This window comes from Globicephala melas, chromosome 1 (assembly GCF_963455315.2).
Source record: "Globicephala melas chromosome 1, mGloMel1.2, whole genome shotgun sequence".
Lineage (NCBI taxonomy): Eukaryota > Metazoa > Chordata > Mammalia > Artiodactyla > Delphinidae > Globicephala > Globicephala melas.
This window is the reverse complement of record NC_083314.1, coordinates 159,506,882-159,651,060: the sequence shown is the minus strand read 5'-3', so window position 1 is coordinate 159,651,060 and position 144,179 is coordinate 159,506,882. Positions and strand designations below refer to the sequence as shown.

The window sequence follows — 144,179 nt, the reverse complement described above, 5'->3', positions numbered from 1 at the left end:
CCAGGAAGATCCCACATGCCGCAGAGCAACTAAACCCGTGCGCCACAACTACTGAACCTGCGCTCTAGAGCCCGCGAGCCACAACTACTGAGCCCACGTGCCACAACTACTGAAGCCCACACGCCTAGAGCCCATGCTCTGCAACAAGAAGCCACCACAGTGAGAAGCCCACGCACCACAATGAAGGGTAGCCCCAGCTTGCCGCAACTAGAGAAAGCCCGTGCCCAGCAAAGAAGACCCAACGCAGCCAAAATATATATATATATATATAAAAAATAAAAAATTTTAAAAAGACCCAACGCAGCCAAAAATAAAAATAAATAAATAAATTTATTTTTTAAGAAAAAAATACATCAGAGAGAATGGTAATGTCATAGGCAGAGGAATGGAGTACTCTGTGGAAACATGAAACGGCACTCTATGAAAAGTGATTTGAATGTGGAAGAGAAAAAGGAGTATAGGATGCTTCAGGGATTTCTACCTAAGAATATAAGTAGAGGTGATCTTCGCACCACTACAGGGAATAAAGGAGGAAGAAGGGTAAAAGATTGTGAGTTCAGTCTTGATATATTAAGTTGGAGGTAGCTGGGAGACATCCAGTTGGAGATGTGTGACATACAGGTGGCTATGTGGTCTGGGGCCCAGGAGAGAAGTGAATGAACACGTATAGACTTGGGAGTAGTGAGCACACAGGTTACAATTATGGGAAAGAATGAGATTGCCCAGGGAGAGCGCACAGTGTGAGACAAGAAAGGGTAGAAACAGAACCCTGAAGAACAAAACATTTAAGGGACAAGCTGAAGGAAGTGTGGGAAGAATCAGAAAGTGCGATGCATCAGCTGTAAGGGAGAGCAAAGAAAAGCATGCTGTAACTTAAGGCAACTGAGGAAAGGGTATCAAGAAAGTAGTCAAAGGTGTCAAATGCAGCAGAGATGTTAAGTAAGATAAAAAGTAAAGGTGTCAAGCTAGGAAGTCATTGGTTACCTTGGTAAAAGCCAAGGTTTAGGCAGAAGCCAGACGTCACTGGATTCAGAAGACGACAGAGGTGGGAGAACAGAGACAGCAAATGTGGTCTGCTCATTCAGAAAGCTTCCCTGACTGGGAAGACTAAGCCAGGAACCTGGCTAGAGGTCCCTCACAAAGAACAGTGCCTGGCTCAATAAATATTTGTTGAATGAATAAGCAATAATAATAAAAATACAACAAATAAATAATCTGTACCCATCTGGTTATTTGACCAGTCCTTGTTTCTAATTGTATCAGTTTGTCTGTCTGCAAAGTGGATATGTATTAGGCCCAAGCCAAGTTCCATTTCCTTCACGAAGCCTTCCCTGATTCTTCTAACCTTCAACAACCTCCTCTATGACAATCAAAAAACAGACAGTAACAAGTGTTGGTGAGGACATGGAGAAATTGGAACCCTAATACATTGCTGGTGGAAATGTAAAACAGTGCAGCAGCTGTAGCAAACAGAAAGTTAAACAAAGAGTTACCATATGATCCAGCAATTCCACTCCTAGGTATAGATACAATGAAATATTATTCAGCTATGAAACGGAATGAAGTACTGATACATGTTACAACATGAATGAATCTTGAAAACACTACCCTAAGTGAAAGCAGCTAGACATAAAAGGCCACATATTGTATGAATCCATTTATATTAAATGTCCAGAATAGGCAAATCCATAGAGTCCAAAAGTAGCTTAGTGGGGCTTCCCTGGTGGCACTGCGGTTGAGAATCTGCCTGCTAATGCAGGGGACACGGGTTTGAGCCCTGGTCTGGGAGGATCCCACATGCCGCGGAGCAACTAGGCCTGTGAGCCACAACTACTGAGCCTGCACAGACGTCTGGAGCCTGTGCTCCGCAACAACAGAGGCTGCAATAGTGAGAGGCCCGCGCACCACGATGAAGAGTGGCCCCCACTTGCCACAACTAGAGAAAGCCCTCGCACAGAAACGAAGACCCAACACAGCAAAAATAAATAAATAAATTAATAAACAACTTTGAGGAACTAATTCATATTAAAAAAAAAAAAGAAAGTAGCTTAGTGGTTTCCAGAAGCTAGCAGAGGGAGAAAGAGGGAATGACTGCTGATGGGTATGAGGTTTCTTTTAGGAGGTGAGTAAACTGTTCTGGAATTAAATAGTGGTATTACATCTCAATTAAAAAAATAACCTCATCTAATCTCTTACTACAGAACTCCTAAATTCTACCCATCTACTTACCCCTAAATCTACTGATTTGCATTGAGTAAAATTACTCTCTCCAGTGAGAGAGAGGTTCCTTGAAGACACAGAGCCTCATCAGTTTTCTCCTGGACTACTATTTCATTAGCTTTCTAACAGATATCCTTACATCTAGCCCTGACCTCCCTCCCCTTTCCATCTTTCTCCCATCCCCACCATTACCATTCTTTCATATTCCAGCAAAAATGTTCTAGAAATTTACCAGTATTACTCTTCTGCTTAAAGTTTTCAATAGCCCCCAATTTCCTAAGGCAATTCTCTCCAAAGTAGAGTTTTTGCTTACCAGAAGTGCACAAAACAAATCATTGGGATATGAAAAGAAAATATTAAAACTATTTATATTTGTTTGGGGCATCTCTCATAAACATAAGACATTAGTACAATGGTGCTTATTATAATGTATAAACAAACAAAAACTGGGGCACATCTTCAACATTTTTTATGGATATAAGTACATAATCAAGAAAATTTGTAGACCATCTGCCTTAAAAGATTAAAATCTAAGCTTCTTTCCATGGCATACAAGATCCTTCATCACCTGGCCACCATCTACCTCTTCAGGAATAGCCATTCCAGCTTTGCTCTTTGTATTTCAGCAGCACTAAACTGCGTATAGAGTTTCCTTTATTTACCAAGCTGTTTCATAATTTTGTGCTTTTGCTCTTGCAATCCCATTGCCTGGGAATACCCTTCGAATCCTTCAAATTCAACCTTCAAAATTCTGTTCAGGCATCAGCTTCTCTGGAGAGAATTCTTCAGTTCTCTCCCTTCATCTCTAAGCGAAAAGCTTCTCTGGTTGCAGTAGCACTCAGGGCATGGTATCCCTCTGTCTTTTCACTTACCACATCGTAGTATTTATACATCTATCTCCCTCATTAAACTGGGAGTTCTTCCAGGGCAGGAATTGTGTTGTACTCATCTTTATTTTATTTTATTTTTAATTTTTATTTTTTTTTGCGGTACACGGGCCTCTCACCGCTGTGGCCTCTCCCGCCACGGAGCACAGGCTCCGGACGCGCAGGCCCAGCGGCCATGGCTCACGGGCCTAGCATGTGGGATCTTCCCGGACCGGGGCACGAACCCGCGGCCCCTGCATCGGCAGGTGGACTCCCAACCACTGTGCCACCAGGGAAGCCCTGTACTCATCTTTATTACCCTCATGCTTAGCCCAGGACCAAACTCCTAATAAGTCCTCAAAAATTGGTTCTGAATTGGATTCTTTTTCTCTGTACTCAAAATACTTATTAACTAACTCTGTAATCTATTTCCCAGAAGCAAGGGAATAACAATAAAAGTTATCATAGCCAATTGTTAGCTTCTGGAGTACATCAGCCTCAATGACCCTCCTTGGTTTAGGTTTCCAATGCTGGTTCCGGCCCTCTCCTGTGCATGCGCCATATATAACTCTTCAGATGCACACATTCTTTCTTTAGACGTTAAAATATTTGTGAATATTTTAATCAGATCTTGTTGTTCTCAAAGGCATTATGTCTCTTTAAAGTGCCTTCACATACCTTTGCCTCGATTGTGTTCATTTTAAGTTTTAACTCTCAAATGATAGATTGTGTTGATTTTAATTGTTGATTAAATTATTGTTTTATTAAATTATTATTTATTTAAATATTTATTTAAATTATTAAATTATTAAATTATTGTTGATTAAATTGTTGATAGATTGTTGTTTCTCAAAGGATAATTCCCTTATTGCTAAATTATTATTCAGTCAACAAATATTTTTATGGTGCATCTACTATAGGTCAAGCCCTTGGTACTTGCTAGGAATAGCTGGCGTGAGCAAGAGGCAAAATCTCTGCTCTCAAGAAGCTGACAATCTATAATAGGAACTTCCAAATTCTTGGGGTCACTTCATGTTTTTCTCCAGATACTGATAATCCCCAGGTCCAAAATGCTATTTTAAACCATGTAACAATAACGTTAGACAAAAAAATAGTAATTCAATGGCTCACAAGGAAAACACAGAGCATCTTTTATCAAATTGTAATCACTGCTTCCTAGCAGTGGGCTCCAGCACTGAACCCAAAGCTGAAATAAAAAATAAGCCCACTATACATAAGTCAGTGGGTACCTGGGGCTCTCCCAAAGATGGAGAAACTGCTAAGTGATAAACAGGAATGGGGATAATTGGAGAGCTGCTTTGTTTTGTTTAGTTTTTCAGGAATAATTTCTATAATCCATGAGCTAAAGACAACAGCAAACAATCAAGAATGTATTTTATCAGGGAAAACGTAAGAGCTCAGATAAAAACTAAACAAATTCATGAGTAGATAAATACTGACTCAGGCTACCAACAATAGGTTTTTGCTGCTGTTGTTTTGTTGTTGCTTCTTCAGATAGGTCTTACCCCCCCACTTATAAAAAGAGTTAACATGTACCCTGGAAAACACAGAAAAGTATAAAGAGATAATAATTCCACTACTCAAAAAATGTATAAACATTTAGTTATATATCTTTTTTCAGACCTTCTATTACATAAAAATATTTTTTTCTTTTCACAAAATTGACACCAATTTTGAATATGAATATGCAACTGTATATCATGCTTTTTCATGCTTAACATTAGGAGCATTTCCCATGTACTTGTTCTTCTAAAATGTGAATTTTTTTTAACATCTTTATTGGGGTATAATTGCTTTATAAAATGTGAATTTTTAAGTCAGGTAATATTCCACCATGTGGACATGCCATAATCTCACCACTCCTATTGTGGGGCAGGCTGTAGCAATGTTTTGCAACACAGAATAAATAAGCGTTGATGACTGCTCTCATTCACAACCATCTAAATATGTCCTTGAGGTAAATTCCTAAAGGGGGAATTACTAAGTCAAAGAATATGAACTTTTTAAGGATCTTGATTTATGCCAGAAAGTTCTCTGTTCAAACTCTCCAGCACAACAGGAGGGCAACCACATCACCCCTTGGCAGCACTAGATATTTTTACTTTGATTTTCATCAATATGATAGGTTATAAAGGATTTCTCATCTTAATCTGCAGCTCTTCGGTTAGTAATGAGAATGAACATTTTTTTTAATGTTTTATAAATCATTTAAATTTCTTATGATACTCTGCTTATGTCTCATTCATTTTTGCTATTAGGACACTGTGTTTTTTAAAAAATTGATGTAAAAGAGCTCTGATAAATTAAAATACATAAAAAAATCTGTCTGTCATGTATTGCTTGCATGTTCCCTCAGTTTGAACACATATGGCTCTTGGTTCTTCCATGATAAAAGCTCCAGACTTTTCCAAAATGGAACTGGTACAATCTAATTCCCATCAGAACCACTCCTACCAATACCACCTTTGCACCTTTATACTCAATCTGTTCCTTAGGGTGCTGTTTTGAAGCACCAGGCTCAAGGGATACTAAAGAATAGCCCAGTGAGACCACAGTGCCATGTTTAACCAACTAGCTTGGCAAACACAGAAACACTCAGCAATGCTTCTTCCTCCCCTATACTCAGAATCCCTCAAATAACAAGCTCATCCTCGTTCAGGGCAAAAAACTGTCTTTGGTCCTCCAAAAGATCACCTGTGGTTGGAAGGCAGCATAGCAGAAGAAAAAAAGCGTGAGCTCTAGAGTAGAAAAAGCTGCATTTAGATTCCTGGCTCTGTCATGTTCTTGCTGTATGACCTTGGTCAAGTCATTTTGCCTCCCTGGGCCTCAATTTCCTAACTACAAAATAAAACTATCTGTTTTCAGGTTATCATAAGGATTAAATGGAACATGTAATGTTTACAACCAGGGGTCTGGTATGTGGTAGGTGAACTCCAAAAAGTGTGGTTTTCCTACTCTGATGGTGCTAAATCAGTTACTTATTTAATTCAAATGATCTTACATAAAATGTTGGCTTGAAATAGTTAGCTGTCCCAGCAAAGCATCATCTGGGTAAAAAACATTTAGGTCAGCTTTCTGTCAACTGCAATTTCCACTGCTATAATTATGCAATCATCAACCACCACCGCAAAACAACAAAAACCCCAAAGCTGATGTTACTGAAATTGTTAAATACAGTAATTACTTGATTCTCAAGATCATGGCCACCAACTCCTTTTGGAAAGCAACAGAAACTTTTCTAATTATGGGGGCAAAAGACGGATTAGTTGTCCCAGACAGTGGTCTCTACAACAGAAGTCTTTTGGTCACTGCCCAGAACAGCAACATACTGAGAAGTCATTCTCAAATTGCTGTTTCCTCACATTTCATACTCTGAAAGGTACAATGTCAACAAAAGAATGAAAAGGAAAAAAAAGACAGAAAAAAAGGATATTCTTTAGATTTAGCCTTTTTGGCACTTTTTCCTGGCAAGAGGTAACAGACTGGTGAAATAATCTCTAGGAGGAAAGCATACTTTATAAAATCTATCAGCATAACCCCATTCTACGGAAGAAGCAAGGAACACATTCTCCCTCTAAGTATAGAGTGTAGATTCCTTCAGGAAAGGAAAGAAAGCCAAGTATCACTTATGTTCAGAGAATTGTACTACACGCTTTAATTATATTATGTTTTAAGTCAAGTTATGAGGTAGAACTTATGTTTCCTTACAGACAATAGGTAACTTGCTCAATGTTTTATAGTTATTAAGTGGAAAGAAACATCCAGCTCCAGGACCCAGGTCCTTCTAACTTTGAAACCTTTTTCTTTTCATTACATCTTCATCAAATCTCAAAATGATCATGTCAATCCTCCTTTACGAGAAATAACCCAGGGACTTCCCTGGCGGTCCAGTGGTTAAGACTCCATGCTTCCACTGCACGGGGCACGGGTTCAATCCCTGGTGGGGGAACTAAGGATCCCACATGCTGAGTGGCAGCGGCCAAAAAAAAAAGAGAGAGAAAGAACCCAATTTAAATTTTGGCTTAAAACAAAACAGACAAATAAACCCAACAAACTAAGTTTCCACCTAAAGGATGACCACTTCTGTCAATTAGCAGGTTGCTTCTCTGGCTCCTACTAGTCTTTAAAATGAACTGAAAGACTCAAACCAAGCACGCTTTTTAAAAAATCTTAAATATATAAAGAAAATGGTACCTGCTGACAGCCACAGAGCACTGAAGCAGAAGCAAATATAAAACAGGTACAAGCTTTTCAACCACTTCACAGATGTCTGCCAACAAAATCCTGATAAAATCCAAGAAGCACGGCTTGGCTTGATTCCCAGCTTCTCCATGGCCTTCCAGACAGGCAGAACCAGTCCACTAGAAAGACAGAAAAAGAAGAAATTATATGCCAAGTAATTAATAATTGATTCCTCGAAATGCAGAGTGCTAGAGAGTGTGACAGATTAGGGAGAAGGGAATTTTCAAGTTTCTCTTTCACTGCTCATACCTGCTTATAAATTTCAAAGCTGAGCTTTGGCATAGCCTATAATTATCAGGATAAAAACATAGCCAGGGATATGAAATGAATCCACTGTAAAACTGAAACACTTTATATTCCATATTTTCTAATCTAACATCATCTATGTGGAACAATGGAAAGCGTACCAGACTGAAAAAAAAGATCTGAACTTCAGTTCCAGTTCTGCTACTAACAGCTTTGTGACTTTATACAAATATGCTTTCTTTTTTTTTTTGCGGTACGCGGGCCTCTCACTGTTGTGGCCTCTCCCATTGCGGAGCACAGGCTCCAGACGCGCAGGCTCAGCAGCCATGGCTCATGGGCCCAGCTGCTCCGCGGCATGTGGGATCCTCCCAGACCAGGCGGCATGTGGGATCCTCCCAGACCAGGGCACGAACCCGTGTCTCCTGCATCGGCAGGTGGACCCCCAACCACTGCGCCACCAGGAAAGCCCAATACAAATACGTTTTCTTACCCATGAAAAGAAGAGTTTGGAGCATCAGAGGTAAACTAATCTGAAGGCTTTTCTAGCCATGTTTTTTAAAAATTTTAATGTGATTGTCTTTAGGCAGGGCACGCACTCTCCAGTTTGCTACTGTCCCCACCACTCTTATCTTTAAATTCTATCCAGTTTACACTTTGATGTCACCTCCCTGATCCTTAGAATCATTAGCAATTCCTGACTTAAATTCATATAGCCATTCAACAAGGATTTATACAGCCCCTATTTTGTACTAGGCATTGTGCTGGCTACTCCATAATCTAGAGACCGAATGATTTCGGTCCCTTCCAGAAGAAAAAATGACTTTCCATCAGTTTCTTCTCTCTTACACAACTTCCCTATATTGTATAGATTATTATATAAACCTTGGCAGTATTACAAGGATTGACTGAGTTCTGAAGAAGCAATTTAAAAATCTTCTGTCCCGGGCTTCCCTGGTGGCGCAGTGGTTGAGATCCGCCTGCCAATGCAGGGGACACAGGTTCGAGCCCTTGTCTGGGAGGATCCCGCATGCCGCGGAGCAACTGGGCCCGTGAGCCACAACTACTGAGCCTGCGCGTCTGGAGCCTGTGCTCCGCAACAAGAGAGGCCACGATAGTGAGAGGCCCACGCACCGCGATGAAGAGCGGCCCCCACTCGCTGCACCTAGAGAAAGTCCTCGCACAGAAACACAGCAAAAATAGATAAATAAGTAAATAAATTTATTTTAAAAAAAAAACTTAAGCCGCAGTTTCCTCACAAATGTTTAAAAAAAAAAAATCTTCTGTCCCGGACTTCCCTGGCCACACAGTGGTTAAAAATCCGCCTGCCAATGCAGGGGACTCGGGTTCGAGCCCTGGTCCAGGAAGATCCCACATGCCGTGGAGCAACTTGCCTGTGCGCCACAACTACTGAGCCTGCATGCCACAACTACTGAAGCCCGTGCCTAGAGCACGTGCTCCGCAGCAAGAGAAGCCACCGCAATGAGAAGCCCACGCACTGCAATGAAGACTAGCCCCCCTGCTCGCCGCAACTAGAAAAAGCCCGTGCGCAGCAACGAAGACCTAAGGCAGACAAAAATAAATAAATAAAAATCTTCTGTCCTAAATATGCACCTGTCATCCACATCTGGAAAATGGCACAGACTGACAACCCCAGCCCCAGCCAGCACTGTATGGGTTGGATATCAATACTGATTAACACCAGGAAATAGACAAACACACACAGAACTGCAAAACTAAGGTAAAGCCCACCCAAGGAAAAGCTTTCACTGAGCCTTAAGCACCTGAAGGACTTCATCTTTCTCATTCACTTCCATCCATTCCTATTTCTAGCGGTTTGTCATTGTATGTTAGGGAGCAGGGGGCAGAAAGGAAGTGTGCAGCTGAGACACATGCTCAAAAGATTATGAAATGGAGCCTAAGTTAGAAAGTATATCCTGCAACTTTTCCAGCCTCCCAAGATGGAATGAATGAGTGTGCATGTGTGCGTGTGTGCGCACGTGTGTGCATAAGAATCTTACCCAACACATTTCTGCCTACCACAAAAGGATTTTAAATTCAAGGTGACTCAACACCTGTCATCAATAGTGTGGCAGGTGGGCGATAGAAGCATAAAAGAAATGAATAGGTTTTGAAATGGGAGTAATAAACACCACTGGATTAGCAAGCTGATTAGAAGGGCAATGTCTCACAAACCATGCATGAGAGAGGCACTTATTTTCATGTGAACTCCCAACCAGTCATTCCTCTGAAACCTACAATTGCCTAAGGGCACAAATCACTGCTAGGGTCCAGTCAAAGGCTTGCTGACCAGAGGCAGGAACAACACCACATCACCAAGATCCAAATGGCTTGTTATAGAATCAAAGGGAAACAGCCCAGGGAGAGAACACACACCTCCACAATACTTGACAAATGAAAATCTAGAAAAGCTTGCAAGAGTTCTGGCATTTAGGGCGTTACAAGTACACCCGAAATAAAAGCACTCTCTGTTACAGCAGCTGTTCAGACAGCGCAGGGGGTAATGTTTACTTAATGCTTCAGGTTGATGAGGGAATGTATCATAGTTCAGTCTGTCAGCTGCATATGTGGAACTCCATTTATGTACCCAGAGATAAGATATGTTTGAACGACAGAGCAAGTCTGAAACAGCCTATTCAGCTGGCATGAGTAATTAAGAATAAAGCTCTTAAAAAAAAAAAGTCTCAGATATTTGGGAAAGTTACAGAACAGACTGCCATGAATAGCTTTGCTTATATTTGTAGACACTGTTTTCCAAATAGCTGGAAAAATGAACAGATTGTTCTGGGAGGTCGTGTTTCCAATTTGTTCCTAGCTTCCAGTCTGTTCATCAGATAAGAAAGCACAAGGAGAGTCAGCTAATACTCTTCACCAACTGCATCTATCTTCGATTGCGCACAACCACGGTAAGAGGAAAGAAAGCAAAGCTTTCCTGGAATCTCGCCTGAGGTCTTTTCTCTTGACTTCCTTTATTTCACCTTTGTGCTCACTGCAGCCACCACAGGACCCCTCGGTAGGGCATAATTTCCAAGTCCTGAATAAGGCAGGTTTCGCGTCGTAATTTACTCGTAGTGCTCAGCCCCGCCCCCCTTATTCAGCATCAATTTGCTGTCCTGGTGGGGAGAACAAACACCAGAGACTGAAGCTAGGGGGTAGGGAGGAAGAAGGCCAGCAGCGTCTCGCGGCCGGTCTGTCTGTCTGGGGATGGAGGGAGCCGCAAGACCAGGCCCGGGCCCGAAAGAAGCGGGGGTCAGCCTGAGACTCGAGCTCCGCACCTACAAAGCCAGAAGCAGCTGGCTGCCCTAGCCGGGCCAGGAGCGCCACCTCCGGGTCCCAACACCCGGCCAGCGCACCCCCAGAAACAGCCCGTCCCGCTTGCCCCTCCCCTGAGCTCGTGGTACTCGGCCCGGCAGCCAGCCGCCCCCGGCCACCTACCGGGGCTCAAGGCCACAAAGCGGGGCCCCAGCTCTCGGCGGCCTCCGCCTCCTCCAGGTCCATGGGGTCGGGGCCCCAACCTTCGCTCCCCTCACCCGGGGGAGGAGGAAAAGGAAGAAGGCAATGCGGGCTCCCCACCCGGACAGCTCACTCTGGCCTCAGCCTCCCTGGACAGCGACGGCGGCCGGAAACGCCGCCCCCTCCCACCTCCCGGACTCAACCCGGAAACACACTCTTGATGCTAAACAAGCCCTCCTGTCCCCCCGGAAGCTCAATTCCAGCCGCGAGCCCGAGGGGGAGGAGGGGTAGTGCTGGGGGGTAGAACTACGCACGAGCGAAGGAACCTGCGTCCCCAGGCTGTCGCCTCCCGCTCTCCAGAAGCGGTCTGCACCTTCGCCCGCCCTGCGCGAGCCCCAGGCCCCAGACTCTGGCAATACCCACAAGCAAGATGGCGGCAACGGCAGCACCCACTACGGCTTAGCGCCCAGCTGTGCCATTGGCTAGAGCCTGGAGTGAGGCCGCCGCGGATTGGCCGAGAGCGCTGCGGGGGTGGGGGTGGAGCTGCAGCAGCCTGGAGCCGGGAGTGGGCAACGCGGCGTGAGCAGCGGCCCCAGGCTCCCGGAGCACCGCGCTCGGAGAAGACTTCGCTGCTCGGGGCCGCAGCCTGGTGAGCTCAGCCCCCTTCAAGCCCTCCCTTACATCCCAGCCGGGGCCACTCCGAGCCGGCGCCTATCGATGCCGACACACCCCGGGGACCCTATCGCGACTCCATCGCACCATATCGCGACATCATCGTGCCTTGTCGAGACTCCATTTTGCCACAGCCCTTCTCAATATATAGCTATATCTTTTTTAAAAATTTGCTCTGTCATCTTTGGGGGCTGTCCCATGTCGTGATTTTGCCGTGATCTCTCCGTGACATAACCGCGCCATCGTGAAGTGTGATCTCATCGCCGCCCTGTCGTGACTTCATCAATGTCGTGTTGTGACCTGGCTGCGGCGGGACAGGTGGTGACCGTCAGGAACCCTCCTTCCCTTCTCATCTCCCCATCTCAGCTGCCCCTCTTCGATTATCCGGCTTTTGGAGTCTCCGTTGTCCTGGGAGCTACCCGGGACCCCTTCTTGCTTCTCCAGCCCCTGCCGGCGTCCACAGGCTGGTAGCCGGGCGGGGAGGGTGAGGAGAGGGAGCGCAAGGGGTTAATTCTGCTGCTGCTTCTGCTGCTCCGCTGCTGCAGCTTCTGCCCGAGGGAGGGAAAGGAGAGGAGGCAAGGAGCCTGCGGGGGCGACTGAGAGCCCTGGCTGGAGGGATGGGGTCTCCAGAGGGCCCTCTGAGCTTTCCCGGGTTAGCACCTTGCTTCCTCCCTTCTGCTGAAGCTTGTCTCCTGTCTCTCCTGAAGAAGGGAGGGGAAAGGAAACCTAGGATGCCCTTTTCCCTCATGCCAGCCTGAGTCCGGATAATCGAACTTCACCCGTGTATGTCTCCATTCCTCCCTGTCTGTCCTCACCACTCCCTCCCTGTACGCCTGGTGGAGGGAAACAAAACCTGGCCTCTGGTGCCAGGGAGCAGCTGAGCAGTGGGGCCAGCCCCCTCCCACCCCCAGGAGACTGGTGTGGAGAGCTGTCCAGCTGAGCAGCAGGATGCATGGTCCTTCTTTCCCACTTTCCGGAGGTGACCTTGGACCAGGGTCCCTTCTTCATCCCTAAGGACTTGAGGGTCCAGCCCCTTAAAGGGGCTCCCCCAAGGGAGGTCAGTCCTGAGGAGTCCATCCCTTCTGATCCTCCCCTCCCTCTGTGCTAATCCCTCCCTCCCTCCCTCCTCCACTCCCTCCTCCACTCCCACCCCTCCTCTGCAGAGGGATGCTCAGTCCCTCTTGTGTTCACAGTTGGGCAAGGCGGGCATCATGGCCTCGGATTGCGAGCCAGCTCTGAACCAGGCAGAGGGCCGAAACCCCACCCTGGAGCGCTACCTGGGAGCCCTCCGTGAGGCCAAGAATGACAGCGAGCAGTTTGCAGCCCTGCTGCTAGTAAGGAACTGACTGACAGTTGGGAGGTGGGAAGGGCTGGGTGGTTGGGCTCCCTAGGAATGAGGTCAACAAGTCCCCAAGGATATATAGGTGGTGTTGGTAACCCTGGAGGCACCAAAGAAGGCCCAAGGCACCTACCTGTGGACTCATTTTTGCTCCGCTGCGTATGGGAGCAAAGGGGAGAATGGGGGTGAATAAAGCTTGTGGCCCTAGGAGCCTTGGAGGAAGCTGAGTGGGTCTGCTCTCTGGGGCGTCCCAGAGCAGATGGGAGCTGACTCATAGGGTTGCAGCAGCAGGTAGTAACTAGTGCAGAATACCTGAGGGCTGGGGATGTTTGTTCTGGAGGTGGAGAGAGTAGCAGACTGGAAGTGACTGGGAAGGGGTCCTAGGGGATGGCCAGGATGCGTATGTAGGTTGCGGGTGAAGGATCTGGTTCGGGGCTTAGCCCTGGAGGAACCCAAGCTGGGGACAGCAGAACAGGAGCTGCAGTGCTGGGAAGGGGTGGGGGGGGGTGAAGGGAGGAGGGAGTACAGCCTGCTTGTTTGCCATGGCAACAGGGAGAAGGCTCCAGAGTCAAGGGCTCACACTGCAGCAGAGGAGGTGTTTAGGTGAAATGTAAGGGGAAATGTTTTGACAGGCAGAGCAGCGAGACACAGGAGCCATTTCCCCTGAGAAGGTGGCAGGAGTGGATCAGAGACTTCTTTGGAGAGAGCAATTAGGGAGAGACCCCAAATCCTTGGAGAATTTTAAACACTGAGTTCTAAGCCTCTTCCAACTCAGGATGTGTTGGACATCAGGAAGAATTTAGCTTAGACATCAGGAAGAACTTCCCAACTAACCAGGTAATGAAACAGTAGAGTGAGTAGTTGAGGAGGACCTGACCTCCCTTCCACAGGGATCACAGATGAGGGATCCCAGAGGTCACACCTGTCTGCCTCTGGGGAGAAGGAAGGAGCTGGATGAAGTGATCTCTGGGAGACCTCCTGACCCCAGAGTGAATCTTGTTATATAACCTAGTCCTGCTAATGGTCAACCCCCAGAGTGCGGGGACAGTCTTTGCCACCCCTTCCTTTCATCCTGCTGATAGCATATACCTCCCTTAGGTGACCAAGGCAGTCAAAGCAGGTGACATCGATGCCAAAACTAGGCGGCGGATCTTTGATGCTGTCGGCTTCACCTTCCCCAATCGTCTCCTGACTACCAAGGAGGCACCGGATGGCTGCCCCGACCATGTTCTCCGGGCCTTGGGTGTGGCACTGCTGGCCTGCTTCTGCAGTGACCCTGAACTAGCTGCCCATCCCCAGGTCCTGAACAAGATCCCCATCCTTAGCACCTTTCTCACAGCCCGGGGGGACCCTGACGATGCTGCCCGCCGTTCCATGATTGATGACACCTACCAGTGCCTGACAGCTGTGGCAGGCACACCTCGTGGGCCCCGACACCTCATTGCCGGTGGCACCGTGTCTGCCCTGTGTCAGGCATACCTGGGGCATGGTTATGGCTTTGACCAGGCCCTGGCACTCCTGGTGGGGCTGTTGGCCGCTGCTGAGACACAGTGCTGGAAAGAGGGGGAGCCTGACCTGCTGGCTGTTTTGCGGGGCCTCAGCGAAGATTTCCAGAAAGCCGAGGATGCCAGCAAGTTTGAGCTCTGCCAGCTGCTGCCCCTCTTTCTGCCCCCAACAACTGTGCCCTCTGAATGCCTCCGGGATCTGCAGGCCGGGCTGGCACGGATCCTGGGCAGCAAGCTGAGCTCCTGGCAGCGCAACCCAGCACTGAAGCTGGCAGCCCGCCTGGCGCACGCCTGCGGCTCCGACTGGATCCCAGCGGGCAACTCCGGGAGCAAATTCCTGGCCCTGCTGGTGAATCTGGCATGCGTGGAGGTGCGGCTGGCACTGGAGGAGACAGGCACAGAGGTGAAAGAGGATGTGGTGACCGCTTGCTATGCCCTCATGGAGTTGGGGATCCAGGAGTGCACCCGCTGTGAGCAGTCACTGCTTAAGGAGCCACAGAAGGTGCAACTTGTGAGCGTCATGAAGGAGGCCATCGGGTCTGTCATCCACTACCTGCAGCAGGTGAGGGTGCAGTGCCCCACCCGAGGGGGCCCAGTGTGGGAGGGGGAGCCAGAAGGCAAGGGAAAGGGGGAAGTGAAACCCCGAAGCTGGGTGTATGGGGAGACAGAGAAGACGTACCTACCTACCTACGGAGGGCTGATCCTGCAGCACTCCAGGGAGTAGTGTGTGGCCAAGCCTCCCTCTCCCTCCCTGAGCCTCCACACAAGCACTATACCACACGCCATATGTGCACTCCCATCACAGTACACACACGCACACACACAACACAGAAACCTCCTACTCACAACCCTCCCCCCGGTCCACACACACGAAAGTGAAGCAGTCTGTTCTGTTCAGTCTACAGCATGGCCTTACACACATACACATACAAACTTGTAGCAGTACAGGGAAAAGGAGCAGGGCTGCCTGCTTCCTGTCCTCTGTGGAGGGTCTGCTAACTCCATTTGATCACCTGTCCCAACATCCCTCCTGCCTGAGAGTCCAGCTCTCCTGTCCTGCAGGGGTTCCTTCAGCACTCCGGTCTCTTTTTCTTTCTTTTTTTTTTTTTTTTTTTTTGCGGTACGCGGACCTCTCACTGTTGTGGTCTCTCCCGTTGCGGAGCCTGTGCTCCGGACGCGCAGGCTCAGCGGCCATGGCTCACGGGCCCAGCCGCTCTGCGGCATGTGGGATCTTCCCAGACTGGGGCACGAACAGTGTCCCCTGCATTGGCAGGCGGACTCTCAACCACTGCGCCACCAGGGAAGCCCAACACTCCGGTCTCTTTAGTAGCCTGCTCCAGCCGCATACCCCACACACCGTGCCAAGCTCCCATTGTCTCATTCTTTCTGATTTAGCCCAAAGTGGGGCTTCTCTCCTGGCCTCCCACCCCAGGTCAGAGCCACTGTAGAGGGAGTGTTTTCTTAGCTTTGGACCTGTGGGTCTCCTTCTAGCCTTGAGATGCTTTAGAGGCTGAGTTCCAGCGAGTGCAGGGGCATGTTGTCTAAAGTCCAGTTCCCTCAGCAGGCATGCCCTGAGGGCCTGCTCTGTGCCAGCCCCCGGTTGAGTGTGTCCCAACCATGCGCTGGCTTCTGGGTACACAGGGCCTGCCTTTGCAGGGCTCACAGGCCAGCATTCCCTTCCACTTGTGTTATTCCTAGCCTGGCCGGCATGCTGGCCAGGCAGGGGAGGTCCTCTGGTCCTGCTCCATCTCAGGGGAGCCCTTTGGCAACAGGTGGGGCCAGAGAAGCAGAAGGAGCCCTTTGTGTTTGCTTCCGTGCGGATCCTGGGTGCCTGGCTGGCCGAAGAGACCTCATCCCTGCGCAAGGAGGTCTGCCAGCTGCTGCCCTTCCTCGTCCGCTATGCCAAGACCCTCTACGAGGAGGCCGAGGAGGCCAATGACCTCTCCCAGCAGGTGGCCACCTTGGCCATCTCCCCCACCACCCCGGGGCCCACCTGGCCAGGGGATGCTCTCCGGTGAGTTTGTAGTTATGGTCTGTTCAGCCAGAATGTGCTAAAGGAAGGAGTAGCACGGATACCTCCCCTCTCCCCAAACTGGGCTGTGCCGGGCTTCCTGACGGGGGCCTGAGGTGTGGTAGTATTTCTGTTTGTTGGGGGCGGGGTGAGGGGTTGTTCCCTCAGGACACCTGGGCTTCCTAGTCCCACCTGCCAACCCCAGGTTACTCTGTAAAGAGAGTACTGCCATTGAGCATCTGCTGCCTGCCAGGCATTTTACTGTACCCTTTGCTATTTTGATCTCATTTGGTCCACGCAGCAAATCTAGGACAGAAGTCTCATCCACATCTTCAGGATGAGGAAACTGAGACTAAAGGAGGTTAAAGTAACTTACCCACACTCACAGCCCAAGTTTGAGCCCAGGCCTGTGCTCTTTCTGCAGTGCCTACAAAGATGTGTTTTCCTTCTCCTCTACTTCCCTTTCTCTTAGATGGGGTGCCCCCCCAAAAAGGGAATCCTGGTGCCTTCATTTCTCCCCACACACATCTGTCCCTTCTACACCCCCAGGCTCCTCCTGCCCGGCTGGTGCCACCTGACAGTCGAAGATGGGCCCCGGGAGATCCTGATCAAGGAGGGGGCCCCCTCACTTCTGTGCAAGTACTTCCTGCAGCAGTGGGAACTCACATCCCCTGGCCATGACACCTCAGTGCTGCCCGACAGCGTGGAGATCAGCCTGCAGACCTGCTGTCACATCTTCCTCAACCTTGTGGTCACTGCACCGGGGCTGATCAAGTGAGGCCGGGGAGGAATTGGAGGAAGCAGGGGTCCTGCTCAAACTTGCCCCAAATCTCGGTCTCCTGCTTTGCTTCCCTGTGCCCATGGGTTCCTATTAGTGTTAGAATGAAAGGGTCTCAGAATGGAAGAGAGAGCCACCCCACACAGGGATTTGGTATATGTGGATTTGGTATATGTGGAAGCCCTCTGGGCATGTATGTCTACCTGCTCCAGCCATAACCCAGTCTCTGCTCCCCAGATGCCACGGATGGGGCCCAAAGTTAACTGTTCACCCTGCTGCCTAATTTCTTGCCAAACCCTGGCCTGGTAAAGCTGGGAGCCCAGCATCCCAGCTTTCCTCAGGACTTGGTCTGGCTCCACTAATCTCCCGCCTCCCATCTTTCGCTCCCTTTCTCCCCAGGCGAGATGCCTGCTTCACTTCTCTAATGAACACCCTGATGGCGTCGCTGCCCGCGCTAGTACAGCAGCAGGGGAGGCTGCTTCTGGCTGCCAATGTGGCCACCCTGGGCCTCCTCATGGCCCGGCTCCTTAGCACCTCTCCAGGTAAGCCCTGGGGACCCAGTCCTAACAGATGGAAGCAGAAGACCTGGGTGGACCTGCTGTGTTCTGGGCATAAGTCATCCTTTTCTGAAATTCTGAACAGAATTTTCCAGTCAAGGAAATCTCTGAAGTGCGCCTCCCTCCCCCGCCCCACCCCACCCTTCTTCCCCAAATGATAACGTTTTCTTCCTTCTGAAGCCTTTTAAGGCAAGGTCTGGTGGGTGTAAGTACAGGCCCGCTCCGAGGCACAGGCTTAAGCACCTGGAATCCCCAGCAGCCCAAGGAATCTGAATTCTGTGTTTTCAAGGTGGAGCCGCCCCCTCCCAGGCCTTGAGTCAGAAACATGACTTTTCTCCATTGAGGTTTTTCTGTGCTCGGCACCGCACCTCGTGACAGGCTTCGGTGCTCCTGTGCACTTACCTTCCCCACCTCCCACCTCACTCTGGCTGCATGCGGTAGGGAGGGGCATCCGCTTCAGCCCCCTGCCAGCCCTCTGTGTCTCCCACTTTGGCCGTGGGTGTCTGCTTGGGTCCCTCTGTCCCTGCCTGTTCCCTGTACCCCATCTGTCTGGTTGGAGGAGCGGCACAGATGCCTGGGAACAGGGTGTAATGAGCCTGTACCCTCAGCTGCCTCTGTTCCCTGTGTGGGGGGGCCCCAGTAGGGTACCTGGCAGCTGGAAGGGGAGCACGTCCCAGTAGACCAGGAGCTCCCCCCTTCCCTCTAGCCCCCGAGCTCCCTCAGATCCAGGCTGCATGTCCACAGCCGCTGAGTAGAGCCACAGTGCTGGTTCACCCACAAATGCCACCAGGTTAGCCTAACAGCCTCGGGAAAGCATCTGCAGTGCAGGGGGCGAACCCCTGCAGGCAGGCGAGCCAAGCCTGGACCCCAGCCCATGGTCCCCTCTGGCACCCTCTTCTGGCCTGAGAATCAAATTGCTGCACCCTCCTCAGCCTATAAAGTGCTAGGCCCAGCGGAAGCTCCCATCACTACTCAGACTACAGGAGGGTCCGACCACGAGGTAGTGTCCCAAGATTATTACATTTCATTCTCACGACAGAGTTCTAAGATTAGCACTATTGGCCCCATTTTACTAGTGAAGAAACAAGACCCAGAAAAGTGAATTCACCAAGGTCACACACTGAAGTCAGAGGGAGGGTTTGAACGCATGCAGGCTGATTCCAGGCTATGCTTCGGCTCCTGAGTATGCCCACCGGGAAGGGAAGGGGCTGGTGAGGCAGCTCGTTCACGCCCCCCTCCCTCCTTGCCTTCCAGCTCTTCAGGGAACACCAGCGTCCCGAGGTTTCTTCGCAGCTGCCATCCTCTTCCTGTCGCAATCCCACGTAGCACGGGCCACGCCTGGCTCAGACCAGGCGGTGCTGGCCCTGTCCCCCGACTACGAGGGCATCTGGGCGGATCTCCAGGAGCTCTGGTTCCTGGGCATGCAGGCCTTCACAGGCTGCGTGCCCCTGCTGCCCTGGCTGGCCCCCGCCGCCCTGCGCTCCCGCTGGCCACAGGAGCTGCTCCAGCTGCTGGGCAGCGTCAGCCCCAACTCTGTCAAGCCTGAAATGGTAGCCGCCTATCAGGGTGTCCTGGTTGAGTTGGCACGGGCCAACCGGCTGTGCCGGGAGGCCATGAGGCTGCAGGCAGGCGAGGAGACGGCCAGCCACTACCACATGGCCGCCCTGGAGCAATGCCTGGCAGAGCCCTGAGGGGCATCCACTGCGGACAGACCCGGGGCGGGCGGCAGGGGAAGGAGGGAGGAGGCATCTCCCCTGAAGCCCCCAAGTTGGACCCTCTCCCCCAACTTCCCCCGCTAAACATCCCAGCTTTCTGGCTTTTCCGAGGGTGAGGGCATGGTGCCCATCCTTCAAGTGTAAGGAACTGCGTCACGCCCCCTGGGCCCGCTCAGGGGCAGGGATTGGCTTGGAAATCAGCATGGCTGTTCCCGCCAGGCCGGGGGAGGTTGGAGCAGCCCGCAGGGAGGGCGGCACTAGGTGTCATTGTGCCCGATGTCTGGCTCCCTCGCAGGAGGGAGGCCCCCAGATGGGACAGGGCTGGCAGGAGCTGGCTGCTTCAGCCCATGTGCCCTGCCGGCCAGGGCGTGGGCTCCCCTAGACTGTGGTGCCCCTCTGGACTTCCAGGTCCACGTCCTTTAAATTGGCCATTTGGTTCTTGCCCTTGGCCCCCTTGGGCAGAGAGCGGTCTCAGGCCGTTGACATCACAATTCTTCCTATCACTTCAGTGACCCAGGGTCTGAACTGCCCCAGCCTTCCAGGGCAACCTGGGGCAGACAGCCCTGGTGGGGGGGTCGGGAAGCCTTCCACCTGAGCTTCCTTGAGGGGACCCAGGAGCCCTTGGATCCTGGTCTCTAAGCTTTTGTGTTGTGTTGCAGCAGAGTGACCATGAGGGTTGGGGAGTTATTTATTTTGCCTGCCCTTTTCCCTGCTTGGACACCTGAGCATCTGATCCCTGTCCCCTTGGTGCCATATGGCCTGGCTGGAGACAGGAATCGAAGGGATGCTTACCCAGAATCCGCATGTTTCCCTAGTGACTGCACCCCATCACCATCCTAGTGCCTGGCTTTAACTCCCATCCCTGCTTGTGATTCCTCTCTGCAGACAGACGCGACTGGCGGCTCCAGCAGGGACTACCTTTCTTATGAACCTGATCCCTTGCTTCCCTCTCCCCTTCCCTCCCCCAGTGCGTTCTGTGATCGCCCAGTTCAAAGCTGTGCACATGTGGACACTCAATAAATGTTCATTGGTGACAAGATGGCTTCTGTGTGGTCTGTCCTGCACCTTCTTCCTTCCAGGCCCCAGCAGCTCACAGCACACATGCCCTGCAAAACACACTTCACAAGTGTCCTCTCATTCAGCCCTCCCAAGTATCCAATGAAGCGAGCGTCATCCTGATTCTCCAGGTGAAGACACTCAAGCAGGGGTAGGTGATTTGTTCGAGGTGTTACAGCCAGTACGTGCCAGAGTCGAGGCTCCATGCGGGCCATCCAACTTCTCAGCCCACACGCTTCACTGCCAGGTCAGGTGACACACTCACATGTTGATGTGGCGAGGCCTCTGGGGGGGCGCTCGTGCTCCTGTGTACAAGTGAAGTTCCGCCCCTCCACGTCAGCAGACTCTGGCCAAGTGGCACTGCCACATCCTCCACTGTTTAAAGGGAAGTCAGAAATCTTAGTGTTTCTGTGAAATCTGATTTTGAGTGTGGATATTTTTAATTAAATCAGTACTACCCCAACAGAACAGCTGCAGGCCAAACGTGACTGTCAGGCCACCAGCTGTTTACTTCTGTTCTATGCCAAGTGAGAAGGGGAAGGGTCTGAGAGCTTCGGTGGAGACTGGACCCAAGTACCCACGGCCTCACCAGGCCTGAACCAAAGCTGTAAGTCTGGAGCCAGACCAGCCTCTGGCCCAGGTTCTGCAGACTCTTTTCTACCTAGGCCCTCAAGCCTGCGAGCATTGGTTGAGCACATCCTAAGTGCCTACCTGTGGTTGGCTGTGCATAGACAGGAACATTCATTTATCTATTGGATGTACTGAAAGTCATGTCCTCGGCATGAAGTCCCTGAAATCCCTGAAAAATATGAAAAGACAAACCCTGCCTGTCGAGCAGCTTAAAATCTAGAGAGGAAACAGACAAGGCGAAGGACAGCTCCTAAAGGTGTAAGCAGTTGCTTCCAGGGGAGTCTGAATAAAGTGTGGCTGGAGCATAAGAGCCCCTCAGCCTGGCTGAGTAAGTCCAGGAAAACTCGGAGGAAGTATTTGCGGCGAGACCTGAAGGGAGAAGGAGCTTGCCAGGTAGACAAGCCTAGACACCGCAGCTTGGGAACTGCAAGTAGGTCATTACTGCTACAGTGGAGAGTGTGAAGTGGGGAGTGGTGGAAGATGAGGTTGGACCAGTGAGCAAGGACCAGATCTTACAGTTCCTGGTGTGCCAGGCTAAGCAGTTTGGATGTGGGGTCATGTTGAGACTGTGGATTTTTGAGCAGGTGGAATGTGATCCATTTGCATTTCAGAAAGATGACTTCGGCTGCAACAGGGATGACTGAGTCGGGGAGCTCGGAGAGGAGGTAGTAAGTCTGAATTGAGCCAGTGGCGGTGAGGGTGGAGAAAGTATAGGTCAGAGTTAGCTAATTGGGCTTGGTGATTAATTGGAAGTGAAGAGGGATAAAGAGCGAAGGATGACTCCCAGGTTCCTGATCTGGGCCAGTGACTGGATAGTGGGGCCACTCACTGTCACGGGGAACACTGAGAGAAAAACAGGTTTGTGTAAAACATAAGCTCATTTTGGTAAATGGTGAATGCGTATAGCTTATGTCCAGGGGGAAGTGGCTCTCTGCAGTCTGGAACTCAGAGAGAGGCCTGGGCAAGTGACAGATTTAGGAGTTGTCAGTATAGGGGGTCCTTAAAGTCAGGGAAGCGACTGAGATCATCTGGGGAAGTGAAAAGAGAATAGAAGGGCCCCAAAGCCAAAGGCAACTACCCTTGGTCCTTGCTCTCAAAGTACTCTCCCTTGTGCGGTGGGGAAGAAAAACCCTGCATAAAGCCTCAAAATGCAAGGCAGACTGAGCTCTGTACTTTGGTGAGGGATGGTCAGAGAGTTGCCGGCTCTGGAATGGGGAGGGGACTAGGCTAGCAGGGTAAGACCAAGTTTGCTCCTGGTAATTCAGCAGCGAGGGAGAAAGGGGGACCTGAGCTGCAGTTGTGAGATCTAACCACGAGGTGGCGCCTCAGCATCTCCTTGTGCCTGATTTCCCCCACCCTGCAAACAGCCCGGCCCAGAGCAGAAGGTTGTCAAAGGCTGGGAGGAGTGGCTGTGTCAACAATAAAGGAGGCCGGCCTGAGACTTTTCTTAACATAAAGTCCAAACGCAAACTCAGGGCTTTCCTGGTGGCACAGTGGTTAAGATCCCGCCTGCCAATGCAGGGGACACGGGTTTGAGCCCTGGTTCGGGAAGATCCCACATGCCGCGGAGCAACTAAGCCCGTGTGCCACAACTACTGAGCCTGCGCTCTAGAGCCCGCGAGCCACAACTACTGAGACCCGCGTGCCTAGAGCCCATGCTCTGCAACAAGAGAAGCCACTGCAATGAGAAGCCCGCTCTCCGCAACCAAAGAAAGCCCGCGCGCAGCAACAAAGACCCAATGCAGCCAAAAATATGATTAATTAATTAATTTTTTAAAAAAACCCAAAAAACAATGCAAACTCACTTTTTGAAAAGAGAGGGGAAGATTTGAGCCTGGGAGAAGAGCAATAGAGCAAGTATGCCAAATGGGAGCCCATGTATGTTTGAACATGCGTACCTATGTGTCAATATATGTCCTGTGTTCCCATGTGTCCCATAAGTGTCTCTGTGCCCTCTGTGTCCAGGGGTGTCTGCACATGTACCTCTGTGCACATTCCAGGGCTCTACATGTGTGCATGTGTTCCAGAGAGTGGGCAACCAACAATGCCCACCTCCATGCCTCAGAAAGTGAGGAGCCCCTTGGTGAACAAGAAGGGCAATAGAGTCTGCAAGCACAGGACCCGGAAGCTTTGAGGAGCCCCCAAAGCAGCAGCAGACCATGCAGAACATCCATCTCCCTAGTAGCCATAAGTGAAATCATTCATTTATCAGGTGACCTCCCCAGATTACACCTGAGTTCTATGTCTAGCTACCCAGGGTCATGTTCACATGGAGGCTTCCTAAAGGATGCCTCAGTAGGCTGAGGGATTCATAAACTCATCCATTCATTCATTTGTCATTTATTTAATGAGCGTTTGCTGAGCACCTGCCATGTACCAAGCCCAGCACTAGACTAGACATATTTTCTCTTTCTCCTTTCATCTTCTTCTTGTGAACTGGTTCCTGAGACAGGAAAGGAAGATTAGGTTCAGCTGCAAGGAGCCTAAAATGCTGGTTACAGTGTTTAAAATTTTTCTCCCCAAAGATGAGCCATGAGGAGCCACAGGAGAGTTTTTAGTCAGGAGGTAACATGGTCCAGTCATTTTTGTGGAAGAAGAGATATGAATGAAGGCAGGAGGCCATCTGGGGGTGGGGGGTTGTTGCAATGGTCTAGGCAGTGGTATTCAGACTTGACTTTGCTTCTGAGCCACCTTACAGGCAATGGCTGGGCCCCACTCCCAGAGTTACTGATTCAGTGGGTCTGGGTGGGGTCCAAGAACTGGCAAGTTCTTCTAACAAGTTCCCAGATGTCGTAGGTGATGCTGGTCCAGGGACCACACTTTGAGAACTACTGGTCTATGAGGAAGAGTATGGTAGCTTAAGATGCTGACAGAGGATGGAGAGAGATGTTTAAGGATTAGAAATGACAACACTCTATGTGGATTAGCTTATGGAGGTGAGGGAAAGGACAGAGGCTGGGATGGCTCTTCTTAATTTGAAGGATGGTGGTGCCACTTAAAGAACTATAGAACACAGGAGGAGAGGCAGGCTGGGGTTGGTGGTGGGGGTGGAGGAAATGTTGAGTTCAGTTTGGGCCTTGGAAAGTCTCAGATGGCTGCAACAAGGTGTCTGGAGGAAAGATCCAGCTGGCAAGTGCATCAATGGGTCTGGATTTTTGGTGAGAGATACAGACTGGAGATAACAAGGTTGGGAGATAACAGCAGACAGGTAGTCATTAAAGTCTTGAGAGGGGATGAACTCACTAGTGAAGAGTGTAGATAGGAAGACAAGGCAAGAGCTGCAACTCTGGGAATGAATAACTGACCTTAAGGATGTGAGTGAAAAGAGGGGAGATAGAAAAGGAGACTGAGGGACTTGCCTGATGGTCCAGTGGTTGAGAATCCACCTTCCAATGCTGGGGACGTGGGTTCGATCCCTGGTTGGGGAACTAAGATCCCACATGCTGCGGGGCAACTAAGCCCACGCTCCACAACTATTGAGCCTGTGTGCTGTGGAGCCCACGCCACAACTAGAGAGAAGCCCGCATGCCTCAACGAAGATCCCACATGCCACAACTAAGACCCAAAGCAGCCAAATAAATAAATAAATATTTTTTTTAAAAAAAGACTGAGAAATGGTCAGATTAGAAAGGAGGAGAAAAAAGCAAGAAGAGGTTGTCTTAAGCTGCAGGGAAGTAGGGTGAGGAAACCCAAGGAAGCCACTGGGCAGGCAGTTCTTCTGGCCTTCCCAAGCCTACTGGAGAGAGCAGGAGAGCCCCAGAGCTAGGCACAGGCATCATCAGCCTCGCTGCTCCTGGACATCTCCCAAAGGGGTCCACCGAGCTGCATGCATTCAGTCACACATACACCTGTCCTGGAGCCTGATATCTAATGTCCTGTGGCTGAAGTTGAGGGTCGGGGGAAGAGAGGTCTCACCATTGACTCACATATCCACACACATAGACACACACACACACACACACACACACACACACACTCCTGACCTCTGATCTGTCCTAGGCATGAGGTTGCAGAGCTGCCCAATTTTGCTTCGTCTACCACCCTAGCTGGTGGTTCCACCTTCTGGAAAGTTCTTAGTGATGAAATGTTGCCTGCTTCTAGCCTCCTCATTCCCCCAAAGCCTCCCAGGCTGAGATGACCCAGACCTGAGTTCTGCACCTGCCGTGTGCCTTCTGGGATGCCCTCCTCAAGTCTCCTCCACATACCTCCCATGCGTTAATGGTGTCACCTCTAACTCCCTTTCTTCTCTAATTTAGCTCAATATTTTTACCTTTACTTTCTCATCTTCCACTTCATTAGAAAGGGGCCTAAGAAAACATCTAGTCCTCTCTTCCTTCCCGTACCTTTTTTAAAAAAATAATTTTTAAAAAAATTTTGGCCATGCCGCACAGCGTGTGGGATCTTAGTTCCCTGGCCGGCGATTGAACCCACGCCCCTTGCATTGGAAGCACACAGTCTTAACCACTGGACCGCCAGGGAAGTCCCCCTCCCATACTTTTTTATTGTTGTTTGTTGTTGAAGTTGCAGAAACTGAGGTCAGAGAGGAAAAAGGTCTTGCCCAGAATCACACAGTCCATCGGAGTCAGGACTAAATTCTAGGCACCTGAGTCTAAGGCAATAAAGAATAGTAATTCTGAACCCAGAAAGAGGCTAGAAGCAGACTACACCAGCTCTGCCACTTAACTAGCACCTTGATCTTGGGAAAGTCATGTCACCTCTCTGTGCCTCACTTTTCTCAACTGAGAATGGGGGTGATAAGGGTTTCTATCTCACAGAGCTGTTGTGAGAGTTAAATAACTCAACACTCATCGAATACTTAGCATAGAGTCTGGCACACTCTGTACTGTTTGCTGTGATTATTTCTACTCTGCCCTGGTCTGAGCATCTTCCCTTTTTTAATTTTTATTTTTATTACTGTCTTTTAGCACCTTTCATCTGCTTTCTTAATTCCCATTCATTCCCCTTAGCATTCCTCTCATTTCCCTTTCTTTAATCCTTGTCCCTGTTCCTTAGGAAGGGAGGGTTGGGTTTTGAAGGAAAGAAAGATAGAGTGACTGCAGGAAGTGGAACATGCTTGAGAGCCAGCCAGTGCCTGCCATGGTAACACAGAAACACACAGCCTGTGCATGTTAGTGTGATGAGAGCACACGGTCCACATGATGTCAGTTACACACAGCTTCACTCAACACCCTCTGGGAGCCCACACTCAGCCCAGGCCCACATGGCTTCAGAAATATCTTGAGCCCTTCTCAGGTGGAACTCATGATGCCCAACCCCAGTGTCAGGCAACTCTCTCCGTCGGGCCAGTTTGTGTCTCCAACTTCCTCAGACCCTGGCTTGGCACTGGGAGTTACCAGCTGGGAGAAGCCTGAGTGAAGTAAGCACCCTCAGAGGGGCTTTGATCCAGAAACGTGCAGAGAGGCTGTGATGGCCCCCAACTCACACACACACACACACACACACACACACACACACACACACAGGTACTGACATATGTGTGCACATGAGCCAGCAGGCTTGAGTCTGCAGCTCACAAACTTCTTCCACCTTCAAGACTGCCCACCTCATCCATAATCCGGTGAGGCGGTTAGAGAAAGGACTGACACCCATTTTACAGACAGGGGAGCTGAGGCCGAGGAGGAGTAGTGCTTTGCTCAAAGGCAAAGGTGCAATAGAACCGATAGCAAACTAGGGCCCTTATGTCCCAGCCTCGAATCCTTCTCTGTTTCAAGGTGACTGGGAGCTTCGAGCCTAGAAAGCGATCAGACAAGCGCGGGTTGGAATCACAACCCTCTATCCTTCCCAGGGGGTTGCGCCAAAGCTACGCCTCCTCTTGGGCTGTCGCTGGGGAGCTGGGAGAAAGCGGCCCTAGCGTATCTCTTTAATGCGCGCCCCCGGAGGCCCGGCGCGCCCCCGCCACTATAACTGGAGTGCATGGAGCAAGCTGCGTTCAGAGGAAGAAGGGCGGGCGCTGGGCGCCCGTTGACCGACTTTTCCAAGTGCGATCAGCGCCCGTCCGGCCTACATCCCGCCCCCATGGACCCGCCCGGGGGCGCCCACTGCTGAGGACCTGATGCCTATTGGGCTCCGGGCTAGGTTGCACCCCGCCACCGCAAAGTGACCCCCCGCGGGCCGTGCAGGCTCCCAGCACCTCTTCCCGCAGAGCTCGCCGTCGGGCGAGGGCTCCACCGCCGCCACGCCTCGCGCCCCGCGCTGCCCGCCCCATGCTGGTGCACACTTACTCCGCCATGGTGAGTACTCTCGGGCCCGGGGACACCGGGGCGTACCGGGCCGGGGATCCGGCAGCCTGAATGCTGGACCTTCCGAACCTCCTCCTCCAACGAAATTTCGGAGGGAGGGGGCCACAGCGACTCCGCCCGCTGAGAACTGTGCGCGCCGGAGACCGCTGTCCCCAGCCCAAGGCTCCCGCGCCCACGGGTCATTCAGAGATAGACCTCGGGCCTCGGGAAGCGGGCAGGACGGCAGCTGGCCCCTCGGGAGCTGAGGAGGGTCCTTTCGGACTGGGTCCTTTCAGCTGCCGATGGGTCGCCTAACGCGCCCCTTTTCTTCCCCAGGAGCGCCCCGACGGGCTGGGCGCAGCGGCTAGCGGGGCCCGCCTGTCGTCGCTGCCCCAAGCGGCCTACGGGCCGGCGCCGCAGCTCTGCCACACGCCGACCGCCGCCGCCGCTGACTTCCAGCCGCCCTACTTCCCGCCGCCCTACCCGCAGCCGCCACTGCCCTACGGCCAGGCGTCCGACGCCGCCGCCGCCTTTCCCCACCTGGCCGGAGACCCGTACGGTGGCCTGGCGCCCCTGGCACAGCCTCAGCCTCCGCAGGCTGCCTGGGCCGCGCCCCGCGCCGCCGCCCGCGCCCACGACGAGCCGCCCGGCCTGCTGGCGCCTCCCGCCCGCGCCCTGGGCCTCGACCCGCGCCGCGACTACACCGCCGCTGTGCCGCGGCTCCTGCACGGCCTGGCAGACGGCGCGCACAGCCTGGCCGACGCGCCCCTCGGCCTTCCCGGGCTGGCGGTGCCGCCGGGCCTGGAGGACCTGCAGGTGAGGCCCGAAGGGTCCGGGATGGGCCAGCATCCGCTGCGGTGACTTAGGACCTGGCTGGAGGCAAAGAGTGACCAATGCAGGAACCCGACTTTTCTCCCAGCCTGCCACTTCTTGCTCGTTACTCCCAGGATGCGTCCCACGTCCTGAGTTAGACGCTGCCTGGCTTTTCGGGCGGCCTGACGCTGAGTCCATGAGCAGGTGCCTGGATGGCGGCGACCCTTCGCCGAGTAAATGGGCAGAGGCCGAACCACTTTTGTCCCTCTCCGCTGGGCAACGTAGGGAACCTATGCCCAGTCGCGGTCTACTGGAGCAGCCTGTACCTGGAGCGAAGCGAAGTGGAGGAGTTGCCTGTCTAAGGTTCCAAAATGCCCTTTTTGCGCGGCATGGCGAGGCACCCAGGGCTCCAACTCAGCTGCAAATGGTGGAGCGCCGGTGAATCCTGGTCCCGTCCGTCGCCGGCCGCAGGCGACGGGTGGTGCGCTTTGGGTGAAGCAGACAGGACAGGGACCGGGGACAGCAGGGGCTTGGGAAGCGAAAGGAGACTAGATCTACAAGCGCCCTTACCACCACCCTGTCCTATTTGCAGGCCATGGACGAGCCGGGAATGAGCCTCCTGGACCAGTCAGTGATCAAGAAAGGTAAGGAATGGCGTGCATCTGCCAGGGCAGAACCGGGCGAAGTGGTGCAGGCCCCGGCACACAGACCCAGTTTCTTCCCCTGTGGCGCGTCCCTCCTGTGCGTCGCCAAGCTCACTCTTTACCAAGGCAAGGGCACTCTTTTGGATCTGGAGTTAATTTGCAAAACGAGTTAAACCACTTCTCTGTTTCCTAAGAGGTGTTAATGGGAGTGCTATTCCCATGGATGTCGTTAAATGATTTCCACTGTACCAAGCCTTACCATTTCCTAGCCTGTCTGGTGCTTTCTGCCCCTCCCTTCCTAGCAGGGCCTTGGGGACCTTGAGGTTTCCCTAGGGAATTTTTTCTCCATTTGGGAGCCTCTTTCAGCAGTTTAGGAATAGGGAAGCTGGTGTGTGACTATTGTGTCGGGCCGTGTGCAGGAGGGTCAGGGCTTGGGCGTTGGTGTCTATGTGAGTTTGGGATCCTGTACATGTCTCTATGTTGCTTTCCCAGTATTTCTTGGTGTCTCTTGCTGTGAGTGTGTGACGTGTGTCTGTTATGTTGGTGTAATTTCCACGTGTTTGGGGGTCAGGGTCCCTGTTGTATCCCAGAATTTGTTCTTTGGCACTGAAGATCTTTAAGCATGTAGGGTTGCTCCCTGTGTATTTTCAGGATGTTTGTGTCTCTCTGCCCTTGGAAAAGCCAGGGGTTTGAGATCTGCCCTCCAATGGATTTTCGGCCTGTGAGTTCTGACTGTGACAGGGAAAGGTGAGAAAGACAGAGATTCAGAGAGGCCTAGGGATAAATTTGGGGCAGGTGCAGAGAGGAATATGAGGCACAGACAAGCCCGCTGTACCTGGGGCAAGCGCTTGAGCCGGGATTGGCTCAAGTTGTTTTTCAAACGAGTGAATTCAAGCCTGGGCTCTGTTTGCCCTCCTTGAGTCCCGGGGAGGTGGGGTGGGGGGAGCTGGATTTCAAAAGTTGAGGCGAAGTTACCTGGGGCTGGGAGTTAGCTGGACCACCTGGTGTACCTGTGGGGAAGATGAGGAGACAGGCCTCCCAGAACTTGGGAGAAGGGAGCTCCGGGTATTGGGGCTGTTACCTGGAGCTGGGGGTTTGGGGAGGCTGCCTGCAGTCCGGGCAGGTGTACGCTCAGAGCCAGCTCTTTGCTAGCAGCCGCTGCCTTGCTTTAGTGGATTATTTGGAAACCGACAGAAGGGAGAGCTCGGTCTGCAGCGGCAAGAGCCTGCCGCTGTGCTGTCCACCCAGAGATTCAACCATGGTCTTGGTCCCCAGTTCTGACTCCTGCCCGGGCTCCACAGGCTACAGGGGCTCGGGCTCACTGACTCCCTCAGGGAGGCCAGGACCTTGCATTTTGGGAAGAAGCTTGGGGATTTCTGCCCTGGGGAAGGGTAGAAGGATCAGGTGGGGCTCTGAGTACCTTAAACCCCAATCCCCTGGCCAGAGCCAGGACAAAAGACTGGCTATCAAGAAGGAACCAAAATTGCCTCGAGTTAGTTTCTCTCAAAGGACATCAGCTTTCATAAATCCCGGGTCCTAGGGGTGCGCCGGGATCCCCAAAGAACACAGTGAGTGCAGCCGGGACTGTCCCGAGTGCTGCACACGGGCTCCGGCGGGTGGGGGATGGATGTGGGCGCTGATGCTGTTCGGGATGTCGCCGACGCGGGCGTGCACACCGGCCGGACACCAGTGTCAGCCCGTCGGTGGCCCAGTGGAGCCCAGCGACCTGAGCTGGGGACTGCGTACTGGGGGCCCCAACCCGGACGTCGAGTCACAGCCCGGAGCAATGCAGCAAAGGGGGAGGGATGAGAGCCGGGGCTCCCAACGGAAGGAATAGGCTGGTTCCTGAGTCGCGAGCTTGTCCTTCGGCTGGCCTGGCGAGCCTTTGAGGAGGAGAGAGGGTCATTGCGGCAGAGCCGATCTGCGAGGTCCGGACATCGGGGCGGGGTGCGTGGGTGGGCGACCCAGCTGTGGCTAAGCAGGTGGCCCGGTTGGAGCCCTGCTCCCTGGAGCCTCCACGCCCCACGCGGCGGGTAATTTTCGTTCGGGCCCTCCGCAGTCACTGCGGAACTCCGGCCACATCGCCAGCCACTTGGGCGCAATTGATTAGCGTCCTTCTTCGCCCTCAGGCCTTCTGAAGGCATCGGGAGCCCCGGTCGAGTCCTGAAGTCCTCCGGCACCTGCCAGGGGCGGTGGAGGACCATCCCACTCAGACCCGGACCCTGGAATTATAGAAGGTCGTTCTTGGCTAGCTGAAGCAAAGGATTCATTCCTCCAGCTCCTCCCGGCCCTGGCAGGAGGGGCAGCTGTGTCACGGGCGGTTGGAGTCCTAGGCTGTGAAAGGGAGGCGGCCCCAGCCCTACACCAGAAGCAGCCTTGCTCCCGCAGGGAGGCCTCGGGTCTCGACTTCGACAGTGCGTCCAGGGAGGTTGTAAAATCTTCACTACTCCAGGCAGGGGAGGGGAGGCGAAGTCCCCGCCCCACCACACACTTCCAGGTCGGCAGCCCGTTGTAGCCAGGGCTGCCGGGGCAAGGATGGCAGATGGGGCTGAGGCTGACCCGAAGGGAAGTGGGGAGCCCTCAATTTTCTGCCCACATTTGTCACTTTCAGTTTCGTGACTTGTCCTAGGGGCACAGAAAGCAGGCGGGACTGGCCTGAGAGACAGACATGGACAGGAATATTTCCCAGCCAAGAAAGGCAGTGAACAGGGTCTGTATGCCTTGTAGTGGGAGCTCAGAAGAGGAGCAGTGAGTGCCTGAACTTGGGAGGCTTCCTGAGGGAGAGGCAGCAGGAGGCTCAGTAGGTGTTCAGATTTGTTGAATGAAGGGTTTGGAAGTCTGAGTGCATTTGGAGAGGGGGTGTACAAAGGGCTCCACTAGGAACAGCACGTGCCTATGCCCTCTCTTTGGAAAGCCAGACAGGTTTAAAAAGGTTAAAAATCTCCGTGGGTTTCAGGCTATACAGTCACAGCTGGAGGGGAGTGGTTTGGGGATGAGAATTGAGATAATCCTCCTTTCCTCCGAGGAGAGTGGGTAGTTGCCTAATTGGGGGTGGGGAATCCCTCTCTGCTGGGCTCTGTTGTCCAGTCTCAGGGCAGCGGATGATGTAAGTTCTCTGCTCTCCCTGGATCTGGGGAAAGAAAAGGGAGATGGGGAGTTTCTGGGCTTCCAAGTGAATCTACAAGCAGGGCCAGGACTGGGGTGAGGTAAGTGAGGAACTCACTTGAGGCAAGATTTAGGAGGGCGCCTAAAAGCTCAGTAATCAAGGTAAATGATACATCTTAGTGCAATATGTTTAAAATGTTTTAATGCAAAAAATATCCACAATAAACGAAATATCAAAATTTACGTAAAGATGGAATCTGACCCTGCACTTCTACAACCCTGCCTCACTGGCCTCCCAGGCTACCATTGGCCCCAGAATGAGACAAAAAAACTGGTGCCCATGCAGATAGACTGGGGACTGTACCTGAGGGCAGCATAGAGCAGGGCAGTGAACGGTAGCAGTTATATTTAAAAGAAACCCTCTAGGGGAGAGGGAAGAGGGGAGGGGGAAGGTAGGAGTAGGGGATTAAGAGGTACAAACTTACTATGTATAAAGTAAATAAGGTACAAGGATATGTTGTACAACACAGGGAACATAGCCGTTATTTTATAATAACTATAAGTGGAATATATCTTTAAAAATTGTCAATCATTATGTTGTACACTTGCAACTTATATAATATTGTACATCAACTATACCTCAATTAAAAAAATAAAAGAAACCCTCTAGCAGTTGGTGAGAAGGAAACTTAACCAGCAGGTCCCACTGGGGAGATGAGGGGACTCAAGTGGGCTGGGAGGAGGGTCACGACCCCTCCTGTCTGCCTTCCTCCTGCTGCCCCTTCCCCCCAGGCTTTGGACCTTAAGTGGTACCTTAAGTGTGGTCTAAGGAACCACATGCATCAAATCCCCAGGGGTTCTTGTTAAAAAATGCAGATTTCCTGGGCACCATTTCACATCTGCTGAATGAGAATCCCTGGAATTATGGCCCTGGAACTTCATTTCTTTAACTGATTGATTGAGGTAAAATGTACATACCTGAAATTCACCCATTGGAAAAGTACAGTTCGATGATTTTTCGTAAATGTATGGAGTTGTGTAACCATTACCACAGTCTGTTTTAAGACATTTCCAACACCCCCCAAAGTTCCTCCATTCCCAGTTGTAATTAATTCCCACTCCAGGCCTTAGGCAACCCCTGATCTGCTTTCTGTCTATACGTTTGCACATACTGGACATGTTATATAAATGGAACATATAAGTATGCTGACTTTTGCATCTAGCTTCTTATACTTATAATGTGTTTGAGGTTCATCTGTGTTGTAGGCTGTATCAGTAGGTCATTCCTTTTTTATTGGTAGTACTCCATCGTGTGGATGTAACACATTTTGTTTATTCATTCAGCAGTTGATGGACACTGGGGTTGTTTCCACTTTTTGGCTAGGATAAATAATGCTGCTATGATCATTTACACGCATGTCTTTGTGTGGACATACGTTTTCACCGCTCTTGAACTCCTAGGAGTGGAATGTCTGGATTTTATGGTAAGTTTGTCTTTAATTTTTTAAAGAATCTCCGAAGCTGTTTTCTAAAGTGGCTGTACTGTTTTACATTCCCACCAAGAAAGTGTGAGAGTTCCAGTTTCTCCACATCGTCATCTGCACTTGCACATGTGTCTCTTTTTGATTATAGCCTTCTTGATGGTACCTCAGTATCCTTTTAATTTGCATTTTCCTAATGACCAATGATGCTGAGCACTTTTCCATGTGCTTACTAGCCATTCATATATCATTTTAAGTGAAAAGTCTACTCACATATTTTGAACACTTTCTAATTGGGTTGTATATCTACTCACATAGTTTGAACATTTTCTAATTGGGTTGTATATCTTACTATTGGATTATAAGAATTCTTTATGTATTCTGGATACACATCCCTGATAAGATATAGGATTTGCAAATATTTTCTTCAAGTCTATGGCTTGTCTTTTCATTTTCTTAATAGTGTCTTTTCAGGTGCAAAAGTTTTTGATTTTGATGAAATCCAGTTTATCATTATTTTCTTTTATGGATCATGCTTTTGGTGTTATATTAGGAACTCTTTGCCTAACCCAAGGTCATGAAGATTGTTCTCCTGTATTTTCTCCTAGAAAGACTTGCAATTTTAACCAACTTTCCAACAGAGTCTATTGCACACTCCCCAGAATCAGTGGTCAGACCATATCTACCACCTGTGGACAGAGTGTGTAGACTTGTGTGTGTGTGAGAGTCTTGTCTGATAGATTGGCTAACAAGGAGCTCTGTCTGTAGGACATTCCTGTGTCTGTAGGAGTGTGTACATGTGAATGGCTTCTGCGTTCATGACCAGGGGGACACCATGGGTAGACCACTTCAGCTTTAGGACACTGTGGTGTGGGAGACAAACACTGGTCCCTGCTTTGCAATCCGTGCTAGTTAATTCCCACCTTCGTGACTGCTCCTGTCCCAGGCTACCTGCTTCCCTAACCCTGGCCTCCAGACCTCTGTCATTTTTGAAGGAAGAAGCTGAGGAAAAGGGTACAGACAAGTGGGGAAAGCAACAAAGTCTGTAATTCGTATACACAAACACGTGTCCACCTGTCATGCGCTACATTAGCCGCACCTATGTTTGCATAAATCTGGCATATACTCTATGTTTAAATATATCAGCAGGAGCAAAAGCACTTGCAGATATCCTTATGCACGTTGCCGCATTCTTGCAACAGTCGGGCAGAGCCTATGTGTATATAGCTGGGGCTCGGTATTTGTTGTTGAGTAAGTGTGCATATGCACAGTCTCACCCTCAGTTCCCTATGGCAGGGCATGTAGTTTTTATGTATAGATGTTTGTGTGACACGTGTGCTCACATATGTCCCTGTTTGTACATGCGCAAACAGCTTCACCCAGCTTTGGTCTCTCTCCTCTCTCACAGTGCCTGGCCTCAGGGGTCCCCAGATTTTAATAAAAGCTGGATAGAGGAGGCTGCTGGGGGAGAGAAGAATTTTCTGTTCCTCTGACCATTCCCTCTGGCTAGGAGTCATGGGAGAGAGGACAGTCACTTTGCCCTTCTTGTTAATTTGTTAATTCATAGTTTTAGTTTTTTAAGTCGAGCATGAGGTATAATTTACGTATAGTACAGTTCACCCTTCTTAGATGTGCATTTCTATGAATTTTGACAAATGTAAACATATAGTCAAGATATGAAATATGTTAGAGAATGGTTCCATCACCCCAGAAAGTCCCCTCGAGGCAGAGGGACACAGGTGATGAGGGAGCCCGTGCAGAGGCCTAGGAGACGCTGGGGTGGGGGGTGGCATGGCTGCTATTGTGTGTCCAGTGTTAGTGTGTCTGTTGGGTCAGGACATCCTTGCTCCTCACTCTGAGGCGGAGGCTGGGATTAGGATGAGGGGAGTGAGGCAGGGTCGTGTAAGAGCAGGATCAGAGCCTGCTTCCATTTAAATTTTTGATATTTTGTCACCGTGCATTTTTACATTAATTTTTACTTTTAAAAATATTGCATTAAAATACTGTTTGCCTTGATTGCTGAGTTTTTTGCTGCCTCCTTAAATCTTGCACCCACGACAAGCGCCTCCCCTGCCTCACCCTAGTTTTGGCCCGGCTCTGGGGACAGGGAACTTGCCTGGGGTAGGGCGTGTGCTGCTACTCTTTCCACCTCCCCCCACCTCTTCACTTCTCCCACTCAGCCCCATCCATGACCTGTTGGCCCTTCCCTGGTGCCTGAATAGGGACGACCCAGGGCAGAAGGGCAGTTTTACCATCAATTGCTAAAAAAGGAATGAGGTTCCCTTTCCGACCCTCCCCCACCCCGTGCATATATTGGCTGTGAGTCTTCACACTTTCTCCCATTCCACGTTTCAAGGGCCCTTGCTTCCCTCATTTATTCTACATTCACTGACACCCCCTTGTGCCAAGACTCTGCTCTCAGGCACTCCCAGTTGGTGGGGAAGACAGAGGAGGAAGCAGACATGAGGTTCAGTGTGGTAAGGACAGCGACAGAGGGTGAAAAGGCAGGGGGTGAGGGCTTAGGAAGCTTTGCATTGGGGGTGGTGCCCGGACTGAGGCTTGAGAAGGAGGAGGCCCCGCTTAGTAAAATGGAGAAGGGCGCCTGAGACAGACAGCAAGCAGTTCTGCGGGGCTTAAAGAGCCCACACGCTGGTGAGCTAGTCGTCCCGCATCCCACGTGGTGCTTCACACGTTTCATGTGACCTGTCCTGGGTTTTTTAATTTTTGAATCAGTTGCCAATGTTTAAAAATCCAGGGACTTCCCTGGCGGTCCAGTGGTTAGGATGCTTCCATTGCAGGGCGCATGGGTTCAATCCCTGGTCGGGGAACTAAGATCCCACAAGCTGCACAGCGCGGTCAAAAAATAATAATAATAAAGTAAAAATCCAGAGATTTCACCTAGAAATCTCAAATCCTTGTCTCACCAGCAAAAACAAAAACAAAACAAACCAAGAGTTCTGGCAATGTTGGTGTATCCTGCATGGTAACACTCGGCCAAGTAGCAGGTCTCCCACATCTCACTTACTTATGTTAACTCCTGTGCTCCCCACTTTGAAGTCTAGAACTGTGCTGTCCACTGTGGGAGCCACGGGCCACATGTGGCTATTGAGCACTTGAAATGTGGCTAGTCTGAATTAGGATGGGCTATAACTGTAAAATACGTGTTGAATTTTGAAGACCAAGTACAAGAAAAGAATGTAAAATAGCTCATTAAGGGATTCCCTGGTGGCGCAGTGGTTGAGAATCCGCCTGCCAATGCATGGGGCATGGGTTCAAGCCCCAGTCCAGGAAGATCCCACATGCTGCGGAGAAACTAAGCCCGTGAACCACAACTACTGAGCCTGTGCTCTAGAGCCCACGAGCCACAACTTCTGAAGCCCGCGCACCTAGAGCCCGTGCTCCACAACAAGAGAAGCCACCGCAATGAGAAGCTCGCACACAGCAACGAAGAGTAGCCCCCGCTCGCCACAACCAGAGAAAAGCCCACGAGCAGCAATGAAGACCCAACGCAGCCAAAAATAAAATAAATTACAAAAAAATAGCTCATTAATAATTTTTAAAATATCGATTGTATGTTTCAGTGATAATATTTTTATTTTTTCTTTATTTAAAAAATTTTTAAATTTTTATTATTATTTTTTTTGGCTGTGTTGGGTCTTTGTTGCTGCATGCGGGCTTTCCCTAGTTGCAGTGAGCGGGGGCTACTCTTCGTTGCAGTGTGCGGGCTTCTCACTGCGGTGGCTTCTCTTGTTGTGGAGCATGGGCTCTAGGCGCACGGGCTTCAGTAGTTGTGCCTCGCAGGCTCTAGAGCACAGGCTTAGTAGTTATGGCTTAGGTGCTCCACGGCATGTGGGATCTTCCTGGACCAGGGCTCGAACCCGTGTCCCCTGAATGGGCAGGTGTATTCTTAACCACTGTGCCACCAGGGAAGTCCCGATAATATTTTTATATACGGGGTAAGTAAAATATATTAAAATTGGTATTAACATGTTTCTTACTTTTTAAAAATAGAGCTACCAGAAAATATAAATTTATATATGTGGCTTACAGTATATTTGTATTGGTCAGTGTGGGTCAAGAGCCTAAAGGGCAGATGGAGGACCAGGCAAAAGGGGTAGGCAGGGCCAGACCACAAAGGAGGGTGAAGGAGGACATTATGACAGTTAAGAATGTGAACTTTAAAGTCCATTGTCAGAGGTCAAGACCCATGTCTGCTCCTTATGGCTGTACTATCTTAACTTCTTTGAACTTTTAGTTTCTTCATCTTGAAATGGGGACAGAAAATAGCATCTCCACAGAGCTGTTAATGTGAAGCACTTGGTATATAGTTGGCACTCACTGAAGGATAGGCAGCAGCATTCTGCTCAGCTGTGGAGCTGGAATTTAATTCTCAGGCACTGACGGGTTCTAGGCTGGGGAGTGATGGGTGTTTCAGAAAGATCCCTCTGGAGCAGGGGCTGGGCAGAAATTCAGGTGGGAAATGAGTGAGCGTCCCTGTACACCTGGAGAAGCGGCTGCATCCAGGGCACGTGGAGAAAAGAAAGCCCTAGTATGTGGTGATGGAGGGGATGTGGTGGGAGAGGGCAGCGTGGAGGGCCTCACTGAGGTTTCTAACTGGGCGATGGGATGGAGGGTTTGAATGTGCATCCAGAGAGGGAAAAGCTGGAGGGGCTCTGCCAGGCCAGGGACTGGGCCAGCCTTGCTTACCTCTGCCTTCCCAAGGCCTAGCACGGTTCCTGGCACACAGGTGCTCAGCAAATATTTGCCAAATGACTGGAGGGCCAAGTGCTGCCTTTAATACCATAGTCCAGGGCTTGCTACTGGTACTAAGTCTACCAGCTGTGTGATCTCAGGCACATTACTTCACCCCTCTGGGCTTCAGTCTCCTCATCTGTAAAAGGGGAATAATAACATAGCCCCCTGGTGGGGTGTTCTGAGGATTCAGTGAGGTTATCTGTATGGTGAGTGCTCAGTGACTGTTGGCCTCAGGCTCCCCACTTGATCCCCCTCCCCAAACACACAAGGCCTGCCTTTTCTACCAAGGCTCTCACTTCCTTGGAAGAAGAGAAGCCCAAGGGGAAGCAAGTGCCTCAGTCATTCTCCCTTCCCCCTGAGGCTTAGCAGGAGAATGGAGGTTAGACTGCAGGAAGAACTTTCTTTTAGAGCCAAGAGTGTCCAAATGGGTGTTAAAAATTAAACTTCTCCGATTTCCTTCCCTGTCCTTCATAGATATTAGTAGATAATTAGAAAGCATTTGGGGGAGGGGGTGATAGAGTGTGTCTCTTCATTCTTGGTCTCCTTGAGCATCACAGAGAGACTTGGCAGGAAAGGGGCCAGGGCTGGAGGCCTAATGGGGCCATAACCTCCCTGTCCCTGGGATGTGGGAGCCCAAGGCCCCCAGGCCTTTCACTGATCTGGGGTTGTGGGTGAGACGTGGGGATCACAAATGAGCGGGGGTAATCAGGGATTGCTTGTGATTGTGCAGATCTGGCTGGGCTCTGCTGCAGTGACCCAGGAATCCTGCCTCCAGCTCATATTCCATTTCCTTATTTCCAACTCCCTCTCTGATTACACATGGCAAAACTCCAAGACTGCTGAAGCTGTTTGAGTTTTAACGGGGAACCAGCCTGACTCAGTGAAAGAACAGGGGTTCAAGAGCCAGAGAACTTAGGGTTTAATGTCTACCACCCATTAGCTGAGTGAGCTAGAGTGAGTCACGTTAACCTCATTGTGCTTCAGTCTCTTCCCTTGTAGAGCAGGCATAGTAGGACCTCCTTCCAAAAGGTGCTGGGACATACAGATGCAGCTGTGTGTACACAGCATGCTAGAACGGGGCCCAGCACATAGGCTGGTGCTTCAGCAATGCGCTCATGCCACAGCTGGCTAGTGCCCGTGTCCGGTGGTCCCTGGCTCAGTGTTGTCTCTCTCTCCCTTGCTCTTACTTCTGCTTCACAGTCCCCATCCCCTCCAAAGCCAGCAGCCTTTCGGCCCTCTCATTGGCCAAAGACAGCTTGGTTGGCGGCATCACGAATCCCAGTGAGGTCTTCTGCTCCGTGCCAGGCCGGCTCTCTCTGCTCAGCTCGACATCCAAGTACAAGGTGACAGTGGGGGAGGTCCAGCGGCGACTCTCACCTCCCGAGTGCCTCAATGCCTCTCTCCTGGGTGGTGTCCTTCGCAGGTAGGAAGGCCAGCCCACAACTTCCTGCACAGTGTCAAAGCTAAAATGTGTGGTCGTTTCAGACTTTCTCAGGGGATCGGAGAGGGGCCGGACCCACCCCAGGCCACAGGGTCATCTCCACCTCAGTCTCCCTGGGGGATTGTGCATGCTCTCTGGGCAGGCCTAGGTCCTCAGCAGCTCCCATGGGTCTGTGGGCTTGGGGGTCGCGGGTAGAGAGGAGCCTGGGTACAGAGAGTGGATGGAGGACTCACCCACATTGGGCACGACGGTCTGGGGGAGGGAGAGTGCCATCTCCACCCCATCCCTCAGGAAAAGGGTCCCGAGGACCTAAGGCCCATTCCCTGTGTCAGTATAGGCCTCTCTGGTGCGTGTGTTTTGGGGTGGGGAGCATGGGGTGCATGGTTTGTCTTCATAGTTGTGTCTGTCTCTCTGTGCGTGTCCTTGTGCCTGGGTATTTCTGCTTCAGGGCTATGAGCTTTGATATGTTTGAGGATAGTGTTTGTGTGTGTGCACGTGTGCATGTGTGTGTATATGTGGTGTAGGAGTGGCTAGGAGTGTATGTTTCCGTGAGTGTGAGTTTCCTGTGTTACCTTTAGTGAGATGTGTTGGTTACAGTGTTCTACTCTGTGTGAGTGTGTATGTTGTATGTGTGACTGCATGCGCACGTGGAGCTAGACATATGTGTGTTTACCTGTCTGTACCTTTGTGTGGGGCTTCGTGTGTGCAGGTGTGGGAGTATCTCCTTATTCCTGGTCTCTTTGAGCGTCCCAGAGCGGCTTGTATGAGTCTGTGAATGTCTGTACAAATGTCCCTGGGATCCTGACTTGGTGTGAACATGTGTCTCTGACTGTGTCCCTGGGTATTTGAGTCTGTGTGTCTGTCTCTATTGGTGTATGTGTCTCTATTCTTGGCCCTCAGTGTGCGTTCATCTGTGTATGTGTCTATGTGCCCCTGGGCAGCTGTGTGTGTAACAGTGTCTGTGTGTCTGTCTCTATTGGTGTATGTGTCTCTATTCTTGGCCCTCAGTGTGCGTTCATCTGTGTATGTGTCTATGTGCCCCTGGGTAGCTGTGTTGGTGTGCTCAGGTGGGAAAAAGGACCCTAAGATGCTGGTCCATCCTGCCCCACCTTGGGCTGTCCCTGTTATTGAGAGGATTAGGGAGAAGTGAGGGGTTCCTGGAGCTGCGTGCTAGGCCCCCCATTCCCATCTTGGCTGCAAAACCAGTGAGATTAGGAGATTGGGATCAGGTAAATAGAGACTCCAGAGTGTCCCCAGGACCAGACCCAAGCCTCAGCAGGGTTGGTGGAGGCAGCAAGGCCCTGTTGGGTCACTTAGCATACATGCTTCATTTTGTCTTCATAGTGTGTGTCTGTCTTTCTGTGTGCATGGCAAGGGCCAAGTCCAAGAATGGGGGCCGGTGCCTGCGGGAACGGCTGGAGAAGATTGGGCTCAATTTGCCAGCTGGTCGTCGCAAGGCCGCCAATGTGACACTGCTGACTTCACTAGTAGAGGGTGAGGCCTGAGGGGACCTGTGTCATCCAGTGTGACTGTGTGTGGCTGTCTCTAATGCAGGAGGGTGTGTTAGTCATGTGTGTGTTCTCTGTGCACCATGTATAAGTAAGGGGTGTGTGTGATATATGTGTACAGTCTTTAAGTGTATATGCAAGCACACATGTGCATGTGCTGGTGCAGTAGAGAGCGTGTGTGTGTGTGTGTATGGGGGGAAGAGTGGCCAGTGTTTGGATGTGGTAAAGAGATGAGGGGGTCAGAGTCCCTTCCTTGGAGGTTGGTGACTCTCAGCTCGATCATCTTGAGTTCAGGCTCTGGGACAACTGGTGGGCTCAGCTCCCACCCCTTAGCTCAGAGCCCATCTGAGGTAGCCCCAAGGGAGGGCAGCGGGGTTGCGTCTAGAGCTGAGAGGGGAATCGAGAAAAGATATATATATAGAAGCAGGATGGCCCCGGTCAGGGGTTGGAGTGTCAAGGCCATGCTCCAGGCTCAAAGGTACACCTGGCTGTAGTGACGGCTCATCTCTCTGCCTCCCCTCCCTCCTAGGAGAGGCTGTACACCTGGCCCGAGACTTTGGCTACGTCTGTGAGACCGAGTTCCCAGCCAAGGCGGCTGCCGAGTACCTGTGCCGCCAGCATGCTGACCCGGGGGAGCTGCACAGCCGCAAGAGCATGCTGCTGGCCGCCAAGTGAGCGAGAGCGCCACGCACCGGCTGCCATGGGTGCCGTGTACAGGCACATGTTGGTGCAACGCACAGACACAGACACCAAGCATGGGCACAATGGATACCACTCGTGTACATGTGATGTACACATGGTACATGCAGCACTGCACACAGGCACACCTAGGTTCCATGCTGTGCACGTGACAGGGCACACATGGATACATGTGAACATAGCTGGGTTCTACACATCAGCAAACAGTGTCACAGACAGGCTGACGTAAGTCCACGTGTGGGCACCACCAGCCCCAGTCCCGTCATGGGTCTGAGGTTCTCTGGCCTTGCTCCCCCTGCCTGAGCCTTGCCAATCAGCCCCTCTGCTCCAGTGACCTCCATCAGGGCACCAACACCCACCCAGACCCCTGGGTTGACCCCCCTTTGTTCTTACTTCACACCTGACCCCTCTGCAAGTCTCACTGATGCCTCCCTCACCACCACTCACATGCCACCTCAACTCTGGTCTCCCAATCTTACTCCTGGACGTTCACCCCAGTGCCCCTCTGTTCCCCCAGCCTCCCTGCACATGCACTGATCCCTACCCAAGAGCCTTCAATGGCTCCCACTGCTACTGCAGTTGATTTTCAAACTAGGTTCTGTAGGGATGCCGCAGGGCCTGTTTAATGAACTGGTGTTCCATTAAGATTTAGTTTTTAGAAAGGGTCCCATTGCAAGAAGAGACAGACACGGGGGCGGGTTTGAAAACCACCATTCTGTCAAGTCCAGACTCCTTTGAGGGCCCCCATAATCTGGTCTGCACAAACTCCACCCGCTCCAACTAACCCACTTGCTCTCTCCTGCCCTCCTGTCCTTGGGCTTGCTCTTCTGCTTAGAACACCATCCAGTCCCCCCACCTAACAGTCCTTCAAATCACAACTCCATCCTCCCGCCTTCAAGGTTTCCTCAAGTCCCCTGGGCAGAATTGGAATCACAGACTCATGGGACTGCCATGACTCATGGGGCCTTTGAGGCTGCTCATATTGGAGCTGGAGAAACATATCTAGGGCAGGGATCACCTCACTCATTAATCAGCTAACTCATCAAGCACTTTCTGGGTCCCAGTCATGTCTAAGATGCTGACCAGGTTCCTTGGTGATGCAAAGGTGAGACACAAAGTGATTCTCCTGCCTGAGCCATATATCCAGCCACATACTGGAGATGGATTCAAATCCCAGCCTAGTCACTTGGGCAGGTCATCTAACCTGTCTGAAACCACCCAGTTTCCTCTTCCATGTGATGGGAATGATAATAACATTATAGATTTGTTGTGAGGATTAAGTGAGATGATACATACAGTGTGCTCGGCACAGCATCCAGGCCTCAATTCATGTTCACTGCTAGCTGTTATTTCAGTTATTTAAGGCAGATTCCGGATTGTTCCCCAATAATTTCATAGACAAACCTCTTGAAGCATTGGCTGTTTTGGGTGGAGGTGGCAGTAGGAGAGGGAATCAAGGAAAGTTTCCTGGATAAGGTAGGAGTTGAGCTGGACTTGGAACGTGGGCAGGACATCCACAGAAAAGGAAACCGTAGGGTATTGGCATGTGCTATTTATTAGGTGTATTTATTAGGTGTGTGGGCAAATCAGTTAACTTCTCTGAACCTTAGTTTACTTTTCTGTAACACGGGTATGATCATCATTTGTAGACTGCTGGGTCAGCAATCATATATATAATGTATATAAAGTACCCAGTATGTGGTGGGTCCTTCCCTGGACTCAGACCTTTGTCCTCTAACCTCTGACCCTCCTTTCCCCACCAGGCAGATCTGCAAGGAGTTTGCAGACTTGATGGCGCAGGACCGTTCACCGCTGGGGAACACCCGCCCAGCACTCATCCTGGAGCCCGGAGTGCAGAGCTGCCTAACACACTTTAGCCTCATCACCCACGGCTTCGGCGGGCCTGCCATCTGTGCTGCCCTCACTGCCTTCCAGAACTACTTGCTGGAGTCACTCAAGGGGCTGGACAAGATGTTTCTAAGCAGTGCAGGCAGTGGGCATGGTGACACCAAGGCTTCGGAGAAGGATGCCAAACTTCGGAAGTAACTGCTTCCCCCACCCCATCCCTAAGGGGCTCCCAAGGTCTGAAATGAGGCCTTTGCTCCTGGGGGTGGGCCTGACAGGATTAAAAGGTGGGGTTGGAGTCAGGCCAGAAAGAGAATATTCCTCCAGAAACCCATGAGTTAGGGGTCTGGGCTGGAGTAAGGGGAGGTGGCCTCTGTGGTGGTTTGTAGATAAGGGCCCAGGCGTCTGCCTCGCGTGTGCAATTTTCTGACCCTTGACTGCTGAGAAAGGCTTGGACAGGAAATTGCATGGAAAAGCCTGGTTCTTGGGGCCAGTGCTGCCCACTAGGGTGCCCATTAGGGTGATGGGTGCTCCTAGAGGCCAAGGCCTTGCTGTTTTTACTAACAGCAGGAGAGGAATTAACAAACCAGGTGCTACTGAGGAGTTGGTGCCCTTCATCCCAGAATCTCCTACCCCCAGAAAAGGGGTGCTGGCAGGAGGCCCCAGTGGGCTCTTTGAACCCCTGCCACTCTTGGAAAGAAGTGGGCAGGAGGGGCCCTCAAGGAACAGAGAAGATAAACACAAATTGGATAACTTGAATCCAGGCTGCACTTCAGTCCTGTTGCTGTGTCCTATTTATTTATGTTGTAATTTAAAGTTTTAAAATGTTCAGTGCAACTTATTTATCCCAATGAGTTGAGGACTCGTTTCAATGTCTTCTGCTTATGCACCAAGATGTCCAGCTGGACCAGGATGGAGAGGGTGTTTTTGCTTGCAAAGGGCTGTTGGTGGGCCGGGAGGGAACAAAGATGTCAGGGACCCCAAGGTTGTTGCTGGGATTTTGTATTTGCTGTTGTTTCTCTTGACCCTGCAGTCAATGTACCTCCCCAACTCTCAGATTGCTTTCTCATTCTCTTAATAAAACCTTTTCATTGGATATGAAGCTCTCCCTGTCCTTTTTTAGCCCAAGGTCACGGGGGAGAGGCAGGGCCTGGGAATTGGGGGTGGGGGGTGGAGTGGGAGGGGGACTATAAGGGGGAAACCTCGGAAGGGGCTGTGGGCATCTCTGGGTGAGGGGGTACAGATGGTGGGTCTATCTGGCTTGTCAGTGTGGCTGCTGTTTGTGTGTGTGTGTGTGTGTGTGTATGTGTGTAGTGAATCCTGGGGGGGCTGTATGTGTATTATTGTGACTTACTGGGCCGTGAGTGTGAATGCGTCAGTCCAGCTATTAGGTCTATGTGATGTGTTAACATGACCGTTGGTGGTGGGTCTGTATGTGTGTCAATATGAATGCTGCTGATGATTACGTGTGTCTGTCTGGCTCATTCAAATCCAGCTCTTCTGTCTCCTTGAGGATTTCATTCTTGAGGCCACTTTTCTTTCCTGCACCTTTATTCTCTCTCTACTGAATCATCTATACTAAATCGTTCCCCAAAGGACACATATTCTATGATCTCTCACCTTACAAAACATAAATCCTTTCTCCATTTACTTCTTTTGCAGTTGGAGAGTTTTTTTTTTTTTTTTCTTAACCTACCTGGAGAGTTTTTAAAAGATTGCTACACCCCTACCTCCATTTCCTCACCCACTCCCAATTCACTCCTCAACCACTTTAATCTGTCTTCTATCCCTACCAGCCTATGGAAATCCACTCAGCAAGGTCCTCGATGGCCACATGTCAAACCCAAAGGCCCTTTTTCTGGACTTAGCAGCATTTGACATGGCTGACCACTTGCTCTTCTCTGAAATTCTCTCTTCTATTTATGTCCAAAATGGAGTACTTGGGCATCCCTGGTGGCGCAGTGGTTGAGAGTCCGCCTGCCGATGCAGGGGACACGGGTTCGTGCCCCGGTCCGGGAAGATCCCACATGCCGCGGAGCGGCTGGGCCCGTGAGCCATGGCCGCTGAGCCTGCGTTCTGCAACAGGAGAGGCCACAACAGTGAGAGGCCCGCGTACAGCAAAAAAAAAAAAAAAAAAAAAAGAGTACTTGACTCAAGTACTCAAATCTTGACCTCGCCACCTTCCTGACCCAGTTGCTCAAGCCAGAAATTAGGGTGTCATATTTGATTCTTTCCCTACACCCAATCCATTAGAAAGTCCACATCCTTTTCTTTCTATCTCCTGTGCTACCACCCTAGTCCTCGAGACTCTTACAATAGTCTTCCGACTGGTCCCTCTGTTTTCACTGGTACACCTTCATACTAAAGCCCTGCAACAATCCAAACTTTGCCTACGTCCTCAACCATATCTTAAACTATTCTCTTCATCACTCACTTTGCTCTAGCCACACTGGTTTCCTTTCTGTTCCTCAAATTACCACTTTTATGCCTCAGGGCCACTGCACTTACCTGTTCTCTTTGCCTGGAATTCTCTTCCCCCAGTTCTTTGTAGGTGTGCCGCCAGAGACAGATGATCAGGTGTTTTGCAGAAATGAAAGGTCTGGGCGTCATCGCCCAGGGGAAAGGTCCAAAGATGTGATTTCTTCTCCCAAGAAGTTTCCCTGCCTCAGCCCACACATATGAAAGGAGGATTGGAGTAAAGGCTGAAAGTATGTTCTGCTTTAACGAAAGCCCTGGGCCTGCAAGAGACATTCTACTACTAAAATTATTTTACACTATGGGAAGTTGAAGGGATTAAATGAGGTAAGACACATGGCACTTAAACTATTTCAGCACCCTCTTCCATCTCTTAAGGGTTCCTTGTCAGCCTCCCTAACCTCTTCACTAGTCAGAGCTAAGCTTCCCTACCCTGAGGCAAAACAGGTGCTCTCTTCTCCAACCTATCCCCTCTCACCTCAAGCCTGGGAAGGAATAAATTGTTTTCAGTGTATTAATCACCTGAAAGCAGATGGGAACCAATCGGGAGACCATTCTGAGCAGTGTTTGGCCAGGAGTGTTAAAGCATCAGTGCATTCCCAGTGTTTTTCAAACTTGAAATTGATTTAGGACATAGCTGGCATTAACAAAATCTGGTAGAAGAAAACAGATTAGAAAATATCAGAGTGCACTACATCACGACTCAGTCATACATATATACATACCTGTAAGAAAAGTTCCAGGAAGCAATGCTTACCCTTCTTACAGTAGGTATATATATATATACAGGCGTGAAGTAAAAAATGTATGCCGAGGCCATATCAATTCAGTTGGGTCATGGCTTTATGAGGTACAGAAGAGGGAAAGGAAATTGGGGACCTGGGTTGGTAAAGGATTATGAAATGTTTAGCATGTCAAACCAAAAAGGTAGGCTTTATTCTATAAGCAATGGAAAACCATCAGAAAAGTTTTAAGTGAGGAGAGGAATGGATGATCCAATTTTTCGAGTACAGAGGGAGGAGATTAAAAGTAGAGAGAGCTTCCCTGGTGGCGCAGTGGTTGAGAGTCCGCCTGCCGATGCAGGGGACACGGGTTCGTGCCCCAGTCCAGGAGGATCCCACATGCCACGGAGCGGCTAGGCCCACGAGCCATGGCCGCTGAGACTGTGCATCCGGAGCCTGTGCTCTGCAGCGGGAGAGGCCACAACAGTGAGAGGCCCGCGTACCGCCAAAAAAAAAAAAAAAAAAGAAGAAGTAGAGAGAAGTTAGGAAGCTGTTAAAATAGTCCAAGAGGGACTTCCCTTGTGGCGCAGTGGTTAAGAACCCGCCTGCCAATGCAGGGGACACAGGTTCGAGCCCTTATCTGGGAAGATCCCACATGCCACGGAGCAACTAAGCCCGTGCGCCACAACTACTGAGCCTGCACTCTAGAGCCCGCAAGCCACGACTACTGAGCCTGTGTGCCTAGAGCCCGTGCTCCACAACAAGAGAAGCCACCACAATGACAGGCCCGCACACCGCAATGAAGAGTAGCCCCTGCTTGACACAACTAGAGAAAGCCTGCGCACAGCAACAAAGACCCAATGCAGCCATAAATAAATAAATAAATGGGGGAAAAAAAAAATCCAAGGGAGTTCCCTGGTGGCTTAGTGGTTAGGATTCCAGGCTTTCACTGCCATGGCCTGGGTTCAATCCCTGGTCGGGGAATTGAGATAATGGAGATGGAGATTTTCATTAAAAGATTTAGGAAGGTAAAGCAAGCATACTCCAACAAAAATTAATAATAATAAAAAAAGATTTAGGAAGTAAAACTGCCAGAACTTGGTGACTATGTGAAGGTTGGAGATAAAGAAGGCATCAAAAATGATGCCCAGCTAAATGCAATATGGTATCCTGGATCATATCCTAGAACAGAAAAAGGACGTTAGTGGAAAAATCAGTGAAATCTGAATAAAGGCTGGAGTTTAGTTAATATCAATACTAATGTGCCAACCAATGTTGGCTTCTTAGTTTTTACAAATGTTAACATGTTAACATCAGGGGAAACTAGGTGAGGGGTATAAGGAAACTCTGTGTTATCTTTGCAACTTTTCTGCAAAACCAAATTTATTCCAAAATAAGCTTATCAAAGATAAATGATGCCTAGGTTTCTGGCTTGGGCACTTGGGAGCTGGGGGCTGATGGTAAGGCTTAGATTTAGACATGCTGAGTTTGATGTCCCTATGACTAGAGGGTGAGATACCTAGAATTAAGTGTATCTTGAGCTCAGAAAAGAGATCTGGATTGGAGAAAACAGACTGGAAGTCAGGGTGGGCTGGTGGGCTTGCCTATGAGACTGCCCTGGGGACACTTATATTCAAAGGCAGAGAACAATTTCATTCCTCGTGAGGCTTGGATGCAGAATAACAAGTTTATCAATAATTACGTACTTATTGAGCACTTACCCCATACCAGGCCCTGTTCCAAATGCTTTATATTTGCACATGGAATCCTCATACAATTTTAACCATTCTACAGATGGGAAAACCGTGAAGCAGGACTGCTCATGCCTTAGTAGTGGCACTCAACTGGGGCAAGCCTAAGAATCACCTGTGGAGTTTTAAAATAGATGCCTTGGAAAGAGATTCAGGAATCTAGCCCAAAGCCCACACCTATGCATACTGATGGTGGTGTTTGATGATGAACCAGCTGTGGTCATGTGAATCATCTCTTTTGCCCATTTAGTCAATGATTAGCTTGCCATTGGTAAATGATTAGCATTTACCATTGGTGTACTAAAAAGTGTACGACATTCAATTTGATATTAATCCAATACTGTTAATACAAATGGGCTGATCTATACGGAGTATCTTAGAGAGATGGTATATTTCGCCTCAGATAAACCCAAAACCTATTGTATGTGGTATTACGAGTACCACAGAATGGAATAAAGTAGGGCTTACCTTAGTTTAAGACCAAATGGTGCTCACAGTATGGTTCCCAGACCAGCAGCATCAGCATCAATTGGAAATATCAGAAATGTAAGATCTCAGGCCACACCCTAAACTATAGGAGTAGGACCCAGCAAGCTGTGTTTGTAAGGAAGCTGGGATGCATGCTAAAGTTTGAGGACCACTGCTCCAAAAAAGCTTCAATCTGGTGGTTCTCTATCATCACCTAAGATTAGAAGCTTTAAAAAAATATTCCTAGTTTAGGCCCCAAACCTGTTTGTTAGAATCCGGGAGTGAATGCAGCCTAATCATGTAGACTAAAAAAGAAAACTCCCCAGGTGACTCATACATACATCTGGTTGAGAACCACTGTTTTAGTGGCACCAATCGAAAAACATCTACATTACTCATTTCCAAAAAGCTAGGTTAGGAAGTAAAACAGATACCTGGTTAACCACCTAGAGTACACCAATTTCACGGAATATTATCCAACTGTCAACAATAAGGTAGTTATTTAGGTACTGATAGAAAAACAATCTCCAACACAGTGTTAAATGAAAAAAAGCAATATGCAGAACATTTAAGAATATTTTTTAAAAGGGACGTGGGCATGCACATATTTTATACAAGAACAGCGTATCTCTTAAAGGTTAGATAAGAAATTAGTAGCTGAAGTTTCCTCTGGGAAGGGAAGAAGGTGATTAAATTATAGGGATGGGAGAAACATTTTTACTGTGTGTTTTTGTACTGTTTACATTTTTTTTTTAATGGCCCAATAACAATTTTTTTTGGGGGGGGGAGGGTTCTTCTAGACGTTTTACAGTTTTACTTTTTATTTATGTTTCTTTCTTTTTTTTTTTTAATTGGGGTATAGTTGTTTTACAATGTTGTGTTAGTTTCTACTGTACAGCAAAGTGAAGTAGAGTTCTCCGTGCTATCCACCTGGTTTTTATTAGTTACTTATTTTATACATATTAGTGTATATATGTCAATCTATAGGTACATGTATTACTTATTCAAATTAATTAAGTTAAAAATGTTTAAGCTTAGGGGCAATAAAGAACCACTGCTTTAGAGGGAATGAAACATTAGCAAGCAAGCTGTCAGCTGCTAAAGGGCAATCAGAGCATTAATGAAGGGAAAGGGGCAGGAGGAAAGACAGTCCTGGCAAAAAGTCCAATGCAGGTAATCCTCCCTCCACTTCCTTCCTGAGGTGATGTTAGGTAAACTGAGACTCAACCCAGAGCACTCAATTTATCCATAGTCAGCTTTATTCTGAAATAACCATCTATGGAGAGCACACGTCAAAACAGTAGAAAAAAATAAAGGAGCCCATCAAAAAAAGTTCCCTGGCAAGTGGGAGGGAGGGCATGACGTTAGGAGCCCTGTTTAGGGAAGGAAATGTTGTCCAGGTCGTGGATGCCATTCTTGTCAATGATTCGAACGCTGAAGGCTGGCAGATTCAGAATGAAGCGTTTCTGGAGCTGCAGAGAAACATGAAGGAAATCAGTCAACAAGTTTTTATTGAGAACTAACTGTGGTCCAGGCTCTGTTCTAGGCACTGGGCATATAAGCAGATAATAATCTCTGCTTTTGTGCCGCTGGTATCCTATTGGAGGCAGTTGGTACTAGGACACTGAGGAAAGCCCAAACTGCAGGTGGAGGCTGACTGGAAGGTAGTGAGCAAGAGCTGAGGGCTTGACTCTGGTCAGTCAGCTGATGAAGAATGAGACAATCTAATGCTCTATTCCTCACAATTTGCCACTAATTAGCCTGGTAAACACAGACTTCTCTTTTAAAGTGTCTCAAGGTAACAAGCCAACCAAGGAGCGACTGCCCTAGGAATAAGCTTTGGACCAAAGCCATGTACTCCTAGGTCCCAACAGTTTGCTCCAGTCACCCGCCCACATTATAAGGACCAGATGTGTATGTGTTTGTGTGTATAGCTGGGGGGGTGGTGGGAAGGATGGCCTCAGAACTACTCTTGGAACAACTCCTGCTTCTGTCTCCTCCAATACAAGCTAACCTGTCATTAAAGAAACACCTCTGGGCTTTCATGAGACTCTCTGCTTGAGAGGCTATTCCAAAGGAGCTGTGGTCTATGTGCATAAAACCAGACGGCCCCCATTAACCTGGCTGGAGATTATTGAGAAACACAGCTGGAGGAAATCTTTGCTTCTGTGGGCGACTCTTCCTGGACACCTCACTTAATCTCTAGATAGAAGGCACAAAGCTCCATGTGCTCCCTTAGGGGCATATCCTGGACATGTATACCTCTCCAGGCCTAAGCCCTCTCTCTCTTGATGTTTCCCATCTCCTTTACAGATGAGGACTGGACAGCAACAACCATTTCCATTTCTACAGTCCTCTCTGGCTGATGACTCCTGTGTCCAGAAACCAGCTCCAAGATCAAGAAAAGGTGACAATAAGGAAATGTGGGTTTATAAAATAATCATATTTAGGATCCTTGAGGAATAAAGTCTCAAAGCATTCTATATTCCAGTGGCTTCTTCCGGGCAGCCCCTTGCAACACTTGGGGCTGCTGGACTAATACGGCCTCGTGGCTGAATGGTTAATAAGAAAAGCACATGAGTTTATTCTCAGCTTCTGCTTTGGAAAGGGGATTTACAAACAAGAGGAAAAAGGGGCACTATGGACTGAAAATGACAGGCTTGTTTAAGAGGCAAACTGACATTACTGTCCAATGCTACCACCTGCTCTCAACCTCCTACTCTCTTCTCATTAGACCACGAATTCAAGTTCATCCTTAGGCTACAAGAACAGTAAAAATTAAAAAGCCTACAGGAGCTGCTTTCTTTTCCTCCTCATCTTCCATTCATACCCCAGAGCCTTAGACTCCTAGGAGTAGTATTGGAATGGGCAGGGCCTGTGTTCCTGGCCTCATAAACTAAGGGCTGCTCTCCTCTACTGCCCAAAGCCTCTTAGTTACCTTCTATGGCCTCCTGAATTCCCAGCGGAGGCTTTCCCTCCCAAACTTATGTACTATTAAGGGAACAGACTTTTTTTTTTTTTTTTGGGCTGCATTTGGTCTTCGTTGCTGTATGCAGGCTCTCTCTAGTTGCAGCGAGTGGGGGCTACTCTTCGTTGAAGAGCAGGGGCTCTAGGCACAAGGACTTCAGTAGCTGTGGCTCGCGGGCTCAGCAGTTGTGGCTCACGGGCTCTACAGTGCAGGCTCAGTAGTTGTGGCACACGGACTTAGTTGCTCCACAGCATGTGGGATCTTCCCAGACCAGGGATCAAACCCATGTCCCCTGAGTTGGCAGGCGGATTCTTAACCACTGCACCACCAGGGAAGTCCCCAAGGAAGCAGACTTTATGACAACTCCAGGTAGCACAAAAATAGAGCAGGTATAAAATCTAGTACAATAGTTCTTAAAGTATGGCTCCAGTTACCACCTGCAGCAAAATCATTTGGGACTGCTGGTTAAAATATTCTCAAGATCTACACCAGGACCACTGAATCAGAATTGGGTGGAGAGTGTGAATCTGCCTTTTTTAAGAAACAAGCTCCCCAGATGATTCTTATACATGCTAAATTTTGAGAAGCACTAGTCTGGATGAACCAAAAAGAAAATTAATTAAATTATAAAATTGACATTGATGAGAAGGTGACCCATGAGTGAAAAAATAAGCTTGTTATGTACCAAACTCTACCCCTGGTAGCAACTTCACATCTGGTTAGTGGATATTTATTATACCTTCTGGCAAGGATCAGAAAAAATGCAACTGAGGAACAGGAACAATATTGGCAAACAGAGAGACAAAACATTCCTTTCAGGATCCCATGGGAGCTACTCACCTCCTCCAGACATTTCCTAAGAAGCTCCACTGCCTTCTCACGTGAGATAGCTGAAAGAGAACACAGAGGCCAGGCACTCAAGGTGCTGACATTAAGTCCAACTCTCTGCTGCAACTTTTGACTAAGTTTCAAACTTTTCCAGGTCAGCATGCCACACAAATGCCACACAACAGAAAAGGCAAAAAAAACACACAAAAAAGCCTAGCCTTCTGGCTTTCAACAAACTTATTCCATATGCAGTTGAGGGTGCCCCACACCCAATGCTCAGGCAGCCACAAGCCATTGCAAATTGATTTGCTACAGAGAAGGGAGAGCATGACGGAATTCTGCCTCCCATGGCCAGGGCTTGCCTCTAGAGAAGTCCAGCGGCCTGCCTCTTCGTTATAGCCCATCCCCCAACTCCCAACGCCCCCAGCCCCCCTTTAGACCAGGGCTTAAATCAGCTCCATCTGCCCTAGCCAGCTGCAAATCAGGGAAAAGGAGGCCAGGGCCAGTGTTTTAGCCTCACTTTGCCAGCTGGGCCTCAGTTTAACAATGGAATGAGAATTCATAGGATGGGGCTGAGTCTCTCATAAAATAGGAGCCAAAGGAACTGTCCACAGGCATGGCAAACTGGGATGACATATTACGCAGTTAGGCTTCAGGGGTGGTTGGTGGTTATTTTGGTGGGCAAATCAGGTGTATTACTGACAGACGCCAAATCAAGAAGCAGTCACTAGGAGGCCAGGCTAATTCTTTTTAGAATGTGGCCTGGAGCTCTGGCATGGCTGAGGTTGAGTGAGAGGGCAGCACCAAAAAAGGAATGAACAAGCCAGATTCGTACTATACTGACAGGGATGAATGGAATGTAAGGAGAAAACTGGTTATCCGTGCTACATCTATAGCTTGTAAAAGCTGAGAATCCCAACTGCCTACTGCTCACAGTGGCTGAAGTTGAGGTTAGGATTGGGGTCAGAAAATAGAACTTAACACAAAAGCATCCCAGTGTCTGGAGGTTTGCCAAGCTGATGGTTCATGGACAAGTAGAGAGCCAGCTTTTTCTTGTAGGAGGGGGTAGCCATTAGGTGATAAGAACCAAGGGAACAGCTCAGGCTATGGCCTTAGAAAGCTTTGATATTTAAGAAAAGAAACCCTCAGTTGTCAAGCTGGAGACCCGTTCATCACCACAAGCTCAAAACAAACATACAAACCACTTGGTTTACTTGCTCATTCTTTACACCTGAGAAGCTAATGAGCACCTAACTAGGGCAAAATGAGTGAAAAAACTGAACTTTTGTAACTGAAGAATTATAGTTTTACTCCAACTCTCCTTTAAAACAAAACAAAACCCAGCTCTGGGCATATGCAATACCTCGTTTTATCTGGCAGAAGAGGGAGTTCGATCAGCTTTTCCATAACCCTAATGACATACAGGAGAAAGCTTCCAGAGGGCACCTGCATGTACTTCTTAGGATCCATCCTCTTTTCAAGCCCTGGCCACCCAACTCCAGGGGGTTGTGCACAAAACCAGGAAACAGCTGAGGACAGGGCTCTGCTACTGCTCCCTACACTTAGAGAGCTGAAACTTACTTGGTGTGTAATACCGGTCCAGGATACTGAGAGTCAGGAAGGCACCATAGCCGTGGGCTGCAAAAGGGGCTTTTGCCAAGGCTGCCAGGTAGTCCATGTAGTAGAGCGCTGGACCCTCATGCTCATCATAGCCAGCCAGGAGGAGGTTGACATGATATGGGGTCTGCAAAGGAAAGACACTGCAAAGTGATGGTCAAAGCGATAACACCAACACCTCTCCTCATGGAAATAGGAACGTTCCAACTCTTGATAAATAAGAAAATAGCAGCAGCTGAGTAAGTCATGATGAAAGTAAAGATTTAGACAAATCTAAAGGACCCAGAGTGTGGTCAGAGGTAAAGGGAGGTCAGCTTGTTTTCTCTGAACAGAAGAGTATTTGGAGCACTTTAAGGTATGTGAAAAAGCTGCTTCTTAAAGCCCATGGACCAAAACCTGTTACAAAAGCATTTCAAAGGCAAAGCACGGGTGTTCTTGTATTGTTCCTAATAGCTGAAACCAACACACACAACTCTGAGAGTGTCAGGCCACAGGCTAAAGAAAGCTGCAGCTCCAACCACATCATCCAAAAGAAGAAGGCTCAGTCTGGACAACTGGACCAAAATCTCAAATGGTAAACTGGAAGGAAAGGGAACCCTCCAACGCTGTTGGTGGGAACGTAAACTGGTGCAGCCACTATGGAAAACAATATGGAAGTTCCTTTAAAAACTAAAAACAGAGCTACCATATGATCCAGCTATTCCACATCAGGGTATATGTCCAGAAAAGACAAAACTCTAATTCAATACACGCACCCCAATGTTCATAGCAGCACTATTTACAATAGCCAAGTCATGGAAACAACCCAAGTACCCATCAAGAGACGACTGGCTTAAGAAGATGTGGTACATATATACAATGGACTATTACTCAGCCATAAAAAAGACTGAATTATTGCCATTTGCAGCAACATGGATGGACCTAGATAATACTTACTGAAGTAAGTCAGAGAAAGATAAATATTATATGATATCACTTATATGTGGAATTTAAAAAATAATACAAGTGAATCTATATACAAAACAGAAACTAACTCACAGACATAGAAATAGAAAATAAACTTACGGTTACCAAAGGGGAAAGGAAGCGGGGGTATACATTAGGAGTATGGAATGAACAAACTACTACACATAAAATAGATAAGCAACAAGGATTTACTGTATAGCATAGGGAACTATATTCAAAATCTTATAATAACCTATATTGGAAAATAATCTGAAAAAAATAGTATATATAAAACTGAATCTTTTTTTTTTTTTTTTTTTTGCGGTACGCGGGCCTCTCACTGTTGTGGCCTCTCTCGTTGCGGAGCACAGGCTCCGACACGCAGGCTCAGTGGCCATGGCTCACGGGCTCAGCCGCTCTGTGGCATGTGGGATCTTCCCAGACCAGGGCACAAACCTGTGTCCCCTGCCTCGGCAGGCGGACTCTCAACCACTGCGCCACCAGGGAAGCCCAAAACTGAATCATTCTGCTGTATACCTGGAACTAACATAATATTGTGTATCAACTATAAAAAAAGAAAAGATTTTTAAAAAAAAGAAACAAGTCTTGCAGTAGGGAAGGGTAGAAAGTCTCAAATATTTAAGTCAAATCACTAAACTTTTTTTTTGGCTGTGTCACACATCTTGCAGGATCTTAGTTCCCTGACCAGGGATCGAACCCACGCCCCAGCTGGTGAAAGCTCAAAGTCCTAACCACTGGACCGCCAGGGAATTTCCAAATCATTAAACTTTTAATGCAGACAGTAATAATGGAAGTTCATAAATACAAAGTTCATAAATACAAAGTGGTAACTCTAGAAGAACTGTAGATTTAGGTGAAATGCTAATATTTTTCTAATATAATAAGGCTCTGCTAAGGTAACTAAGAAGTAATTTTTATCAGTGAGATAAATAAACAGTACTTATAATAACCTATTTATAGGTATCCTTTCTTTGTATTACCTGCAAGTGTAAAAATGCAAGTTTCTACAGAGAACCTTAACTATGTCTGCCTTGCTCTTCATCTCCAAATGGATGATTCTTTTTCTATACCAGGTGGGCCATTTACCATGGCCTGTCTATGCTGCCAGGCATCAGCAGTGAGACTCCCATGTAAAATGTCTTCCTTTTTCTGTGCAAAGTGTGTTTTCCCTCTTGCATCTGGCATAGTGGCTAGTGAGCAGGCCTTGCCCATGGTTATATGCCCCTCCCTAAACTTATACATTTGATTAAATGCACATTAAATGAAATCAAATACATTTATGCATCCTATTATGGGGCATAAAGTAATAACAGCTAATGGTCTTAAAAGTGATGCTTTGTATTCTTTGAACACTGATTAACATGGGCACTTGGCAGCCTGAAGAAACATTCTAACTCATGTTAGAAGAACACATGAAAATATCATGTACTTACTTGGAATTCCAAGCCAGCTGTGCTAAGTAATATTTCCCTTAGACTACAGAGTAGCCCTAACCTGCAAACAAGTTTCTGCCTTGGGGATAAGATGGTGAATAGTCTCAGGGGTTAAGAATTGACCAGCAATAGTCAAGTCTTTAGAGAAAATAATCTGCCTATCACATTTCCCAGTAAGTAGCGTGCTATACTTTGCCAGGCTCTGGAATTCTCTGCCACATTCTGTGACTACATTCTTAGTTAAGTCTGACCTTAGGCAAGACACTTAACCCCTATGAGCATATGTTTCCTTATGTGTAAAAGTGAGTTAATTAATCCTTCCCCTTTCTGTCTTCTATGAAATATGGTAAGAAAAAAATAATAGAGGTGAGGCATCCCAAACTCTGAAAGAAAAAAATGCTACCTGAATTCTTAGTATATTAGCTATACCCCAGTCTCCTTTTGACAGCTTACCACTTTAAACAACAACAACAAAAATGTCTAAATTACCTAAAAATAAAAAATATATAATATATATATTTTTAAACTGTGAGAATAGTAATGCAAAGTCAGGCAGACAAAGAATACTGTAGTGTTCTTATAGTTAAAATTCGAATAGCAAAACAGAGAGAAATATACAGCAAGGAGATTCTAACTGGTTTCCTTCCCCAAGAGGTTTAATAATATAGTTTCTTACCTATCACAAAGTAAGTTCATCTTTTTGCTATGAGGATAACTCTACTCTTCTCCATTCACTGGAGAATACTCCTTTTACGGCTAACCAAAACAATTTTATCAAGTTGCAATGGTATATTAAGGATCCAACCAGATAACTAGAGACCTAACCAGCAGAACCCTCATATGCTGTCTCCAGTGAGGCTCTTGTATTTAAAACAATTAATGTGATCTTTAAAAGCCACCACCAAAAAATTTTTACATGAAGATGTCAACGGAATTTCAGAAGCAAACTGTATTGCTTAACTGGTCTATATAATATCATTTATTTATGCTTAAGCATCTGACACACACACACATCAAAGCTGGTATTCAGAAGCTATAACACGTGGTATAGAAGATAACTCATAAATTATTCTGTGACTTCGAATCACCAACTTTTGCATGTGTGAGATGCTTAAGCATAGATAAATGGTGTTATTTAGACTAATTAAATCAATACATCTGTGCAACAACTTGCAGTTTCTGAAATTCTTTTGACAATGCTCCATCAAAGATCTCTGGCTCACACTTTTTTCTTTTAATTTCAAATAAAGTCTTGTATACTGCCACTCTCTTACTCCTCTAAGAATGACATTCAAAGTGACAAAGCCATAGTGATGGGTCTCTTGACTGTTACATTTCCTCATATTCTTGATGCAACAGTGTTTTCCTGGAATAAGACAAATTCCAAGCCATTCGATTTTGTGAAACTCTTACAGCATATACATGTGTGACTGTGGTGTGTTTAGGAAAACATATAGTATGTGTAAGATACAATCCACCTATTCAAATATTTATACCAATTATAAACTCCATGAAGGCAGGATTGTGTCTGGCTTGTTCAATGATGTATAAGCATATAGTACATGTTCAGTAAATATTTGCTGAGTGAATAATAATCATACCAGAAGGCATATATAGTTTTTGTTTTGTTTTTTTTTTGTGGTACACAGGCCTCTCACTGTTGTGGCCTCCCCCGCAGGCTCAGCAGTCATGGCTCACAGGCCCAGCCGCTCCGTGGCATGTGGGATCTTCCCAGACTGGGGCACGAACCCGCGTCCGCTGCATCGGCAGGCAAACTCTCAACCACTGCACCACCAGGGAAGCCCTATATATGTTTTAATACATATATGGCTAATGCCTAGTATCACAAGAAGAAAGATTAAGAAAATCACTAAACAAATGTCAGAAAGTGATAGGTCCTACTTCTGAGAACTGGTTGAAGTTTAAGTTGACTGCCAGTATCCTATGATTGCACATAATATTGCTGCTTTTTTCTAGGCTCCTAGGTCCTACTCTTTCTACTTTTCTTTAGACATAGGTTGCTAAGTAAGTAAAAAAATTATGCTACAGGCATTTAGAATTAAATGAAGACAACGGTAGCTTAAATATCTCAGGAATAAACAGCTGGGCTACATTACAGTTAGACCCGAGTTTGAAATCCAGCTCTATTACCAGACGTGTAGCTTTAGAAAAGTTAGTAACCTAACCTCTCTGAAAATGTTTTCATTGAAAACATGGGATAATACCTACTACAAAAAGGCTGCACTGAAGACTCAAAGAGATAATGCATATAAACAAGCATAGTACCCAAAACATAATAAAGCCTCAGTAAATGCTAAAGTAATTACTAGGAAACACAATTACCTATGAAGTTCACAGTGTCCATGAAATAAACAGGGTAAGCACTCAAGAGAAGCCCATCCACTCCTAGCACTGAGATATAAGATAAATTCCTCATACAGTCAAATAGACCCCAAATAGCCAAAACAATCTTGAAAAAGGAGAAGAACAGAGCTGGAGGAATCATGCGCCCTGACTTCAGACTATACTACAAAGCTACAGTAATCAAAACAGTATGGTACTGGCACAAGAACAGACACACAGATTAATAGAACAGAATAGAAAGCCCAGAAATAAACCCATGCACTAAAAGTCAATTAATCTATGACAAAGGAGGCACAATGGAGAAAAGACAGCCTCTTCAAAAAGTGGTGCTGGGGAAACTGCACAGCTACATGTAAAAGAATGAAATTAGAATATTCTCTAACGCCATATACAAAAATAAACTCAAAATGGATTACAGACCTAAATGTAAGACTGGATACTACAAAACTCCTAGAAGAAAATACAGGCAGGACACTCTGACATAAATTGCAGCAATATCTTTTTGGATCCGTCTCCTAGAATAATGGAAACAAAAATTAAAATAAACAAATGGGACCTAAACTTAAAAGCTTTTGCACAGCAAAGGAAACCATATACAAAATGAAAAGATAGCCTATGGAATGGGAGAAAATATTTGCAGAAGATGCTACCAATAAGGGATTAATTTCCAAAACATACAAACAGCTCATACAACTCAACAAAAAATGGGCAGAAGACCTAAAGAGACATTTCTTCAAAGACATACTGATGGGGACTTCCCTGGTGGCACGGTGGTTAAGAATCCACCAGCCAATGCAAGGGACGTGAGTTTGAGCCCTGGTCCGGGAAGATCCCACATGCCACGGAGCAACTAAGCCTGTGTGCCACAACTATTGACCCCGCATGCCACAACTACTGAAGCCTGTGTGCCTAGAGCCCGTGTTCCGCAACAAGGGAAGCCACCGCAATGAGAAGTCCGCGCACCACAATGAAAAGTAGCCCCCACTCACTGCAACTAAAGAAAGCCGGCATGCAGCAACAAAGACCCAACGCAGCCAAAAATTAATTAATTAATTAATTAATTAAAAATTGGCCATTTTTAATTTTTTTTTGCGGTACGCGGGCCTCTCACTGTTGTGGCCTCTCCCGTTGCGGAGCACAGGCTCCGGACACACAGGCTCAGCGGCCATGGCTCACGGGCCCAGCCACTCTGCGGCATGTGGGAGCTTCCCAAACCAGGGCACGAACCCGTGTCCCCTGCATCGGCAGGCGGACTTTCAACCACTGTGCCACCAGGGAAGCCCAAAAATTGGCCATTATTATTATTATATATATATATAAAAAAAGACATACTGATGGCCAAAAAGCACATGAAAAGATGCTCAACACTGCTAATTATTAGAGAAATGCAAATCAAAACTACAATGAGGTACCACCTCACACCCATCAGAATGGCCATTATTTTAAAATCTACAAATAATAAATGCTGGAGAGGGTGTGAAGAAAAGGAAACCCTCCTACACTGTTGGTGGGAATGTAAATTGGTGCAGTTACGGAGAACAGTATGGAGGTTCCTTAAAAAACTAAAAATAGAGTTGCCATATGATCCGGCAATCCCACTCTTGGGCATATATTCAAAGAAAACTCTAACTTGAAAAGATACATGACCCCAATGTTTACAGCAGGACTATTTACAATAGCCAAGATATGGAAGCAACCTAAATGTCTATCAACAGATGAATGGATAAAGAAGATGTGGGGGGGGTGTGTGTGTGTGTGTGTGTGTGTGTGTGTGTATATATATACACACACACACACACACACGCACATATACATACACACACACAATTATTAATCAGTCATAAAAAAGAATGAAATAATACCATCTGCAGCAACATGGATGGACCCAGAGATTATCACACTAAGTGAAGTCAGTCAGACAGAAAAAGACAAGTATCATACGCTATCACATATATGTGGAATCTAAAAAGATGATACAAATGAACTTACTTACAAAACAGAAACAGACTCAGACATAGAAGACAAGCTTACGGTTACCACAAGGGAAGGGGGGGCATATATTTGGAATTTGGGATTAATAGATACAGACATATAAGGATCTACTGTATAGCACAGGAAACTACATTCAGTATCTTTTAATAACCTATAATGGAAAAGAATCTGAAAAAGAATATATATATATATATCTGAATCACTTTGCTGTATACCTGAAACATTATAAATCAACTATACATCAATAATACTTTTTTTAATTTTTAAAGGAAAATAAATAAAATTTTAAAGGAAAATAAACAAACACCTCATATACATCTTCCTAAAGGGATATGGTGGGAATTTTATAAAAAGTGCCCAGCACACTGCCTGACACATGGTAGAAATATATGACAGTTTCCTTCTCTCTCCTTCCTGGACTCTTGGAAGGAGCCCTAAGGTGAAGGTATTCATTGTCACAAACATTCATAAGCACTGACACTTCGAGCATATCTACTTCACAGTACACCACCCTAACCTATCTTGAAATTGACACAGGCACAGAGACATTTTCCTGGAAGCCTGAAAAGACAAAAACAACAAATCCTACATCCAGATTTGGAGAGCAAATTACCACTTATTAAGTACCTTCATACTATTTCCACCCTTACAGATATGTCCATCCTGAGTGCTAAGCCTCACTTTCTAGCTACTTTTTCATCAGTTCCCTTCTTTCCCATGATCAGTACAACATGAGAATTTGCCAATTAACCTGAAGGAATGTGAACGCTAATCAATCATGATAACATTGCCAGGAATCCTGTATCTTTTACGAAGTAATCCTTATCCTGTGCGTGATATAATCTGTCTTTGGTTGTCTCCACTATTCTAATTATTTAGATAGTAAGTCTAAGTAATAGAGCAAAGTTATGAGGTCCCCAAGGGGAGGAACAGTATCTATACATAACTCTGAACTAACCTAAACATCCGAGTGACCAATAAATGAACTTAAACATTTAGCTGAGACACTCTCTGTCCAATGGCCATGAGGATCACCATCAATGGTTTGCAGTACAAATGCCAACGTTCTTAGTTTTAAAGTTGTATCTAACTGACATACAAAGAAAAAAATTTAAATGAACCATCCTGGGAACTCAAAATGAACTTTAGTTTCTAAAATAAAATACCACCACAATTTTGCCTCTTTTTACAAGTAGAGAAAGAAGAAAAGAAAAAAACCTAGATAAATTGGTATATCTTCCTCCCTTAAAAAAGTACATGAGGTAAGCTTATTTTTAAAATGAAGAGCTTTAAGTCATTTTGAGATTTCCTCATCTATACAACAGGGATAATAAGAGTATCCATCATTACGGGGTTATGGCGAGGTTTAAATTAAATAAATGTAAACTGCTCAGTGAAATGCCTGTTCCATAGTAATAACACCATCATCACCACCACCACCACCATCATTTTTAGGATCTGACAGCATTATTAACAGATCTGATTAGATAATAATAAGATCAAGAAGATGCACCAGGGAATTCCCTGGCGGTCCAGTGGTTAGGACTCCAAGCTTTCACTGTCAAGGGACTGGGTTCGGGTTCAATCCCTGGTCGGGGAACTAAGATCCCACAAGTCGCAAGGCGAGGCTCAAAAAAAAACGAAGAAGAAGGAGATGTACTAACTACCACAGAGTGCCAATAAATTATCCACCTTTTTTTGGTTGCTAAAAGGAATACAATTTAAGCCAGGGGAATTAGCCAATAAGCACATCTCTTATGTCCCTCTCCCTGGGATTGAAATGGACTTCCTAAGTACCCCTGAGCCCTGCAGAACTGAGTTCAGTTTCACTTTGTACATCTGAGCTCAGTTTCCTTGTACATTTGGGAGTGGGGGGTGTACATGGCACACACATGCAAACTTTCCTTCAGTTTGATGGAGCATTTCCTTCCCTCTAACTCTTGTGCATACAACTCCTTGTATATTCTCTCTCTCATGAAAAAGAAACACTGTAGTGATTAAGAAGAGTGTGAAAAAAATAAATAAAAATAAAAAGAAGAGTGTGAAATTCCATAAATTTTACAGCTCAAGAGAACAGTTGTGATAAACACACTGAAACAACAAAATCAGTGAAGAGAGTCTGGGCGGTGACAAGCAGCGGTGTGACATCTGGCGGAAGCCAAAGTCACAGCAAGGGGGAGAGAGGTGGGCGTGAGGAAGCATCCTGCCGAGCGTGGACACAGAAAAGGAGAGGAATTGACAGTGTTCCTTTGGAGCCAGGCCAGCCTTTGCCACCTCTAATTGAACAGGACGACGTCGCTATGAGTCAGGTGCCTCAGAGAACGATGCGGTTTCTTTTGCAATGTGCTGCACACCTTGGAACATTAAGCGTGTGAAGCATGATCCCATTCCTTGTGGGTCGGGAATTTGGTAGGAGAGGCAGAACCACCAACGGGACAAAGGATTTAGCTAATGATGACAGTGTTTCAATAAACAGACTTCTAAACAGAGACTGGGCTTTGAAGGAAACAGTGCCTGCTCTTTCATTTAGTCCAGCCGATTGCCAAAGCTGCCTAAAATTCCATCTTTGGCACCGAGAATATTTCACAAAAATGCAGTTTACAGAGTTAAAAGGGATCTAAGGGCTCATCTAGTTTATCCAATGTCCCTCTCACAAATGTGGGGACTCGGGTTCAAAGAGGGGACAGTGACTTACCCTAAACCACAGGGCTAATTAGAGTCAGGACCAGAATTCAGGCTTTCTGATCCCAAGACTTGTGTGCTTTTCTAGGAAACGATGCTGCCTCCACAAAATGGAAATTAGTGTGAAAATATGATTCAATATGTAAATGTCAGTTTCACACTCAAATAGTTCAGAATGTACTATTTTGCATACCAGCATCTATTGTCCTCTATTTCATGTATTACATCTTATATGACCAATAATATTTTAAGTTTTAAAAGGGCAGGTTTAACGTCAGACCATTATGACTCCTCTAAAGGGTCTACAACTATGCAAGATATGTAGTAGGTACTAAATAAATAGATGCCAACACCTTAACTGCTTTGCCAATGCCCAGTTTTTCAACTTTGTTAATAAATAAAATGGATCCACTGTTATTTTCTTACACTGGTGCTCTGAACTCTGAATCAGGAGCTTGTTTCCAATAACCAACAGAATTTATTAGCTATCTCCTTTGGCTGGGTTTGGTGGTATAACTTTAAAATTTCAATGTCAATTTTGCCATTTTAATTAAAGAAAGACTTTGTACCTATACTGGAATTTCAATGTTCACTATTTAACACTTTTAAAAAATCTAAAAGATTTCAGCAGCTTCCAACTGTCCTTGTGACCAAGTACTTTTCCCAGCTCTAAGAGATTATGGTTCTATGGATGGGGATAGGGCTGGGCAGGGGAAGAACTACTTATCCCTAATGCCTAAGCAATACAGAATCATTTGCACCTTGATTTTAATCCTCTCTGACAAAGTCCTTTTTAAGGAAACCCATCAATCTCTTTTTCTAATAACAGTGGTGACTATGCCTTAAGCAAAAACATAGAGTTTACAAAAGGCCTCAACCAAATCCTGCAAGAGTTCTCCGAGACTGCACAGGATAATTATGAAATGAGTAAATGCCCCAACCAACTTCACTTTTGCATGTGGAATGTGAATACATTATAAATTCAATAAATGTTATTGAGCGTTTACTATGTGAGAAGCATTGTGCCAGGTGACAAAGATGGAAACCTGGATCTGGAAGGAGCTGAGAAGGTAGACTGGAGTAGGAAAGATTTCAGATGGAGGAAACAGCATATGTGAAGGTAAAGAAACATGGAGGAACATGGAATATTTGGGTATTGGTGAATATGGGACATGTATACTTAGTGAATTAGGTGATTTCAGTAAGAAGCAGAGAGGAAGTGGGGTAACAGGAATTGAAACGATACTGTCACTGGCTTCCTAGACTAAAGAACGTGAACTTCAGGGGAGTTCCCTGCTGGCCTAGTGATTAGGATTCTGGGCTTTCACTACTGTGGCCCAGGTCCAATCCCTGGTTGGGGAACTGAGATCCTGCAAGCCATGCGGCTCAGCCAAAAAAAAAAAAAAAAAAGAATATGAACATCAGTATGTAAACCATGGAGAAACCAGTGAAAACTGCTCCCATTCCCATGACAATACAAGCCTTTTTCATGTGTTAGAAAATTGCAGAAGCAGTAGGGATGGAGGGGGAGATATGGAATATAAGATATATCAATATTTAGAAAGTAGGATAGGAGTTAATGAATAGTAGAACAGAAGATGAGGGAAAAAGAGGAGTTAAGAGAATGTGCAATAAACGGAAAGGTGGAGGAGCAATGTAAAAAACTCAACTGAGACCGAAAGAGGCTTAAGTTGAGCTGTTCAGAAGTAGCTGGAAAGAAAAAATAATGTATAGCTGAAATCATGAGACTGAATGAAGAGTCAGCCAGTTGGTAGGTTTTATTTATACAAACACACCTTCCTAAGTTCACATGTGGAAGACAATAAAGGAAACAATTACAACAGGACACTATGGCAGAGGTATTCGTAGGTTGCCGTGAGAGCACAAAGAAGCCCTCATGAGTGACGAACATATGTGGAGAAATACAGTTTCCCTGGAAAATGATAAATTGAGTTTTAACCAGCAATTAAGAGTTAGCCTTTTGGGCTTCCCTGGTGGTGCAGTGCTTGAGAGTCCGCCTGCCGATGCAGGGGACACGGGTTCATGCCCCGGTCCGGGAAGATCCCACATGCCGCTGAGAGGCTGGGCCCGTGAGCCATGGCCGCTGAGCCTGCGCGTCCGGAGCCTGTGCTCCGCAACGGGAGAGGCCACAACAGCGAGAGGCCCGCGTACCGCAAAAAAAAAAAAAAGCAGTTAGCCTTTGGAGATGTGGAAGTACATTCAGGGGAGAATGACCAGCAAAGTGCTGGAGTAGGCAAAGGCAGAGATACAAGAGAGAACACACAGCAGGTTAGGGGAGGTACAAGTAATTCAGTATGAAACAGAGAATGCCAGTGAGAAAGGGGTGACAGGTAGGTCTGGAGACAAAGCAGAGGAATAAGTGAAAGAAGAGAGATGAAGCAGAGAGGCTAATTTCGAAGACTGTGTACACCTAAGTTGAAGAGAGCAGTTCTGGGAGCTGAGAAAAAACTGGCCTATTGCTCCTTCATGATCACAAGCTGGGACCAGTCCTGTTACCTACTGTTACCACTCAGAGGAAAAAAAGGAGGTACAATGTTGGAAGTTGAAAGTAGTTTCCTCTTAATCTTGTGATGGAAAAAATAGTATGAGTTTAAACTGATCAGAATCAGAATACTAGACTGAGCTTCACCACAGAGAAGTTAAATTAAACTGACTGACTTTCCTCGTTCTTTCCTGCTTCAGATACACTCATCTTCTGTTGCACTAAAACACAAACCAGCCCATGTTTATAAATTCTCACACTAAATTAAAAAATAAGGAAGCAAGTGTGCCTCAAATGAAGCAAACCTTTTATTTCCAGAAGCCCAAGACAAAATAAAAGAAACTTACTCTGAAAATGAGACTGTCTAACCAAGGTTTCCCATTTCTTTTGCCTGCCTTAGTTCATTCTCTGAAAGTGTATTTGGCATACTCGTTTGATGCTGGCAGATGCAAAAGCATAATATAAAAATTGTGTTCATTCTCCTTTAACAATGATTAGCTCATGTTCAAATATTTTTGCTTAACATACTGGCAAAAATTCTTATAATGGATGATTTCTTGAACTTAAGCTCAGGAACGTCACTGCATTTACAACCAACATTTTATTTTATTTTTATTTTTGGCCGCCCCGCGCAATTCCCTGACCAGGGACTGAACCTGTGCCCCTGGCAGTGAAAGCGCAGAGTCCTAACCACTGGACCACCAGGGAATTCCCACAACCAACATTTTCAACTTTAAAAGCAAAACACCTTTTAAATTATTATTTGAAAAACCTATGTTTTTAAAATGCCGTTAAGTCAAAAGTTAGGCATGTGTTTTTGTGAAAAAAAATAATAAAGGCTCAAGGTCAAAAGTGGCTTTATCACTTTACGGTTGTGCTACAAAAGACAGTCCACTTGGTCTTGAAGTCTCAAGTGCCCCATCTGAACGTGGAGGACAGTATTGCTTGCCTGATAGCTGTGAGGAATGAAAAGTACTCATCTGTGTTAAAGTTCCTAGAAGAAGGCCTAGGAAGTAGTAGGTGCCCAATAAATGTCAAATGAATCTGAATTTTAGAAGCAAAAAATTAAACATTGTGTATATTTCAATTTTTAGCAAAATTATATTTTAAAGTTACCCCACAATAATTATGAAATTTCTGTAAATTTTACTTTCTAAAACCATCACTAACCGCAAGTTTGAATGGTTCTTCTATGAAAGTTGTAATCTTCTCGTAATTAAAAGTTTAGAAATTTAATGAGTTGAAATGCAACAAGGCACAGATGCCTTATTATACCAACTAGTTAACACAGTATTTGTTTTCTACATTAACTTTACTTGCTAATCAAAAATACTGCTTTCTCCCAAACATCAAAATAAAATCGCTGATTGTGCAATGGTAAAACCAACAATACCATGTCCGCAACAAGGCCACCTGAATTTTTTTTCATGAGCTGGCAGTGTCCAGGGAAAATATAAGACTCCATATACCTTTAAGTCAGTTCTCAAAAAATTCAAGTGCAGAAGCCATGCTCTGTACACCCCAAGGCATATGTATATTAAGTTGTACATGCTAAGCATGCCCATGAATATCTTTGTTTTGGGGGGGGGTTTGTGTTTTTTGCGGGGGGGAGTTTGGCTATGACACTCGGCTTACGGGATCTCAGTTCCCCAACCAGGGACTGAACCTGGGCCACAGCAGTGAAAGCCCGGAATCCTAACCACTAGGCCACCAGGGAACTCACACCCATGAATATCTTTGCATGTTGAACATCTGAGCTGATTCATCTCCCTGAGTTAAGAAGTAAGTCTGCTGCTAAAGACTATTTAGGACTATATATAATTGTATATGTTTTCAGATGTCCATAGCAACTAGGAAATCCTGGGGAAAAGACTATTTAGAAGCCCTTCTAGGGACTTCCCTGGTGGTCCAGTGGTTAGGACTCTGTGCTCCCAATGCAGGGGGCACAGGTTCAATCCCTGGTCGGGGAACTAAGATCCCGCATGCCGCACAGTGCAGCCTAAAAAAAAAAAGCCCTTCTATTAGAACACAGTGCTCCCCATTAGCAGCCTAGGTCCAACACAAGTTACTCCTACCTCTTCAATGGACATGAAAGCTCCACATTGGTCTCCCTGCTTTCTTCTACTTTCCCTAAATGCTCTACCAAAGAGTAGCCAATGATCTAACCAAATCTCATCTGATCATGTTAACCCCCTCTTAGCCAACAAGCTTCCAGAGAGGCCCATTGCTTTTAGCACAATGCTTTTTCATCAAAGTCCTCGTAACATGGACTACCTCTCTAGTTTCAATCTCTTACCATTCCCCTAAAACCCTGAGCCATATTTAACAAACTACTTTAGATTATGGATTTTGTATATGTGTTTATAGTAAAAACTATATAAGGCTATTTATTTCTATTTGTTTTCCCATCAATAGAGCCCTACTTTGTATTATGTACTCCACTAGTTAAAACAGATAAAAAATTAGGAATAGGAGGTTCAGAGAACTATTTGTGCCTGCCCCAAACATCATTAGAAAAATCACTGTGCCTAACCTAACCTGCTCTCTCACACTCCTTCAGGTCTGTGCCTCCAGTTTTCCTTTCTGTTTCATCTTTGCTTTAATGACAGCTGGTCCTTCAAAGCTCAAGTTAGGCTCTATTCGCAGAGCAACTACCTGTAAGGCTACTGCAGTACTTGTCACTCTGCAGCACAGTTGACTATTTACTTCTCTATTGCCCCATCTGAAGGCACACACTGCGCTTTGCACCTCTGTTTCCTCAGCCCCAAGGACAATGCAGGCTGTAGATTTGTTGAATGGATGGCTATCAGCACCTATGGAACTTCTCAGCTGTACAAAACTGTACAAATTAGGAGGCATCAGAAAGGGAAATGTGGAATTCTGGCAGGGCATTTCAGTTTATAAGGATTCAGAGATTATTTCCTCTCCTTTCCCTTTTTCTTTCCAATCTAGTTCATGCTATCTGCTCTATTGTCTACACTCAAAAGTAATGGTAAATCTGAACTCTTTTTCATTTTTAGCTCTTAAAAAATGTGTTACGCTTTCCTACCCCTTTACTCTTCCGTTTTATTCTCTTAAACTTTTTTGGTGGAACAACATGCTCACATAAAAGTATATAAAATATACATGTACAGCTTAATGAATAAAGTGAACATACATTTAACTACAACCAAGGTCAAGAAATAGAACAGTCAACTATTTCTCCCTCCAAAGGCTTTCCATTCCCCTTCATTTTAGATAACTGTGGGAGAGAATAAAGAACACCTCACAGTTTTTTGGATCAGCCCCTGAATTCATATCTCTGCATGATCCTGGGCTACGGCAGGTAAAGAGAAGCACTAAGATGCCAGGGTACATGTGTATTTCTATCTGTGAGTATGTGTGAGGGCATGCCCCCACAGGCCAAGGCACTGGTTTAAAGCAATCTTAAAAGGTAGGGTAAATCTATATTTCTAATGGTAAACACTCTGCTGCTTAGTAAAACAGTACTCTGCTGCTTACAGCTTAAACCAAACCTTAACAGGAAACCACATAATTTTCAAGACACAAGTTGCAAAACAACACAAATTTAAGACCAATTACCTATATTTGCTTCACCCCATTGTGGATAGGAAAGATGCTTTAAGTGAAAAGTTGGCATTATGGAGTCACACAGTCCCAGCCACCCAATAGGCTCATTCCATTCAACCAGAAGAGGGGTTCTCTATGCTCACAGCAGGCATACAACAGGGTAGCACATATATGCTCTCTGAGTGAGAAAGCAACACCTTCTCACATACAACCCCCTGGAGAGAGATGGGGAAGGGGAGGGGGGAGGGCTTTACACCTGCAAACTCCTAACTCTATCAGCGCCAGGACTGGGAAAAACAGCACATATTTTAAAAAAAGAAAAAAGGTTTCCTGATAAAGCCAGTAACTTTTTTTTTTTTTTTTTTGGCTCACGGGCCCAGCTGCTCTGCAGCATGCGGGATCCTCCCGGACTGGGGCACGAACCCGCGTCCCCTGCATCGGCAGGCGGACTCCCAACCACTGTGCCACCAGGGAAGCCCCAAAGCCAGTAACTTTTAAAGAAGGATGTTCTTAAGCCATTTTTTTCTAGGAGACTAGTAAGTGTAATGACTCAACATCCAAGTCTTTGTCTCCTTAATGGACTGAGTCAAGCCCTAATGACTGTATAAGCAAACTGCTTAAAAGGGCAGGTGTCAGAATTCTTATTCTTCTTGGCAGAAAAACACTATAAGCACAAAGTGTTGTCATACTAATTAAGGCATCTCAACTTCAAGGCACATCTGTCCCTGGGCCTTTGGATAATCAAAATGACCACTAAAAATAGAACAGTGGTATCTCCAATGGGGCAGATATGAGCCACTCCCAATCCTAAGAGATTCCAGCGAGATGTGACCTGGGATGCACATGTCTTACAATACCATTGAATGTCCATCTATATGTAGCCATATGTTTTAAGTTTTTACTCTATGTTCTATTAAGGTTAGTAGACAAAAGTAATTAACAGACATTTAACTCTTGGCCCATAGTGAAAATCCAGCTAGCTGACTAGCTAACTGAGGTCTGGCAGGGAAGAAAACTGCTCTCCAGGTCTAAAAAAAACACTGCTTGCGTTGAAACTCCCTGAGTTTCATGATGAACATCTTGGTATTTTTTTTCAATTTCCTCATCACCAAAAGTAAGCCAGCTCTGTCTGTCAAGATGCCCAGGCTGCATGGCAGCAGTGTCAAAGGCTGCCATTTGCTTCAAGGCACTGCCATATGCAGGAGCACAACATTTTGTCTCTGGAAAATAAACACATCTGCCTTTGCCAGTGTCCTCCCACTGTGCCACCCATCTGGAGCAGGTGAGCTGGAAGGCAAGCCTGGGCATGGGTGAGACGGGGGTGAGCAGGGGAGATGAGGCCTCAAGGGAGATGGCACATGGAGGAAGAAGGCAGTGCTGTGTCATGTCACATCCTGCTAACCACGTTTGCCAAAGCTTGTGAAATTACCCTTGTTAGTGATATTTTAATCACATGTAACAAATGGTTGGTTGTTTTTAGGGGACAAAACCTGCAAAGTCAAGGTTCCACCTGGGCCATCTGTTCACAAGGGCACATGACCTCACTGATACCAATAAACAGATATCTTTGGGCCAGCCACCAAAGGCACGAGGACAATATTGTCCCTTGAATAGAAGGCTCAAAGCAACAGGGTTCTTCTAGGACAGGACCACACAATACCTGCGTACTATTAACCAGACCAAACACACTCAAATTCAGGCCAGAGTGCTGAGACGAGTCACGTCTGGAAATGACTGATACCTGAAATTCTCTCCTTTATATTCTTTCCCTTTCACTGAAAAAAATAAATTCAAGTCAGGTTATGGTCCTGACATCAGATCTTTTTTTTTTTTAAATTGAAGTATAGTTTTGATTTACAAGATTGTATTCATTTCAGGTATACAGCAAAGTGATTCAGCTATATATATATTTTTTTCAGATTGTTTTTCATCATAGGTTATTACAAGATCTTGAATATAGTTCCCTGTGTTATATAGTAAATCCTTGTTCCTTACCTGTTCTATGTAGAGTAGTTTATGTCTGTTAATCCCATACTTCTAATTTAACCCCCACTTGTCCCCTTCTCCTTTGGTAACCATAGTTTGTTTTCTAAGTCTGTGAGTCTGTTTCTATTTTGTATATAGGTTCATTTGTATTATTTTTTTAGATTCCACATATAAATGATATCATAAAATATTTGTCTTTCTCCACCTGACTTATTTCACTTAATATGATATTCTCTAGGTCCATCATTGTTGCTGTGAATGGCATTATTTCATTGTTTTTTTACGGTTGAGTAATATTCCACTGTGTATATATACCACATCTTCTTAAACCAGTTGTCTGTTGATGGGCACTTGGGCTGTTTCCATGTTTTGGCTGTTGTAAATAGTGCTGCTATGAACATCGAGGTACATGTATCTTTTCGAATTAGAGCTTTTGTCTTTTCTGGAAATATGCCCAGGAGTGGGATTGCTGGATCATATGGCAACTCTATTTTTAATTTTTTAAGGAACCTCCATAGTGTTTTCCATAGTGTCTGCACCAATTTACATTCCCACCAACAGTGTACAAGGGTTCCCTTTCCTCCACACGCTCTCCAGCATTTATTATTTGTAGACTTTTTGATGATAGCCATTCTGACTGGTGTGAGGTAATACCTCATTATAGTTTTGATTTGCATTTCTCTAATAATTAACAATGTTGAGGGCTGCCCTGGTGGCACAGTAGTTGAGAATCTGCCTGCCAATGCAGAGGACACAGGTTCAAGCCCTGGTCTGGGAAGATCCCACATGCCGAGGAGCAAGTAAGCCCGTGCACCACAACTACTGAGCCTGTGCTCTAGAGCCCGCGAACCACAACTACTGAGCCTGTGTGCTGCAACTACTGAAGCACGTGTGCCCAGAGCCTGTGCTCCACAACAAGAGAAGCCACCACAATGAGAAGCCCATGCACCACAACCAAGAGTAGCCCCCGCTCGCCTCAATTAGAGAAGCCCGTCCGCAGCAACAAAGACCCAACACAGCCAAAATTAAATAAATACAATAAAGAAATTTATAACAAACAAACAAACGAAAAAACAATGTTGAGCATCTTTTCATGTGCCTGTTGGTCATCTGTATGTCTTCTCTGGAGAAATGTCTATTTAAGCCTTCTGGCCACTTTTTAATTGGGTTGTTTGTTTTTGTGATATTGAGTTTTATGAGCTGTTAGTATATTTTGGCTATTAACCCCTTGTCAGTAGCATCATTTGTAAATATTTTCTCCCATTCCGTACTTTGTCTTTTTGTTTTGTTGATGGTTTCCTTCACTGTGCAAAAGCTTTTAAGTTTGATTAGGTCCCATTTCTTTATTTTTGCTTTTATTTCTTTTGCCTTGGGAGACTGACCTAAGAAAATATTGCCACAATTTATGTCCAAGAATGTTTTGCTTATGTTCTCTTACAGGAGTTTTATGGTGGCATGTCCTGTATTTAGGTCTTTAAACCATTTTGAGTTTATTTTTGTACGTGGTGAGAGGGAGTGTTCTAATTTCACTGATGTACATGTAACTGTCCAGCTTTCCCAATACCACTTGCTAAAGATTGTCTTTTCTCCATTGTATATTCTTGCCTCCTTTGTCATTGATTAATTGACCATAGGTATGTGGGTTTATTTCTGGCTCTCTATTCTGTTCCATTGATCTATATGTCTGTTTTTGTGCCAATACCACGTTGTTTTGATTACTGTAGCTTTGTAGTATTTGACATCAGATCTTTAAATCATGCTATTTGGGAGCTGGAAGAAACCATAAAAATTACCCATATGCTTTTTCTCCCAAGGTTTTTCATCTAGCTCATGGGAGAGCTAGTGCTATACCTCCTGCAGCAGGGATCTTTCAATTATACTAGTTTTCAAACTTCAGTAGGAAAGGGACAGAGAAGTCACTTTTTCAAATAAAATCTTACATGGAATTCCTATATATAAAATAGATAAAAGTTGGGAATGCTCTGGTGGTCCAGTGGTTAGGACTCGGTGTTTTCACTGCCAGAGCCCGGGTTCAATACATGGCCAGGGAACTAAGATCCCACAAGTCATGCGGCATGGCCAAACAAGAAAAAAACAAAGCAAAAAAATTAAAATAGATAAAAATTGAGCTGATTTATATGAAACAGAGCTAAAGTTTCATTACACTGGTCTGCCTTGGTGAGTTTCCTGAGGCAGCTTCATGTAATAAAGTTTGAAAACCACCATACCAGGCTGGATGATATTTTTCCAACATTATTTCTATTGTTTGCTTGCTAAACATTTACAGGTATAGCCCCATAAGAAGATAAATTACCAAAGGCTCATCAAGCACTTCAGAAAAGGTTCTCTGAAAACACTTTGGCCAGTGAATAGCAGTATAGTAAAGCCCTGAAGATTACACACCATGGAGGCCAGGATTCTACTCTAAGTCTTGTCACAAACTCTGCGTTCCCCAAGTATATCAAATCCGGCTGGTTCATCTCTCAGTTCCCACATACGTAAAACGGAGATCTCCATGGATAATAACAGATAATTTTAGGGCATTCATATGGACTACACCAAATGTGCCACATAATTCACTTCAAGCAAGAAATAGCTCCATAATTCATCACTCTCCCTTCTGTAGTCCATTAATCAAACCATAAGAAGTTAAACAAGCATCATGCAAACTATGCCTGTAAGTCATTACAAATTTTTCAAAATAATCCTGTTAAAAATCTAGCAGTTCCTTAATGATGGAGTCATTTATTAAATACTTATTATTTTTCAGGGAGTTACCATTCACTCATTCAAAATATATTTTATTAAATTTATTAAACCAATGGCATATATAATTTGCCACAACTGATCACTCCTTCCTTCTTAACAGATGAAGAAAGTGAGGCTCAGGAAACATAAGTAACTTATTCAAGATTACACAAGCTAGTACATACCAGAGAAGAGACCAGAACTTTGGTATATCTGACTCCAAAATCCATGCTCAAAGAAGCCTCATAAGCATTTAAGATTGCGGGAAAGGGCTTCCCTGGTGGCGCAGTGGTTGAGAGTCCACCTGCCGATGCAGGGGACACAGGTTCGTGCCCCGGTCCGGGAAGATCCCACATGCTGTGGAGCAGCTAGGCCCGTGAGCCATGGCCGCTGAGCCTGCGCGTCCGGAGCCTGTGCTCCGCGACGGGAAAGGCCACAACAGTGAGAGGCCCACATACCGCAAAAAAAAAAAAAAAAAGATTGGGGGGAAAAAAATATTTGAGATTGGGGAGTCAAACCTATAGCAAAATCCTAATAAGCCCTTTCTCGTTCGTTGGGGTCTAACCAGGAGCAGACCAACTTAATTGTACACATGCGTCTAAATAAAAACTAAAACGAAGGCTCTTGATTTTTTCCTCCAATCTGTGTGTCTTTTTCATCTTCTCCTGCTGATTTCATATCTTTAATTCTTACATGAAGAAGTAACACCTATTCATTAAGAATACTTTAATAAAATTCCCTTCCAGTGTATAAATGCACAATAACATTTTCAATGGTATATGTGGACCTAACTGGATGACATTTATTCAGCAAACATTTATTGAACACCTACCATGGGCACATATTTATACCTTAACTGTATAATCCTATGTGGAAATCTTGACTTTTTAGTAGAACTGAACATTTCATGCCTCCCCAAATGAACAAGCACACTTGTACGTTAGTCCAGTAACTAATAAAGGAGACAGTATGAAAGAGTATGGTATTTGAAGTTAAGAGTCTTACTTCAGCCTTTTATAGATGATATATGTGCCTCTGGTATACTTGGACACATAAGAGAAATATTCCTCTCGTATACTTGGACACATAAGAGAAATATTTAACCCTTCTATTAACCAGTCTTAGCATCTCTGTAAGCAAAATGGGACTAACTCATCTTATGGTATCATAAGAAGCATTAAATAAGGTCCCACATATGGTTATCTAGGATAGCACTGTCCAAGAAAACTTTCTATGATGATGAAAATGCTCTATACCTGTAATGTCCATTATGGTAGCCATTAGCCACATGTGGCTATTGAGCACTTGAAATGTGGCTAATGTGACTGAGGAACCAAAGTTTTTTAAAGAAACAAAAATTTATTTCTCTTTCAAAGTCCAGGAGACTCTCACCTAGGAACTGAATTTTAAATTAAATTGAAATAAAATTTTTTATTGAAACATAGTTGATTTACAATATTATATTAGTTTCAAGTATCTAACACAGGGATTCAATATTTTTATATATTATACTCCATTTAAAGTTATTACAAAATAATGGCTATACTTCCCTGTGCTGTACAATATATCCTTGTCGCTCATTTATTTTATAAATAGTAGTCTGTCTCTTAATCCCATACTTCTATCTTGCCTCTCCTCTCTTCCCTCTCCCCACTGGTAAGCACTAGTTTGTTCTCTGTATCTGTGAATCTGTTTCTGTTTTGTTATATACATTTGTTTTATTTTTTAGATTCCACATATAAATGATAAGAGTACTTGTCTTTCTCTGACTTATTTCACTAAGCTTAGTACCCTCTGGGTCCATCCACATTGTTGCAAATGGCAGAATTTCATTCTTTTTTATGGCTGAGTAATATTCCATTATATATATATATATACACACACACACACACACACACACATATGCCATATCTTTTTTATCCATTCATCTATAGATAATTTTAATTATTTTAAATTTAATTAGCCACATATGACTAGTGGCTACCATACTGGACTGCGTCAATCTAGAAAAATGCCTAGCACATAATAGATGGTCAATGTTGGTTTATTTCTATTTTCCTTATCAATATCAGTATCCCACTCTTTACCAGCAAATCAGTTCAACTAAAATAGCACAACAATCTCCGATAGGAAAATAACTTATAGCTATTAAATTGCTTCTTTGACCAAACAGTAAGAGCAGCATAAAAACAAAAGTGAATTTATTAATTAGGTCTATGTGCCATACACTGTGCTAACAACTTCGCATGATTACCTCATTTAATCTTTATAAACTCTATGAAGTAGGTGCCATTATCTTATAAGTAGGGAAATTTGTCTTAGAATTTGTCCAAAGACACATAGCTAGCAAGTCAGTGGGCAGATTTAAACCCAGGCAATGTAATTCCAGACACTGTGTTTAACCAACAAGCTAAACCACCTACATCTTAAAGAACCAATTTACAAACAATTGGCAAACAGCACAGTACACAGCAAACCGGAAATCAAACAATTTGAGCTACAGACACAAAGTTACACATGCTAACTGGCTGACTTAAAGTAAGTCTCATGTGCCAACTGGTGTGACTATACAAATGTACCAAATCTAGTGACTTTTTAGTTATTAGGAAGACTGAAAAACTACCATCACCTCTCTCCCCATAATAAAATGACTGAAATATGAATTAGTATTTTAGAACTAACAATCTATTTTGACTGGAGGGTGGGGGAGCAGGGATTGGATCTAGAAGCACAAGGCAGAGGTAATCAATATTTACAAGAGCCCCATGTCACTGTCTACAAGGGATATTTATTTGTTAAGACATCAAACATTTCTGCTAGGAGATTAACCGGATTCACTACATTTGCATGAAGCACATTGCCACTCTTATCTCAATTCTAAAAGAAGCTTAACTCACTTATGTCTGTAGCATTTAAGACAAGTGTTTATTGTGCCCAAAGCTGGAATTCTTATTCCAATTCTGCCTGACAAGTCAGAGGAATATTTTACACAACAAGCCACAGCACACTCTTTACTGAATACCACAGGAAATTCTAAGTGGCAGGAAAGGTCATATGTGATTCATTTTCCTCTCTGGTGGAGAAATGAACAAAAAAGGCCACTGACCTTTCACCCAGATCAAAACAATGCATGTAAATTTGTCTCCTCTCCCCTACCCATCATGTTTCTAGCTTCTCTTCAAACTTCATAATCCTTCATATTGCACAAACCCCTTGGTCAAAGACAGAAAAAGAGATCCTATTTATTGAAGATAACTAATGAGAACCTACTGTATAGTTCAGGGAACTTGACTCAATGCTCTGTGGTGACCTAAATGGGAAGGAAATCCAAAAAAGAGAGGATATATGTATATGTATAGCTGATTCACTTTGCTGTACATTAGAAACTACAACAACATTGTAAAGCAACTATACTCCAATAAAAATTAATTAATTTAAAAAAGAGATTCTATTTATTGAGTTCTCAGTTCAGCATTATTAGGCACTAGAAAATAAACTGCTTTAAAGATCTGTAAAAAATAACTAAAATAAACCAAAAGCCTGTACTTGTTTTGATTTCTGTCATAACTCAGCTTAATCAAGTCCAGATGGAAAAAAAAAACAACAAACTATGTTCTATAAACATTACTGAAAAACCAAGGAGCTGTCAAGGCAGAGCAGGCAAGTAATTATGGCACCGTTAGTGTAGCTTTTGCCTGACCTGCTGTGTGACCTGCAGCTAATCCCTTTGCCACTTTATGCTTTTCATTCCGTATCACTGATAGAGAATTAACTGCTATATATCTCAGCGGACTAGTGAGTAGATTAAATTATTAAGCAAAATGCTTTGGGCAAAAGTCACATGAATGTTAAATATTATGATTTACAAGCATTCATTTTCCTAGCACTCCTGCCGGGTTAGGAAGTTATCTCGATTTCATAGATGAGTAAACAGGCACAGGGGGTAAGGTCACATGGTAAAGCTCCGTTTACAAAGTCCCTGTGGGAAGAGAATACACACCTTTAGCAATCATACGAACATTCTTAGCACATCCTATACAATCTTTAATACAGTCAAGGCTTTTTTTCCCCTTTCTTTCTTTCTTTTTTCATTCAATCCTTAACTTAATGTTGCATCTTTTAACATGCTGTCAATGCAACAGTGACAGCTCTAAGGTAACAACAAGGCCAGAATAAGTGAGAAAGAATAATTCTGTGTGCATAGGCAAGAAAGAGTCATTGAAAGACACAGTTAATCTCAAAATGAAATTTGCATTATTATTTTTAAGGTTTTATCTCTACTACTGAGTAATTCAACCATGGAAATAAGAAACATGGTTTGCTATGAAAACACTGAAAAAAATTAAAAGGCCATCACAGGGCCTTCCTGTTGGTGTACCCCATCCAAATTCTCTGCAATGTATATTCACCCTCTGGGCTTTAATTAGCAACTATGCAGAAAGAAAAAACAAATCCAACAAGACTGAAAAATAACAAGTAGCAATGGTAAGGGCTCACGAAGGCCAAATAGGGCAAAAATACTACTCGTGTGTAACAGGAACAGAAAAGAAGCACAGATTTCTCTGCTTCTAAGGCTGCTTGCTATATTGCTTACCCGACTCCGAAGATAGTCAGCCAGGTTTCGGCGAGTGAAATTAGCTGCTGCTGTGGGAGACAATTCATAACCTGGTATGAAAGATAAATAATCATATTTAAAGTGAAGCAGAAGGAATATCAGTACCCAAATCCTTCCACTACTCCTGTTCTTACAGCCTACCACCCTCTGGACATTCAGAGTATACACCGAATAAAGAGTGCAATCATACTTCTTGTCAACGGCTGTGAAATAGCTAGTTAGTACTGGCAGTAATTACTGTTCATAAAACAGAACCAAGGTAATTATTCTACAGTGAGATCAAATTCATAGCCTTGCTCAAGCTATTCCTTCATCAACAGACTGTGGTTTCCTCTGTAGAAGGAAAGAGGTACAAATACACAGGTGTTGGAAAAAAAGAAAGAGGTCTTGAGATGACAATTTTTAAAATTTATATAAAAAGGGATATCGGGAAAAGAGAGGCTGGAAATTAGGATAGCCTCAGAGACATACTTTATAAGGTTTTCTTTTCTTTAAAAAAAAAGACATTTTATTAAGAAGTGTAATATTTTCAAAAGTACAAGCCACAGGGAAAAAATGTTTCTATCACTATCTACAATATTTTAAAAATAGAGGATCTCGGGCTTCCCTGGTGGCACAGTGGTTGAGGGTCCGCCTGCCGATGCAGGGGACACGGGTTCATGCCCCAGTCCGGGAAGATCCCACATGCCGCAGAGCGGCTAGGCCCGTGAGCCATGGCCAGTGAGCCTGCGCGTCCGGAGCCTGTGCTCCGCCATGGGAGAGGCCACAACAGTGAGAGGCCCGCGTACCGCAAAAAAAAAAAAAAAAAAAATAGAGGATCTCCAGCATAAAACCTCTAAATAAAGTTGTAATGCCAGCAAAAGTACAGCCCAGAGGAATGGCGTCAGGTGTGCATTAACAATGCACTCACTTTGGGAATTAATTCCCCAGTAAAATGGGGCTAGTGCCAAAAGACACAAGAATGACCCACAATTCAGTAGACCCACACAGAATATGCCAGTTTGGAAAGAGAGCATGTGGTTATTTCCTACAACATTCCAAACACCAGTGTCACAGCAGGTAAGATGTAGATTAAAATTCTAACAAATATTTATACAACAGCTACTATGTTTCAGGGTCTATGCTAGGTGCTTTCACATACATTACTGAATTTCATCCTTATAAAAAGTCTACTAGTACATGTTAAACTATGATGGAAGCAATTCTGAATAAGCAGGAATGCTTTTCAATTCTCTACCTAACCCTCTATAAACAGTACTAAGGATTTGACAATTATCTTAAAGACAGAAAAGTCTGATGCCTGATCATCTGCATATAGATTTTTCTTTCTTTCCCTTATTTTGGCTTAGTTCTTAAATTTTAATATGCATAAGAGTTACTGTGTAAGGATACATGCACAAAACTATACTTGACAGGTAACAAGGGTTTTTTTTTTTGGCTGCACCACACAGCATATGGGATCTTAGTTCCCCGACCAGGGATCGAACCCACGCTCCCTGCATTGGAAGCGTGGAGTCTTAACCACTGGACCACCAGGGAAGTCCCCCGCTTAAGGGGTTTAGTCATATACAATTTTTAGTATATGACTTACCTTAATTTTAGTCACATACAATTTTTGTTTTATGCACTGACTTTAGACCCTGACAGCTACGTAACAGAACCTCTCTTGTTTATTCCTCCTCCCTCTCCTGGGACAGGACAGTGAAGTATTGCTCTACTGACTGTACTTCAGAAACACTGGCATCCTTCGCAGGCCATGCAAGCAATAAGTAGAGTCGTTAAAAAATAATTATTAAACTATTCTAAACTTGCTTAAACCTAAACACCATGTACTTTAGGTTCCTGAATGGCAGGAACTGAACCATATTCATCTTTGAATTCTCTGTGGTACTAGGTAGAGTGCTTAACATAGATGAGGCCCTCAAAAATATTTACAGAATTTAATGCATGATGCTAAGTCTGCTGCCTAAAAAACTATACAAATAGATCATATCTAGTCATTTTACACATACAATTATATTCAAATTAAGCTCCTTCACAGTGCCACATTATAGCAGTGCTGTGTATAACAGTATTATTGCACTGTGAAGTAAGTAACTGGAAGGAAGGTTCTTTCTGCTGGAGCATCACTATACACTTCCCTGGATCAGAGGGCTAGTGGCTAGTATTATTTCACAGGGAGGCTTTCCCAGTGGATAAGAGTTCATTAGCCGCAGAGAGAGCTCACAAAATATCTCACAAAAATCCTAATTACCTCCCCAGACAAGAACCTACCAGAGAGGCAAGGCAGAACCTTTTTATGACACAGTAAATCTCCTACAATTACACAGAGTTTAAATTTTGTTTAAAAACAAATATGCATTTTCATACATATTATTCATTAATATTATTATAATACCATTTTATTTGTTTGTTTGTTTGGTTTTTGGCCATACCACACGGCTTGCACGATCTTAATTCCTCGACCAGGGATTGAACCCGTGCCCCCTGCAATGGAAGCATGGAGCCCTAACCACTGGACCGTCAGGGAATTCCCAATAATACCATTTTAGAGATAAGGAAAATAAAGGTTCAGAGAGGATAAGTGATTTGTCACATTAAAAAAAATAGTAAAACCAAGTTTAACTTAGGTCTTCTAGGTCTGAGATTTCAGATATACTTTAGCTCAAATCACATTCTCTAACACTTAAAAAGTCTGATATTAACATGCTCATTTTTCAAGATGGTATTAGTTTTATCCCCCAAGTATTAGTGTTGTAATGGTTCTCTTTTCTGCTCTGGGATTTTTGTAGAAAATCTTTAGGATCAGGAGGATCTAGCTAAGGCTTCAAAAATAAGAAGACTCAAATAAAAATAAGACCACATTGGTTTGCTCATGTATAGAACTGCCAGTAGAGAATATTCTCTTTCAATACAAATTTAAAGACAAACCCACCAAAGCCATTTTCTAAGTATTACCCACCATTTCGCATCTTATAGAGCTGCACGTTTTTCTGAATATATTCTGCAAACTGTACAGTGTCTCCAGCCTCTCCAACACATAGGAGTAAGATTTTTTCACTCATCTTAAACATCTTGTCATGATCTGCTCAAAGAAAAAACACACACTGTTAGAAACTGCCTGATCAGAAATTTATTCTTATTACATAGGCAACCATAAACAGGTTTAACAATTACTATACTGAATAATTTTATGAATCACTGTTTTTAGAAGACTTTAATGGGCAACTGTATCAATTACTCTCACTCTGCATGTTAAATTCATCTGCATATTTTATTAATATCAATTTCAGCTGGAGAATATATGTAAAAGCTGGTAACTGAAAATATACATAAAAACATCAAGGCACTTGAAATACAATGAACAACAATTAAAGAAACTGAAGGAATCAAGCCAATAATGGCCATTATCTTTAGGCTCATGATTACAAAGCCCTGAAATGTCTCCACAAATACAAATGTTAACTATAACATATACACATACAAAAACATATATGAAAACTACCGGTGCTACAATTAAGGAACCATGTCAAGAAAGAACAAAAAATCAACTGAGAATATAAATCACCATAGAAAGTAAACCAACTCCATTTCCAAAGCAAAGAGAAAGTTAAAATGAATGCGAAAGCAAAAATTCTAACAAATATTGTAATACTAAGCTATTTAAAAATACCTCAAAAATCCCAATGCTCTAATCTTATCTAACTGAACCAGACTCATTCAGATTAAACAGATAAATAAATATTCAGATAGCAATTAATGCCCAAGGAAGAAAACTCCATATTCAGTCTGTGGCTTCAGAAAAAGGCTAAATCTCCCTATCTTACTCTCACTTTCACTTTTCGTTTTTCAAATAGTGCTGAATAATCTTCCCTGGGAGACATGCTTCCTGTTTGAAAGCTTCTGAAATGTCAAAATCTCTTAATAGGATTTTAAAAACAGAATGCTACAGTTAAGTACTTTACAAGTGTTTGAGAGTTGTAGATACCAGTAATTTGGTTTCCTAGACTTTGGGGGGGGGGTGACCACATAAAATGTGCCTGTAGATAGTATCAAATTGCCTTGAAACTCCTAAATAAACACACTTTTATTTGTTATAGGCTACAGGAGACTTAAAGACTATTAATTTGCAAAACTGTTTATGAAGGAGAAAAATTCACTTATAAATATATTATCTATGCAAAGAAAAAGAACCAAAAGAGAATTAGATGCCACTGGCATCTGAGTTCTTGCCAGTGGCAAAAGTACAGGCAATTTTTATTTCCTTCATTATGCTTATGAGTATTTCCTAAAATGTCTATACTTAATATGCATCATCTTTGTAAGAATATTACTTAATAAGTTTATTATCATAATGAGAAAAAAAGCTGTTCTTATTTCAGGGGGGCGGGGGGAGCTTGTTTACAAAGAATTTATGTTACAATTAGAAGAAATACTAAATTTTGAGACAGTAAACTGTTCAATTTTGAAATGAACTTAATTCAAGGCCAAAAGTGTTTTTTAAACATCTATTGTGTGGCCAGTGATTGGTGAAGGGGGATATAAAAAAAAAAAAAGTGATAGATGCTAATTACTCCTTGAGTTATGCAGGAAATAGCCTATGTAGCTCTAGGAAATTTCTGATCCTTGACAAAGAACTTAAAAGATCCACATACATGATACAAACGGACAACAAAATAAGCAACATGAGTGTACAATACTCTAGACTGGAACCCAATAGACCTTGGTTATAATCTGGGTTCAGCACTCTGAACTCGGGCAAATTATTTGCCCTTTCTAAGCCAGTTTCCAAGTGTGTAATATGGTAATACTATCACTTACACCTGCCTAACTCATAGGTGGGGAAAACTGTACATGTACAATATTATCATACTCAGTGTGAGACAATGTAGTTCAGATTATACATGTTACAGGAATTCAGAAAAAAGAGCAATCTGTGTGGGCTGAGGTACTGTAATTTAAAAGCAATTCTATACAAGCCAGAAGAGAAATGAAATGTGGCATATAACCAAACTGAAGAATTGTGCCATTTTAATAAGCAAGCAATCTCTGGGAAATATCTCCTCTATAGTATCAAAATATCTTACAAAGTGACAAACCAAAAAACTGATTGGAAGTATCACTCTCATTTTATACCTGGAGAAAAATGAATCTCAAAAGGTTATTCATTTTCAGCATTCTTGCCTACTCTACACAGTTCCTTCATGAAAAGAAAGGTAGGAAAAAGTCCTCATGCTACTCCAAAGCTTCTACCATAAACTTTTTTTTTTTTTTTTCCCCGGTAACCGGGCCTCTCACTGTTGTGGCCTCTCCCGTTGAGGAGCACAGGCTCCGGACACGCAGGCTCAGCGGCCATGGCTCACGGGTCTAGCTAGCCACTCCGCGGCATGTGGGATCTTCCCGGACCGGGTCACGAACCCATGTCCCCTGCATCGGCAGGCGGACTCTCTACCACTGCGCCATCAGGGAAGCCCCATAAACATTTTTATATCGTAAAACACTATAGGGAAAATCAGAGCTGAGTACAGTTATTTCCAACCATTTTCAAGAACTAGCTCAAATTCATCTTTCTTCTATAGACCACAGTGATTTCTTTTCTCTGAATACCATAAGGATTTACTTTTGAAACCACTGATTTAAAAATTAACCTAATACTTACTAGTGATACTTCTTTCATCATATAAAATCATCTTGTAGTATTTATTTCCTGTTTTTTTAATGTCTTAGATACCTTTATGGATTATACCCAATACACTGCATACCCTATAACACCTAGAAGTACTGTGTATGTAGGTAGGCTTAAAACACATTTTATTTTTCAAAATGATTTCATACTCATTAATGTGATGAAACAACACCTATAAACGTACTGACTTTGTTATAGCTCTATCTAGACACTACTTCACGCTAAACTCACTTGCATGTCAAAGGTCTTAATATTCAAAATAATGGACAGATTTACCCTCAAAAAAACAAATTGACTCTTTTGGAAAACATGGTTTACAAATAAAACTTCTACAAACTAATCATGGAATTTCATAATTTGACTTGAGGAACAATCCATACCATAAGTGTTTTAAAATTTAATAATTTTTCTTTCTTTAAGCCCAAAATGAACTGTTATCTGCTCTCAAAGCTTTCCCTAGTCTCTACAACTAGAATCTCTTCTTCCTCTGGAGTACCTAAAAACAACTCTGCTTCCTCTGCACTACCTGAGAAGCTTGATTGTACTTTTCATATGCAGCATCATTTTCTAGCTTGTGTCATAATTATCTGTACTAATATCTGAATCCCTTATTAAACTGTAACTTCTAAGATAAGGACAACATCTTATTCTTCTTTGCATCCCTTTAGCACCTAGCACTGTAATGGACACATAGGTGCCCAAAACCTATTTATCAAATGAACATTAAATCATCTGAGCCAAAGTATAATACTCTTTTAACAGCAGTATGCCTATGATCAATCACGAAAACCCACTCTTCAATTCCACAGATCAGCAACCAAAATCTTTTTTAAATTATTTATTGAGTACTGACTGTAGGGAGACAGTATAGTATAGCAGTTATGGCAAAAGATATGGAGTCAAACTGCATAGGTTTGAACCTGGGTTCTGCCACTTGTGGCCTTAGGCAAGTTTCTTAACCTCTATGCCTCAGAACTGTCATCTGTAAAGTGGCAATGTAATAGCACCCATTTCAAAAGGGTAAATGAATTAATGTAAATTGCTTAAAATAATACATACATAAGTGCTTAGTATGTTTACTACTAAGTATTTGTCATGGTGTTAAACATTTGCACAAAACTTTTTCACTCAATCCTCCCAACAAGCTTTTGAGGTTGGTATTACTAATCCGATTTAGCAGATGAGGAAATCTGAGCACTGAGAAAAAACTTGTACAAAGTCATAAAGCAAGTAAGTGACAGGGCTCCAGTTTCCTAACTCCCCTAGCTACATAAATGTAAGGAAAACTAGGCAGCCAGTGCCCTGGAAAAGAAGGATCAGAGCTAAGACTCGGGAAGATACAGGCCGCGGAAGGCAAATGCCAGGTTTCTAGCCCCACAGTCTCTCACTCTCCCCAAGATCCCACCTTATGCTGCCAGCAAACTGACGTCATCAGCCCGACAACAGGAAATTTATCAGAGATTAGGGGATCTAGGAATCCTGGAGCCAGGCTGGCGCTTAGACACTTAAAAACTTAATTCCCTTAAGCAACTCTCGCCCAGCAAGCATTCAGCAAAAGCCAGAGAAGAGTACTGACCCAGGGGCCCTGGGAGGAGCGAAAGTCAAGGCCCTAAATTTGTCTTCCTGTTTCCTAATTCTAAAACTAAGCAAGTGCAGACCAGGGCAGTCGGGGTTCCACCTCCCAGACCTCCCTGGTACTCACCCAACCGCCCCCCCACGAACTCCTCCCGGCTGCCCCTATACCCAGGCCCGGGCCTCCCATGTTTCCTCTCACCGTCCTTCATCTGGACAATATTGCTAGCGGCCACCCGGTCGGAGGCGACAAGGACATAGTCAGGGCCCTGGATGCCGATGAGGTACTCCATGGTGGCAGGAGGCCGGGGACTGCAGGTTCGATGGAGCCCGGGACTGGCGGGCTTCTCGACCTCACCGGTGAGACAGCACAACCGAGCAAAGATCCGCGCGACACAGACCTCGCTAGCGTCCCAGCCAGCGGCGCTCTTGGATGACGTACAACTGTCGCGAGAGTTTGGAAAGTGGGCGTGTGTGAAAAATCTTTCCTCGCCTCTTGGCCCTGTCCAGGTCTCTTGCAATCCCGGCAGTACAGACCACTTCACTTATGTAATGCCTAGTTTCTTTATTTATAACTGAGAGTTTAAAACTCGCTTGAGGAGGGAGTCATGCACTATATATAAAGTGCCGAGCACACGTGTGTGCCAAAAGGCATGCGTCTCTGGATGGCCGTTTCCCTTCGGTACTCGGTAAAATATCGCCAGAAACCCCTTACCTGCAAGCTAGTAGGAAAAATACAAACGTGAAAGGACCCCTTTTTACATGTTTCATAAAAGTAAAATATGAATGCGTTAAAGATCTAAGCATGAAGACTAAAATCGTAAAAGATCTTTTTATGATGTTCCAACCTCAAATTGTATGTAGTTGCTACCTCTGGTAACGGTGATTTGAAGGGAGCACTTTCACTTTTTATTTTGTACACATCCGTATTATTTGAATGTTTCACAGTGCTCACGTATTACTCATATTTTAATAGGAAAAAGCACAGCCATCCCTTTATATGTTGCAGCCATTCCGGGGAAAGCTGATATATTCCATGATTAGTTTCTGCCATTTGAATGGTTTCACAATTGAGCCTTCATACTAGCCATACTAGCTGCCTCAGAAATGGAAAACCGGTTGCAATTGTATCTCCAGACACAACCGTGCAATTCACTTGCTTCTGCAGAAATGTGTAGTCCTTACTCCCTTCTGAATGTTTCTTCCAGCTCTCTGCCCATGAAGGAACACAGAGCCTGAGGAGTTTGGGGCAGCCCATCTATCACGGGATGATGCCAGAGGCAAGTGAGGTCATTAAGTCAAGCATTCCACTACGAACACAGATGCATCCATCATCCTAGAAAGATCCTTTTTTAAACACCACTGGGAAAGAAGTCTCTCAAGCCTCTCTCCCTTTCTCTTTCTCTTTCTCTGTCATTTTGCTTGCGTTTTACAATTGCAAAAATTACATAGTTATACTATACACACACACACAAAAATAATACAAAAGCAAAGAGTGAAATATTTCTCCTCCCACTCGAGGTAACTACTCAGCAAATGTCTGTATCCTTCCAGACTTTTTTCCTTTGTATATACCAATATTCATTCATTCATTCATAAAGCCTGCAGAATTCTGAATTGGAAAATCTAATTTTTAAAAAGGACCCAAGTTGGGCTTCCCTGGTGGCGCAGTGGTTGGGAGTCCGCCTGCCGATGCAGGGGACACGGGTTCGTGCCCCGGTCCGGGAAGATCCCACATGCCGTGGAGTGCCTAGGCCTGTGAGCCATGGCCGCTGAGCCTGCGTGTCCGGAGCCTGTGCTCCGCAACGGGAGAGGCCACAACAGTGAGAGGCCCACATACCGCAAAAAAAAAAAAAAAAAAAAAAAAAAGGACCCAAGTATCTTTTAAACCGGCTCTTTCCTCCTCCTCCCCAGGATTCTTGAAATCCCCTCTAGCTAAGTCAAACTAAAGATTCTCTAACTTCTCATTAATATAAAAGAAAGTAGATTTTCAAGACATAACTTGTTCTATTTTACTAAGAATTAGGGAGAATCCCTCCTTCAATTAAAGTCTTAGAATAACCAAATCTTAGATTAGAAAAAGTGTCTGTGGAGGTTCCAGAAACAGCATGATGTAGTCAGTTTTTCTGTAAAGGGCCAGATAGTAAATATTTTGGGCTTTGTAGGCCATAAGGTATCTGCCACAACTACTCAATGATGCCATTGTAGTGCAAAAGCAGCCATAGCCAATATATAAATCAGTGAACATGCAATGTTCCAATAAAACTTTATTTACAAAAACAGGTGAGGGGGAGAGGTGGGTTTGGCTCATGCAACATAGTTTTCAGACCCCTGAAGTAGTGGGAGACCTGTAAATCAACAAATAACTCTGGTCCCAGCTCCACCTCTTCCAACCTTGGTGCAAAATTCATTGAGCCTCGGTTTCCTTATTTGTAAAAGGGACATTTAGGAGAGAGATTTGCTTTGTATTTCTCCTGAGATGGGAAGGAGTTGCAGGTTTGGTTGGCTCCATGAGTATAAGAAATCATATCCTGCTCCTACATGAACCCTGGGAAGTTTAGCAGGACCATAAGGAAGAATGACCACATTGTACCTAGGGAATGTGGCCATACTACGGGAGGCTACCAGCCTTGCCAAGACTCCCAAGCTTGACATGGAAGCATCAGCACACCCCATACTCAAAAGACTCTGTGAGCTTAGATAGTAAGGTTGGGACAAAGATAGACTGGAGATCAGTGGCCCACCCCTAAATATTCAGAGATGTTAATGTATCAGATACTGTTGATGCCCTGCCCATAACCTTTTTACCTATTTATGGTAGCTGCCATCCCCTAGCTGCTGTAAATCTTCATTAATAAAAACTCACAGCTTTGCCTTTCTTCAGAGAATTTCCCTTAACCACATGAGAAGCATCTTCGCCTGCGAGGCTATGCACCTATTCCCACTCCCCAGCCATTGACTGACTGACACAGGGATAAAAGGTCAATTCCCTTAACTTAAAGTGGGATATAATTTGTCCTCCAGAGTTTCCCTGTGGATCAGTCTAAAGCTAAGCTCCAGCCAAGATCACACTCTTGCTTAGCTTTATTCCCTGCCCTATCTTGCTTCTGTTACTCCCCTTCTCCTACTACAGAAGCTAAAAGGAATTCTTTAGCAGATATTAATGTTAACAAGCTGCTGTGTCTAAAGTCCTTAGGCAAGAATCTCTTATAGAACAGAAAAACAAAATTATGGAGAAGTTCACATATCACATCATAGGTACACAAAATCTGGCCCCCAACTTCATATTTTACATCAATTAACATCACAGAGAAATGGAACAATTTACATCTAAGCTAAAAGAAGACACAGCCTGGCTATCTAAGGTAGACTCAAGGAGTTGTTTGAACATGTTTTCTTGGTAAAGCCTGAGAAATCTTGGATCACATTTCTCCAGTGACTTCAAAATTCCTTTTATGAGTTTTGGCTGAGTGAAAATCAAAAGGGAAAACAGAATTTAAAAGTTCCCACATTATTATGAAAAGACTGATTGTTTTCTGAGGTGATGGTAATCAAGCAAGAATCTGTTTCAAACCTGTCTAATCAATAAATGAGAGTTCTATACCCTTGGTAACAAATCACCAGAATGGTTTTTTTAATCAATCAATATTGATATATCAATTACCTAATGCACATGTTTTTGCAAGCCACTCAGTGACAACTCCTTATCTCTAAAAGTCAGCCAATCAAGATTTGACTGATTCCAATGAACATACTTCTGAATGCCAACTAATGAACAGACTCACCCAAGTAACCACACTTATTAGGATTATGTCAACCCCCTCATGCCTCTGAAAATCCACCCATCTCTGAATTCCATGCTTTCCCAAAACTCTAAGATCAGCAGTCTGCTCTTCTTGGAGAAACTAAGCCTGATCAGCATGTACTTAAGTAAGCAATACATTAAGCTTTGTATTTTTTGTTTTAGATATTGATTGGTGGTCTCATCTATCGACATGTGGAGGGTCTCTAGCTTTGAGTGGGTCCAGAACAAGAAAGTGCTCTTCAGCAGTGTCAAGCTACAATATAAGCAGCCTGGCTACTTGGGCCATTTGCTCTCAGTTGACTGCATGTTACTAGAGTTGTCTTTGGTAAAGAAATATGCCATCTGGAACTTCTGTTAATCCACAGTGGGAGAGTTGTAGCTCAGACCTCTATGATTCTAGAGCAAGGGCATACCATCTTGGTAGAAGTGTCTGATCATAGGACATCAAATGACCATATAGTTAGAACTTCTCGTTATGACCTGAGTTCTGTCTAACCCCCCAGATTATAAGGTGAAGTGGGCCCAGCAGTAATACATCATGAAATGAAAGTAATACTTCTAGGATCACGTCTGAGCAGGTCCAGAGATCGCAAGTAAACTGCAAAAATAGTTGGCAGGGATAATTGATCCTAATCATCATGAGGAGATAGGGCTGCTGCTACATAATGAGGGCACAGAGGAATATGTTTAGCACTCAGGTGATCTACTGGGGCATCTCTTGGTACTCCTATGCCCAGTTGAACTATAAGTGGGCAATTATAGCAACCATGGCCTGGTAAGAGTCTGGTGACCAGGAGACCAGACACCTTAGAAATGAGAGTATGGACGTGTATCAAATTATCACATTATACACCTTAGACTTAAACAGTATTATATGTCAATTATATCTCAATGAAGCTGGAGGGAAAAAGAAATTAGGATGTGGGTCAACTTACCAGGTAAGCCAAAGGGGAGGGAGATCTAAAATGAGTGGTGGTGGGACTTCCCTGGTAGCACAGTGGTTAAGAACCTGCCTGCCAATGCAGGGGTCATGGGCTCATGCCCTGGTCCGGGAAGATCCCACATGCTGCCTAGCAACTAAGCCTGTGCGCCACAACTACTGAGCCTGCACTCTAGGGCCCGTGACCCACAACTACTGAAGCCAGCGTGCCTGGAGCCATGCTCCGCAACAAGAGAAGCTACTGCAATGAGAAGCCTGTGCACGGCAACGAAGAGTAGCCCCCGCTCGCCGCAACTAGAGAAAGCCCGCGCACAGCAATGAAGACCCAACACAGCCCCAAAAAATAATAATAATAAATGATTTTAAATTTTTAATAATAATAAAAAATAAAATGAGTGATGGTAGAGGGAGATAATGAGTGTCAGTTACAGCTCATGGACCAAATGCAGCAACAGGGGCTATCGTTCATTCCACTAACCCTCCTCTTGTAAGTTTCCTCAGATTTGTGACCAACCAGGGTCCTGGAGAAGCTATGCCTGGACAGAGTGAAATTAATATGAGAAAAAAGTGGAGCTGACTGGGGCAAGGGATGGACTATAGAGGCTTTATTAGGGTAAACATCCCCCAGGTATGTTGGTTAATAACAACTCACAGCTGCTGTATTAATTTGCTTGGGCTACCATATAAAATATTACGGCCTGGGTGGCTTAAACAACATAAATTTATTTTCTCACTTCTGGAAGCTAATAAGTCCAAGATCAAGGTGCCAACACGGTTCAGTTCCTGGTGAGAGCTCTTTTCCAGGGTTACAGATGACTGACTTCTCACTGTCTCCTTACATGGCCTTTCCTCTGTGTGGAGAGAGAGAGAATCTTCCTCTTCTCTTCTTATAAGACCTCTCAGCCCATCATGAAGGCAAACACTCATGACCTAATCTAACCCTAATTACCTCCGTGCAAAGGTTCTGTCTCCAAGTATAATCACATTGGGGGTTAGGGCTTTAACATATGAATTTTGTGGGGGACACAAACATTCAGCCCAGAACAGCTGCCCTCTCTTCTAGAGAACTGTCTTCCCCTCACTCGGGAGGCTGCATCGCACCTTGAGCAATAACTCATTGACACAGGGATACAAAAGACTGGCTCTTTTGCCTCAATGGGTAACTAATTCTGAGTTCTATTTTGTGCTCCAGCGCTTTCTTGTAGAATCAGCTGAGACCACATTCTTTCCAGCTCTTTACTCTCTGTCCCATCCTGCTTCTCTCACACCCTCTCTCCAGAAATCACTCCCTGAATAAGTCACTTGAACAAGAATCCCTGTCTCAGACTCTGCTTCTAGGAAACCTAATCCAAGCCACGGTACATTGCTCAGAATTTTTGTGTGGTCTTAGGGAGAGGGAGAGTCCCCAAAAACATTTCTGAAATTGAATTTCTTATTAACCAGGGTGAGTGAGGGCTCACGTGATATTTATCTAATGTAGAAAAATGCACCGCTTCTTACGTGTGACAGTTGTAGGGTAAAATTCACACCCATTACAGGTGTATATCTCTTGTCCTGTGGTTTGCACCACACCCCTTCCAGCAGATGAATTTATTCTGAACAAGGTACATCCTTCCATTACCAGATGCAAGTCAGCACTTTTAAAACAATCCACAATGTGATAGGAAACTGTCTCTTAATAGCAAGGCACCATCTACCAGAACCATGCTTAACTGAATGACTGTCCCCCTCTTCAGTCTTCCATGTTTCCTGTTTCATTTGCTTCTGCCAGTCAGAGCCCATTCCCTTGGTACATTCTGACTGACCTTCAGTGACTATAGCTTCCCTTTTGGCCCTACCTTTGCCTCATAGGTTGGTCGCGATATTCAGCCACTGATATTCATTAGTTATCCTTGGCTTCACCTCTCAGTGATGCCCTTGCCTCCTTGATTACATCTGGCATATGCTCCCTGCCCCTCTGGAACGGGCCCTGATACTCCCAAGGTTCTGGGCTTATCGGGCCCACTCTGTATAAACCACTCTCTTACACATTCAAGTCCCATTCTTCTCAGCCTTGGTGGTACCTCTGAGGTTGTCCACCCCAGATGGATAAATAGGTCATTTAAACAGTTCATTTTTTGTCATCCATATTTTATTGATGATTAGACACTTGAAATCATAAGCAGCATTTCTAAATCCTCGTCCTTTTCTACAAGGCACCTTTCTATATCACATCTTTGGCCTTCATGGTATCTACTTTTACTTCAGCCTGGATGTTCATCTCTCCTCATCACATTTCTGTTTAGCACCTTCTGCATCAGGTCAGGAAGATTTCTTCCAAACACACGTTTCCATAAAATGGTCTCTATGCTTTTACCACTGAAGTTTGTCACGTTCCAGAAAACTCAATTCCTCCAACTTGGATAGACAATGCAAATAGTGGTTAAAAGCTTATATTTAGAAATAAAACAAACCCAAGTTTCAGTCCTGGCTCTACCACTTACTAGCTGGATCATCTTGACCAAGATGTTCAACTTTTTTGAGTCTTAATTTCATTACCTATAAAATGGGGAATGAACGTGATAGTACTTACCTCAGAGAGCTGTTGTGAGGATGAAATGAGATAAAACAAAGTGTTTAGCCTAGTGTCTGGCATACAGTATGCATTTAATAAATGATATCATTATTACGTATTCACCATCTTCAAAGTTAGCTGTTCAAGTCCCAGAGCTGTCTGGTAGTTATGCAAATGGCCAATCAATGCATAGTAAGAACTATCCATCAGGGCTTCCCTGGTGGCGCAGTGGTTGAGAGTCCGCCTGCCGATGCAGGGGACGCGGGTTCGTGCCCCGGTCCGGGAAGATCCCACATGCCGCGGAGCGGCTGGGCCTGTGAGCCATGGCCGCTGAGCCTGTGCATCCGGAGCCTGTGCTCCGCAACGGGAGAGGCCACAACAGTGAGAGGGCCGCGTACCGTAAAAAAAAAAAAAAAAAAAACTATCCATCAGAGCCATTCACCACTGTGGGAGGTGGATGTACCAAGGATATACCAGAAGGAAGTTCATTAGAGGAGAGGTTAGGCCAGAGGGGAGTCAGTCCAGACAGAATGCAGGGTACCAACCAAAGCATAGAAGGCAGAAGGCAGCCCAACCAAGCCTCAACTGGAGAGGAAGGGCAGGGGAGAAGGCCAGGGATGAATGAGGGTATGTTTGGGGTAAACAGAGAAAGATTAAAGTACAAATGGGTGAACTGCACGGATTTGGAATGAAAACCCCAAAAAGCAATGTCCTTCCTGGGCAAGGTACCCTGAGGTGATAGAAGCAATCTTAGAGAAAAAGATGCAGGACAGATAAGAACCTTCTCAAATTTCAAACTCTCTTTCCTGCTTCCCCACTACTGACCTGGGAAAAAGAAGTTTCGCTTTCAGTGAGAAGGCTTTGGGATGGAGCCAGTCCTAGGGAAGAGGTTAAATTAAAAATAAGGAACCTAGGGACTGGACAAACTCTATGAATACATCTTATGCTCCAGGCCTTAGCTTCTCCATCAGGAAAGAAAGAATTTTTCCTGGAAAATCTCCCATACCTCCCCATCCCTGGGTTGTGTGATTGGCCTAAAACACAAACACCAGGGCTGGCTGGTGTTTTCAGAAGCAGGCTGCAGCATCCTGGAAGCTGTCAGACAAATGACACCTTTCTCCTCCTTGCATTACCCCCAGGGACCAAAGTGGTCACATCTGCTGATGGCCAAAAACACAACTCTTCTTTTAGGTCCCACAGGAGCTGACGCAGCCCCAGTAGAATTGAAGTGGTCCATAATCAGAGACCTGTTGCTGTCTTGTACTGTCTGAAACTGACAGCACCAAGCATGTCCCTGGCACATAATTTCCATTTACCACCTATAACTGTTTTAACCTCTTGCCCAGAGGCAGGGGAAAGGACCTGATGACTTTTAGAGAATTCCAGTGACCCAAGAAGCCTGTAATCATTAAATACAGTGATTCTGGGATCCTTTAGGAAAAGTCATAGAGGACTTATGAGAATTCTGCATAAACATCAGAAGTATCATTTGTGCCATCTGATTTTTCGTCCCCAAGGAGATTAAACAGAACCAGGAAGCCTGGTGTATCTCCTCCCAGGGCTTGGAAAAATAAAGGAATTCAGGACCATGTTAAGCTCTGCCTTACCTGTCCCCCTCCCATTCTCATCCCAAATCCATCTTCCACCTGGAGCCCACCCCTAACTATCCCATCACCCACTCAGGCTCTGAGTCAATGAAAGTTGATGAGCTCTCTTGATTAGGGCCCTTTAACCTAATGGTTCCTGCTCCAAAGCACCCGCTTCTGTATTCCTGCTCTCTGATATATCTAGGGCTTTGGACTGTGGAGACAAGAGTAAGATACAAATATGCCCTGACTCCAGCCACCCAGAACTGATGTTTGAATTGTTGAGACTCTGGGCTAAAAGCCCTTCCTGAGCCTGGTCCTCCTTCCTGCTCATCTTCTGAAAGCATTTGCTTCCCTGATGCTTCTCCTGCCCTGAGGAAGTATGGCAGGCCAACTTGCTGCTGGTACCTGCCACACGGTAGCATAACACAAACACTAATGGCAGAAATAATCACAGTGACAACGGCTTGGTCTACACGCAGAAGGTACTTGTCATCTCCCCAGGAGCCTCTTGGCCTAGGGCTCAACTGTGATGATGTAGCTGGCCCCTGGCCCACACTGTCATAGTCACACACTGAATGGTTGACATTATCATTACTGTCAGCACCATTCTTGATTAACTATTCATTTATTCCTGTGAAACACATTTGCTGAGGACAAACTGCCTGCCAGGTACTGTGCAAGATTCTAAAGGAGTTACAAACACGAACAGTTTCAAGAAGGAGGCACCAGAGAAGAGAGAGAGATCAACAAATAATTCCAATATAGGATTGTACAGATTGCTGTTGTAGGTGGATGGATTCTCGGTGCCTAGAAAAATGATTAGCCATAGTGAGTGCTCAATAAATATGTTTCAATGAAGAATAAATAAATGAGTGAATGGATTGATTGATTAATTAATTAACTGGTTAAGAACATGGAGTCTAGATTCAGAGTGCCTGGGTCTCAATACCAACTCTGTGTGGTTTGGGACAGGTTACTTGACTTCTCTATGCCTTAGTTCCCTTATCTTTAAAATGGGTTAATAACAGTACCTTCCTTATGGGGGTGTTGTAAAGATTATTTGTAAGGTGTTTAGAACATAGCACTATTACTGCATAAGTAGTAACACACAATACTACGTAAGTGTTTGGTAAGTAAAACCAACTGGCTAAGATCTCATCAGGTTGACAGGGTAGAAAGTCAAGGGTGTAAAGAAAAACATTCCAAACAATGTAATGGTATTGGGGTTTCCAACAGATGGCATCTTCAAGAAATGTTTCCACTAAAGGGAACATCCTAAAGGGAGGCATTGCTTTTAAAGCAAGAGCATGACTCAGTCAAGGATCCGTTTGAGAAAAGTTGTTGTGGCTGTTGTGAAGAGGAAGAATTGTAGGGAAAGAGACTTGACCCCAGAAGACCAATGAGGGGGCTGTTAGCATCACCCGGTGGGAAACAATGCAGTCAGGACAGAGGCTGATAAGGAAGGCATGGATGTGAGAAAACCTCTGAATCAGAGCAGCTGGCGATAAATGCTCTGGAAGAAAAAGAAGCAAGAGCACAGTCAGAAGATGCAGGCCCTGGGCTAGGCAGCCTGCTCTTTGAGGCATTTGCCAAGCAGCTATCCATGTGAGTGATTTAGCATCTCTCACCAGGAAGCTCCCTGGAGAGATCAGCATGCAGGCAGGTCTGGGGAGTTCAGATGGCTGTGCAGAGCCCAAGGTAGGATGAGCAGTGGCCAGAGCTCCTTTCCAGTACCCTAGACCCAAGTTTTGTTCACTGCTTTGGCTCCAGAGGTAGCTGATGAAGCGCTCCACTCTTCACGACCTGTTAGATCTGCTCAGCTTCCTGACTCTCATCTGGGGAAATGGGCCCAGGTGAGACCAGGGGAACTGATGCAGATTCATCTCTGACTTAGGATGTTATTCATTTGTACTGATGGTATGATGTAATGGTTAAGTGCATGGGTGATTAGCACCAAGCAGACTGGGTTCAAATCCCAGATTCAACACTTAACTGTGTGACCTTGGGTAGGTTACTTAAGTTCTCTGTGCCTCCATTTTCTAATCTGTAAAACAGAGATGATAATAGTATCTACCTATAAGGATGATGTAAGAATTAAATGAGGTAATTTGTTTATGAAGAGAACCTATTACAGCTTTTAAGATATATTAAGTCGTATGTATGTATTTAAATTGTTTGATTATCGTGTTTAAATCAAATGTGTTTTGGTTATTTAATACTGCTACTATTTCCATTTTCTATATGAGAAAAAGTGGGCCCAACAGAATGCAAGCTTCATATGAACAGAGAGTTTGTATCGCTCTCATTGTATCCACAGTCCATAGTAGGGTACCTGGAACTGTGTTACTTGGTATTTACTGAATACTTTTTGAATGAGTGAATGATTGGTACTCCACCTCCAGGATACATGGGGTGTACAGATGCTAATTCAGAAGCACTTTGGTAGAGTTGTTCCACGGCCAAACAACTTCCATTTCGGTTTTTAGTAATTGTCCCACTTAACGTGTCAATATTAGCAGTAGGTGTCTAAAAAAGAAAAAGTTAGGGCACTGGTGGCACACTTGAGGTCTGCTCTAGAGGGCTATTTGGCAGCAAGGAAGAGAAATCTGCCCAATCCAGCTTAATAAAGTGTGTTTTTACATTGGAAGAACACAGGAGAAACTCATTGAACCCACCTCCAACAAGTCCAGTCAATATGATTGGTAACTAAGAAATCAACAGTAACCTCCCCATTTCTGTCTCTTAGAGCCTCCTAATTTTCTGCCTCTATGGTTTTCTGCATGTCTGCTCCATTCTTCTCCCAGAGACTGGCTTCCTGTTTCCACATATACTATTATGGCTGCCCCAATACATGGGAAGCGAGAAAGAATCTGACTGGCCCAGCTTTAAGCAACTGTTCCCTACTCCCATCTAATCATCTATGACTAGGAGGTAGGATTGAGGGATTCAGAGGACTCCTGCTTTTGGAAGAGGATATCCATGAGAAGAATATGAAGGGCACCTCTAGAACATGGTCCTTTCCCCAGAAATTAAATAAAACTGATGAGTACTGACAAAGTATCTGTCCTTATGGGTGAGATTTATTTTTTGTGAGTAGGATGTAAACCCAGAAATTTACCCAGAGTCTTAGACACATCCTTTCCACAGGCACTCCACCAGGCTTAGCTGAGTTCAGCTCCTGCCTGGTTTCTGCTACTTCCAATCTCAGTTTCCAGAACCCAGTGGCCCTCACCAGAAGATCTGATCATGCCAGGAAAACAAGGACCCAAGAGCTGTTTTTGACTACTTAACATAACCCAAGAGAGGAGATAAGCCTCTCCTAGAGCTGTGTCAACAGACCTTCCCTCCCAGAATTGTCAGATCTCAAGCATAGGGCTTGGGTTGAAGGGGGAAGACCAGGTTTGGGAAAATAACCTATTCTTCTAGCCTGTGCCTTATATTAGCTACATTTTGCAGTGTTTCCCAACTTTACATTCAGTAGATATAGCTGGGATCCTCACAATGACCCTGCAGATCGGAAATTTTTATCCTCATTACACAGCTGAGAAATATTGAAGTTGGAAGAGGTGAGGTGACTTGTCCAAAGTCACACAGTTAGGTGCTGATCTGAAACTGGAACCCAGGTCTGTTGGATGCCCAGCCCAGAGTTCTACTGTACTGCTACCTGGCAATGGTAGCAGTGAGTGAGATTGTATCTGGGGAAAATATAGAGAACGCCAAAGCTTGCAGGTGGCTGGAGACGCAGAGAGTTAATTCAGCATCTCAGCTCCTCAGGGATGGATGGCCTGATGAAGCTGGTCAGGGACTGCAGAGAATGAGGAATTGATCTGCCATTTCATGTGAAAATGGATTGTAGCCCCAACCTGTGTGTGTCAATGGAGCTGATTAGCACTTGTGTGAGTCTCCGGCCATCGATTGGCAGGTGAGAATCATTTTGGGAGCAGCAGGGAACCAGTCCTCTCCCACCTCCATCCCCACCAGCTTCCTCCCTCCACAGAGGTTTCCTCCCCCTCCCTGCTACCTGAAGTCTCCAAACCTCCTCCAGCTGCCAGGCCTAATGTGTGCTCAGAGCTCCTCTACCTGCTTTTGACCAAAAGAGGAGGCATGGCTGGTACTTACCTCATTCCGCTATGCTAAGTGCAGCTGGTAGAAAGGCAGCTGGCCTTTCCAAAATGCACTGCCTGCTTGGAGGATAAAGTGTGAGTGAGTGGGTGCAGGGTTCAAGCTGGAGCTTACACCATGCAATGGAAAAAGCAAGGGCTCTGACACATATTGACCGTGTGACCTTAGGCAAATCATTTTCCCCTCTGGGCTCCGGTTTCCCTATGCATATGTGTGAAGGTTAATTTTGTGTGTCAACTTGACTGGGCTAAGAGATGCCCAGATAGCTGGTAAAACATTTCTGAGTAAGCCTGTGAGGGTGTTTACAGAAGAGATTAGCATTTGAATCAGTAGACTGAGTAAACAGGGTCTACCTTCACCAGCGTGGGTGGACATCATCCAATCTGTTGATAGGCGCAAATAGAACAGAAAGATGGAGGAAGGGTAAATTCTCTGTCTCTCTCTCTCTCTCTCTCTCTCTCTTCTTGAGTTGAGACATCCATTTTCTCCTGCCCTTAGACATCAGAGCTCTTGGTTCTCAGGCCTTCGGACTCAGGCTGAATTATACCACCAGCATTCCTGGTGCTTCAGCTTGCAAACAACATATTGTGGGACTTCTCAGCCTCCATAACCATGTGAGCCAATTACTATAATAAATATCCTCATATATGTGAATATGTATATCCTATTGTGTCTGTTCTTGGAGAGCCCTGACTAATACAGTACAGGATAAAAATAGCTTTCTCACTGGATTGTTTGGATTAAAAAAGGAAGTGTGTGGGGACTTCCCTAGTGGCGCAGTGGTTAAAAATCCACCTGCCAATGCAGGAGACACAGGTTCGAGCCCTGGTCCGGGAAGATCCCACATGCGGCTGAGCAACTAAGCCCGTGCACTACAACTACTGAGCCTGCGCTCTAGAGCCTGCGAGCCACAACTAATGAGCCCACATGCCACAACTACTGAAGCCCGTGCGCCTAGAGCCCGTGCTCTGCAACAAGTGAAACCACTGCAACGAGAATCCCATGCACCACAATGAAGAGTAGCCCCCGCTTGCTGCAACTAGAGAAAGCCTGCACACAGCAACAAAGACCCAATGCAGCCAAAAATAAATAATAAAATAAATTTATAAAAAAAAAAAAAGAAAGTGTGTGAAAAAGTATTTTGCAGTCCCTGACACATAGTAGGAATGTTATTTGGAAATTGACTCTCCACTCTCCTCAAGAGGCACCCACTCTGGGAAGCCTTCTCTGGTTGATCCAACTTCTATCTCCCTTTTCATCATTTGAGTGTCATGCGCAAGTGACAACAAAAGCCTCAGTGTTTTCCCTGACCTGGAGAAGTTCTGCCTCCAAGGCAGCTCAGCCCATAGTATTGAGCTGCCTTTGGGTGAGTGAACAGTCAAGTTCCAGCAAGGGAACCAAACAGGCTCAGATTCATCACCACCCCCACACCCCACACCACCAGTCTATCTGGACTTAGAGGTTCTATCCTAAGCTTGTCACATGGTATCTAGGGATGCCCTGGGCGTTCTTGTGCCTGTCAGGCTGTGACCTCTTTCACTGCCTCCTGGTGTACTTGGTCCACATGGCAGACTTCCTTCATTAGTTTTCTCTCCTGTTCCTCCAAGGCTGGAGCTCTGCCCAGTTGGTAGTGGCCTTGATTTTCTGCCTCGATCTTGCCAGACTTCTCCTTAGGGGCCTGGACTTGCCTACTGATGGCTGGCCTTCTGCCCCAAGTTGTTTATGCCTTCTGTTACCAGAGCTTGGCCTCAGCCTTGCCTGAATTGGGCACTTCAGGACCATCAAAGGTGGCTACAGCCAGAGAGTGGGGGGTTCTTGAGTTCCCAAATTTGGAAAGTGTGACTAAGCTCTGTTACTGACTCCTAGGGCTGTAGTGGCAAATGAGGATTGTGGTCAGGACCATGGACAGAGCCCACAGTGTCCAGAGTGCCTGTGGTTGAGGATGAATTTCATGTCCCTGACTCCACGCTGAAGAAGTGAATAGGGGCACACAGTCAGCACCACGAACAGATGCCAGAGGCTCTGTTGTCCTGGAAGTAGTCTTTAAGACAGTAGATTAGTCAAGATTCTTCTGACTACAAGAAATGGAGACCTATTTCAAACTAGCTTAAGCTAGTCTTCGAATGAGCCAGATGAGTGAGATGGTGGAACTGAGTGCTGAGACTTGATGCAACCAACAGTGGGAAGTAATAGGCACATCCCCCTTTACCTTAAAACAAGATGTGGTTTCTTTTTTTTTTTTTTTTAATTTATTAATTTATTTATTTATTTTTGACTGTGTTGGGTCTTCGTTTCTGTGCTAGGGCTTTCTCTAGTTGTGGCAAGCGGGGGCCACTCTTCATCGCAGTGCGCAGGCCCCTCACTATCGGGACCTCTCTTGTTGCGGAGCACAGGCTCCAGACACGCAGGCTCAGTAGTTGTGGCTCACTGGCCTAGTTGCTCCACGGCATGTGGGATCTTCCCAGACCAGGGCTCGAACCCGTGTCCCCTGCATTAGCAGGCAGATTCTCAACCACTGCGCCACCAGGGAAGCCCAAGTTGTGGTTTTTTTAACAGACATGGGGCTATTCAAGCTATCTATTTCTTCTTGAGTAATTCAAGGAAATCGTATTTTTATCCAAGTTGTCAAATTTATTTGTGTAAGGTTGTTCATGGTACCCCCTTATTATCCTTTTAATTTTTCTAGGATTTGTAGTGATTAACCTTTCTCTGTTTCCTGATATTGCTGTTGGTAATTTGTATACTCTCTCCATTTTTTCTGATTAGTCTGACTAGAGGTTTATAAATTTCATTTATTTTTTCATTATTCCTGCCACTGCCTCCATCATGCCAGTAGAACATTATCATTTCATTGTGGCAACCTCCTAAGAAGTGTTTATGTCCCAGCCTCCCACTCCAGTACACTCTGCATACTGCTGCCAAATGAAGCATCCTAAAAGGCCTTTCATAGGAAGATTTTCAATGACTCTACATTGCTTTTGAATAATTTCCAGGCCCCTTCACTTGACATTGAAGTCCCTCCCCCACCATCTGACAAGCATTCACATCTCCAGAGTTGTTGCCCACTCCTCCCCTGCATGAGTCCTCCTCTTTTCCAGCCAAACAGATCCATTTGTCATTCCCATTAAATCTAGGTGATTTCTCAGCTCTGTGCTTTTACAATTCTTCAACTGTCGGCTGCTGAAGGAAGAACACCAGACTTGGAGTCTGAAGACCAAGATTGGAATCCCATTTATGGGCTATATGGCCTCAATTTCTTCATCTGAAAAACGGGATAATGCTTGTCTTGCAGAGTCATTCCTAATTCGTTCAGCAAGTACTTGAAGGAATATGCCCTGAGACTTACTGCATACTTGTGTGCATGTGTGTGCACATGTGCACATGCATGATAAGAAGTAATGCTATTGCTCCAGAATGAAGGGATGTGCCCTGAAGACAAATACAGAGAATAAAATAGCATTTATTGACTACTTACTGTACTTGTTTATTGAGTCACTACTATACTAGGCTCCAGGGACATAGCAGTGAGCAACAGACAAAACTCCCTGTTCTCTTGGAGTTTACATTTAATCCCTACATTCTAATCCTACACTTAACCTTTTGGAAATCTAAGTCAAAGGCTGCATTCTTTATTTTAATTAAAAATTTATTTGTAGTAAAATATATATAACAAAATTTACCATATTAACCAATTTAAAATTTACTTATATATTTTACATTGTGGCAAAATAAACATAAAATTTACTATCTTAATCATTTTTAAGTGTGCAATTCAGCAGTATTAAGTACATTCACATTGTTGTGTGACCATTACCACCATCCATCTCTAGAACTCTTTTCATCTTGCAAAACTGAAACTCCATACTCATTAAACAATAACCCCATTCCCCCTGCCCCCTAGCCCCTGGCAGCCAGCATTCTACTTTCTGTCTCTGTGAATTTGACTACTCTACCTCATATAAGTGGCATTACACAGTATTTGTCTTTTATTGTAACTGACTTATTTCACTTAGCGTAATGTCCTCAAGGTTCATCAATATTGTAGCATTGTCAGGATTTTCTTCTTTTTTAAGGCTGAATAATATTCCATCGTACGTTTCTTTTTTTTTTTAAAGTAAATCAATACATGTACATAGTTTTAAAAAGCCAACCAGTACTACAAGTCTTATCACAAAAGATAGTAGTCCATACCCCCCACACAAGTCTTACTCCTCAAGGCAACCATTTGAAATCACTTTAGCTGTGCCTACTGGTATTTACCTCTGAGCATCTAAATAATATGCTTTTTATGTTAGTTCTTAATCTACTATAAAAGATAATAATTTAATATTCTTGTAGCACACCCACACCTCTCCCTCTTGCATCCTTCTAGTATAATTATATAACAATTTTCATCAAATCAACATTCAGGATTTGCCTTATTGATTTTGCACACATGGTTCATTGCCAAAACTAATGCTGTGTAATGTTTCTTGTACAGATTTTTCTGTCTTTCCTTATGTTAATGGCTTTTTTTCTTTCTCCCATTTTCTTTTTTTTAAAGATTCTTTTTTTAATTTAATTTAATTAATTAATTTATTTATTTTTGGCTGCACTGGTTCTTCGTCGCCACGTGTGGGCTATCTCTAGTTGCGGCAAGCGGGGGCTACTCTTCATTGTGGTGTGCAGGCTCTAGGCGCGCAGGCTTCGGTAGTTGTGGCGCACGGGCTTAGCTGCTCCACAACATGTGGGATCTTCCCGGACCAGGGCTCGATTCCGAGTTCCCTGCACCGTCACCAGGGAAGTCCCTCTTTCTCCCATTTTCTTAGTTTTCTATATCCTTATCATGAATTCTTCCCAAACTCCTTAACAGAATGCAAAACCTTCTAAATGCTAATTTCCACATGGTGAAACACATCAAGTAATCTATTAATTCCACCGTTTTTTTTTCCCTAAAGGCATCCTTCCTGGAGTCTTCCATCTCCCTGCTCAATGTGTACAGCTATCCCTTGGTATCCTTGAGGGATTGGTTCAACAACCCCCACAGATACCAAAATCCACCAATGCTTAATAAATGGCACAGTATTTGTATTTAACCCATGCATGTTTCCCACATACTTTAAATCATCTCTAGATTATTACCTTAATACAATGTAAATGATATATAAACAGTTGTAAATACAGTGTACATGCTATTCAGGTTTTGCTTTTTGGAACTTTTGGGAACTTATTTTTTTCAAATATTTTTGATCTGCAGTTGGTTGAATCCACAGATGTGGAACCCTCGGACATGGAGGGCTGACTGTAGTTACTCTCTGGTCCTTCTGCACAGCCATCATTCAGGGGATTGTCTTTGTAATTTTTCTGGGCTGTATCCCTTTTCCAGACCCCACAACTTTTTTTTTCTTGGCTTAGTCCTTCATTTTGATGGAGCACATCCTTCAGTAACTTCCTGAGGAAGAAAGATGAAAAGTAAAACATTTGAAATCTTGAATTTCAGAAATTTCTTTGTTCTACCACACGGTTGATTCATAGCTAGGCTGGTATAAGAATTCTTTAGAATTTGGAAGGCATTGGTCCAGTATGGCTATTGAGAAGTCCATTGCCATTACCGGCTTTACATTATACTTTGTGTGTACCCTGTCTTTCCGAACGGAAACTTTTAAGATTTTATCTGTATCCTTGCCCATCTAAAAGTTCATGCTAATGAGACTTGGTATGTGCCTATTTTCATTTAATTTATTTGTCACACCTGTTTCAGGCCTTTTCATTCTGGAAGCTCATGTCTTTGAGCTCTGAGAAATTTTCTTCTATTATTTCTATGAATCTCTTCTCTCCATTTTATCTGATCTCTCTTTTAATATCTAAAGATATTTTCTATGCTCAGTTTCTCCAGTGAAGAATCCACGATTCCCCACCTGAGAGGTTATGCACCTGAGCATAAGCATCCTAGAAACTGTGTCTCATGGGCCCTAGAGCCTCACTCTTCACATACCCCCCCCCCAGTGTCCCTCTTTTTATTATGACATTCTCCCCTGATTTCCACTGTGCCCAGTGTTCCTGGCTGAAGTCTTTGTGGTTCACTTTTTTTAAATTGAAGTATAGTTGATGTACAATATTATGTTACAGGTTTATAATATAGTGATTCACAGTTTTTTGTTCTATGGGGTTTTTTTTTTTTTTTGCGGTACGCGGGCCTCTCACTGTTGTGGCCTCTCCCGTTGCAGAGCACAGGCTCCGGACGCGCAGGCTCAGCGGCCATGGCTCACAGGCCCAGCCGCTCTGCGGCATGTGGGATCTTCCTGGACCGGGGCACGAACCCATGTCCCCTGCATCCGCAGGCGGACTCTCAACCAGTGCGCCACCGGGGAAGCCCAATTCACAGTTTTTAAAGGTTACGCTCCATCTGTAGTTATTATAAAATATTGGCTATATTCCCCGTGTTGTACAATATATACTTGTAGCTTATTTTATACATAATAGTTTGTATTTCTAGTTCACTTTTTAAGCAGAATAAAACCTCCAGTCCCTCCCAGGGTATGGAAGATACAGTCAGCTGTCCGTGTGTGATAGGGAAGGGACTTGCTTCTTATGCAGACTTTCAACCCATTCCCATGTTCTTAGCCCCATGCCTCATTCCCACCTGCTGTGATAAGTGTTGCCTCCAATTCCTTTGTTGTTCCACTGGTTCTGGGTCTCTAATTGGCTGACTCCTCTTTGGCATCCTTTGCTGTAGCACTTAGTATGTAGCTATCTCAGCTCTGCCAACTCTTCCATCCACTTGCCATCTTCCAAAAATGTGTTGACATCTGTGGTCCACCACGGCCTCTTTTATATTCCTTTACTTTTATTTTAGCGAGGCTTTTAAAAAGGAGCAGATATAAATGCATGTATTCCATCTGCCACATTTAACCAGAAATCCAAGGACAGCACTCTTAATTACTACGCTATATTGTCTCTCAAATGAGACAGTACCTCTGGGATCCTACATCCCAATGAGGATGAAATGAGACTACACATGTGAACATACTTTGTAAGCTCTGAAGAGCTATGTGAACGAGAGGGTCTATATTAAATTCCTCTACAAAGTGCCCTCCTTCCTTTTCTCTGCTCTCTGATTCTTCCCCTTCTCCAAGGTACAACTCAAGCTTTTCTTCTCCTTGGGGCCTTCTCTGATCAACCCAGCTAACAAGGATGTCCCTGAGCCCTGAGCCACCACAGGAGTCTCTGTGCACCTCTCTTGGCCCTAAGCAAAGCTGCTTTATTTGACTATGGGTACAGAGTTCCTGGCCAAGATACATAGTCAAATTTGGATCTTTCAGTGTGCAAGAAAAAAGCTTTCCTTGGACACCAGGTGTGTGTGCACACAGAGGAAAAATGCCATATGAGGATACAGCGAAAAGGCAGCCATCTGCAAGCCAAGGAGAGAGGCCTCAGGAGAAAACCTTCCAACACCTTGATCTTGGACTTGATTTTGGATCTTGATCTTGGACAGGATTGAGAGAGAGGAACCAAGATGGAGGAGTAGAAGGATATGCTCTCATTCCCTCTTGTGAGAACACCAGAATCACAACTAGCTGCTGGACAATCATCAACAGGAAGACACTGGAACTCACCAAAAAGGATACCCCACATCCAAAGACAAAGGAGAAGCCACAATGAGATGGCAGGAGGGGTGCAATCACAATAAAATCAAATCCCATAACCACTGGGTGGGTGACTCACAGACTGGAGAACACTTATACCACAGAAGTCCACCCACTGGATGAAGGTTCTGAGCCCCACATCAGGCTTCCCAACCTGGGGGTCCGGCAACGGGAGGAGGAATTGCTAGAGAATCAGACTTTGAAACCTAGTGGGATTTGATTGCAGGAGTTCAACAGGACTGGGGGAAACAGAGACTCCACTCTTAGCACACACAAAGGAGTGTGCTCATCGGGACCCAGGGAAAGGAGCAGTGACCCCAGGGGAGACTGAACCAGACCTACCTGCTAGTGTTGGAGGGTCTCCTGCAGAGGCGGGGGAAGTCTGTGGCTCACCGTAGGGACAAGGACACTGGCAGCAGAAGTTCTGGGAAGTACTCCTTGGCGTGAGCCCTCCCAGAGTCTGTCATCAGGCACACCAAAGAGCCCAGGTATGCTCCAGCGTTGCCTCAGGCCAAAATATCAACAGGGAGGGAACCCAGCCCCACCCATCAACAGTCAAGTGGATTAAACTTTTACTGAGCTCTGCCCACTAGAGCAACAGTCAGCTCTACCAGCCACCAGTCCCTCCCAAAAGGAAACTTACACAAGCCTCTTAGATAGCCTCATCCACCAGAGGGCAGACAGCAGAAGCAAGAAGAACTAAAATCCTGCAGCCTGTGGAACAAAAACCACATTCACCAAAAGATAGACAAGATGAAAAGGCAGAGGGCTATGTACCAGATGAAGGAACAAGATAAAACCCCAGAAAAAAACAACTAAATGAAGTGGAGATAGGCAACCTTCCAGAAAAAGAATTCAGAATAATGATAGTGAAGATGATCCAGGACCTCGGAAAAAGAATGGAGGCAAAGATCAAGAAGATGCAAGAAAGGTTTAACGAAGACCTAGAAGAATTAAAGAACAAACAAACAGAGATGAACAATACAAAAACTGAAATGAAAACTACATTAGAAGGAATCAATAGCAGAATAACTGAGGCAGAAGAATGGATAAGTGACCTGGAAGACAAAATGGAGGAATTCACTGCTGCAGAACAGAATAAAGAAAAAAGAATGAAAAGAAATGAAGACAGCCTAAGAGACCTCTGGGACAACATTAAATGCAACAACATTCGCATTATAAGGGTCCCAGAAGGAGAAGAGAGAAAGAAAGGACCAGAGAAAATATTTGAAGAGATTATAGTCAAAAATTTCCCTAACATGGGAAAGGAAATAGCCACCCAAATCCAGGAAGCACAGCGAGTCCCATACAGGATAAACCCAAGGAGAAACACGCCGAGACACACAGTAATGAAATTGGCAAAAATTAAAGACAAACAAAAATTATTGAAAGCAGCAAGGGAAAAACGACAAATAACATACAAGGGAACTCCCATAAGGTTAACAGCTGATTTCTCAGCAGAAACTCTACAAGCCAGAAGGGAGTGGCATGATATACTTAAAGTGATGAAAGGAAAGAACCTACAACCAAGATTACTCTACCAGGCAAGGATCTCATTCAGATTCCATGGAGAAATCAAAAGATTTACAGACAAGCAAAAGCTAAGAGAATTCAGCACCACCAAACCAGCTCTACAACAAATGCTAAAGGAACTTCTCTAAGTGGGAAACACAAGAGAAGAAAAGAACCTACAAAAACAAACCCAAAACAATTAAGAAAATGGTCATAGGAACATACATATTGATAATTACCTTAGATGTGAATGGATTAAATGCTCCAACCAAAAGACACAGGCTTGCTGAATGGATACAAAAACAAGACCCATATATATGCTGTCTACAAGAGACCCACTCCAGACCTAGGGAGACATACAGACTAAAAGTGAGGGGGTGGAAAAAGATATTCCATACAAATGGAAATCAAAAGAAACCTGGAGTAGCAATACTCATATCAGATAAAATAGACTTTAAAATAAAGAATGTTATAAGAGACAAGGAAGGACACTACATAATGATCAAGGGATCAGCCCAAGAAGAAGATATAACAATTATAAATATACATGCACCCAACATAGGAGCACCTCAATACGTAAGGCAACCACTAACAGCTATAAAAGAGGAAATCGACAGTAACACAATAATAGTGGGGGACTTTAACACCTCACTTACACCAATGGACATCATCCCAAATGAAAGTAAATAAGGAAACAGAAGCTTTAAATGACAAAATAGACCAGATAGATTTAATTGATATTTATAGGACATTCCATCCCAAAACAACAGATTACACTTTCTTCTCAAGTGCGCATGGAACATTCTCCAGGATAGATCACATCTTGGGTCACAAATCAAGCCTCAGTAAATTTAACAAAATTGAAATCATATCAAGCATCTTTTCTGACCACAACGCTATGAGATTAGAAATGAACTACAGGGAAAAAAACATAAAAAATACAAACACATGGAGGCTAAACAGTACATTACTAAATAACCAAGAGATCACTGAAGAAATCAAAGAGGAAATCAAAAAATACCTAGAGACAAATGACAATGAAAACACGACAATCCAAAACCTATGGGTTGCAGCAAAAGCAGTTCTAAGAGGGAAGTTTATAGCTATACAAGCCTACCTCAAGAAACAAGAAAAATCTCAAGTAAACAACCTAACCTTACACCTAAAAGAAATAGAGAAAGAAGAGCAAACAAAACCCAAAGTTAGCAGAAGGAAAGAAATCATAAAGATCAGAGCAGAAATAAATGAAATAGAAACAAAGAAAATAATAGCAAAGATCAATAAAACTAAAAGCTGGTTCTTTGAGAAGATAAACAAAATTGATAAACCATTAGCCAGACTCATCAAGAAAAAGAGGGAGAGGACTCAAATCAATAAAATTAGAAATGAAGAAGAAGTTACAACAGACACCGCAAAAATACAAAGCATCCTAAGAGACTACTACAAGCAACTCTATGCCAACAAAATGGACAACCTGGAAGAAATGGACAAATTCTTAGAAAGGTATAACCTTCCAAGACTGAACCAGGAAGAAATAGAAAATATGAACAGACTAATCACAAGTAATGAAATTGAAACTGTGATTAAAAATCTTCCAACAAGCAAAAGTCCAGGACCAGATGGCTTCACAGGTGAATTCTATCAAACATTTAGAGAAGAGCTAACACCCATCCTTCTCAAACTTTTCCAAAACATTACAGAGGAAGGAACACTCCCAAATTCATTCTATGAGGCCACCATCACCCTGATACCAAAACCAGACAAAGATACTACAAAAAAAGAAAATTACAGACCAATAACACTGATGAATATAGATTCAAAAATCCTCAACAAAATACTAGCAAACAGAATCCAACAACACATTAAAAGGATCATACACCATGATCAAGTGGGATTTATCCTAAGGATGCAAGGATTCTTCAATATACGCAAATCAATGTGATACACCATATTAACAAATTGAAGAATAAAAACCATGTGATCATCTCAATAGATGCAGAAAAAGCTTTTGACAAAATTCAACACCCAATTATGATAAAAACTCTCCAGAAAGCGGGCATAGAGGGAACCTACAAAAAAAAAAAAAAAAAAAAAAGCTTTTGCACAGCAAAGGAAACCATAAACAAGACGAAAAGACAACCCTCAGAATGGGAGAAAATATTTACAAATGAATCAACGGACAAAGGATTAATCTCCAAAATATATAAACAGCTCATTCAGCTCAATATTAAAGAAACAAACAACCCAGTCCAAAAATGGGCAGAAGACCTAAATAGACATTTCTCCAAATAAGACATACAGATGGCCAAGAGGCACATGAAAAGCTGCTCAGCATCACTAATTATTAGAGAAATGCAAAACAAAACTACAATGAGATATCACCTCACACCAGTTAGAATGGGCATCATTAGAAAATCTACAAACAACAAATGCTGGAGAGGGTGTGGAGAAAAGGGAACCCTCTTGTACTGTTGGTGGGAATGTAAATTGATACAGCCACTATGGAGAACAGTATGGAGGTTCCTTAAAAAACTAAAAATAGAATTACCATATGATCCAGCAATCCCACTGCTGGGCATATACCCAGAGAAAACCATAATTCAAAAAGACACATGCACCCCAGTGTTCATATTGTAAATAACAGCACTATTTACAGTAGCCAGGTCATGGAAGCAACCTAAATGCCCATCAACAGACGAATGGATAAAGAAGATGTGGTACGTATATACAATGGAATATTACTCAGCCATAAAAAGGAACGAAATTGAGTCATTTGTTGAGACGTGGATGAATCTAGAGACTGTCATACAGAGTGAAGTAAGTCAGAAAGAAAAACAGGGCTTCCCTGGTGGCGCAGTGGTTGAGAATCTGCCTGCTAATGCAGGGGATACAGGTTCGAGCCCTGGTCTGGGAGGATCCCACATGCCGCGGAGCAACTAAGCCCGTGCGCCACGACTACTGAGCCTGCGCGTCTGGAGCCTGTGCTCCGCAACAAGAGAGGCCGCAATAGTGAGGGGCCCGCGCACCGCGATGAAGAGTGGCCCCCGCTTGCCACAACTAGAGAAGGCCCACGCACAGAAATGAAGATGCAACACAGCAAAAGCAAACAAATTAATTAATAAACTCCTACCCCCAAGATCTTCAAAAAAAAAAAGAAAGAGAAAAACAAATATTGTATATTAACGCATGTATGTGGGACCTAGAAAAATGGTACAGATGAACCGGTTTGCAGGACAGAAGTTGAGACACAGATGTAGAGAACAAATGTATGGACACCAAGGGGGGAAAGCCACGGTGGGTGGGGATGGTGGTGTGCTGAATTGGGCGATTGGGATTGACATGTATAAACTGATGTATATAAAATTGATGACTAATAAGAAGCTGCTGTATAAAAAACAAAATAAGGGGCTTCCCTGGTGGCGCAGTGGTTGAGAGTCCGCCTGCCGATGCAGGGGACATGGGTTCATGCCCTGGTCTGGGAAGATTCCACATGCCGCGAAGCGGCTCGGCCCGTGAGCCATGGCCACTGAGCCTGTGCGTCCGGAGCCTGTGCTCCTCTATGGGAGAGGCCACAACAGTGAGAGGCCCACATACCACAAAAAAAATAATAAAATAAAATAAAATTCAAAAAAAAAAATAAAAGCTTTCCTTCTTCTTCCTATGGGTATGAGCTTTGCTAAACAATGACGAGCTTTGGGGGTAGAGAAGTGTTTTGTATCTTTGGTAGTGAGTTTAAGGGTTAAAGTGGCTTCTGTTGTCCTGCAGTCTGAGCTGTGGCCATGGCCCTCAAAGCTCACCTTCTTCCTCTCGCCTCCTCTTCCCTCTCCAGACCTGTCCTCCAAGCAGTGGGGGCAGTGTCAGCGACTGCACCAAGTCTGTGCCACTGGTCCAGAGGCTGTGTCCTTTCGCTCCCTCCGTTTTACCAGAGCTTCCACGTGCATTCTGAGAGATTCAATTCATATTCGCAGAGAGCTTAAGCCAGAATGGCAGTGGAAACAGATGGGTCTCTGGCTAGAAGCAGTTGATCTTTGCCTCAAAAAAAATTTCTGCTTTTTTTTTTCTTATTTATTTATTTTTTTATTTATGGCTGTGTTGGGTCTTCCTTGCTGTGCGGGTTTTCTCTAGTTGCGGCGAGCAGGGGCTACTCTTCGTCGCGGTGCGTGGGCTTCTCATTGAGGTGGCTTCTCTTGTTGCAGAGCACAGGCTCTAGGCGCACGGGCTTCAGTAGTTGCAGCTTTCAGGCTCACTAGTTGTGGCTTGCAGGCTCCAGAGCATAGGCTCAGTAGTTGTGGCGCTCCGGCTTAGTTGCTCCACAGCATGTGGGATCTTCCCTGACCAGGGCTTGAACGCATGTCCCCTGCATTGGCAGGCGGATTCTTAACCACTGCGCCACCAGGGAAGCCCCCGATTAGCTATTATTGACAATAACTAAAATGTGAAAGCAAGCCAAGTGTCCACTGATGGATGAATGAATAAGCAAAATGTGTATATACATATTGGAATATTATTCAGCCTTAAAAAGGAATGCTACAACAGGGAACCTTGAGGACATTATGCTAAGTGAAGTAAGCTGGTCACAAAAAGGCAAAAACTGTATGATTCCATGTACATGAAGTACCTAGATTAGTCAAATTCATAAAGACAGAAAGTACAATGGTGGTTGCCAGGGGCTGGGGGAATGGGGAGTTATTGCTTAATGAGTAATTGAAGAGTTTACAAGATGAAAAAGTTCTGGAGGTGGATAATAGTGATGGTTGCACAACAATATAAATGTACTTAATACCACTTAAGTGTACACTTAAAAGTGGTTAAGATGATAAGTTTTATGTTATATATTTTTTACCACAATAAAATAATTGGAAAGAGAAAAGATCCTGATTATTTTCTAAGAGACAGATTCCATCTGACAGTCCTTACAGAACATTCCACTGAAGTGAAATGTGCCATCTCTTGTACATTGCCTGATATGATTATTATGAAGGAAACAGCTTTTCACAAGGACTGCAGCTGCAGGGAGCTTTCTGAGGGTCAGTGCTCATGTCCTGGAGCACCTCCGAAACACACAGGTGCATACATGCACTCCCACTCGCAGACAGCAGGGCACAGCTCTGTGTATAGCAGTGGCACTGCCCTGCCCCAGGTTGTATGCACCAGGGCAGAAATCCAGTCCCTCCGGATTCTCCTCTGTCCTTCCCAGACCCTTCATCTTGGAGACCCGTGAAGCTAAGGCTGATTGGGCTGGAAATTTCCAGGAGGCGCGGCTAGGTGGGAGAATGGCCAAGGAGAGAAAAACAATGAGGAGGTCATGTCACTTGGGTCTGCGTCCACCCTGCTGCAGATTGCTCCAGGGCTTAGGATCTCAGTCCCCCACTTTTTTTTCTGTCTTGAGCTGTATCGTCCAATATGGGAGCAACTAAGCCTGTGTGGCTATTGAGCGCTTGAAATACAATTATTCCGAATTGAAAGGGGCTGTAAGTGTAAAATACATACCAGAATTTAAAGACTTAATGCAAAAGAAGGTAAAATAGGGCTTCCCTGGTGGCGCAGTGGTTGAGAGTCCGCCTGCCGATGCAAGGGACACGGGTTCATGCCCCGGTCCGGGAAGATCCCATGGCCCGTGTACCGCAAAAAAACCAAACAAACAAAAAAAAACGTAAAGTATCTCATGAAAAGATATTTTATATTAATTATATGCTGAATGATAGCCTTTTGGGTCAAATAAAATATATTACTAAAATTAATTCCATCTGTTTATTTTTACTTTATTTAATTACATTTGTGGTTTGCATTATATTGCTGTTGGAAGCACTAGTCTGCAGCCTGTCCTGATCCCAGACTGCTTGTCTGGGCCCTGATCCCCCACTTGAACCTTATTCCTTTCCACACAGATTGGGACCCTTGTCACTGTTGGGGTCCCTTGCTGAATGGAATAATAAAGGGAATAATATACCCACCTGATGTGACATCACCTCCTACCTGGACTCCTTCCCACTGTTCCTTCTGGTTTGGGGGCCAGAGCACTCCCTCCCCTCCTCCCCAGCATCTATTCTGTTTGAAGTCCCAGCAGATGCAGGGTTGCTGGACTAGACACAGGTCCAGAACTCTCCACGAAGCCCCGTATAGGCTGGACCCACCTATCTCCCAGGGTAAGGGCAGGTGGCCAGAAAAGCCACGTCTCTTTCTTATTTTTCCTCCTTCCCTCTTATTTGCCCTCTCCTCCTCCCAATCTTCTCTTTTTTAAAAGTCTAATTCTGAGCAGCCGGCTCTGTTCAGCCTGACTGGTTTGTTATGGCTTCTAATCTGCGCCAGGATTAATTAGCTAATTACTGACAAATATCCGCTGGCAAGATCCTGCTGCAGCCTGTCAGCTTGAAGTGCTGAATTATTTTAATCATTGACTTTCATCTTCAAAATTGATGCTGCCTAGAGACTTGTAGGGCATCTTTTAATTATGATTTGCAGTTTCTGCTGGGCTACGTTCTGTTCCTGGGGATAGGGGATAGTTGTTTTTTTTTTTACTAGTCTTCCACCAAGGCCTGAACACCTTCTACCCCAGAGCCTGGAGTCACGCTCCATGGATGGGAGGTGAGGAGGGAACCCAGATCATCTCTGGACACCACCCCTTCTGTATCCCCAGAACACATGCATGGGAGCATAATGTAAATTTGCATTTTGTAAGTTGCTATTGTGTGTTGGACACCATGCTAGTCATTTCTTCTTCTTTTTTTTTTAAATTTATATATTTTTGGCTGCGTTGGGTCTTCGTTGCTGTGTGCCGGCTTTCTCTAGTTGCGGCCAGCAGGGCCTGCCCTTCATTGCGGTGCGCGGGCTTCTCATTGCGGTGGCTTATCTTGTTGCGGAGCACGAGCTCTAGGCGCAAGGGCCTCAGTAGTTGCAGCACGCGGGCTCAGTTGTTGTGGCTCGTGGGCTCTAGAGCGCAGGCTCAGTAGTTGTGGCGCACGGGCTTAGTTGCTCCACGGCATGTGGGATCTCCCCAGACCAGGGCTCGAACCCATGTCCCCTACATTGGCAGGCAGATTCTTAACCACTGCACCACCAGGGAAGTCCCTAGTCATTTCTATTATTTCACATTTGTGAGCATTTGTGAGCACAGAGAGTATGGAAACGGCCTGAGAGCTGGACAGAGTGGCCTGGAGTGATCAGTGGTGAGAAGAAAAGTAAGGAATGGGTTTATTTACTTGTTTGCCTATGGCCTAATTTAATTATAGTAAAGTGAGATTATCTTAAATGTAAAACTCGGGTATACATATGTGTACACCCCCCACCATGTCAAGGTAGCCTAGAGACTCCCTCATGCCCCCCCGCCAAAATCAATACCTCCCAAAGGTAAGCACTTCTGACTCTTTTCACCATAGATTTGTTTTTTCTAGTCTTTCACTTTCATATAAATGGAATTATATGGTATATCCTCTTTTATGTGTGACTCCTTTCACTCAACGTTTTGACTGTGAAAGGAAAGGTTCTTTAATATAAATCATCTTACCTGACCAAGATTTTGGTTTGGGTCCAACTAAGAGATTCAACCCAAGTCCTTAGAGACTTTGCCTCTGACTCCTTGCTTACTAGCATGGTCCTGAAATCAGTTTGGATGTGACTTTTCTCCCACATTCCCTCTCCTCCTCTACTTCTTCTTTCCTCTCTTCCTCCTCCCCTCTTTTATCTCCCCACTGGCAATAGACATGTCTATCACCATGTTGTACTAGGAAGTCATTTCTGAGCTTTAGTTCTTGCCATTCTGGATGCAAAGGCGTTTCCTAAAGACACACGGTGTTCAGAGCGGGATTGAGAAGGGCAAAAGATTGTCCGCTGTTTATAGGTTGGATTCTGTCCTCCAGAAGAGGGATGTTGAAGTGCTAGCCCCAGTATGTCAGAATGTGACCTTGTCTGGAAATAGGGTCTTCACAGAGGTAACCAAGTTAGAAGGAGATCATTAGGGTGGGTCCTAATTCGGTAAGACAGGTGTCCTTATAAAAGGGGGAAATTTGGACACAGACACACTCAGGGAGAATGCCATGTGAAGATGAAAGAAGAGATGGGGTGATATCTCAAGCCAAGGAATATCAAAGATTGCCAGCAAAGCATCAGAAGCTGGGAAAGAGGCATGGAACAGATTCTCCCTCACAGTGCTCGGAAGGAACAATCCTGCCTATACCTTGATCACAGACTTCTAGCCTCCAGGACTCTGAGACCATAAATTTCAGTTGTAGAAGCCAGTCAGTCTGTGGTACTTTGTTAAGGTAGCCCTAGCGAACTAATATACCCCCAAAGGGAGCTCTGATCATTTTTTTTTCTAAATTTGTGTCATGGGACCAGCAGCAATCTCTGCAGAATCCTCTGTGCTGGAGCCACCAAACGTTAACTCAGCCCCAGGATGGGAGTGACTGAGGCGACAGCTCAGAGCTGGGAGACTGAGCAGAGGAGAAAGATCAATTTAATGAGCTCAGCAATGCCATTAATGAGGCACCAGGCAACATCCAGGGGGCTTCCGTGAGGCTTACACCAGGGCAGGACAAGCTGAAGGATGCCACGAGCCAGGCCATGCCGGGTTCTGATGTGATGTGATCTGTCCTCTTGATGCCTTCCTTCCACAGGGCCCAGGATGGAGATGGGAGTGGACACAGAAAGTCCAGATGCATTGGGACTCCCGTCCCATTCTCTGGATCTGGGGCCTGGTCCTGTGCATGGCATCACACTCTCTAATACATCTCATACCTGAGTCCACCCTCATACACACCTGTGCGCAACCGTGCCAGGCTTGGCAAAGGCAACTCCGCTCTGTATGTGTTTCCCTCCTCCCACTCCCACCCACCTTTGAAGCTCCATCTGCAACAGTTTGCTTCATAGGAGTGTGACTGAGTATCTTGCTAGCCTGTCTGGCAAATGCATAGGGAGCTTCCTGCCCAAATCCTACACCTTCTTTTTTTTTTTTTAATTTATTTATTTTATTTTTGGCTGTGTTGGGTCTTCCTTGCTGTGCAAGGGCTTTCTCTAATTGCAGCTAGTGAGGGCTCTCTTCGTTGTGGTGCGCCGGCTTCTCACTGCAGTGGCTTCTCTTGTTGCGGAGCACGGGCTCTAGGCACGCAGGCTTCAGTAGTTGCAGCACGCAGTCTCAGTAGTTGTGGCTCACGGGCTCTAGAGAACAGGCTCAGTAGTTGTGACGCATGGGCTTAGTTGCTCCGCGCATGTGGGATCTTTCCGGACCAGGGCTCGATCCCGTGTCCCCTGCATTGGCAGGCGGATTCTCAACCACTGCGCCACCAGGGAAGCCCTACGCCTTCCTTCCCTACTATTTCATACTAGAAACCCACCCCCATCTTCAGAGCCAGGTCTCACTGCTTTCTGCCAGAGCCAGAGACTCTGACCAACAACCTCCCTCCTCACCTACAGCTAAGGGCTCCCCCTATTCTGTCCCTGGAGATCTGAGTGGGGTCTGAGTCCCTGTCTCAGGCTGTGTCTCCTATAACTGAATCTAGCCTATGATGATTTGCATGATGAGGGGGCGTGGGGCAGACCCCCACCATGAGCTATCTTAGAATCTCAATCACAGGTGAGCCTGAGGCCTGTGCCTGGAGTCCTTATAATGAAGTAAGCAGTGAGGAGAGAAGCAGGCTGGGACCTGAGTTCTAGCCCTGGTTCTGCCTTTAGGGAAAGCCACTTCCCTTCAAAGTCTCAGATGATTTCTAAGTCTCACCTGAAAAATTAGGACAATAATCTCTACTATATAGAATTACGCAGATTAAATAAGTATATAAAATATAAGTTGCATGTGGTGTACACATACAATAGAATATTATTCAGCCTTAAGAAGGAAGGAGATTTTGACACATGTCACAACATGAATGACCCTTAAGGATATTATGCTAAGTGAAATAAGTCAGTTATATGAGGTACCTAGAGTAGTCAAATCCATGGAGACAGGATGTAGGATGGTGGTTGTCAGGGGCCGAGAGGAGAGGGGAATGGAGAGTTATTGTTTAATAGGTACAGAGGGTTTTATGCAAGATGAAAAGAGTTCTGGGACTTCCCTGGTGGCGCAGTGGTTAAGAATCTGCCTGCCAATGCAGGGGACACGGGTTCGAGCCCTCATCCAGGAAGATCCCACATGCGGCGGAGCAACTAAGCCCATGCACCACAACTACTGAGCCTGGGCTCTAGAGCCCGCGAGCCACAACTACTGAGCCCACGTGCCACAACTACTGAAGCCTGCGCACCTAGAGCCCATGCTCCGCAACAAGAAAAGCCACCACAAGAAGCCCGCGTACCGCAATGAAGAGTAGCTCCCGCTCGCTGCAACTAGAGAAAGCGCATGCACAGCAACAAAGACCCAACGCAACCAAAAATAAAAATAAATAAAATAAATAAATTTATAAAAATAAAAAAAGAGTCCTGGAGCTGGATGGTGGTGATGGTTACATGACAATGTGAATATGAGAAGGGGGAGTGGAGTCCAATAGGAACAGGATAAAAGTGTCCAGATTGCAAGTGAGACATCTGGGCAGCAGATAGACTAGTGAGTTGGAAGAACGTGACTTGGACATAGGTGAGATTTATAGATAAAAGGAGAAGCAAATTGGAGCCCACCCCAATATTTGAAGGGTGGGTGGAGGAAATGGAGCACAGAACCAAGAATGAGGTCTCACAAAGGAGGAAGAGGATGAGCATAGAGCATTGTCATAGAAGGTAAGGGAGGAGAGGGTCTCAGGAGAAACACAGGCATCTGCAGTGTCAGATGTTTCCGACAGGTGGTGAGAAAGGCCATCAAGATGGATATTTGTACTTACTGACAACTCTATCAAGAGTGGTGGGGCAGAAGTCAGGTAGCCAGGTGCGGAAGAGAGAATGGAAGGGGAGGAAGTGTATCCATTGACCGCAACTATTCTTGCAAGAATTTTGGTAACAAAGGAAAGTGGGGGATTTGAAATGATGGCTTGAGGAGAGATAAGCCTGTTTGTAATGGAGAAAACCTAGGCAAGTTTATAGGCTAAAGAAGAGGCAATAGATCAGGAGAAGGTGAAGATACAGATTGAAGGCACAGAAGAGTAAAGGGCCAGATATGTCCAGGCTTCCTACAAGCATCCCCTGCCCACCCTGTGTGTGCAGTGAGAGAATCCAGACCAACCCAGGCTCCACCTGTGCTGACAAGAGGGCACCCCTTTGCTCTTTTTTTTTTTTTTTTTGCGGTACGCGGGCCTCTTCCTGTTGTGGCCTCTCCCGTTGCAGAGCACAGGCTCCAGACGCACAGGCTTAGCGGCCATGGCTCACGGGCCCAGCCGCTCCGCGGCATGTGGGATCTTCCCGGACCGGGGCACGAACCCGTGTTCCCTGCATCAGCAGGCGGACTCTCAACCACTGCGCCACCAGAAGCCCCCCCTTTGCTCTTTGACAAGGACAGATGTGGGTGTGTCGAGACTATGAATGGGGTGTGCTTGTGTCAGTGGCTACACTGTCCACACTGAGGTTGACCACATACACCCTCCCTCCCACACCCGGCCTCACATACACCGTTTCCAACACACTACTGGTACATAGTAGATATAACTAATTTACATGAGATTTTTGTTGAATATTCTATCTTATGGTCTTCACAAGGTTGTGAGGATCAAGTAAAAAGCATATCTAAATGCTCTGTAAAACTATGAATAATACAAATATTAGGAATTATTATTATTGAGAAACAAGCTTCACACTTGTAAGCCCATGAACACACACTGAGGTTCCCATACATCAGCCTTGCACACACAGACTCACAGGCTCAGACTGTTTGGCTAGGGCATGTATGCCCACATGGGTCCATGAATCCACTAAGACACACTCACACACTCCCCTGGAGGCCTACACAAATATGTTTGGGCTCCTACACACAGTCCACCAAATTGCCCTACAGACTCACACACACCCAAGTTCATAAGCACGCTCTCACAGACAACACACTCATATATGCCCACTTAGGTTCACGTATGTGCAAGTACGTACACACACACACACACACACACACACACACACACACACACACACACACACACTGGAAGAATGAGAATCTTCCAGCCCGAAGAGGGCTGAGTTAACTCGACATCCATGAGCCAGAGGAGGACTTCTCAGTTACTGAATGATTTTACCAACATGCTGCTTTGCTCCAAGACATCAGTATCAGCAGAGAATCAATCTGTCTGGGGCCAAGGCAGGCAGGGAGGCAGAAAGAGAGGAAGGGGTTTGGAAGAACAGACCTCTCCCCTCTCCCTCCTTGTCTGTCTCTCTCCAGATGCCCACGGCACCTCCCCCCATGTCCCTGAGCAGAAGCTGGGGATGCTCTGAGCCACAGTTCCTGTCTTTGGAGAGCCCTCAGCCCTCAGGCCAATGCCACACTCATCAAAAACATCTCATAGGACATCTGCACAAACTCAGCCGCCCCAAGCCCCTTTCTCCTTTCCTGGTTTCACTGCTGCATGCCCCACAGGTGGGCAGTGCGCAGATGGGTCCCCACTTGGGTGATGCAAACACTGAGTTCGGGAAGAGGAAGAGCTTTATCCAGGGAGCACGTGTTTGTTGTGCTGTCATCAGGGCCTCAGCCTTGCACGTGGCCTTTCACAAGCCCCAGTCAGTTAACAGCCATTCTCCATAACAGCTGCTTCAAACCTTCTTGTCAAGCCCACATCTCACCGCCCCCTGGCTTCACTCTCAGGACATCATTCTCTTGAATGATGAGGGAGAACATCACCTCTTTCTTTACAGAGAACATAAATAGATTAGGGACCATCAGAAGCAAAACTTTTAACTTCATGAACCCCTTCCAGTAGAAACCCAGTCACATTTGTTCTCACCCTTATCGCCTCCCATCTCAGCAATGTCCACAGCTAATTGCTTACTGTTGCTCTGTATCCCACTCCCACCTCTTCTAGAAACCTTCTCCATCAACTATCCCCCCGTCTCCTGTATCTTCAGTCTCTTGCTCTTTATTAGATCTTTCCCTTCACATATAAATATGCTCACCATCTCTTCCATCTTAAGCAATATGTTATTCTTCTATACAGCATTTCACTGTCACTCTGTCTCTCTCCTTCTGTTCATTGACAATATTCTTGAGTTGTCTCCACTCACTTCTCCTCTTCTTACTACACTCTTTCTTTTCCCAACTCACTGCTGTCTTCTGCACAAGATCCCATCCCCTTTCCACCCGCATACAACTGTCCCTCCAAGGGCACCAGCCATCTCATTTGAGTTAGAACCAGTGTCCACTTCCCAGTCCCTATAGTTGGGACCTCTTGGCGACATGGGATGTTGTTGACCATTCCCCAATTCTAGAGACTCTCCCCCCGCTGGCTGTCTTCTCTCTTGGCAAGTATTGACTCTTTCTCATCTTCTTCTTACCTCTCTGAACACCCATTATTGGCCTCTTCTTCCTCTACCTTATTCTTAAACTTCCCATGTCCAATCAATATTAATTCTGTAGCTTCTACCTTCTAAAGATTTCTAAAAGAAATCCACTTCTCTTCTTCACAACTGAGACTCTCAGCTTTAATCTGAATTCAAACAACACCTCCCTAACTGGGTTCCCTGGACCCGCTCTTGCTTTTTCTAACTTACGCTTGCGGGATCTCAGTTCCCTGACCAGAGACTGAACCTGGGCCATGGCAGTGAAAGCCCGAAATCCTAACCACTAAGCCACCAGGGAACAACCTAAGTGATCCTTTTAAAGTGCAAATCTGGGACTTCCCTGGTGGCGCAATGGTTAAGAATCTGCCTGCCAACGCAGGAGACATGGGTTTGAGCCCTGGCCTGGGAAGGTCCTACATGCCGCGGAGCAACTAAGCCCGTGCGCCACAACTACTGAGCCTGTGCTCTAGAGTCCGTGAGCCACGACTACTGAGCCCCGCGTGCTGCAACTACTGGAGCCCGTGCTCCGCAAGCCCCCGCTTGCCGCAACTAGAGGAAGCCCGCGCACAGCAACGAAGACCCAACACAGCCAATAAATTAATAAATAAATAAACTTATTTTTTAAATAAATAAATAAAGTGAAAATCTGACTGTATCTTTTGTTGCATAAAATCTTTCGTTTGCCCATAGGATAAAACCCAAACTCTGAGAGAGTGCTTAAGGAGACCCTCTATTCTCAGACCCCACCTTCCTCTATACCTCATCTCTCACACCTACCCCTTTGCCTTCTACATGCCTTCTCTGTTCAGCTGAACCATTTTCAGGTCTTCAAATACAGCAGGATTTGGGCTTTTAAACACTTCTGGGCATTTAAACATGGTATTATCTCTGCCTAGAACACCCTCCCCTACCCTTGCTTCCCCTCTGTACCTAAGCATTGTCCTTCTGGACTCAATCCAGCCATCAATCCCTCCTTAAAGCCACGCCTCCCATCCATCCATTTATTCACTTGTCCATTTATTCAGTAAGCGTAGCCACTTGTAAACTTTAAGAGCCTCAAGAAGAATGCTCAGTCCACCCATGGACCCTCTAGCGAAGTGAGGAAAGTGGAGGAAGAGGACTGTAGGGTCCTAATAATTTGACGGGAGTCAAAGCTACTGAGAAAACAAGGGTTCACTGAACATAGAATGATAGTACTACATAGAAAAATAGAAAGCCAATAAGGAGAGCTATGGGATCCCTCCCGTGTATGTTTTAGTTAAAGGTTCTCCTCTGGCTGTAATGAACTTACAAAGGGCGTAGAGAATCCTACACTGACCAGGAAAGCAGATTTAATAACAAGTCATAGTTATTGGGCACTACAGGTACTAGATGAAGCGTGTAATGTACATTATCTAACAATCCTTGGGACAAGATAAGTATTACTATTCTCATTTTGCAGAGGAGGAAAGTAAGATTCAGAAGGTTAAGTGGTTTGCACAAATTCTCACAGCGAATTAATGGCAGAGTCAAAGTTCAAATGCAAAGTCTCTCTGAACCCAAAGCCAAGTTCCTGACTTTGACATTCTTCTGCCTGTGATTACTTACCGGGGTGGGTTTGGAGGGAGGTTCAAATATGGAGCTGGGGAGCCCATCGGTAATTCCCACACTTAATGTCCCCATGGCACCCATCCTGTGCGTGCTGACAGTTTGACAACTTACACAGCTGCTGGTTTGCTTGGAGGAGATCTCTGTTAATTAAAATAGCACAAAGGGAGAGCAGCACACAAACCATGTCAGTGGGTAATTAATGCAAAGGAGGGCCCAGGCACACAGGAATGCTCAGCCTTTACCTGCCAGAACCCATCTTCACTTGCATCTCCCAGCCTGAAGTTGCCACTTTGTCCCTCTGGCCATGAGCTGCTGCCTGCTTGCCTACCTCCATGGATGGGGAAGGGAGGACCTGTCCTCTGAGGACAGAACCTGGGCTTCTACTCTTACTGGACTCTGATCCCTCAACCTCCTCTTAACTATCCATGTCTCCCAGAAGATCCAGAAGGACAGGATGAGCCAGAGATAAGCCATCCATGGCCCAAGGCTTTGGGGCATCATTTCTGAGGAAGTGTTAGTCTCTATCTGCCCCTGCCCCAACAAGAAGATCACTGCCTTATCTCCCACGGCAGGGGTCCTAAGTCAGCCTGCTTCTGTATACAGTGTATTGGGATGAACTGAACCCATCTTCTCCACTGCCTCTGCCAGGGTTTGTGCTTGCTTCCCTACGGGACCTACAGCCTGGTCCTGAATCTCACTGCTCTGCTGGGGTCCTGACCTCCTTCCTGTCCCTTCTCTCATTTCATTATCACCATATCCCCAGCAAGTACACTTCAAAAGGATGTTTCTCCATTACACAGATGAAGTTCAGGGCAGCAAGGTAGCTTGTTCAAAGGCAACAGAAGTTTTCCTTTCTTTGTTCAGATGCTGCACTCTTCTGGGTTTCCAGCTTATCCAACAGATAAGCATTCTTGCTTATCTGTTTTTAACAAACTTTTTATTTTGGAATAACTTTAGATTTACAGAACAGTTACAAAAGATAGTACAGAGAGTTCCTGTATACCCCTCACTCAATGTCCCCATTATAACATTTTATATTGCCATGTTGTATCTGTCAAAACTAAGAAATCGATGGTGTGTACCTAGTTTTGAATCAGGCATTTTTTTTCTCCCTAGGAGATGAGCTCTAAATTTCTCTCTTCTCCATCCAGAGATCCAATGAAGAGTGTGGATGCTTGCAATGTGACCCCTTCCGTGCCAGCACAGCCCCCCTGCACCCCTACGCTGCCCAAACCACCTCCCCCCAAATAAAACCAGAAAGACCGTCCAAGGAGAAACACCTACCAGGACCAGAGGCTCAAACTCCCAGGCAGTGTCCTCCAGGTGCCCTACTCATCAAGTTCCTCTTTCCATAAGTCCCCAGAGCTCCCTCTTGCCCATAAACACTCCCTTTTCTGCTAATTTCTTCACTAACTCTACCGTGGATCCTCGTGAGCATCCACCCAATACCAGCTCTATCTTCAAAGCTCTCAATCAGATTCAATGCAGCGAATATTTACCGAAGCACAGAAACAATTCCAATCCAGTCCCTGACCTTGAGCAGCTCTTGCTCTCTTGGGAGACTTAGACATCTCTGCCTATGATTAAAACAGCAGTTAGTAAGTGAAGCAGTGGAGCACTGTGGTTAAGTGCTTGAAGTCTTCAGTCAGAAGGCTGTGTGACTTCGGGTTAGTGATGTTAGTTTCCATGAGCATCAGTTTTCTTAACTCTAAAATAAGAACAATAGTAGAACCTACTTCGTAAAGTGTTTATAACCATTTAATTACAAAAAGTTACCTATCATTTATTGAGTACTTACTATCTGCCAGGCACTGTGCTAATTGTTTTGCCTTTTTATTTATTTATTTTTTTGTGTGGTACACGGGCCTCTCACTGTTGTGGCCTCTCCCGTTGCGGAGCAGAGGCTCCGGACGCGCAGGCTCAGCGGCCATGGCTCACGGGCCCAGACGCTCCGCAGCATGTGGGATCTTCCCGGACCGGGGCACGAACCCGTGTCCCCTGCATCGGCAGGCGGACTCTCAACCACTGTGCCACCAGGGAAGCCCTGTTTTGCCTTTTTAAAGTCAAGGCTTACAAGTAAAAGCTTACTTGCCTTTACAGTCAAAGCTAGAGGTGATGGTGGCCTGAATCAAGGCAATGACTTGAGGAAGGAAAGATGGATTTAATAAACATTTTACAAGTAAGTAACCTATAGTATTTAGGGAGAGTGAGTCGAGCATGATGTCCAGTTATGTAGCTTAGGCCCCTGAGCAGATGCTGGTGCCATTTATTGTGAGAAGGAAACTGGAGGAGGAGGAGGTTTGGAGATGTTGGTGAATTCTGCTTGAGCATGATGCAGTGAAGGAGTCTTTGGGACATTCAAATAGAGATTCCTTCAGACAGTTGCATATATGTGCCCAAAGTCAAGAATAGAAATAAAGTCTTTGAGGGACTGCTCTGGTGGTCCAGTGGTTAAGAATCCGCCTGCCAATGCAGGGGACATGGGTTCGAGCCCTGGTCCGGGAAGATCCCACATGCCATGGAGCAACTAAGCCCGTGCATCACAACTACTGAGCCTGCACTCTAGAGCCCGTGTGCCACAACTACTGAGCCCACGTGCCTAGAGCCCGTGCTCCACAACAAGAGAAGCCGCCGCAATGAGAAGCCCACGCACCATGACGAAGAGTAGCCCCCGCTTGCCGCAACTAGAGAAAGCCCACGCACAGCAATGAAGACCCAACGCAGCCAAATAACTAAATAAATACATAAATAAATTAATTTTTAAAAAAAGAATCCACCTTCCAATGCAGAGGGGCACGGGTTCAATCCCTGGTGGTAGAACTAAGATCTCACATGCCACGGGGCAACTAAGCCCGCTCACCACAACTACTGAGTCCCTGCACCCTGGAGCCCACACGCTGCAAACAGAGAGAAGCCCTCATGCTGCAACTAGAGAAGCCCACGCGCCGCAGCTAAGACCTGACACAGCCAAATAGATAAATAAATAAAATTTTTTAAAAAGTCCTTTGACACATCAGTTTATAGATGATAGTTGAAAGCATCTGTGTGGATATGATTGCTCAAGTAGAATCAGAAAAAAAAAAAAGACAGAATTCGAAGCAGCAAGAATATTTAAGAAGTAAATAGAAGAGCAGTCTGTCAAGAGGTGAAAAGTTTTTTTTGATATTTGGAAACATTTTTAACATTATTGCTTCTTGCATCCTACACCTTCTTTCTGGATTTAATGTCTTTCTTGCTGACATATATCCTTTGAAAATTATTTTAGAAAGATTGTCTTTGTCTTCATGTGACTGAAATAACTTTATTTTGCTCTCACCTTGCTGTGACAGGTCAGTGAGGTATAGAACTCTAAGTAGACAGTTGTTTTCTTTCAGCACTTTGATATTATTCCATTGCCTTCCAACATCTATTGTTGCTGTTGGGAAGTCTACTGTTGGTCAGATAGCCATTCCTTCCCACCCCCCACCCCCTGCCACGCAGGCGGCTTGTGGGATCTCAGCTCCCCGACCAGGGATTGAACCCAGGGCACAGCAGTGAAAGCGCCGAATCCTAACCACTAGACCACCAGGGAACCCCCATGATTGCCATTCCTTCTTATATAATATATTTATCTTCTCTTTTTGGTAGCTTTTAAGATTTTCTATTTTTTCTTAATGTTCTCTAGTTTCACTGTGATGTACTGGGTATGACTCTGTATTCATTTATCCTGCTTGAGACACAAAGTTTAATTTCAATCTGAGAATTCATAACATTCATCCAATTCTAGAGAATTATTAGCCATTATCTCTCCTAATGTCTTTCCTTCACTCTCTCTGTTCTCTCCTTCTGGAGGTCCTATTGGATGTATTTTGAAGCTTACCATCCTTTTATCTGATTCTCTTAACTTTTTTCTCCAGATCTTTATCTTTTTGTGATAAATCCTGTTCTTTTCCCACTGATCTATATATTAGAATTCAACAATTCTCTCTTGAGTTATGTCTAGTCAACTGTTTAACTCAACTATTGAATTTTTTTTCAAAGACTACAATTTCTATTTTTAGAATTTATTTCCAATTCAGTTAATTTTTTTTTTTTTTTTTGGCTGCATTGGGTCTTTGTTGCTGCACATGGGCTTTTTCTAGTTGCAGCGAGCAGGGGCCACTCTTTGTTGTGGTGCGTGGGCTTCTCATTGCGGTGTCTTGTCTTGTTGCAGAGCATGGGCTTTAGGAGTGCGGGCCTCAGCAGTTGTACCACACAGGCTCAGTAGTTGTGGCTTGCAGGCTCTAGAGCGCAGGCTCAGTAGTTGTGACACACGGGCTTAGTTGCTCCGCGGTATGTGGGATCTTCCTGGACCAGGGTTCGAAACCGTGACCCCTGCATTGGCAGGCAGATTCTTAACCACTGTGCCACCAGGGAAGCCCCCACTGTTATTTTTTTATAATGTTGTATATATGCCTCAAATATTTTCTTTCTCTCTTTGAACACTTAAAAATCCTATTATTCTATTACCTCTGCTTCGCAGACTATCTCTTATGATATTTGATTTCCTTACTTGCTTTGTAATTTTTATTATGACATCTTCTGGGAAATTTTCTCCCATGGGAGTCTATAAACACCCTGGGTTGTGCACTAGGTTGTGGATTACCTATGACCAAGGTGGTTCATTGGATCTGGATCAATTTTTTTTCTTGGGCTGGGGCTATTTTGAGGTTAGGCTTTCTGTATCAGGAAGGTAATGCAGAATTGTAGTCCTCTACTCACATATTGCTCAGGCCAGGGGTTCAGAGTTCTCAGGGTTGACATGAATACCTCACCTAAGCTGGACTAAGTGGCCCATTTCCACTTCTGTCCATATCCCCCAGGCAATGGGCAGGTAGAGAGTTTGTAAGTCCAAATTAACAGACCGTACAACCCTTTCCTGCCTCCAGTTTTATGCAGAGAGCCCAATTCTCGCCTATGGTCTTGCCTCCTGCCCCAGCATGTAGTGTTGTAAGCCCAGCCCCAAAGCTTAGATCTCAACATCTTCATGGGCAACAGAGCTTTGGCTCCAACTTACCCCTGAAGGAATTGTAGTGCTGTTCTGGTATTTGAAATTTTGCCTTTGTTGATTTCAAGTTCAGCTATACACTCTTTATAACTGGAAGAAAAAAAAACAAAAAAAAACTAAAAGCTTCTGTCTCACATTTCTATGTTTTTGGAGCAAAATGCCAGATCAGTCTGACATCTTAAGCAGAAACGCTGGGAAGAAACTATTACAAAGGTATGGTGAGAACATGTAGACAATGATGTCCCAGAAGACAACAGATAAAAAGGTTTCAAGAAAGGGAATCAAATGTATCATATTGATGGGCTTCCCTGGTGGCGCAGTGGTTGAGAGTCCGCCTGCCGATGCAGGGGACACGGGTTCGTGCCCCGGTCCGGGAAGATCCCACATGCCGCGGAGCGGCTGGGCCCGTGAGCCATGGCCGATGAACCTGCGCGTCCGGAACCTGGGCTCCACAACGGGAGAGGCCACAACAGTGAGAGGCCCGCGTACCGCAAAAAAAAAAAAAAAAAAAAACCATTAAATTTGAAGACATGAAGCTCATTGATTACCATGGTGAGAACTATTTCATGGAGTAGTGGGAGACAAAAGCCTAATTAATTGTAGTGATCTAAAAAGTGAGAGGGAAGAAATAGAGAGAGGGAGATAAGAGGTTCTTCTGAAGTGGGACTTTGCAGAGAGAAGACTGGGCTGGTGGCAGTGGGAGATGGGGAGCAGGAAGGTGTTTTGGGGCTGAGGGAAGGAAACAGTGGAGGCAGAAGATACAGGAAAGAAAAGAAGCCCACAAAGGCTAGAGAAGGCAGGGGTCAAATCCAAAGCTGTTGGTGGCCTTTCGCAGAAGGAGAAATCAGAATTCAGAGGGAAAGAAGGATGGGGAGAGCTCAAAGATCACTTGATGGGGGGGTGGGGTTGAGGGGTTGGGCAAAGTGGGAGCTTGGCCCTGGTTGATGGAATAAGGAGGAGCAGAATGGGTAGGGGCTTAGGGAAGGAGAGTGGGGAGGGTCTGAACATGTGGAATGGTGTGGGAATAGGCGAGGGAGCATCACTGAGTGCCCCTCAAGAGCACCCTCCCACAATCCTCAGCGGGCAGCCTAGCATGGATATTAGTCAAGCAGGTGTTGCAGGAAGCCAAGGGTGAGGGATTTGGGTGCTAGTGAGAATGTAGAACCAGTACAGGTGGGGCTGGGTGGCATAAGGGTTCGGAAAGAGAGAGAGAGAGACAGGGGGGATGGTACAAACCATCCCTGGGCAGAGAATGGAAGCAAGAGAGGGAGTATTGGATGAAAGTTAAAGTTCCCAAAAGTAGAGCTTGGAAGTTTTTTCTTGTATGTAAATTGTTTTGCAAGCCTACTTGACTGGGGTTTGATCAGTAAATGAAGAATGAATGAAAAATATAGATCAAAGGAGAACTCGGAGAGAGAGGAGTGGGGAAGAGAGACAGGCAGGTGGGCAGGTTGCTGGGGGAGTAGGTGAGTATAAAATAGCTGGACAGGGCTTCCCTGGTGGCGCAGTGGTTGAGGGTCCGCCTGCCGATGCAGGGGACACGGGTTCGTGCCCCGGTCCGGGAAGATTCCACGTGCCGCGTAGAGGCTGGGCCCGTGAGCCATGGCCGCTGAGCCTGCGCGTCCGGTGCTCCGCAACGGGAGAGGCCACAACAGTGAGAGGCCTGCGTACCGCAAAAAAAAAAAAAAAAAGCTGGACAGACAGACCAACTCTCTTCTCCCTAAACTTGATCTTTCTAGACCCAGTTATATTCTCTGCATTTCTCTTCTGTTTCCTTCCTCTGCCTCCTCCTGTTCTCTAGGAGCTCAGCGCCAAGGCTGGAGTGGGGCTGGGAAGTTATTTTGTGGAGGGCTGGTTCTGAGGGCTGGCACCGGGGTGGGAGGGAGCAGCTTCAGGGATGCTGGAGTGCGGTAGGCAGCTGAGACAGAGAGGGAGAGGGGGAGGGAGGCAGAGGTGCCCTAGGCATGGAAGCTGCACAGGTGTCAGAGACAGAGACTTAATGATGAGCCCGAGGTCCACCTGCACAGATGAGCAGGGCTGGGAGGTGGAAGCTGTGGGGAAACTGGAAAAGGGACACATTCATTTTTCAGTGCACTTCTCTCTCCTTACACACCACACACACACACACACACACACACACACACCCCTTTAATAAAGAGCCAGAGGTTTACGCTGTTCTGGCTCTCACTCCATTTCCGCAAAGGACCCTCTGGGAAAGAGGTTGTAAAAAGGGGCCGCGAGGATCTTGGGGAAGGAATAGAGCTGCTCTCTCCCCTGGGCTTTGCCTGTCTATGCACCTGCCTGGGAGAGACCCAGCCGGTCAGGTCTCTGGTGAGCTGGGATTGCAGCCAGGGAGGGTTAGAGCACCCAGAGCAAGGCCAGGAGGCTGACTGGGTGCTCAGCTCAGGAGCAGGCACTTGGCCAGAACGCTAAGCCTCTGGAGCCCCAGCTCAGCCCCTCCGAAGAGGCCTAACCGCAGCCTGGGAAGCTCCTCAGCGCCCCCTCCCCAACCCTAACACACGAGCATCATGGGAACCCAGGACACGCACTGAACCCAGGGCCATTAGCTTCTCTTCTGGGTCCTCCTTCTCTGACCCTGGAATTGGAACAGTGGGGGCAGGGCTGAGCTAAACCACTGCACAAGCGAGGGGCTCAGCTGCCTGTAAGGTCAGGTTCTCAGGACCCCAATTCCGACCCTCACAGCCCACAGTCATTCACATCTGTTCTGGAAGAGCGACTAATCTATGGGAGTTGTACAAACACCATCCTAACAATCAAGTGTGTCACGCCCAGTTCCTGGCCCTAGGGATAAAGACCTTCCCTCTGCTCTCACCTGCTTGAGGAGGGGTCCAGCAAATACACATCTGCCCACCCATAAGCTGGAGACTCCCTTATGTAACACCTGTGCCTTCGAGGCTATATTCAAATAACAATAATCCCAGCCCCTATCCTGGGTGACCACAGAAGTCCATCCCCTCGCTCTTGTATTTCTGAGCTTTCTGGGAAGTGCTTACATGTTCCTCTAACTCATTGCTGGCCACTCAGGGAGCTAAGTATGGTTGTGAGATTGTGGACTGTACAACTCTAGTGTACCATTCACATAGACTATGATGATCATATAACCATCTTTGGACTTCTTCCAGTCACCACTGGCTGTCAAGTCCACTGACACCAGTTCAGGTTCTTCTCTCTCTCTCTCTTTTTTTTTTTCCCAAAAGGCACTGATTACCCAAGTCAAAGAGGTGAATCCTTCCAAAATCAGAATTTGAGTTTTTGTAACACCTGATTCGAGCTGTCCATGCTCATTACTTGTAGACTTGTTTTTCGGTAGTGGGTATAAGCTAATTATTTTGTTAGTCACCAACCACAAGTAATTCATTTTTCAATTATGACTTATAAAGCGCCACATCACCTAAAGAGTTTTTTGGTCCCTAGGCTCAGATGGCTGGTGTAGCTTGTGTGCTGCTTGCTTGCAAATTGTGATGATGCTGAGTGTGGATTGCGTGAAGTCACTTAGGTCTGATTTGTCCAGGCAAGTCAGGGATGGCTGCACTCTCACAAGAGTGGAGCTTGTGGCAATCACTTTTTTGGTTTGTTTTTATGTATGTGGTAAAATACACATAACAAAATTTACCTTCCTCATAATTTTTTTTTTTTTTTCGGTACGCGGGCCTCCCACTGTTGTGGCCTCTCCCGTTGCGGAGCACAGGCTCCGGACACACAGGCTCCGGACGCACAGGCTCAGCGGCCATGGCTCATGGGCCCAGCCGCTCCGCGACATGTGGGATCCTCCCGGACCGGGGCACGAACCCGTGTCCCCTGCATCGGCAGGCGGACTCTCAACCACTGCGCCACCAGGGAAGCCCCTCTTCATCTTTTTTTTTAATCTTAATCATTTTTAAGTGTACAGTCCTGTGGCATTAGGTACATTCACATTGTTGTGTAACTAAAACCACCATTCATCTCTAGAACTCTCTTTTCATCTTGTGAAACTGAAACCCCTTACCCACTACACAGTAACACCCCATTGCTCCTGCTCCTTGGCCCCTGCCAACCACCATTCTACTTTCTGAATTTGACTATCCTACATTATCTAAGTGGAATCATATTTGCCATTTAGTGACCGGTTTATTTCACTTAGCGTAATGTCCTCTAGTTTCCTCCGTGTTTTTGCATGTATCAAAATTCCTTCTTCTTTAATGCTGAATTATATTCCATTGTACGTATAGACCACATTTTGTTTATCCATTCACCCACTGATGGACACTTGTGTTGCTTCCACCTTTTGGCTACTGTGAGTCATGCTGCTATGAACATCTTTGAGTTCTTGCTTTCAGTTCTTTTGGGCACTTACCCAGAGGCAAAATTTTCTGGATAGTATGCTAATTCTATGCATATTGTTTTGAGGAATTGCCCTACCATTTTCCACAGCAGCTGCACCATTTTATATTCCCATTAGCAATATACAGAGACTCCAATTTCTACACATCTTCACCAACATTTGTTCTTTCCTGGTTTTGTTTTCCAAATTCTGATGAGGTCAGCCTCTGCTGACTGTAGGGCCTAGTGCAGGGAAAGGTAGAACAATCAGTAGCCTGGAGAGACTTTTGGAACAGGCTTCGTATTTATGAAGAGCCTAAATTTTGTACTTCTAGTTCCAATAAGATTATATATAGGTTTGGGGTTTTTTTGGTATCACTATTAAAATAATTAATTTATTAATGGAAGCATTTAAATTATATCACATTTGGGAGTTCCCTGGTGGCCTATTGGTTAGGATTCTGGGCTTTCACTGCCGTGGCCCAGGTTCAATCCCTGGTCGGGGAAATGAGATCCCGCAAGTCTCGTTGCGCGGCCAAAATAAATAAATAAAACAAACCTTTGGGGAAAAACAATAAATTATATCACATTTAAAGCACACTGCTTTGGTATTAGACACTTTTTAATATACCCTGGACCCTCATATAAACAAAAGTGGCCTGGGCTCAGTCAGCCTCGGAGAGGCCCTGATTGGTGGCCCTTTAGAAAACACTAGTCTCGAGCTTCCCTGGTGGTGCAGTGGTTAAGAATCCGCCTGCCAATGCAGGGGACACGGGTTCGAGCCCTGGTCCAGGAAGATCCCGCATGCCGCCCGTGCACCACAACTACTGAAGCCCGCGCTCCTAGAGCCTGTGTTCCGCAACAAGAGAAGCCACCGCAATGAGAAGCCCACGCAGAGCAATGAAGTAGCCCCTGCTCTCTTCAACTAGAGAAAACCCACTTGCAGCAACAAAGACCCAACACAGCCCAAAATAAATTAATTAAAAAGAAAAAAGAAAACACTAGTCTCAACTTATGTTGTCATGCCTCTGTTCTCTTTTCTGTCTATTCTTCCTTTTCCACCCCCTCCATGTAGGCCTTTATTCCCTCAGATGCAGTCTCTGCTCTCTGGCCTCTCATCTCCCATCATCTTGCCTACTGCCCCACATCCACCTTGATACAACAAACTGTCCCCAAATCTTCATCTCTCAAACAAACTTTTCTCCCAAGCCCAGATATGTGCTTCCAACTGTCTAAAGTTGGTTCCCAGAAAATAGAATCTGAGGTGGAGCTCTGCAAGCAGGAAGTTTATTGGGGAGGGCTCTTGGGGTCAACATCGGTGGGGAAGGGGAGGAGGTAGAATTGGGCAGTTGAAAGAACCTAATGGTCAAAACAAAAGCCACAATCAATCATAAAATGAGTTCTGGAATGTGGTCCTGCCTTGAGGAAGGGTGCCTGGCCTTTGTATCCCCACGTTGGTCAGTCGTTGATGTTGGCTGCCTGGGAAGGCAGTGTGACCTTGGGCCAGGTGACTCTCTTAGTGGAGGGCAAATACAGAGAAGGACTCAGCTGAGAGCTCTCAGCCACCCACACTTCCAGAAATGGGGGAATGACTGTTTTGGCCCTGAAAGAGGGATCTGGGGGATGTACCACAACAGTCACCACTTGGACATCCTTGGGTACCTCAAAATCAATATGCCCCAGATTGAACTGAACCTGCTTCTTTTCTGGGTATCTCTCATGTTATGACCAAACTCCTAGGCTTGTCAGGTCTGAGTCAGTTATCCTCCCTTGCCGTTACCCTGCAACCAACTGGTACTTCATCTCAGAGAGGGTATTAGACTTTGCCTAAAGTCTCTTGAATTCATCCCCATCTCCTCCTTTCCCACTATCACTGGCCTGGCTCAGGCCCTCACAACCTTACGGCTTCAACTGCCTTCCAAAAGGTTCAGTGGAAAGAGCCAGTTAGCACAGAATAGGTGCTACATTAAAGGTTTATTGGAATACTGTTTAAAAAAAGAGAGCTACTCAACCTCACTAGAAATCAGGAAGAAAGGAAGGGAAAAAGGAAGGAGGAAATGAAAATAACAGTTTAATAATATATAGTTAATTGTAGTATTATATATAACAATATATAACATAGTTTATTAATTGTTATGTATACAATCATATCTAATATTATTAATTTTGTATTCATTAAATTTGCAAATTTTTTTTGGCTGTGCCACAGGGCATGCGGGATCTTAGTTCCCCAACCAGGAATGCAACCCGTGCCCTCTGCAATTGAAGCCCAGGGTCTTAACCACTGGACCACCAGGGAAGTCCCTGCAAAGATGTCTTTGAAAATGACTCCACGATATCTCTCAAGAGCAAAAAAGACACTTTGATCCAGGAATTCTAACCCTGAGAACCTACCCCAAACACAGTTGGCCCTTGAGCAATGTGGGGGTGTTTCGTGGCACTGATCCTCTGAGCAGTAGAAAATCTGCATGTAACTTACAGTTATCCCTTCCTGTTCATGGTTCCTCTGTATCTGCAGTTCTTCATGAAGGGATTCAGTCAATCACATGGTCCTGTAGTATTTACTATTGAAAAAAATCTGCATTTAAGTGCACCTGCGCAGTTCAGACCTATTTTGTTCAAGGGTCAATTGTAGTTTGAAATATGAGGGGCAACGTGAGGGAAAATAGGAACAGAGATGTTAATCATAAGCATTATTCATTAGAGTGAAAAAAATGTTGGAGGCAACTTAAATGTCTAATAGAGGATGAGTTAAGTAAGTTGTGGTTTGTTCTATGTAACGTTATAAAATCATTAAAAATAATGGTCAAAAAGTCTGTGCAACAGCATGGAAAGTGATTACTGCAAGGTTAAGTCAAAAAATTAGGATTCATCAGGCTTATACATTACGATTGCATGTAAAAAAATACGATCAGGGAAAACAATCTGAAAGAAAATACACCAGCATGATAAGAGTCCTTGTATTAGAGAAAAGTCATGCCTGATATCTTTAGTCCCTCTCCCCTCACCATAATCTCCCCCTCATTCTTAGATGTTGACAACGTTGTTTTCTTAGTATGTAAAGTACTACAGAAATGCAACTTCAAGCCATCTATATGGAGCCATCCATAATCCTACAACCTTATTTTTCAAACTTATAGTTGGTGGCCTTATTACTTTTATAATATGAGATGATATGATATATAATGTAATATAATTATAATATAATAAATTAAAATGCATAAGTATTTTTTATTGCTGGGTAGCAGTCCATTGTATAGGTATGCCACATTTGTTTATCCACTTATCAGTTAATGGACATTTGGGTTGTTTCCACTTTTGGCTATTATAAATAATGCTGCTATGAACATTCGTATACGTGTTTTTGTGTGAATATATGTTTTCAATTCTCTTGGGTGTATATGTTCTAGGAGTGACATTGCTGGGTTGTGGAATCATGGTAACTCTATGTTTAACCTTTTGAGGAACTACCAGATTGTTTTCCAAGCAGCTGCATCATTTTACATTCCCACCAGCGGGTCATGAGGGTTCCAATTTCTCCACATCTTCACCAACATTTGTTATTATCCGTTGTTTTGGTTATAGCCATCCTTGTGGGTGTGAAGTGATTATATCACTGGCGTTTGATTTGCGTTTTTCTGATGGTTGATGATGTTCACCATTATTCATTTGTAACCAAAAGCACTGTTTTTTTTTTTTAACAAAAGAAGCTTGAACCTCTACCATTATAAAAGTAATTCATGCACATTATTAGATATTTTGGAAACAGATTTTTTAAAAATTAAACTACACCCAAATAGCACCATCTAGAGGTAAAACCACTGTAAATATTTCAGTGTATTTCCTTTGAATATTTTTTCCTCTCTATTCTTTCTAGAATATGGTTGAAGTCATATAACATTTTCAATTTTGCTTCTGGCTTTTTCACCTAATATGATAAAATGGGTATTTTCCCAACCTCTTCCTGAACATTACTAGATATTACAACTTCCTTAGCCATTCCCCCATTGATGGACCTTGGTTGTTTCCAGCTGTATTTAATACTGCAAATAATGCAAAAATACAGTGTTTTGATATTGTTTTTGATCTGTGTTCCATCTGTCCAGTAAAGCTGAGATCTTTCTCTTCCCTTTCAATCCATCCACATCCTTCCAGAACAGTACTTGGTACAGAGTAAGACTTCTTTTTTTTCTTGTTATTGAGACATAATTGACGTACAACACTGTGTACGTTTAAGGTGTACAACATAATGATTTGGCTTATAGACATCACGAAATAAGTTTAGTGAACATTAAGTTCACAATAAGTTTAGTGAACATTCATCATCTCATATGGATACAAAATAAAAGAAATACAAACGAATTTTTCCTTGTGATGAGAACTCTTAGGACTACTCTCTTAATAACATTTGTATATAACATACAGCAGCATTAATTATATTTATCATGTTATACATTACATCCCTAGTACTTATTTATCCAATAACTGGAAGTTTGTACCTACTGACTACCTTCTTCCAATTCCCACCCCCCCACCTCTGGTATCCACAAATCTGATCTCTTTCTATTAGTTAGTTAGCTTGTTTTTAAAGTATAATTGACCTACACTATGTTGGTTCCTGGTGTGCAATATAGTGATTCAGTATTTCTGTACATTTCAAAATGATCACCATGATAAGTCTAGTTACCATCTGTAACCATACGAAGATATCACATAATTATTGACTACATTCCCTACACTGTACAGTTCACACTCATGAGTCATTTATTTTGTGACTGGAAGTTTGTGCCCCTTAATCTCCCTCACCTATTTCAGAGTAGATTTATTGAGACCTTATTACAGGTCAGGCACTGTTCTAAGCACTGGGTATATATCAATGCATTTAATCCTCACAACTTCCCTGTGACGTAAGTAGTATTATTATCATCCCCACTTTATACATGAGGAAGTTGAGGTGAAGAAATTTGTCCAAGGTCATCAGCTAGAAAGGGACCAAAGTAGAATTTGAATCCAGGCAGCCTGGCCCCAGAGTCTGAACTCTTAACCGTCAGCCATACAGCTTCCCTATGATGGTGAAGGTAATGGGAATTGGAGATAGGATGACAACCAACAGGGCTTTAAGGATGGGTTGGTCCCAGGTTTGAAATTTGGCACCCAAGCTCTGTCCCTTAGTTGGGAAGGGAAGGTCAGGAAGGCTCGGGAGAGGGAAGCGATTCAGGTGCAACTCTCAGGACAGGAGTTTCCAACAGTCCCCAGCCTGGTACCTTCCTATTAGCCCACAAAGCACCGGGGTGGTCTTTCTCAAATGCAAATCTGATCCTGTCACTTCCCTGCTTAAAGCTCTCTATTGCCCTTGGGATAAAACACCCAAGCCCTTAGCTGGACTGCAAGGTCCTCATTAGCTCCATCTCAACTCCCCACCTGGCCTCTCCTCTCCACCTGCCTTCTCCTTTCTGCCTCACTTGGGGTCCTGCACACTCCACCACACTGCATCTCACTCTTGTACCTTTTGGACCATTGGCCTAGAGAGCTCTTCCTTACCTCACCCCTACTCAACCCCGCTTTGGCCCTGCTCACTCTGAGTCTCTGCTTAAACGCTCCTCTCTTCTAGAAAGCCTGCTCCAAACCCCTCAGACTGGACTGTGTTCCCCTGCTAGACCCATACTTCCCTTCTAACACTCACCACATTTCTTGTAATTGCTTTTCTTAAAAACAACAATACTTTTAATTATAGAAAATTCAAATATAAGAAAACAAAGAGAACGTTTTCACCACACAACTTCAATTATTAGCTCACACCAATCAGGTTTCACCTGAACTCCCAACAACCTCCCTCCTTCTATATTATTGTTAAGCAAATAGTACAGATCATTTAATTTCATCTGAAAATGTTTTATTTAGCCAGTGTCTCGAAAAGATAAGGACTTTAAAAAAATCATAGTTACAATATCATTATCATGCTTTTAAAAAGCCAATTATATTTTTTTCTTTTTTCAACGTTTTATTTTGAAAATTTTCAAACCTACAGAAAAGTTGCAAGAATAATTCAATGAACAAACCTAAATTTCTCACCTAATTCACCCATTGTTAATATTTTGCTACATTTGTTCGCTGAACCATCTGAGATTAAGTTGCAAATATGAGATTTTACCCCTATCCATTTCCATATAGATTTCCCCCAAACAAGGAGACTCTTCTATGTAACCATAATATGATGACCATATTCAGGAAACTTAAGTAGATACAATAAAATATGTATAATACAGGGACTTCCCTGGTGGTCCAGTGGTTAAGACTCTGCTCTTCCACTGCAGGAGGCACGGGTTTGATCCCTGATGGGGAATTGGGTTCTAGCATGCCTCACGCGTTGCCAAAATTTTAAATAAATAAATGGTTAATTCATGTTAAAAAAAAATATGTATAATGCAATCCATATTCACATTTTGCCAAATCGTCCCAATGCTGTGCTTCACAGACATTGTCCTTTTTTCAATCTGATCCAGAATCATGCATTGCAGGTTTAGTTGTCTTGTCTCTTTAGCCCATTTAATCTGGAACAGATCATTCTTCTTTCATGACATTGATATTCTGAAGAGCCCCTGCCAGCTGAGCCTGACCTTGAATTTAGGTCTGTCCTGTGGTTTCCCTTCTGGTTCTGCATTCCTCAGATTCTGCATCTTTGGCAGTTGTGCTGCCTAGGAGATTGTGTCCATGTTAGGGGGTGGATGTCCATTTTATTTCACTATGATGACATTGATTTTGATTGCTTGGTTTAGGTGTCTTCTAATTGCTTTTCAACTTTTAAACGGTCTGGGGGCTTTTTCCTGCTAGGCTGTGAGCTTCATGAGGGCAGAAGCCATGTCTGTTTTCTCCATCTCTGTATCCTCCTACCACAGCAGGTTTAGACTGGAAAGGTGCACCTACTCTGCGCCAGCCCCGTGCCTTTCCCTCGGTTCAGCCTCACTGCCGCTTAGGGAAGGACTAATTGAGATCTCAGATGAGGAAAATGAGGCTCAGAAGGACGCAAACCCCTAACACAGTGATTCCCTCAAACTTCTACCTGAGCTGTTCCCTCCCTTTTTTTTTTTTTTTTTTTTTTTGCGGTACGCGAGCCTCTCACTGTTGTGGCCTTTCCCATTGCGGAGCACGGGCTCGGGACGCGCAGGCTCAGCGGCCATGGCTCATGGGCCTAGCCGTTCTGCGGCATGTGGGATCTTCCCGGACCGGGCACGAACCCGTGTCCCCTGCATCGGCAGGCGGCCTCTCAACCACTGCGCCGCCAGGGAAGCCCCTGTTCCCTCCCTTTTAAGGCTCTCCCTTTGGATGGCACCTGGGAAAAGTCCCCCATCCCCCTAAAAATTGGTTTCAATGGAAACAGAAATTCCCAAAAAGAAGGAATCGCATTAGCTGTCCAGGGCCTTGGGGCTGAGGGAGAGATGTGGGAAGCCTTATTTGCATTTTTTCCATTAACAAGCTGGAGTTGAGCTAGTTTGCCTGGGGAGATAATTTGAGAGGGAAATCTTTGCATATTTTATTTAAAAGTACGCAGCGATAGGCGGGCAATAAAGCAGAGTGTGGCGATTAGGTGAGGCCTGCAGGGGGCGGGGGTGGGGTCCTTTCCCTTCTCTCTCTATCAACCGCCCCGCCCCGCCCGTCACTGTCCCTCCCACCCCCACCCCCTTACCTCCGTTAGTCCTGGGAACCAGCCTCCTTAAAGGAACAGCCTCCTTAAGCCTCAGAGCCATGGGGCTCAAGCCTCAATAACTCTTGACGTTTTCTAGCTGATAGAGTTCAAGAGGGAGGTGAACTGCCCTGGGAGAAAAGAAGGATGGTAGGGGGTGGACAATAGAAAGGGGGCCAGTGTCCAAAGCTGAGACCATAGCCCTGTGGTTCTAAGTGGTTAGGAGAGAGAAGTGGGAGGGATACCACCCCTATAGGGGGCTTTAAAAATATGAGGGAGGTGTTTTGTTCGTCTCAAGTGTGTAGGCAGTCCTATTGGTATCTCATGTCTAGGGGACAGGGGTGCTAAACTGGGACCCTGCCTAGGACAGTCCCACTCAAAGAATTATCCAAATGCCAAGGCACTCCCACTGAGCCAGTAACTCTCCCTGCACACCTGAGCAACCCTTTCCTTTAAGTCCTGCCACATTGTTGCCGTGGGATTCAAGGCAGACCTGGGTGAGACCTGGGCAGTTGAGTGTTTAGTTGAAGGAGTAGGGTCCTTGCTCCATTGCAAGCTGTTCAACTTTGTGCAAGACACTTAGCATCTGTGACTGCCTGTTTCCTCTTCTAAAAAGGCACACCATTGCTTACCTCCCAATGTAGTCTTGAGAAAGCAATGGGGAAATAGAGGGAAAGGTTCTATCAACTATAAAACTCTGATCACATATAATGGGATATTATCACAATGCGGAGCAGAGCCATAGGCTGCTAATTTAGTAACGGACTTCTGAGGGTAATTAACCTTCTCTGGGTGAAGTTCATTAGGCGTGATGTAGCCATTCAGACTCCCCATTCCCAAAATGCACACGGGCATGCACAAATGCACACACACAAACTAGAAGATCTCAGTAATAATTAGGGGAGTATCTGAGTGTCTCATATAAAAGGAGTTTCATTATGGAGATCAAGGTGGTGATTGCACCTGAGACAAGTTAGGGGAAGAGAGGTCAGGAAATCAACCTAGAAGATTCTGCTCCTATCTGGGTGAGTTTTGGGGGTAGGAAGGAATTCAGGGGTGAGGCGTTTTGTAAGTCCGGGGAAGCCGTATGAGGATTTCAGGTACTCTAGGCACAGGAAGCGGAAGAGATAGCACCTTCCCTTCCCTCCATTTTCCCAAAGAAGGAGGAAACAGGCATCTGGAGCATTAACTGTAAAGCTGCAGCATGAAGCAGACGCCTGCTACCATGTCTCCCTCCCCTTTCCATCCCAATGGCAACTTCCCATCTCTTGCTCAGTTCCATTGAACTTAGTCCCAGGTGGGTCATGGGGACGCTCCCGCTCCCTGGTGGGTTACCCAGAAAGAGAACCCTTTCTGGGTACAGATGAGCCTGTTTCTCAGGCAAGGAGTCTGAAACCTTGTTTCTTTCTAGTAGGCATTTGAGGGGAAATGTGAGAAGAGAGAGTACTGTGTCTGTCCTGCCAGAAATGGAACCTACCTAAAGAAACTTTGGTTTACTCACCTATAAAATAGGATAATAAAATAGGGTGACATGGCACATAGGAAGGCTTGATACAGCTTGGTCATCCTTTTCTCACCTGTATCCCTTCACTGCTCTTTATCTCTACCTTGTTCCCTTCCAATTCTCCATCCTCTTTTCCATTCCCCATTCCCATCTCAGCTCTTTCCCATTCTGTCCTAGAGCACCCTCATTCACAACCGTTCCATTTTTAGGACCTCCCGTGGAAAGTAATCCCAACCTTGTTAATACAAGCAACATTTACTTTTCTTTTTCTTAAATTATTAATAATCACAAACAATAAAGATTACCATTTCAGTAGCCTCCATTAAAATTAGTTTCAAAACAGCATAACAATTTCACTGTTTAGAAAACAAATGGTCAATTACTGAAATTAAAACACTTGCTTCTAGACGGGGTAAAAAATAATATCAAGGCAAATTAACAAAACAACAACAACACATTGGGCTGTAAAATATTTTGCAATTTACAAAGCATTATTTAATACTCACAGCAATCCTGTGAAGTAGATGGTACTTGCTTTCTTACCCCTTTCAAACAGGTGAAAAAACTAAGGCTCCGAAAATTTAAGTGAATGTATCTCTTGTTCAAAGCCTAGTGAACTTGAAAACAGACTCCAAAGCCAGTTTTCTAAAGGGGTACAAGGAAGAGGAAGGGAATAGGAATGGGGAAGAGTCGAAGGTTGGGTGGGGGGGGTGAGGAATGGGTATGAAACTGGGCATGGATTAAGTGGGATGGGATAATATGTGTAGGACAGGATGCTAAAGGGAATGAGATTGGGATGGCGATAGGGTAGGAGAATATGAAGATGGTTATAAAGGCAAGTAGGGAGTGGTTGTGGGGCAACGTGGAGTTGAGGTGGTGAGAACACTGATTCTGCAGCCAGATTGCCTGGGTTTGAATCCTGGCTCTGCCTCCTACCAGCTATGTGAATTTAAGCAAGTTGCTCAACACCCCTGGCCCTCAATTTCTTCATCTGCAAAATGCAGATGATAATAGTATCTTTCTCCTAGGGATTAGATGAGTTAACACAGGTAAAGCACCAAGAACAGTGCCTGTCCTGACACAGAGTTAGCACTCTAAGAAAATACTCTTCTCCTACTCCCCTCTGCCTTCTCCTCCTCCTTCTTCTTTCTCTTATTGCTGTTGTTGTTAGGACGATGGTTTGGGCTGAAACAGAGAAGTGAGTTGGGAAAGATGGTATTGAGAATGGGGAGAGGATGAGCTGGTCACAGGGATAGGAATAATACACGGATGCAAGTAGGAATAAAATTGGGGGAGGGGGAGGGGGAGTATGGCATTGAAACCCACCAGACCCACCAGATAAAAGAAGCTTTGAACTTCTTCACAGGGGTTTGGACACAGACATATACATCTGTGTACACCTGCGTGTTCTGGACTGAGCCTATGTTGTTGGGGTCCTGCAGAACCAAGTTTAGTTGATATTAAGCAGGGACGGTCTTTTGCGGGAGTATTGTTGGTTCCCATAATGAAGCCCAGTGGCCTGGTGCAGAAGCCCTTTCTTCAGAGGACTGGCTTCTGGGGTTCCCAGTCTGTATCCATTACTACCCCATACACTCCCAAGCTCTGAAGGTTCTGAATGTACCTGAAGACAGAGGTTTGTGTGGCTCACAAACAAGTGGGATACTTTACTGAGTTTATTATACTGCCCAGCATCCCAGGAAGTGATGTGATGTCT

The 144,179-nt window shown here is 45.2% G+C and overlaps 4 protein-coding genes across 5 annotated transcripts in view; 2 read left to right on the top strand and 2 right to left on the bottom strand.

Annotated features, from left to right (window-relative positions):
- KIAA0319L (KIAA0319 like) overlaps nucleotides 1-11,503 on the bottom strand; it is a 109,525-nt gene extending 98,022 nt beyond the window's left edge. Inside the window, exons 1-2 of one of the 2 annotated variants that reach the window (XM_030869523.2) lie at nucleotides 11,381-11,503; nucleotides 7,302-7,468 (exon numbers count right to left, since the gene is read on the bottom strand). In XM_030869523.2, coding sequence (XP_030725383.1) covers nucleotides 7,302-7,440 — 139 coding nt within the window. In that variant the 5' untranslated portion in view covers nucleotides 7,441-7,468; nucleotides 11,381-11,503. Of the gene's footprint in view, nucleotides 1-7,301; nucleotides 7,469-11,048; nucleotides 11,265-11,380 lie in introns of those variants that run through there. The other variant, XM_030869514.2, reaches the window with a different exon arrangement.
- Nucleotides 11,504-11,697: 194 nt separating this feature from the next.
- On the top strand, nucleotides 11,698-20,680 carry NCDN (neurochondrin). Its single transcript, XM_030869600.2, has 8 exons — nucleotides 11,698-11,715; nucleotides 11,989-12,056; nucleotides 12,932-13,072; nucleotides 14,176-15,144; nucleotides 16,355-16,596; nucleotides 17,143-17,367; nucleotides 17,771-17,913; nucleotides 19,183-20,680. Exons 2-8 carry the CDS (start codon nucleotides 12,024-12,026, stop codon nucleotides 19,617-19,619), a joined length of 2,190 nt encoding a protein of 729 aa, XP_030725460.1. The 5' UTR covers nucleotides 11,698-11,715; nucleotides 11,989-12,023; the 3' UTR covers nucleotides 19,620-20,680.
- Nucleotides 20,681-27,553: 6,873 nt separating this feature from the next.
- On the top strand, nucleotides 27,554-44,060 carry TFAP2E (transcription factor AP-2 epsilon). The gene is made up of 7 exons (XM_030869631.2): nucleotides 27,554-27,580; nucleotides 27,905-28,384; nucleotides 28,974-29,025; nucleotides 39,567-39,789; nucleotides 41,183-41,301; nucleotides 41,845-41,986; nucleotides 43,778-44,060. The coding sequence occupies exons 1-7, from the start codon at nucleotides 27,554-27,556 to the stop codon at nucleotides 44,058-44,060; spliced, it is 1,326 nt and encodes a 441-aa protein (XP_030725491.1).
- A 6,452-nt stretch (nucleotides 44,061-50,512) lies between these two features.
- Nucleotides 50,513-87,228, bottom strand: PSMB2 (proteasome 20S subunit beta 2). Its single transcript, XM_030869503.3, has 6 exons — nucleotides 87,008-87,228; nucleotides 82,510-82,632; nucleotides 79,527-79,597; nucleotides 54,653-54,815; nucleotides 53,084-53,133; nucleotides 50,513-50,747 (listed from the first exon to the last, which is right to left on the bottom strand). The coding sequence occupies exons 1-6, from the start codon at nucleotides 87,096-87,098 to the stop codon at nucleotides 50,640-50,642; spliced, it is 606 nt and encodes a 201-aa protein (XP_030725363.1). The 5' UTR covers nucleotides 87,099-87,228; the 3' UTR covers nucleotides 50,513-50,639.
- Between the last annotated feature and the right edge of the window lie 56,951 nt (nucleotides 87,229-144,179).

Coding starts and splice junctions, on each gene's coding strand:
- NCDN (XM_030869600.2), top strand. CDS start 12,024: ATGTCGTGTTGTGACCTGGCTGCGGCGGGACAG. Junction 12,057..12,931: donor ACCTGGCTGCGGCGGGACAG/GTGGTGACCGTC, acceptor TTGTGTTCACAG/TTGGGCAAGGCGGGCATCAT. Junction 16,597..17,142: donor TGGCCAGGGGATGCTCTCCG/GTGAGTTTGTAG, acceptor CTACACCCCCAG/GCTCCTCCTGCCCGGCTGGT.
- TFAP2E (XM_030869631.2), top strand. CDS start 27,554: ATGCTGGTGCACACTTACTCCGCCATG. Junction 39,790..41,182: donor CTGGGTGGTGTCCTTCGCAG/GTAGGAAGGCCA, acceptor GTGCATGGCAAG/GGCCAAGTCCAAGAATGGGG. Junction 41,987..43,777: donor AGCATGCTGCTGGCCGCCAA/GTGAGCGAGAGC, acceptor TTTCCCCACCAG/GCAGATCTGCAAGGAGTTTG.
- PSMB2 (XM_030869503.3), bottom strand. CDS start 87,098: ATGGAGTACCTCATCGGCATCCAGGGCCCTGACTATGTCCTTGTCGCC. Junction 82,633..87,007: donor TATTGTCCAGATGAAGGACG/GTGAGAGGAAAC, acceptor TTCTTTGAGCAG/ATCATGACAAGATGTTTAAG. Junction 53,134..54,652: donor GGACCGGTATTACACACCAA/GTAAGTTTCAGC, acceptor GTTCTCTTTCAG/CTATCTCACGTGAGAAGGCA.